At 44.0% G+C, this 144179-nt stretch overlaps 1 protein-coding gene across 3 annotated transcripts; it reads right to left on the minus strand.

Annotated features, from left to right (window-relative positions):
• Positions 1 to 18922: 18922 nt before the first annotated feature.
• Positions 18923 to 80806, minus strand: XDH (xanthine dehydrogenase). Of its 3 annotated transcripts, none has more exons than XM_082642808.1 (36): positions 80691 to 80806; positions 74462 to 74519; positions 71465 to 71561; positions 70049 to 70157; positions 66788 to 66914; positions 65774 to 65835; positions 62452 to 62520; positions 62047 to 62133; positions 60881 to 61022; positions 58579 to 58671; positions 57848 to 57999; positions 56505 to 56598; positions 54748 to 54857; positions 52444 to 52628; positions 51071 to 51245; positions 49606 to 49689; positions 47810 to 47979; positions 46070 to 46193; positions 44278 to 44397; positions 43702 to 43798; positions 42594 to 42718; positions 41515 to 41648; positions 41013 to 41100; positions 39704 to 39790; positions 34363 to 34554; positions 34039 to 34184; positions 33169 to 33250; positions 32566 to 32661; positions 31797 to 31925; positions 31134 to 31208; positions 28100 to 28152; positions 26195 to 26309; positions 25471 to 25536; positions 23830 to 24018; positions 22343 to 22519; positions 18923 to 20470 (listed from the first exon to the last, which is right to left on the minus strand). In XM_082642808.1, exons 1-36 carry the CDS (start codon positions 80730 to 80732, stop codon positions 20420 to 20422), a joined length of 4002 nt encoding a protein of 1333 aa, XP_082498934.1. In that variant the 5' UTR covers positions 80733 to 80806; the 3' UTR covers positions 18923 to 20419. The 3 variants fall into 3 exon arrangements, with proteins under 3 accessions (XP_082498934.1, XP_082498933.1, XP_082498935.1); XM_082642807.1 differs by having other exon boundaries at positions 62047 to 62136; XM_082642809.1 differs by lacking the exon at positions 18923 to 20470 and adding an exon at positions 20494 to 21047 and having other exon boundaries at positions 62047 to 62136.
• Positions 80807 to 144179: the final 63373 nt, after the last annotated feature.

Consider the following 144179-nt stretch of genomic DNA (forward strand, 5'->3'; position numbering starts at 1 on the left):
TGTGATGGAAAAAATAGGATTGTAAATTGAGATAACCAGAGAGGAAAGGCACAGGCTGACTGATCCTCCGGTGTTCAAGTGCCCCGTCTGAATCCTTTCGCTGCTGAAAACACCCTTGTTTCACAGCCTTTCACCACTCAGCCACACTAGACTGCGGGTTTGAGGGCGCGAGAGCAACGTCATCAGGGCCGCGGGCAGTCAAGCATGTCCCGGACAGGCCACGCGGAGGCGGTATGGTTGTTTCACGTGGGCTCGGATGGAAGGTGAGGGTTACGGTGGCCGGGGCTGGAGCACTACGATGCCGACAAAGACCCCGACAAAGACCTTGACCCCCAGTCTCTGAACAGCTCAAAGACAAATGGATTGGTCGCTACTCCTGTCAGTTCATTCTACACAAACACCCTGGGGCACGGCCCCGCTCGCCCCGCGGTTTTCCTCCCGTGGTTTGCCCTTCCCCCACCAAACACAGGCCATCAGAAATGGCCACCTGAGGGGCTTCCCTGGTGGCGCAGTGGTTGAGAGTCTGCCTGCCGATGCAGGGGACACGGGTTCGTGCCCTGGTCTGGGAAGATCCCACATGCCGCGGAGCAACTGGGCCCGTGAGCCAAAATTACTGAGCCTGCGCGTCTGGAGCTTGTGCTCCTCAACAAGAGAGGCCGCGATAGTGAGAGGCCTGCGCACCGGGATGAAGAGTGGCCCCCGCTCTCCACAACTAGAGAAAGCCCTCGCACAGAAACGAAGACCCAACACAGCCAAAAATAAATAAATAAAGCAAACTGTCAACAAGTAAAAATAAAACACTATGAAAAAAAAAAAAAGAAATGGCCACCTGGGGCAGCACGAACAGCCAGCCATTCCCCTGGCGCCTGAGGAGGCAGGATTTGCCTGAAGGATGCCGACGGGACCACACTTCACTGGGGTCTTCCAGGGCCCACACCGGCATAATGACAGGCCTGGGGCCGCGTTCTGCAAGACGCTTGTTCTCAGAGACTCTGCACCTGAAAAGCTTTCCTCTCATCTGCAAACTCATGGCCAGACAGGGGCACCCGACGAAGGGCCACAGAGAACAAAAGTTCCAGGAAGACGGGGCGTTTGACCACTCACGATTGTGACTCCCTGCTCACCACTGTATCCCCAGGGAAGAACAACGTTCGGCAAATGATATAGGTGCTTAACAAGTGTTTGTTGAGTGAATAAAGAAACGGACACGCACCTCTTGGACCGCGCCTGAGGGGGTGTCCCTGCCTCGTCCTCTCCATCCTGGCTGCAGGCTCCTCCTGGCTGCAGGCTCCTCCTGGCCAGCACGGGAGCTCATCTGAGCACCATGGCCCACACCTGAGGCACAAGGAAAGGGCGCCAAAGCCAGAGGAGTCTGCCCTGACTGGCTGCTCTGACAGTGTTGTCAGCTGTGGCTTGTCAAGCCCCTATTTAAAGCTCACAGTGTCTGCTCTTGTTCCACAGACAGACCTGCCATTAGGAGCTTTCCAGACCAAAACTCAGCTGCTCCGAAGAGCAATAATTAAATCAAGAGACCGTGATGTCTGCTTTCGGTTCTTTCACACCTGTCTGCCAGCAGGATTACTGGGTAAAAGAAGATCTCGGCTGGGCCCAGACTGGTAAGCACCCTGCAAAAATACCCTGGGGCTGGCGGGGAGGGAGGTGGTGGTCAGCCACGTGCTCCTCAGACCCACGCTGCAACTCACTGACATTTCTCGGGGGGCTGCCCTGTGGGCCCGGGGGAGCTGCAGGTGGGGCTGGAATGAAAGAAGCTCACATAGAGAGTCGGCAATAGGCTATGGATATGGGCCGGGAATAATTGCTTTCTTCGTGAGCATTTACTGGGTGCCTCTGGCGGTCAGAGCTGTACCGGTTTCTCTGTCTCTTGGTTCCCTCCTTACGTGGCCCTGAGTCGAGCAGTTTCCCCAGGCTGAGGAAAGCACTGCGTGCCCACAAGAGACATTCTGGAAATACTTGCCGACTGGGCAGGGGCAGAGGCGGGTGACACCCCAGATTAGAGGCTCTGCGGCCAAGTTCCCCTCCCTTCCTTGCACATCTCAGTGACCCCCCGCCCCCGGATGGTGTCCTGGGTTTGGGGCCCCAGGCTCTGGGGAGCGGAAAGGAGAAGGCTCTAGGCTCCCAGGGGCTCATGGGAAGAGAGGTCAGCATGTCACTTTCCTCTCTCAGGACCCCATGGCCTTCCGTAAATACACACAGCCTGGAATTCCTGACAATCCCAGCTGATTGTCCAGGAAAAAGAAAAAATCCACAGAGCGCCCACTGAGCCCTGACCCATTCCAGGTCCCACAAACACGGGTGATCAAAAATACTTGGAGCCCTTGAAAGAATGCCTTCCGCACCAGGGCCCGAGGGTGAGGCCACAGGCTCTGAGACAGGCAAGAGCAGCCCCTAGAAGTGAAAGCAGTCACCTCCATGGGGGCCTGGGGGCCTCTGCTCTGAGGGGCTCTGGCAAAGAAAGCTGGGAGCAGAAGTGTCTCTGGAGCCTGGAAGGGCCTAGAAGAAAATGATAGAGGAGGCCTGCTGATTCTTACTTAGAAAGAAACCCAATTAAGGTCTGTCATGTTTTTCCTTGTAGTTCAAAATTGTAATGAAATAAAAAGTAGAAAATCCTGTTATCATCCAATGGGTTTTCTAAAGGGGAACTTCTACCTGGGATCACAGAAGGAGGTCCATTGAATGATAAGCTACAGCTGTCACCTGCACAGGGGTGTGTGGGGGGGTGGGGTGTGTGTGTGTGGTGTGTGTGTGTGTGTGTGTGTGTCAGTCATGAGTCTGGAAAGTAAGAAGCAGACTCACCGTCCTGGCAGGGGTGATTGACATGGTCGCAGGAGGAGGTCAGGCTGCTGTTACCCGGTGGCAGCAGGGAGAAGTAAGGGCACCAGGCCATTCCTTTGGGTGCCCTTGCTACTCTTTGCCCCAATCTTGACAGTATATGGAAAATGAAGCAGTCATGGGCTTAGAAAAGCGTTGAAGAGACTCAAACACCTCAGGGATAGGGTCTATCTGGGTCACACCACCAGGGAAGCTGTTGAGACCAGGAGAAGGGCTGGCTGAGGGTGTGAGCAACAAGGATGGAGATATGAGCATAGATGTGGCCCTGAGACCAGCTGGGGTTTGTCTCATTTCCTCTTGTAAGTGTCTCCCAGGAAAAGAGACCACCAGAATTCTGGAGGAGTTGCTTCCAGAACTTCTAAGAAGAAGTGGGTCTGAGTGGCACAAAAGATAGACCATTGAAGATGCTGTGCTGAGCAGCCCAGATGCTGCTTCAGGACTAAAGAACTTGCTCCCTCAGCTGCTGGATGTGCTGCCAGCAGAGAACCCCCTTCAGAATCACCTTGGTGGTAGAGAGTTGCCTCGCCCCAAATGACACCCTCTTCCCAGGGCAACCTGCATCCAGTGACTGGTGGATGCGGAGGTGTAAAAGCCCTGTACCATCTCCACCACTCAGTTCGATTCTGAAGGTCCACCCCAGCTTCCGAGCTCCCCACGGTGCTGGCGGAGGCCTTTGTTGCCGCCGCACCAGCCCGCAGCTCTCCCCTCGCTTCAGTCCTGCTTCCCCTTCCCCTGCCTTCCACAGATGTCCATCCCAAGAGCGCTCTCTAATCAAGCTTCCACACCGCACGCTGATCCTGCCTCTGTCTGGCATGCTGGCCTAGGGCCAAGCACCCCCATGTGTGTTTGGCCAAATAAATACATCTTCTGAAGTCTGTTCACTATGTATGCATTATCTACTAAAAACTTAATATTATTAGAGCAGATGCAAATGATCCCCTCCCCCGCCCCCATACACACAAACCTCAGGGGGAAGCCCCGGAGTCACCTCCAGGAAGCCCTCAAGCGTTCTGCAAACCAATAGGTTAGGGCATGGCTCCAGGCAGAAGGGAGCCCTGGGCAGGGCGCTGGTTCAGCACCAGAATGTCTGATTCTGACCCGCACTTCTGCCCCTGAAGCTGGGTGAGCTGAGGCGTCGGCCCACTCCTCTCACAGCCACACCCTCATCGGTCTGAACTGCTCCGGCTCCTCCCTGGGTTGGGTGGGAGAGCCAATGAGAGCTTCAAATATTATGTCTCGAAGGACATTTTAAACTGCAAAGGGCTATGCAAAAATAAGAGAATATCATTTAGCGAATGGCCAATGAATTGTGTTCTTTCACCGTGTTCGTGGCTAATTCTGGACACTCATCCCCCTAGTGTTGGATTAAACAAGATATCAGCAGGACCTGCCCTAAACACATCCACTGTCTTCTTTGGTTCATTTTAAGACTCAAATAAGATAACAAATGTGAGAGTGCTTCAAATGTCATACTAGTGTGTACAGGTTTGCTAAACCCTGGCGGGTTTGGAGCGGGGGTGGTGGGTGCTGGAGAGAGGTAGGCTGGAACCAAAAGAGAAGACCCAGGTCCCATGCTTTCTCCACCACTTACTAACTTGGTGGCCTTGGGCAAATCACCTAACTTTGCCTCTGTGAAATGGGACTGGTAGTTCAGGCTTTGCTTTCCTTACAGTTTTAAAATTTATTTTCTTTTACTTTTCTGAAAGTCAATGAAAATATGTATTTGGAAGCATTTTGGGTAAATTGAGGCCAAGAGACTTACAAAGTCCTTACCTCCTATAAGTGGAGAAGTTACATGGAACCCAGGGCCTTGACTCCCAAGCTCAGCCTCTTCCCACACTGGGTCAAGTATTAGGACTAAAAATAACAACAGCAATGCTGATTACAACAGTGATCACCAGCACCTTTAAAATACCTCAGGCAGCTTGGCACGTGTGTGTTCATTAGATGCCCCTCTGGGCTGAGGGAGTACAGCCTGGTGAAGATACCACGGTTTCTATTTCAGACCCCACTCGCCACTCACCCCCGGTGCCAGGCACCCTTGGGCAGTGTCCAACCTGCCCGACTCCACGCTGGCAACCCCTGTGGTTATCACCTTAAGTTTTTTTTTTTTTTTTTTTTTTTGTTTTTTGTTTTTTGTTTTTTTGCAGTATGCGGGCCTCTCACTGTTGTGGCCTCTCCCGTTGCGGAGCACAGGCTCCGGATGCGCAGGCCCAGCGGCCATGGCTCACGGGCCCAGCCGCTCCGCGGCATATGGGATCCTCCCAGACCGGGGCACGAACCCGTATCCCCTGCATCGGCAGGCGGACTCTCAACCACTGCGCCACCAGGGAGGCCCATCACCTTAAGTTTTGAGTTGTTTTTCTGCAGTAGGGTGGCTGTGTGCTCAACATTTCACTATTTCGAAGGCTGTCCCCTCATAGAGCAGTGAAATCGGTGGGCCAGAGTGTAGACTGGTCAAGAAAGAAGGCACCAACCTGACAGACAGACGGGGTGGCACCCTTCATCTCCTCCCTTCCTAGGAGAGAACAGGGAAAGGAGTGTGGCCTGGAATCAGAGGAGAGAAAGAGGAGAGGGGGGAGTCCAGCATGTGGTCAGGATTTCAATCAGGGAAGTTCTCAGCGTACAGAGGAGAAGAGGGCATTGTCAAACTTCCCAGAGGAAAAGAGGGCATTGTCAAACTTCCCGTTAGGGAGAGGACCTAGGGAGAAGGGAGTTCTGAATGTTCCCAGTGTTTCCAAAGGGCCTCTCCATTCCTACTGCGAGCTTTCCCCTGTAGCCAGGAGGTCTGGCCACCCACGAGGCGGCCCAGAAGCCCGTTACGTCAGTGGGAAGAAGAACCGAGCCCTCCGGGGTGAGGCGGGAGGTGCTGGGCCTGCATCCCAATTTCCTAGCACACAAGCCCAGTCACCTCCCTTGTCCCTTCTCTCTCCATGTAACACACACCCCTTTATTCTGGGTGTGGACCAATGGCATCTTGCCCTGGTGGAGAATGACCCAAGTCCTGTGATACACAGGGATCCATCCACCGCTAGCAGCTCATGGAATAACTCAAAATCTTGCAAACGTCACGTAGTAGCTGGGAGGTGAAGGCCATCAGCGTGGACACCACTCTGCGTGTTTCTAGGTCAGATGAGTTTCTGGATCAGGGGGATCAAGGTGTTATCTGAGAGGACAGAGTTGCAAGTCAGCTGACCTAAATTCAAGTTCTGACTCAGCTGCTCACCCACCCAACTCGTAACTTAAGTTAGCTAACCTCTTGAAGCCTATCTCCTTACCTAGAAAATAGGATTAATGCCCACATCATAGAGTCACTGTGAATTAAAAACAAAAGTATTTGTGAGGTATAATATAAAAGGTTACACTGAGGTGGGACAGGGTGAAGGTGAAGATCAGGGTATTTGGGGTTAAAGAGCTCTGCACTGGGTCCCAGTTCCACTCTCCACTCAGGCTGGACCTTGGACAGGCACTGAAACTTTTTAATGTAGATTCTTTTTTAGAGCAGTCTTAGGTTCACAGCAAAGCTGAGCAGAAATTACAGAGACTTCCATATCCCCCTCTCCCCAATCCAGAGCTTCCCCACCATCAACATCCTGCCCTGATGTTACAACTGATGAACCTACATCGTCACCCAAAGGCATTATCAAAGTCTTTAGTTTACATTAAGGTTCACTCTTGGTGGTGTACATTCTGTGGGTTTTGACAAATGTACAGTGACATGTATCCACCATTGTCGTAGCACACAGAATAGTTACACTGCCCTCAAAATCCTCTGTGCTCTGGCTATTCATCCCTCCCTCCTTCCAGCCCTGACAACCATTGGTCTTTTTATTGTCTCCATAGTTTTGCCTTTTTCAGAATGTCATATAGTTGGATTCATATCCTACGGAGCCTTCTCAGATAGGCTTCTTCACTTAGTAATGTGCATTTAAGGTTCCTCCATGTCTTTTCATGGCTCGATAGCTCATTTGTTTTTAGCACTGAGTGATAATCCATTGTCCCAAGGTACCACAATTTATTTCTCGGCCCACCTACTGAAGGACATCTTGGTTGCTTCCAAGTTTGGGCAATTATGAATAAGCTGCTATAAACGTCCACGTGCAGGTTTGTGTATGGAGTAGTTTTCATCTGAGTAAATACCAAAGAGTACAAGTGCTGGATCATGTGGTTACTGTAACTTCTCTGAGCCTCACTTTCTTCGTGATATTTGACTGAGCTACTGCACATGAAGCACTTTGCACAGCATCCAGCACGTAGATGGGGCTCAACTAATGGGAGCTCTGCTCGTTAGCCTACTCAAATGTTAGTGAAAACACTAATGTAAGGGATGTGAATCCAAGCATTGTCTGAGGGGGATGACATACGGGTACGTCAGAGTCATGAATCATCTCTCTGCAGCCCAAGAAGGCAGAGGGCAACAAGAAATGCTGGGAGGCTGTCAGGGCACCGCTGCCTCCACTGAGGAAGGATGTGGTGGTCTCCTGAGCAGCCTGCGCTGTGGGAGGGGAGGTGGAGGTGAACCCTCTGTCCCATAGTAAAGTCTGTCCCAGGTTGAGCAAATCAGGGTGTTGGGGGGTATCATGAACCCTTAGACGTCTGCTGTCCTCCACCGTCTCCTTCCCAAGTCCGCTCCTCACACAGTTTCCCCCACCCCTTCCTCCACTTGACTCATCGGAAGCTAAGCCCTGCCCAAAACCAGAAGCTCAGAGGTGACAAAAACAGACTCTCTTTTCATTTCACCTACTTCCTGTGAACTCACTTAATTGTTCCCAGAATTACCAGGTCACCAGGAAGCTTCGCTAGTTCAGTTTTTTCCTTTCTTTTTTCTTTTTTCTTTTCTTGTTGCTTCTCTGATGACAAGATCTACTTGGGATCTGGACTTGAGTGTAAAGTGTGAGCAGGTAGTGTTTCTATGGAACCCACTTCTTTGGTATCTTTGGAGAGGCTGAGTGAGGGGATGGGACTGAATGACAAGATGAGGCTCCCCATGTGGTATGTGGTTTTCAGAGGCAATGCATCCTTTCCTGCTGAAAGGACTAAAGACATGCCCTCCGGGCCTCCAGCCCTGGGCCATGTTAGCTGGAAACAATAATGGTGCTTATGTTTTGTTTATATCTCGCCCTTCCTTCTTCTTCCAGGCTGCTATGGAATGATTAAGTGGTCTGAGTCAGGATCAGGCCTGAGCCTTCCAGGAGCCGGAAAGCTGGAGTTTCTGCCAATGATGCTTACAAAGCAAGTGAGCGTAGGAGGCTGCCATAGGAGAGCCTGTGTGGGTATCCCTCTAGTGACATCACCTGGGCATCCTCCAACAGGTCACCTCTAAAATGAGGGTGTTGGACTTAATGACCTCTTTGATTTCTTATAGACCCATTTTTAAATACTTTTCCAAATGATCTTAGCACTAGCCAGTAGAAGTTACTGCCATGACGGACAGGTTCACTAAAGCTACACTGTCCAATAATGGCAGCCGGTAGCCAGGTGTGGCCATTGAACACTTGAAATGTGCCTTGTGTGGGCAAGCAACATGTTTTATTTCATTTAATTTTAATTACTTTATTTATTTAAATTAATTTATTTATTTGGCTGCACTGGGTCTTTGTGGGATCTTCGCTGTTGTGTGCGGGATTTTTAGTTGCGGCATGTGGGCTTTTAGTTACAGCATGCGGGATCTAGTTCCCTGACCAGGGATCGAACCTGGGTCCCCTGCATTAGGAGCATGGAGTCTTAACTGCTGGGCCACCAGGGAAGTCCCGAATTTTAATTACTTTAAATTTAAGTCACCACAAGGGGCTGGTGACTACCATATTAGTCAACACAGGTCTAGGGAGCTGGATTCTGTCGCTTTTAAACTGCATGTTCTGTCGATTCTGCCTGAAAATGGTAGCACAAAACTGTCCTCTTCTCCTCATTTCCAGTTTCCGCCCTAGGCTGAACCATCACCATCCCCTCCTCCCTGGTTTCTTTTCTCCTACTTTCACCCTCTATGATCCTTCTGGCACAGCACAGTGAGCTACTTATAAAGTAAAATTGACTAAGATATTCCTCTTCTGAAAACCCTTCAACAACTTCCCATCGCAGTAACATCGAAAACCCCCATGAGGCCTGGACACCTTGCTCCATCTCCCCCTTGCAGCCCAACACCAGGCTCCTGGAAGCCACCAAGTCCTTTTCCACCTCAGGTCCTTAGCACAAACTTTCCCTTTGTTCTAGAGCTGGGCTGTCCAATACAATGGCCACTAGCCACACATGACTTTTTTATATATACACTTAAATTAATTGCAATTAAATAAAATTTAAAATTCAGTTCCTCAGTCACATGAAACACATTTCAAGGGCTCAAGAGTCACATGTGGCTCATTGGTACCATACTGGACAGCAGAGATATGGAATATTCCCATCATCACAGAAGTTCTGGGACAGTCTTCCCTACACTCGAGCTTGGCTAACTCCAACCTATCCTTCAAGTCTCAGCTTAAACGTCACATTCCCACAGAGGCCTTTTCTCATCCTCCAGCCTAAAATAAGAGCCCCTGCTTTCTTTTGTACAGAGCCTGCAATTTTCTTTTTTAGTTCTTACAACTGTTTGCAAAGTTATAGTTAACCTGTGTGGTTGTCTAATGTATGTGTCTATTAAAATCTAGGATAATGTCTTTTTTGTTTACCAGTCAATCCCTGGACCCTATCTCAGTGCCTGAGACTTAGTAGCAGCTCATTCATGTTGGGGGGATAAATGAAATAATGAATAAATGTATAGATGGATAGAGTGGTTGCATGTAATTTACTCATCTTTCAAAGCTCTAGGTAAAGAGCCAGAGCTCAGGAACCATATGGCCCTGGAATGAAATCCTGACTGCCATCCATTTTATAGCCCATTGGTTAACCTTTCTGAGCCACCCTCTCTGCACATGTAGGAGGGAATGCTATTGCCAGCTCAGAGCATTGTGGTGAGCTGTGAGAGAAACAGGTAAAGCCCTTGGTCCACAGTCAGTGCTGTGTGGATGTACATTCCTTTTCCTTTATCACTTCCCCTATGTCCTTCCAGCCCTCTCTGTGGTCTTCTCCCTCTCACACTGCATCTCCAGCCTTGGCTTCTGAGTCTCTCATTCCTTGGTCCCATTCCCTCTAAGAAGACTTTAGTTTTCTCTCAGCTGCCACAACTCAAGGATCAAACCAGAAGATTTCTCCAACATAGAGAGCCCACCTTGCTTGGGCCCTTCCTCACTGCCCTCCCTGTCTCTGGCTGTATAAACCAGCCTGACCCACCTGTCCACCCCCAACTCATAAAGGCAGACTCCAGCTCTGGAGATTCTCTCAGAATAGCAGGTACGCAGGCATCTGGCCTAGAGTGGGCCCACTCTTTTTCTAGGTGTTTTTGATCAATTTGCGTCTGTGAACCACCTACCTCAGTATTCCCTGCTTGTTTAAAATGCAGATTCCTGGGCTCCCACTCTGGACCCATTTAACCAGAATCTCTGTGGGGGGCCCTGGAAGCTGCGTTTTCAGTAACCAGCTCAGGTGATTCTGTTGCTCTAGATTGAGGCTTCTCAGTGTATAATATTTACCCCATCAAGCACTGGGAAGATTCTTCTGGTAAGTCCCTCACTGATCCTCCCTTTAATTTGTATAACATTTTATTTCTATATCAAAAGATTATTTACCAAATACCTACCAAGTGAGTTATCAAGTGAATTACTACTATTATTTGGGATCTATAAACTCACATTAAAAACTCAGTCAGGTTTACAGTGGACCCCAACTCACTGTTCTCCCCGGGAGGAAGGCAGCCATGCAGCATGTGGCCATTCTGTGGACTTCCGTGGGGCACATGTCCACAAAGACACTGAAGTGCCCATAGATGCTTAGGAGGACTCACTGTAGCCAGAGGCCCATCACTGTCTTGAGTTGGTCATGATTTTGAATTGCTGCTCTTCTTGGTCTTTAATGATAACTTACTGTGGGTTTGTCATTGTTGATTTAGTTTATTACGGATTATATGGTGAGCCCTAGAGTACGTAGGGGTGCAGAATGATACCAACACAAGTGGGGCCTGAACATTCCCAATAACTAGACTTTAAGACATGTAGCTTGCTGTTAAAATATGACTAATCTTAAAGCTAAAGCAGACGTGTGTGTCTATATATAAATAATCCCTCCAAAATTTGCTTTAGAATGATAGCTTATTGTAATCAGGTTGGTTTTCCATGTGGTGGTATAAAGGGCAGGGTCAGCCGGCTGTGGGCAGTCATTTAACCTGCCCGCACTGCACACAGCTACCCTTACTCCTTTTTACTGCCTTTGCACCCTGAGCGCCCACTGCCTGCGGCAGCGCTCAACCGCTGCTCCGACACCCCCTCCTCACGCCGCAGCTCCAGGGTCCCAGCTGGAGCCCTGGGTGCAGCTGGATCAAGTTAACTGCAAAACAAGACACACATGGGAACAGCCAAGAGGCCCCCGCTGAGGACAGGGGCAAGAAGGCATTCACCCCAGCAGCTGTGACTGCACCCAGGCTCCCCTCTGCATTCCTGCTGCGAGTCTGAGCACATCCTGTCCGCTGCGTCCATAAAAACAACCTTTGTTATGCTCATCTCAGCATTGTTTATGATGGTAAAACCACTTGGGAACAAGCCAAATGTCAACATCGGAGGATTCATTAAATAAACCACGGTGCCATCCATACAATAGGAAACTATGTATCCATTAAAAATAACATGGAGGAAGAATATTAATAGACATGTCAGCGGGGAGCCTGCCTTTGCTCCTCAGGGGGACACCGGAGAGGAAGGCTGGCTGTTCTCACTGCTCCTCGCAGCAGGTCTCCTGTCTCCGAAGTTCATTCTTTCCATTTCCTCTGCCTGAAGAGCCCTCTGGCCAGGCTCAGCCTATGTAAATTCTACCCATCAAAGGTAGGCAGATAATGGCTCTCCAAAGAAGTCCACACCTTAATCCCTGGATCCTGTAAATACCTTACCTTGCAAGGCAAAAGGAACTTTGCAGATGTAAATTAGGCTACAGACCTGAAAATAGGTTGATAACCCAGGTGGGGCCCAATCTAATCAATTTCCCCAGCTGGGGTCAGAAGAGACAAGAAGAAGAAATCACAGATATTCAAAGTATGAGAGGATTAGTCCTCACTGCTGGGGGCAGGGGTGGGGCATATGGAAAGCAGGAGGAGGAATGTCCCCTTAGGAGCCAAGACAGGCCCCAGCTGACAGCCAGTAAGGAATCAGGACCTCAGTCCTACCACCACAAGGAAGTGAATCCGGCCAACAACTTGAATGAGCTTGGAAGCAGATTCATCTGCAGAGCCTCCAGAAAGGAATGCAGCCCTGCCAACACCTTGATTTTGACCTTGTGAAACTCTAAGCAAAGGAGCCAGCAGAGCCACATGGTACCCACATCTGACCTACAGAACTGTGGGATAATAACTCTCCTGGCAACTTTCAAATATGTAGTACAGTATTATTAACTATAGTCACCATGCTGTACATTACAAGGTGTACTTTTAATGCACTGAATTTGTGGTAATTTGTTGTGGCAGCAATAGAAAATTAACACACCATCCTTCAGCACCATCATTCAGTACAGATGCCACTTCCATGAAGCCTTCTCCAGTTTATCTATCTATCCGTGTGCCCCCTCTGAAGTCTCAAAGCATTCTGCCCCTGAGCCTCTTCAGCCTTTGCCATGGTCCACCTGGGTTATATAATTAGGGTTATTTATGTACAGGCCATATTTATCCTACTGGATGATGTGCTACTTGGGGCAACATCTGAGGCTTATTCATCTTTATTTTCCTTTCAGGGCACAGCACCTCATGTGTAGTCAGTGCTAAATTTTTCTTGGAAGTATGTTTCACAGCCTGTACGGATGAATTGCTGTGGCAATTAGGAATTGAAAGATGGACCCTAGAAATATTTGCAAATATAGAAAGGAATAGCTGATTGATGATGGATACTGACAGCATAAGGAAAACTAGAATGGGCAACAGAAGGATATATGACTATGGGGATGCTTGGAATCATGCTCCGGCAGTTGGCTCTGAGATGTAAATTCATATGCAAAATAAATAGGATTGAAAGTTATCTAAAGTGTTTTAGAATATAACCTCTTAAAAGATTCAACTTCTTGGCAACATGAAGTTTTAATTAAATGAATGTTCTTCTGCTTCAAATGGATAGAAATGTAGAAGAAAATGTAACGTAACACCCAGCTGAGCTCAAAAAAAAAAAGAAAGGGAGACCCCCCCACGTTCCAAGAAGAAGAGGGAGCTTGAAGTCAGAAGGTCAAGAACAAGAGCTCCAAAGAGACCTCACAGTCCCGTTGGTGCAACTACCAGATGATGGAGCCTCTGTTACACTTGGTCCCTGAGGGACTGAGCAGAGTAGATCCCACCAATATCCTTTGATGTTGACATAGGAATGAAGAAGCAGAGAGAATCCCAAGCATAATAAACAGTTAACACATACCTAGATAATGGAATATCTTAAAATACCTTAACAGAAGAAAAGCAGCCAGTGAGAGATGTATTACCTGCAAAAGAATGACAATTTGACTGACATCAGAAAAATATATGGCAAGGACTGAGAGACAATAGCTGCTTCCTAGAATTCAATACCCAACTAAATCATGATTGGAGGATGAGGGCAAAATAAAGACATTTTTACAAAAAAGACTGAGTTTACCATTCACAAACTCTGACTGAAAAACTACTAAAAGATGTGTTTCTTAATGAAGGAAATTGAACCCAGAAGGAAGAGTGGGATATAAAAGCAATGATGAGAAAACAAAGGTAAACATATGAATACAACTAAACTTCTCAAGGATAACACAACAATGACTAAAGGAAGTGTTAGAACAAGGTGAAACTATTCAGTTACAGAGATGGAGAAGGAGAGGGGATGATCAGGGTTCATGCATTTTAAGGTTCTTAACCTGTTTCGTGGCAGCATATATATTCAATTAAACATAGGCTTTTCTAAATACAGTGTGCATGTTAAAAATTTAAAGATTATCTCTGAAAGAGTAGAAATAGATTGAAGAACAAAAAAACTAGTAGAGAGAGCAGGGCAGGAAGGAAAGAAATAGCTTGATGAAGACAGTGGAAGACAGTGGGAAAAAGAGAGTAAACATGGTCAGTAGAGAAACACCAAACGAAATGACAGAAATAAATCAAAATACATTATTAATCACAATTCCTGTAAATACCTTATTTTGCCAGTTAGAAAGATTCTCAAATTGCATTTAAACACACACACACACACACACACACCCTCATCTTATATACTATTTATAAGAGACCCAACTAAAACATAACATGAACGAGTCAGAAATAAAAGAACAAAGTAGACATACCCAGAAATGCCAATTTGGAGTATGGGCCGTGGAGGAAAATTCTCACCCATTGCAGAAGGAGGTATGTTCGAGGATGTTTCCCACAGTGTTGTTTGTAGCAATGAAAGACTGGAAACGGCATGAACATCCACTAGTATGAGGATGAAAAAATAAAATTTGGCATATACACATAATAAAACACTACATAACAGATAAATGGCTGAACTAGATCAAATGAATACATATTAAAAGCGTAAGGTTGAGTGGAAAAGCAAGTTACAGAAGGATTTCACCATATGATATCATGGATGTGGGTTCTTTTTCAAAGGAAACTTTATTGAAGAGCAATATACATACATAAAAATGCACACATCATAATGAACCATTCAATGAATTTTCACCAAGCGGCACACCCTTGTAACCAACACTCAGGTTAAGAAATAGAATGTTACCAAGCATCCAGAAGATGTCTCCTCCACCTTGCTCTAGTTACTACCCCTGTCCAAAGGTAACTACCCTCGTAACCTCTAATCCTATAGATTGGTTTTGCCTATTTTTGAAATTTATATACATGGGATCATACACATACAAAGTGTGTACTTGTTTCCTGTCTGGCTTCTTTAATTCCATATTAGTTTGGGGGACGCATCCTTGTTGAAGCGTGTAGCTATAGTTTATTCATTCTCTCTGCTATGCTAGGATTCCATTGAAGGAATGTGCCACGATCATTTATGCCTTTCGTTGGTGATCTACATTTGGGATGTTTTTAGTTTGGAGGTATTACAAGCAGTGCTCCTATGATCAGTCTTGGACTTTTTTTTTTTGGTGCATATGTGCATGCATTTCTCTTAGGTATAAGCTCAGCAGTTCCTGGGTCAGGGGGTATGTAGACTTTCAGCTTTAAGTAGAGGCTCTCAGTAGTTCTCCCCAAGGGTTTTACCAATTTACTTTCCTAGCTGTGTGTGAGAGTTCCAGTTACTCTGCATCTTATTCACACTTGAGTTTTTAGTCTTTTTAATTTTAGTCATTCTGGTGGCTGATGGGTATGACTTTTGAAACACATTCATGCACAACTACTGTACGTTGCCTGTGAATGAATATACATGTAATATAAAAACATGAAGGGGGAGGATACACACCAACCTTAGAATATTGACCACCTTAAGGCAGAGAGGTAAGTCTGAGGGCGGGGGTGGAATGAAATGGAAGGCTTCAACTGTACTTATTCATTTTTAAGCATGAGAAACAAATGTGGGCAAACCAACATTTTTAGAACTGGGTGGGAAGTATATATGTGTCTTTTATTTTTCTCCAAATTACTTTTATTTGATATACATTGTAATTGAATTTATTTAAGAAAAAAGTTCTTAAAGAAAAACAGACCCTCCACAGGGAAACAAACAAATTCAAAGTGTATCTGGTTATAAACACGACACTCAAAACATGAGTAATAGACAAGATGTTCCACTTCTGTGTATAATTGTTTCAGTATATAGAAATGCTTTAAGAAACTATAGTACAAAACAATTATCTGGGTCTGATAAAGGACTAGAAGCAAGTACCAAAGTCGAGTATCTCCATTTATAATTTTTTTGCAGGAAGGGCAATTCCCCATGCTGTGGTGGATACCTCATGCATGTCCATTTAGAAATAAAATTTTCTTGCAGGGTTGGTATGATTATTCAAGCCGATTTTACAGATGAAAAGACTGAGGTTCAGGGTGACTAAGTGACTTGCCCAAGAGAGAGGAAGAAGAGGAGAAGCAGAGGGGCTTGGCCCGCCCACACTCAGTTCCTAAATAGCCAAGCACTGCCTGAGGCATGCTGGTGCCACTGCCCAGGGCAGGTGTTCACTCCAGCCTTGGTGGGAAGCAAGGAAAGGCAGCCTCCCTCCATCACATGGCCAGGAGGACCCCAGGAAATACACATCTCATGGGAGGAAGAACACAGGGGCACATGCATGGGTCAGTTCAACGCTGTTGATGGGTGAGGACAGTTGGCTGCACGGAGGAAGGGCCCTGGTCTCCAGCCCAGCTAGGATGTGATGGAGATGGGCAGGCAGGAGGAAAAGGCAGCAAGCCACACGCTGCCCAGACTCTCAGAAACACGCTCTGTGCTTCTAGGGCTGGTGTTCTGAGTGCATCAGAACAGTGGGAGCAGCCTGGGCAAACATTCAGGGCTCATTCTCAGGAAAGACTTCTGAGTGAGACATCTCAGGTCTCAGGCTCGGGCCATCACACAGGCACAGCAGAGCACTCGGGAAGGTGCTCCAGTGGGCCACCCTGGAGCAAGCCGACCGGAGGCTAGTTTGACCCCTAGGCACAAAATGGTCTCTCCCTCCATTGGGATTACGTCACCCCCTCCAGGCAGTCCTCCTGGGTGGCTTCCTCCAGTGTGGCCACACTGGTATCCTTGCCCTGACACTGGAGGATGGGTAACTCGCTCTCACCCACTTCCTCTTGCTGCTCTGCTGCCTCAGGCTGATCCAACCACAGCCACTCAAGAAGCTCTCAGGATGTGGGTCTCTGGGTGGACCCCTGAAGCTCCCCTTCCCCTGACCTGGTGGGGGAAAACGCTGCCTCATACACAGTCTCTCTCTCTCTCTCTCTCCCTCCATCCCTTCCTCCCTCCCTCCTTTCTCTTTAACAGGGAGGATATACATCTTGCTGTCTTCAAAGACATACTCTCTCTCCAATATCTCAAACTCTGTATTTCATTTCTTTATTCCCTGAGGTAGGTGATGAGCTAAAGGCAGCAAAGTCCGTTTCCAGCCAAGCCCCTCTGCAAGTCTCGCATAGATGACTTAGCCCATCACTTCGGAACAAGGGGATGTTTTGCACTTACTGTTTTGTTCCCGCCTGTGGAGCTTCAGAAGGATTCCAATTGCAGCATCCTGTCCTAGAGCACAGGCGACAGTAGGGCACAGTGTTTGTCTTGGGCTCCAAGCTGTCCATATCGTCTTCCCACCCCACGTGACTAGAATTCTATCACTTTCTCCGCAATTTGACCCAAAGGTTGCCTAAGAGAAGGCTCGCTTGACGAGTGGATGTATGATTTAGTTTAAAGCATCTGGACCAGGAGTCAGGCAGCCCTGTCATAAGCCTGTCTCTTCCACTAAAGGGCTGTGGGACAGTAGACAAGTCATTTACCCTCTCTGGGCTTACGATTCTTGGCTCTTAAACAAAAAGCTTGAGTTTGACGGTTCCCAAGTTCTTTCCAGTTCTAGGATGCTGAGTCGGTCTAGAAGATTGGACAAGGTTAGGGCCAGGCCAGTTCAAGGACAGAGGTGATGTCAAAAACCCTTTGGGCAGTTCCTGACATTTCCATTCCCATCGGTGGGCTGCTTTGTTTCAGGTGATGAGATTGTCACAGGATCTGTCTCCTGCCTTGGGGACATGTACTCCCCCAGTCCAGGATAGAGACAAAACAAAAGGACAGGTCCTTGGGCCTGGGGGCGCCCAGGGCGACGTCAAGCCTCAGCAGGTCAAGGAAGCTGCATGTTCCGAACAGCCTTGTCCCAGGATCTAAAATAGGCAGCAAAGGGAATGGTTTCCAGGCTCCCCCTCCGCTAAAGATAAAAATACCATGGGCCCGGGGATGTTCCCAGTCGTAAATCAACCAGCTAGGACTATTTCTGTCCTTATCCCTTGCCCACGGTTCCTCCTACGACCTCCATCCATCCTGTCCTCCCCGTCCTGGCTCCCCGGCCACCTTTTAGCTGCAGTAGGTTGAAGTTCATCGGCTGCCTTCTGACCACAGTCCACGCCTTGGCCATGCCCTGTGAGAATCCTAACCTGCACACAGGCGAACAGATAGGCAATCAGGGGCCTCCTCCAACCTCTGGGAGCCTGAGTAGCATGGGTCCGCTCTGACAGGCAGATGGACTCCCGGTATATGCCAGGTTTCCCTGCTTGCATGGCTCAGTCGCAGCTTGTTTTCCAGGAGTAAATGCCCGTGAATAACCCTTCTGCACGGCTGTGGGTAGGGTTTCTTCTTCATGTCATTACAGACATTAACGTACTACCTCTTAAGGCTACTGGGATGATTAAATGAGACCCCGTATGTAAAACATGAAAATTGGCACCTGGCAAGTTGTAGATGCTGAGAAAGTAAGACCTGCCTTCCCCTGCCAGCCATTCACCAGGAGTTCAGACTCCCACAGCTGACCCATGTCTTCTGAGAGTTCCTCTGAGGAGATTTTTGTGAGCCTGAAACCCTAAATCAGCTTCAAATCCGGCTGTTGAAGAGACCTTTGAAGACACCTGGTCTATCCTGAGGCAGTAAATCAGCTCCCCGGTAACTAACCTGCAGCAGACGCAACGCTGCTGGGCCGGCTGGAGACTATGGTCTCATGTCCAGTCTTCCACTGCCCTCTGCAGGTTGCAGTGAGATACTGCAGTCAATGCTGGCATCCCCTGTGCAACAACACCAAGCCCAAGGACCCTCACTTTACAGAGTTGAAGCAGTTTACAGATAAGACAACAAGGCAAGGCCAGGTGTCTGAGGAAGGCAACACCTCGGAATAGCACGGTGATTTACAGCTCACAAAGCACTTGCCTGTTTGATTTTCATGACCACCCTGCCTTGCCTCTGTTCCTAAGCTCAGAGGGAATTCAGTCATTGTTCAGCCCTGATAGACTAATAACAGCTGACAGACACATCTCAGTTTCAGGCCATGTCCTAGAACATTCCAGAAAATCAATGAAACGGACCTGTGTGGATCTCAGTGCAAATACCGGTTTTATTTCTAAAGCTCTTCAGTTTTAATCATGCTGTAAAACAGTCTAGAATATTCTGAAGGAATTTTGTAAGAAAGTGTTTGTGTGTGTGTGTGTGTGTGTATACATGTGAGTGTTTGGTGTGTGCATTCTCTAGCAATGAAGGTTGGCTAATATATGGCAGATGTCAGCATTTGGTGTGATTATGATGATGAATAAGCATTTCTCACATGCCAACCAGCTGACAGTATCATTTAGCAGTGACATCAAGCACCGGGCTCAACTGCGTGGTTTACACTGTCCTTCTTCTGTGGCCAGAACCATGGATCCCATCCAGCAGAATGTTGGATATTTTATACAGTGAAGGCACATGACAAGGTCACACCGTCCACCTAGCACCAGGTAGTGATGAAATCACCGGTCAGAACAAGCAGAGGGGATGCTTGCCTTTCTCCTATTCTCTTTTCCAACCTCAGACACTTGGGGGGATTTAAGTCAAGTTCATGAAGCCCAGATAGCACGTCACAGTAAGGGAACCAAGTCTCTGAGCGCTGCAGTTCCCTTATGTAACTGGAGTTTTTAGGTCATATATTTATAGACGTTTAGATCCAGAGAAGACCTTAAGAGATTATTCCAGTCCAATCCTTTCATTTTGCAGTAAAATGAAGCACAGAAAAGGGAAGTGACAGTCTAAGGTCACAAGGATAGTTAGAGACATGGCTGGGATGAGAACCCAGGCTCCTTGACTGTTTTTTCTCTGGCCTATCTTGATTCGAGTAGCCTCATTTGTAGATGGGAACTACTGGCTTCAGTTGAAGATTTTTAAACCTGATCTTTTTTTAATGCACAAAGGAGAAGAAGAAGAAGCTAATGCATTGTAGGTACTCAATAACTGGGTTTGTTGGCTTTTGGTGTTATAGAATAATCTTACTTTATGCAGCTTAAGAAGATTAAATCCAATTAACCTTGAATTTGTTTCATGCTTTATTCTCTCCAATGAAGTGCTTAGAGGTTTGAATCTCACCCCACTGTCCCACTGCAAATCTGAGTGTGGATATGAGGTTATAATATGATGCTCACTGGTTTGAAGGAAAAGCTTTCTGAGGAAGGCACACAGATTTAGAGTTACTTTGGTTTACGCTTCTGGAGGCTTGTGGAAATCCTCTTTGAAGAACAGCTGCTGTCAACACTTGAGGTTATACAGGCTGTCCAGTGAGTTGGGACATAGCACAAACACTTCCTAAACCTATTTCAAATACATGATTACAACAGACATGAAATGATGCTAATTGCCTACTAGCCACTTGGGCCTAACATTTCTGAATTTGCTTATCATTGTGTTTATAAATCATATTTTTGATCAAAATCTTCCAACGCATTCAGTGTTCTTCCAAACACCATCCTGATGAATCACACTGTTGTCATCCTGCAACTTTTATAAATTCATGTTCTGAAGGGCAAGTTCCATCTTCCATGGAATCCCCAGTGTAGGATAAGAAGACTCCAATGGGGCTTTTTTCTTCAGACCTTCAGAGACCAGGGTTTACAATTTTCTGGTACATCAGTGACACACTAGGAAGGAACAATAGAGAACTTACTGCAGGGTCTTCACATAGCTCAGAACACCAGTGCCAACCACCATTCCAAGACCAGACACCACTCTGCAGTCCCAGCTGTTGGGAGTGCCCCCAGGGCAGGACCCCTTAATTTCCTAGTCATTCGTTTATTTTTATTTTTTTAATTTATTTTATTTATTTTTATTTTATTTATTTATTTATTTATTGGTGGTACGCGGGCCTCTCACTGTTGTGGCCTCTCCCGTTGCGGAGCACAGGCTCTGGACGCACAGGCTCAGCGGCCATGGCTCACGGGCCCAGCCGCTCCGTGGCATGTGGGATCTTCCCAGACCGGGGCACGAACCCATGTCCCCTGCATCGGCAGGCGGACTCTGAACCACTGCGCCACCAGGGAAGCCCTCGTTTATTTTTATTAAGCACGTTCCATGTGGTAAGCACTGTGGCAGGCTCTGGAGATCCAGGGATGACCAAATACAGAAGTGGTCCTTTGTCTTGTGACACAGTCCTTCAAAAGCACAGTTGGCTCATGGATCAGCTGCTCATGCAAATCCATTGCAGGGATTTAAAATCACCTGTGTGTTGTAGCATCACAAAGGGGCTTAGGTTAGAAACTTTGCTTTAGGTCTAGGGCCTCAGAGGGAGGGGCTCATCAAATCATTGAGTTCTGCATCAGATGGTTTACAAGGAGCTAACTTTGCAACCTGTGTGCGCTTACTGGGAGCCATGCAGCACCCCCGCCCTCTGAGAATGGGGTTTGGGTAACTGTCAGCACTGGGGCCACGGTGGGAAGGTTCTGGGCTATGGGAGGGTTGCTGCACAGGTGTGGGCAACTCACTGCCTGGGAGCCCTGCACATGGGCTGTGTGGTCCTCACCCTGAAGTTAAATCTACTGGAAAACCTAAAGGGCAGCCTGACTGGGGACCCATCTGCCTTCCTCACCCTCAGTACTGATGGCAGATTTGCCTGCCCCCAGGGCTTCTCCTGTACCCTTCCCATCCCTGGAACTCTGGGTTCATGAGTACCCACTTCATCTTGAAACCCAAAAGGCCTATCAAATTTCCTATCAAATACCCAAGAGGAAATCCAACTTGGGTATCAGGAAGAATCCAGTTCTGCTAACTCAATAGAGGCTGCAAAGGCAGTTGGAGAGTCCTGTGTATGCAGGGCCCACTTCAGCCCAACTCAGAGACTGGGCTGCTTCTGAGGCTCCAACAGTGGATGAAACTGTCCTGGCACAGTCTCCTTTTTCCAGGCATTGTCTCCACAAGTATCACATAGGGGCTTCCCCAAAATGATTCCAGTGACTGTGGAGTTCACTGCTACACACGCCTCCAAGGTAGTAACCAATCACCACGTAGTGCAATCATCTGGTTTCCTAAAAGGCTGCAAATTCTTCAAGGGCACTTATGTGTCCCCAGTATCAGCATGGCACAGGGTAATCACAGAACAATGTGGTCCGTCTCATTCATTCATTAATTCTTCTTTATCTCTCCATTTCCTTAGTACCTCACACTGTGTGTTTAACAAAGAAGGGTCTCCAAAATGCCAGTGATGGACACAAAAGATTAGGCTCTTCTGGAGTTTTATCCATCACCCTCATCTTTATGGAAAATAATGAAATCTGTGGGTGATAAATGTGCATCAAACAGCCCTCCTTCCTCTCAGGAGGCCTAGCTGCAAGCTGCAGCTTTAAGGGTTTCTTGTTATTTTCCTGCAGGTTGGAGGAGGTACCTCAACTGCATAGCAGAGGGTGGGCGTGGACCCAAGGTTTCCCAGTTGAGAGAGAGCCTACTGTGTCGCCCCTCTCTCTGCAACAGAACCTTCCCCAGGCTATGCCCCGCCTCCCCAGACCGAGGGGGCATCATACCAGGGTGGTGAACTTGTCCACGCAGGCATTACGGATCTTCTCCGGGGTGGCGGGGCTGTCTAGCCGGAAGAGCTCTTTCATATTATTATCTGTGTGCTGAGCCCGAGCTGCGCGGATGGCATCCTTGATGGCGAAGAAGATGGAGGCGCCCAGAAAGAGGGGCGGCTCCCCAACAGCCTGAGTGGACAGAGCAGAGTGTAGGCAGGGAGTCAGGGGAGGGCCCAGCTGCCACATCTGCAGGGCTGGGGATGCCGGGGAGCCCAGCCAGCACTAGTGGCTACGTCGAGCAAGACAGGAGGGACGGTTAAAATTAATCAGAGGCTGAGAACAATCAGTCTAGTAAATGACTCAACCTTGTGGGTGTATTTCTTTTAACTCTTACTGTGTGATTTTCTCTGATGACACCATGCAAATACAATGGACCGTTGAAAGTTATATTAAGTAACTATATTTTACAGACAAAAAAAAATCTGACCCTTTCCTCACAGCGATAAGCCTAGGGGAATAATCTACCTGCAGCTCTGTCACCAACATTTACAAGCATCATAATTATTCTTACAATTTGCTGAAATAGAGGCATCATGACAAATAGGAATTAAACTATTTTCTAGCAGAGGTTGTTTTATCCCCCAAAGCATAGATCACAGACTGCCTGTATCAGAATCACTAGGGACACTTGCTAAAAACGCAGGTTCCAGGGCTGTACCGCAGACCCACCGAATCAAAATTTCTAAGGGTGAGCCCAGTGGAGCTGCATTTGTATCATGAGCTCCAACGCCCAGTGATCTGATGTGCAGTGAAGTGTAAGAGCCAATGGCAAGGATCACAAAGTATTCCAGGCCCTCCCACAGTAAAGTAAACCGTGAGATGAGCAAAGGGCTGTGTCTCATTGGTTACAAGTAATTATCTGTCTTCCTTCCCAGACCAACGACTGTATCAATCAGCTTGATTGATTTTCAACCATTTTTTCATACTTATTCAGAGCATGGAGGAAATAGAGGATGGTTATAACCATCCAGGAGTGCTAATCAAGACTTAAGGTCTAGTGGTGGACACTGAAGGAGGTGGAAGTGTGTGCACAGAGGCGCTGCCCCCTGTGCAGTGAATAGGCTGATTCTCATGAGACAACATGGGTGCTGGACCTGTGAGGTCATCTCTAAGATCAAGCATCGGGGATGCACACCTGAGACGGGGGTGTAGGTCAGGATTCCACCTACAGAACTGAACTAAGGAATCCCTCTGAGTGTACCCACAAGAGCTGGCTTGGACCACACAGAGGTGGTGTCATCCTTGACCCAGTTCCCTATGTTCCCAGGCAGGACTGCCCACCCCTCCATTGCCCTCACCAAGGCTCGTGTCAGGCTCTCCTCTCTCTTCCACACGAGCCCCCCACAGACCCACATGGTAGGTGGCTGGAGCCCCTCATCACCACCCGTGGTTTCCCACAGTGTGGACTGGAAGGTAGCACAGACCCAGGGCAACAGTACCTTGGATGCATAGATGGCCTTCTTGTTGGGACAGTCACGGAGCAGGGACACTCTGAACTCAGTGGGGATACTGCCAAATGCAGGGATCTTGTAGGTGCTGGGGCCACGGGTGTGCAGGCTCCCCTCAGGGGAGTAGTGTAGCTCCTCCAGGGTGAAGAGGCCCAGGCCCTGGACAAATGCCCCTTCCACCTGCAGGGCAGACAGAGACCGTGGCTACCCTGCCTTCCTGCCCCCCTCACCCAAAGACAGGTGTTGCTTCCCACAGCAGGCACCAAGCCCCACCTGCAGTGGAGCCTGGAAAGAAGCTGAAAACAGCCCCCCACTGCTTCCCTGGCTCCCGCCCCAGCCCAGAATAACTGATCTGGGCCTTTGCCAGGCATCAGTGTAGGCAGAGCAAAGGCACTGACGTTGAAATCAGTTTCAGAACTTGTCGGCCGTTCCAGGAGGGACACGCAGCTGTAGGCGTAATTTCCCATTAGAACCTGCCGCAGGGCAGATGGAGATGTTCCTTCCACGTTGCCAGGGGAGAAATGGCGACCCCGAGCTGAGAAGCAAGCTCGTGGGCTAATGGTGGCTGAGTGTGCCGCAGGGGCCCACGCCCCTCCTCTGTGCTGAGCTGGACCATGCGCTTTGGGGCAGCCCCACAAGAGAGGAGGACTTTCCAGGATAGTAGAATTGAGGCTTTTTGAACTCCCAGCCCTGCCTGCCCTCTGGGAGAAGAGCGCCTCTGCTGTAGCGTACAGATCTCTTAAAGGGCACTGGCATGCTCTGCTGGCCCACACGTCTGCTCTCCCAGCCTCACTGCTCGTGATATGCGGCGCCATCTTAGCTAAACAAGTGTGTTTGGGGGAGACCAGGTGCTGAGCATCTGTGTCCGCCGTGCTGAGCCCTGCGCCGGCCTGTAGGAGGGGCGCCTCACCACAATTGTTCAGTGAGTTAATAAACAGATTTATGACTAAGTTTCTCTATACTCAGTAACTGTCCAGTTTTGAGAAACAATGAACATTTTCTGCCAGATGGTCAATACCTCAGTTCCTGATTCCTCCCTCTGTCTTCTTCTGTTCTGCTGCTCTGCTTCATACTCTCATATTTTCCAAAAGGGATTTTCTTCCAGCCACCCCTTTATTCCTCTTGCTGGAACCCCTGTCCTTTGCTCCCAGGACCCTCCACCACCCCGCGCTTGGTAGCATTTACTTCCTAGGGTACCACAGCTGTCCTCGGTGGAAGAGGAATGAGGAGGGAGAAGATGCCTCTGACCTGAGACCCCACGGCCTGCGCATTGATCCCAAACTCAATCTCCACTCCCCCTATGCTCCCGCTCAGACTATGCATGTGTGAGCGTGTGTGTGCATGTATGCGTGCGTTTGTGCGTGTGCACACCCAGTGTTCCCACCACCCATCATCTTGTTTTCTGACGTATGAGTGCCCTTTCCAAGTTTAACCATGTGGATTTGTCTTCCGCCCCGAGAGTTGGGTGGGCTCTCGTCTACCTAAATCCCACTCAGGGAGACTCACTCGGTACCGTGCTCAGACCTGCTTAAAAATGACAGTGGACAAGATGCTGTGGCTGGGGACCCTAGGAGGTGGTGGGGCACATCCGTGGCCAAGTCTCTCACCGCTCTGACGCCCCAGGAGTCTTACCTGTCCAATGTCGATGGCAGGGTTCAGACTGGAGCCAACATCCATGACGATGTCTGTGCGGAGGTTCTAGTGCAGACAGCGAAATAAAAGCAGTTTGAAAAGAAAGGGATGTGTGGAATGATAGAGGGGTCTCGGTGACCCTTAGGTTACTAAGTGCCAACCTGAGTAGTACTTGCACAAGCAGAGCACCCCAGGCACACTCAGGCAGGAGTCTGAGTAGGAAGGGCAGGTCCCCAGGTCCCTGAGGCTTTGAACCTGTCTGCGTCTGGGTCGATCACGTAAGGAAGGGGTTCACAAATTACATTCCACAGGCTGAACCCAGCCTGTCCCCTGTTTTTCTACAGCCTGTGAGCTAAAAACGGTTTTCACATTTTTAAATGAGTGACAAAAATAAAAAGAATATGTTGTGACACATGAAAACTATACGAAATTCACATTCAGTGTGCATAAATTACATTTTATGGGAACACATCCATGAGCATCTGTTTACACACATTCATGTCTGTTTTCACACTACAAGACAGAGTGAAATAATTGAGGCAGAGTCTCTGTGGCCCAGAAAACCTACAATATTTACTCTCTGGTCCTTTATAGGAAGTTTGCCAAGGCATGATTTAACACATTATTTTCTCAACCAGAAAGTTCATTCCTATCAGCTCTTTGTATTGCAATTTCAGACGTTTCTCTTTTCCCCGTTAGTACTAAAGTTTTGCAAACTTCTTACCTTATGATCCCCTGTTAAGCAGTCAATTTCCACTTCAGAGCAAGCCACCCCATAGGTGAAGTAGTGGAAAGCATTCCCTGAGTTCGTCTCAAAGCTGTAGCCAAGGTTGGGTGTCCTGGGGGAGAAAAGAGAAAATACTGCACATGTATTAAGAGGAACATGCTCCCCACTCATACACACACAAATAGCTTGTCCCATAAAATCTTAAGATGCTAAAGGTTTTATTTTTTATTCAGCTGTTCTTCAAAAAAGTCCATGAGTTTTGAACATTTTGGACCTGTTCATGAAACCCAGGCACTCTGGAGCATTTTGTCCCTTGTCTCTGCTCTATTTTGCCAATGGCCTTTATATGAATCATTCTGTAGAGCTGAGCAGTGGAGGGTCCCAGCATGCTGGCCTCTACATGGTAGAAATGGAGGTGACAGATCTGCCTGAGCTCATGAAGGACACGTAAGCTACACTCCAAACGATCTACTGAATAGGAATTCAAGATCTCAGAACCAAAGGTTCTTTCTGGGCCGGCTTGTGAGCTTTTCATACAAGTTCATCTGCTCACGGGGCTGCTCACCTTTCTCAAGGTGAAAGGTAATAAGATCAGTACCTCGTGCCAACTTGGGCGCCTCTTAAAGCAGCCACCATGCCTGGTATTACTCCTCATCTACTGATCCCTTCTAAGTTTCAACAAATGATTTGAGGAAAGGGTTGCTAATAAAAGCAGATGCTCTTTTATAATTTTTTTTTCTTTTTCAATCCTGAATATCTTATAAGATTCCAATTTTGCATGAGTCAACATATACGAATGTGTGTGTGTGTATTCTCTGCTTATAATACTCTGTATCTGTGCTATTCTATTCACTACACAGAAATAATGATGTGAGCTGATGTGATCAGAATCTGCATGAAGACAAAACCAATACAGGGCTGAGGGAAAAGGCTGCTCCCAGGAGATCATCACCTTCTTTGACCTCTGAACTCACCATCTTCATCTGGGTGTTCCCTGATATAACCCCAGTTTTATCAACTCTAAAAATGAAATAGGAACTTATGAGAAAATTTGCATTAGTTTGTGTTTGTGTAGGTCAAGTATTACACAACCCAAGGAGCACTGGCAAAACATTACTTTGCCCTAGAAGTATATATATATACATTTATATTACGTATATATTATATATATTCATAAATTCACACAAGACCTTTTAAAGCAAACATTGAACTATTTTCCAAATCCACTGATCTGTGAAAGAGAAGGTACTAGTTAAATCTCCCAGAGAAAGCTAAAAGATTATGGCTGACAGTAAATACGATCACATCTTTTTACAGCTTCTAAATCAGATGGACAGGGTCTCTGCTACTGAATTTTAAAGTTGCAGAAGATATGTGCTCTTTTCTAAAACTCACTTTAAATCCACTGAATTCTGCATTTTGTAACAGGACTATGTGCTCTAAATCCTCCTCTCATTCTTTTGAAGGAAAGCCTCCTTAAAGAAATCTGACGCGTAGCACAAAGTAACACACATGGGTAACTCAGAACACCTGATGCCTCTGGTTCTTGCAGGAGAACGCTGAGAGGGGAATGGCTGGTAACTGACCCACTATGTCCATAAATGAGGAGACAGGTTCAGAGAGCACCAGTGATTCCCCCAAGTGGAATAGTATACTTTAAGACCAGAACTAGAACAGAGGTCTTCCGATATGACAGCTCGTGCTTTTGGCACATAGTTGGGTAAGCCCACGTATTTTAGAGAATCTTTACATTGAAGCTAGTGGGAGTCCATTGGAGAGACAAACATTTTGGTGGAACTGCTCTCTCCTGACCATAGGCTGACAGAGTTCAGTGCTGGAGGGCCCTGCAGAGGTTAAGATGACAACACATTGTAAGATGGGCGAGATCAGTGCCTTACTTACCTGTAAAACCCGGTAGCAGACAAGCTCACTGTACCCCGGTAGGCAGCCATGACCTGAGGAGAGGAAATGGCCATCAGGAAGGGGGAACCATGGTTTCCAGAAACGCTGGCCCAGCACTAAACTTTCAGGAGCTCGTCCTCCTCCTCTGGAAGCTGATCAACTCTTTTTACTAGTGATTCTCACTTCCATACCTTACCTCCCCTTCTCACCATACCCCTTGTACTAGGTCCTTGTCATCTGAAGCCTGGAGCACTGCAGTAGCCTCTTAACTGGTCTTCCTGCCTCAAGTCCCCTCCTCGCCCTGCCGTGTAGCCCAGCCAAGTCAGAGGGATCATCTTAACACACCACACTACCCATGTCACTCCCCTCCTCTAGAGCTTTCCACGCCTCCCCATTGCCTACAGAGCAACAGACCAAATGCCCGACATTCAGGACTCCAGTCTTCTCTCTGGCTTTATGTAACACACACACCATTGCTACTCCAGCCAAAATCAAGTGTTCAGTCTCTCCCAATCCTTCATATCCCCACACGTCTGCACCTTTGTTTACGTGGGTCCTCTGCTATATCTGTCCAAATCCTTTTCTTTCCTCAGCAACCAGCGCAAGCTTGCCTCTTCATCCACTTCTCCTGTGATTACTCCCTAATCTGGGCATTACAACAGCAGCTCTGTGCACTGCTCATTTGATACTTAACATGTTAGCCTTGTGTTCTTACTTACACTTTCCTATTAATAAAGCTATCCATCTCTCCATCCATTCTATCTCTTTAACTACATCATAAATTTTCCTTTCCTTCCTCCCTTCCTTTCTCCTTCCTTCCTTCCTTCCCTCCTCCCTTCCTTCCTTCCTTCTTTCTTTCCTTCCTTCCTTCCTTCCTCTCTCTCTTTCTTTCAAGATCCACAGCTCTAAGATTTAATTTGTTACTGATATAGTCTGCATCATGATCATTGTCAATTGCCAAGCACTTTACTATATACCAGACGCTATTGAGTCCATTACAGATACTGTCTTACTTAATATTCAGTGCAATCCTATAAGATCAGCACTTATGAAGATTATTATCTTCATTTTACAGATGAGAAAACTAAGGTTTAGAGAAAAAATTTCTCTAGGTTCCTTACTATACATGCATGATATCAAATATATACATAGATCATAGTGGCGGCAGTAATGGCTTGTTTTTCAGTACAGTACAAACACTAAAGAGCTTTGATGCCTGTCATCTCCTGATCACACCCTTCTGATAATGGCCTTTTGGGGGTTATCTGCCTATAAGGAACACTGGACTACAGGGCCGATAGGTGAGGACAAAGCCCAGGTCAACGGATTGGAAAGGCATTATTAAAAAACAATTACGTTGCCTTACAAATCCATACTAAAATTCAAACTACCAAAATCAACCCACCTTCATGTGGTATCTGTGAGTGGGGGCAGGGAAGTACAGGCTGCATGAGGCAGAGTAAGGGGAGTGAGTCAGAGAGAAGTAGCTTATTTCCTTTGACTCTACTGAGGGGGACTTGTACTATCTGTGCTGGTTCACGTGCGGTCACATTTTATGCGTTACTATTATATCCAGTCCTTTCATTCCAACATTAGGGGAAGGTGAGGCAGGGCCACCATTGCTATTTCTGCGCATGGGAGGAGCTGAGGTCTCCCACCTGAGAGACACTTCCTTGCAGCCTCCCTCTGAGGGTTTCTGACATGCAGGCTTCTGAACCAGAAATCAGAGAACTGGGTTCATTCTTACCATGAGTGCTTGTTGAGTCACTCTTAAAATCACAGAGATGATATAAACTCGTGGGCAGTATCTTTTTCCCTGCCCCCTCACAGATAGAGTCTCTGGACCCCAGAGCTGGGCAAGGGGAGAGGCTCCTGGGGTAGCCCTCCGAGAGATGGAGGTTTGGAGAGAACGAGGCTCATCAAAACTGCAAACAGGGCTTCCCTGGTGGCACAGTGGTTGAGAGTCCGCCTGCCGATGCAGGGGACGCGGGTTCGTGCCCGGGTCCGGGAAGATCCCATATGCCGCAGAGCGGCTGGGCCCGTGAGCCATGGCCGCTGAGCCTGCGCATCTGGAGCCTGTGCTCCGCAACGGGAGAGGCCACAACAGTGACAGGCCCGCGTACCGCAAAAAAAAAAACAAACAAAAAACTGCAAACAATCTTACTCAGCCATACAAAGAAACGAAATTGAGCTATTTGTAATGAGGTGGATGGACCTAGAGTCTGTCATACAGAGTGAAGTAAGTCAGAAAGAGAAAAACAAATACTATATGCTAACACATATATATGGAATTTAAGAAAAAAAATGTCATGAAGAACCTAGGGGTAAGACGGGAATAAAGACACAGACCTACTAGAGAATGGACTTGAGGATATGGGGAGGGGGAAGGGTAAGCTGTGACAAAGCGAGAGAGTGGCATGGACATATATACACTATCAAATGTAAAATAGATAGCTAATGGGAAGCAGTCGCATAGCACAGGGAGATCAGATCGGTGCTTTGTGACCGCCTGGAGGGGTGGGATAGGGAGGGTGGGAGGGAGGGAGACGCAAGAGGGAAGAGATATGGGAACATATGTGTATGTATAACTGATTCACTTTGTTATAAAGCAGAAACTAACACACCATTGTGAAACAATTATACTCCAATAAAGTTGTAAAAAAAAAAAAAAAGACTGCAAACAAGTGGGGCGAGGGACCAGCCCCAAGGGACCAAGACTTCTCAGTGAGGCAGAGGTAGCACTCACCCCGTCTTCTGAGGCTCAGGGTAGCCGAACCCCTAGTTCCCACAGGGCTGTCAAGATTCTGGATCAAAAATTCTCCTCAAGCGACTTCCCTCAACTATGAACATTGTAGAGAGGGGCCCAGTATGGCTGAGCATTTACTTGTCCTGTGAAAGTATACAGCGCACCTCAACCTCTCTCTGCCTGTGTGACTAGATCCCGACCTCCTATTCCTGCCCAGGGTCGGGGACAAAGCCCTGTTCTTAACTTCACTTTAATTTGCAAAAGCGACTCGAATCAGCTCAGACTTACCCAGTCTTCCCAGGAGCCACTGGGATTCTTTCTCTTGAAGGGTTCCAGCCTTGTCAGGATGGTCTGGCAGGCTTCCTGAAGAACACATGCCCCACATGGCAGACACATCAGTCCTCCTCATTCCCAGACCCAAACAAAACCCCGAGGTCCTCCAAGCGATGCTGTGCCCAGAGTACCACTCAGAGAGCCTTGCCACCCTCTTGGGAATGTCTGAGTCCCAGGGTAGAAGCCGTTGGCTCTTGCTTGGAGAGCACTTCCTGACCCAGTCCTGAGGCTGACAGAGAGGGAGATGTTGAGGGATCCCTAAGGAGGTGTCTTCTCCCATCAAACGCCTTTGTTTGATGACATCAAACAAAGCACGTGGTCTGACCTGGCTGACCCCACAATCGAATTTCAATTTCGCTCCACTGTCTTGTGTCCTCCCAGAATCCCCTGCTTTCCCTCCAGCTGCCCTTGCCCTCCCACGTTCATCCTTCCCGGCCTTGATGGAAGTGGTGTGGTTCTTGAGCCCCTCTTTTAGCTTGGTGTCCCCTGGAGAAGAGAGCCAGAGGCATGGCCACAGTCACGAGCCTGCAAGGAGCCATTCCAGCCCCCAGCCCAGGGACTCTCCAGGCCCCCCGCCTTGGGCTGGCCCTCAGCATGGTGGCCCCTGAGCCTCCTTACGTAGACGGCCTGTCCGTAGATGTCGGTGCTGACAGAGGCAGCCGTGGGAGAGCTGTTAGGCACAGTGTTAGTACTTGTTTCGCTGATATAGATCTTAGAGGTGGGGATCTTCAGAGCTCTGCTGGCCACCTGCAAACAGAGAGGACGTCACCCCCTAGGGAAGAGCTTGGCTACCTTCTCCCCAAGATGGGATTCAGATTCACTGTTACAGGAAAGAAAATCATTTCGTAAACCATAATTCTACTGAGACTCGGATGTTCTCACATCTGTCTGAATCTGAAGCAGCACTTTATGGAGTGGTTTGATTGGATTTTAAAGAAGTCATAAATGTAATGGTGATGAACAATGCCTTTTTAAACTAACCCTGGCTTTTAAAAAAAATTCAGTTTGGCCAGTACCCACAAGCCAAGCAGGTGTGCCAACTCTAATTCAGCGCCCCTGGGAGGAGTCCCGTGTGTGTGAGGGTAGCCAGCTACCTTAATGCACATAACACACACACCTTACACGCAGTCACAGAGCCCTAGAGTGCTGGTGATGGAAGTGGCCTGAATCATCACCTGGCCAACCCCTTTGCACAGATGGGGAAACTGAGGCCAAGAGGAGGAGCAGACTTGTCCAGGGTCACATGGAAATGAGCAGCAGGGCTAGGGCCAGAGCCTAGGCCTGCCTCTGCTTCTGGTATGTGGCACTGCTCTCTTTTTCACAGCATCTTCCCTCACGCAGACGCCACAGTGCTGGGGCGGATGCCCATGGTCTCCAGACTGCTCACCTGGACCATCTTGGTGTGAAGACCTTGGCCCATCTCTGTGCCCCCATGGCTCACCAGCACAGAGCCATCTGTGTACACATGGATCAGGGCTCCTGCCTAAGGGAAGAGAACGATACCAAACAGAAAATTCAGCAAATCCTAACTCAGTTTAAGGCCTGGGACCAAAAGTACTGGAGCCCGGGAAAAAGGAAACCAGCAGTAGAAATTTGGATAGAAACCTCAGACAGAAAAATCAAAGCAGTATAAACCTCATGATCTAATTATATAGTCTTTCAGTAGTTTGCAAAACTACTTCTTTTTTTCATATCTCTCTGTCACCTATCCTAAGAGGGAGGTAGGTCTTTGTCCTGATTCTCCTGATGAAGAAATGGGATCAGAAAGGCAGAACAGATGCCCATAGTCCTATAGGCAGGAAGATAAGAACTAGACATTGACCCCAGATCAAATAGGGATGCGCAAGTTCAACTTTCATTTAAACAGCAAAGAGTTCCTCTGTTCAGCTCTGTTCCCGTGACAATGGGCTTTCCCTTGCAATACTGCAAGCAGAGGGGGAAATGGGGCCCCAGTGCAGTGGAGATGGACAAAATTATATAAAGCAATTACCTGATTCAAAAAAGGAACTGTGAAGCTTATTCCAAATTTGGTAGGAATTATGCACAATCCTCTCTTTTTCCAACAATTCTCCCTGGAGGAAAAAAAAAAAACATTCTCATAGCAACTTCTCCACTATATTCATGTCAGATTGAACATATTTTATGTCAATATCTTTGTAAAATTGGAACAAAGCATCCTTGGAATTACCCAGTTAGTCTCTGTCATAACTGAGCTGTGCTTCAATTGTATAGACAAAATGAGAACAGTGGAAATTTGGGTTCTAGATCCTCCAGTGGAGCTGAAACAGGGCCCACCCTTGAAAGTCTTGAGTGGGATTCAGATTGGGTCAGAGTGCTCTGGTGATCTTGGACTCTACTCGCCCCAGGGAGGAACTGTGGCTTGCTGATGATAATGATAATACTTTCTTTGTGCTGTATATTTGGTTATCCAAGTAATTCTGTCAGAAAGACAGAGCCAGCACAATTATCCCCACTCTACAGATGATGAAACTGAGACCCAAGGAGATGGAGTGACTGCCAAGGTCCCATTTATAGATTAGTGTCAGAGGTAGGCACATAACGTGGTGTTCTTAGCCCCAGGCCGGTGTTTTCTAGAACATCGTCTGCCCGGAAGGCAGACAAACATATAAAGATGGACCACACTGATGTGCTATGACGCTGAGTGCTGTGAGCCCTGAGCCCCAGGGCTGAAGACCATTTCAGGATCTTAAAGAGATGGCTGTGAATGAGTTAGCAAACACAGCAGCCTCCTAAGTTACCTATTAAGTAATTCTTCTTATTTTGAGTTCAGCAAGAAGGCTATAGAATCTAAAACCCAGTGAGCCCCAGAACGTCAGGCTCCTCCCCTCCTGGCACTTACTTGTTGAACTTGTCAACCTCACACTTCCGGGCGTGATACTGAGAGCTCTTCAGGCATTCATCCCAGCACCTGGGCAAGCTGAAACCCTCAAGCCTCTGGTTGAAGTGTGTCAGGTCCCCTTCTCTGTACAGGTTCTTCCTCCGTACCTCCCCAAGGAGAGAGACACTGAGGCCTGGTCGGTGGCAAGAGACCAGGCGGGCATAACTGGAAGTTGAGCTTCCCGCCCCTCGCCAGCGCCTGCCCATCCTCTACCCCCACGGGAGATGTCCAAGATACAAAGCAGGCTAACCCCCTCTGACTTGTGCCCCCAGATTCCCCGCTTACTTCCTCTGCAGGCAGCCCACAGGTCACTGCGACGTCACTCATCCAGTGCTCGGCAATGAACAATGCCTGGGGCCCCCCAAAGCCCCGGAAGGCCGTGTTGGAGGGCAGGTTGGTCTTGCACAGCCGCCCAGTGCCCTGGACATTGGGGATTTTATAGCTGTTGTCCATGTGGAGTAGAGCTCGTTCCATTATCTGAAGCAGAAGAAACCAAAATGGGAGAGAACGATGCATGGATTTCATTGGCTCCTCTGAAAAGGAATTTCAAGGGCTGTGCACATCCCCACCTCTGCCAGCCCCACAGTAAACTGTTCTTCCTCAGGCCCAAATTATTTCTTTCCTGGAGTATTGCAAACCTCCTTAGTGCACTCCTGGCCTTCTGTGTCTCCTCCTTCTAATTTATGCCTCATTCTGAAATATAAGGTCATAGCAGGTCAAGCACTTGCTTCAAAGTGGCACTTACTATCTCCAGAGTAAAGTCTGTATATCTTTAAGCATGGAAGTCAAGACACTTACTGACCTTTCCCCAATACACTTTTTTTCTTTTAAATAAATAAATATTTTTATTTATTTATTTTGGCTACATTTGGTCTTCATTGCTGCCCACGGGCTTCCTCTAGTTGCGGCAAGCGGGGACTACTCTTCGTTGCGGTGTGTGGGCTTCTCATTGCAGTGGCTTCTCTTGTTGTGGAGCATGGGCTCTAGGCACGTGGGTTTCAGTAGTTGTGGCACATGGGCTCAGTAGTTGTGGCTCTTGGGCTCTAGAGCGCAGGCTCAGTAGTTGTGGTGCACGGGTTTAGTTGCTCTCCAGCATGTGGGATTTTCCCAGACCAGGGCTCGAACCCACGTCCCCTGCATTGGCAGGCGGATTCTTAACCACTGCGCCACCAGGGAAGTCCCCCAATATACTTTGATCCTCTTTTCTGACTGCATGTTACTCTCACCCGTAAGGCCCCTCCCCACCATATCCACCTGCTAAAATCCCCATTCAGCTCCCACATGGAGGAGCCCCTCCCAGATCTTCTAGTTGGAATTGATCACTTGCCTCTTTTAAAAAATTGGTGACTTTATTCTCATTAAACTTGCACTGCGAATAGTTTAAAGAATCAAATACTTCCATAAGCCATGTTATGCAAAACAGCAGCTGCCTCCACTTTCTGCCTTCCACTCCCCAGAAGCAACCACTTATTCTTCGTCAGCTATTTACATTGTCTTCCACATCTCTAAATAATGTGTTTATATTGCCACTTCTTGACTTGTTCAGTTTTAGACTATTTATACTGTTTTCCCATCATGGAAAAGGAGGATTTAGTTCCCGCCCAACCCCCTTTCTCTACATATACACCAGTTTCCTATCCTGCCTCGTCCTTGTATAGTTACACTTTCTTCTCATCAACCGTCCATTTAATCATTCTGTAAACATCATTTACAGCTGAACCATGTAGTTATACTAGGTTTACTTCTCTTTGTTGATAATATTTTCCCCCTTGGAGTTAACAATTATCTTTACTTTTTTCATTTGCTTCATTTTCTATGCACATATTACTACAAATTTGTTTTCAATATGTTTAAACACATTTGATTTTCTATTAGTCTCATCTTTTTGAAGAAATTGTTTCTGGAGCCTTCTGGCCAACTTCAAATTTAAATTGGCAGCCCCTAGGCTTCTGTTCAGCTGTCACCCAGGGGTTTTCCCCTCACATTCATCCCAAGGATTCCCCCTGCCTCTCTCCACATTGTATCTCCTGTTTCTAGATCCCATGTCTTCCCTTTTCTTAGTTTTACACCCTTATATGATTGGAGTACAACCGTCAACATCTTCCCAAAAAGTGTATATCTAAAGGTACATTTTTGAGAACTTGCATGTCTGAAATGTCTTTATTCTATTCTCACCCTTAATTCATCATTTGGCTGTATACAGAATTCTAGGTTGGCACTAAGTTTCCCATTTACCCTCAGCATTTTGAGGGCATTTTACTAGTGCATTCTAGCTCCCCAGTATTGAGATATCCAACCAATGCCTTTCCAACTCTTGGAATGAGTTCCATTTTTTTTTTTTCTCCCTGAAAATTGTAAAATCTCCTTTGTCCCCAGGTTTCTAAAATTTCACAATAATGTAAATTAGCATAAGTCTATCTTCCTTAATTGTGCTGGTTACTGGATGGGCTCTCTTAATCTCAAAATATATGCCCATTAGTTTTGGGAAATTTCTTGAATTATTTCTTAATAGTTTTCCTTCTCTCTCTTTTTTCTATTCTTTATTTCTGAGACTTCTATTATTTGGATCTCCTGGACTGGTCCTCAAATTTTCTTGTATTTTCTTGCTATTTTTCCCCATTGTTTTCTCTTTTTTTTTTTTTTTTTTTTTTTTTGCTGTACGCGGGCCTCTCACTGTTGTGGCCTCTCCCGTTGCGGAGCACAGGCTCCGGACGCACAGGCTCAGCAGCCATGGCTCACGGGCCCAGCCGCTCCGCGGCATATGGGATCCTCCCAGACCGGGGCACGAACCCGTATCCCCTGCATCGGCAGGCGGACTCTCAACCACTGCGCCACCAGGGAGGCCCAGTGTTTTCTCTTTTTTTTAAGAGAGCACCTCAAGTTTCTTTCAACCCTTCTGCTTTCACAGTTTTAATTCACAAGGCTTCATTTTTATTCTTAGACTGCTTCATTTTTATAGCATCCTGTTCTTTCTTTAAAGTGTAATAACTCATCTCTCTGATGAGCTAAATGGTAGCTTTTGTTTGTTTGTTTCATTTTGGCTTTAGTTTACTTCCCCATTTATAGCCTCTTTCCCACAGGTTGCTTTTGGGGGTCTGATTTTTTTCAGTCTTAGTCATCCAAGATGATTTTTATATGTCTCAATTCCATTTTTGCTTTCCCTTAGCACTTTGTCAATTGTACTTCATTTTATCTTTTATTATCTGTCTCCCCCACCATACTGTGACCTTCTAGAGGGCAGAAACAATGCCATATTCTTCTATATGTCATCACCCTAGGGGCTTGATAAATATTTGCTGGATTGAATTTTAACACTTGTAAAATCTTTGGGGATAAGTCCTATATCTTTTTCAACCTGATTTTCCTACAACACCAAGAAGCAAGTGTTATATTTGGTGAGACTACGAGAAATGTTTTCTTTTTTGAACAGTTTCTTACACTAGATCTGAAGTATAATGTTTCCTAATTGAGCCAATTAGAGAAGCCCTTAGCACATTCAAAGTGGGAATAATGGGGAACTTCTGCTTCTCCTGAAATGTCTGACTTTTTTTTAAACAAGAATCTATGCATATACAACTAATATGGTTATAAAATTAAGATTTAAAAAACTTAAAAGGTAGTACCACCAAGGTAACTGGGTTAATTTGCAAAATGACAAAAATATATGTCATATGAGAAGGTTCAAAGCAGCATTATCCATAAAAGCTAAAGACTGGAAACAACCCAGATGTCCTTAAAGTGGTGAATGGAAAACAAAAAATGATCTATTCATACAATGGAATATTCTTCATCAATAAAAAGGAATGAAGGAATGATCCATGCTAAAACACGGGTGAACCTCAAAAACATTATGCTGAGAGAAAAGAAGCCAGACATGAAAGACTACATAGTATATGATTCCGTTTATATTAATTGGCCACAAAAGGAAAATCTATAAAGACAGAAAGTAGATTAGCAGTTGTCTCGGCCTGAGGGGTAGGAACAGGAGTGACTGCAAATGGGCATAAGCGATAATTTTGAGGTGATTGAAGTGTTAAAAAAACTGGATTGCAATAATGGTTGCCTGACTCCTTAAATGTACTAAAACCGTTAAATTGTAAAACAGTTGACCCTTGAAAAATATGGTTTTAACTGTGTGGGTCCACTTATAAGCATATTTTTTCAATAAAGATATTGGAAATTATTTTGGAGATTTGCAACAATTTGAAAAATTTCACAGATGAAGTGAAGAGCTAGAAATACCAAAAAATTAAGGAAAAGGTATGACATGAATGCATAGGCTATATGTAGATATTAGTCTATCCTTACATAGGCATAAAGTAAGTGATCTTAAATATAAAATAATATGTTAGTTTTCTTACTGTTTCATAACTTTGCTTTCAAAGAATTACATTACTGTTCAGTATGCCCCTCTCTTGTAATTGGAGAAACTGCCTATCAGCCTATCATCACAGGGAAGTGGGTTTTTTAAAATGTAACAATGTTTCCAGTACTATATTATGTCTATGACTGTAATCATATACTATATGCCATAAAAATTACTGTATGCCATAAAAATTTTATAACGATTCATTCATTAGTGTATAGGCTAGGCTATCCTGAAGCAATCGTATTGATTACACTGGGCTACCATAAAGCAATCATACTGCTGCTGCTTCGTTATCAATGCATGAATTACTGTATCTGTAAATAAACATGAATTTCTCTTTCACATTATCTTTTCATTGTTGATGTCTAGTGTTAGTAATTCAAATAACATCTACAGTGTTTTTTATCATATAAGATAATATTGATGTAGGTACTTACAGACAGACGGTTCATCTTATAAACAGATTATGTAAATTTACAGTATCGATAAATATAGTACAGTACTGTATTTTCTTCTTATGATTTTCTTAAGAACATTTCCTTTCCTCTAACTTATTTTATTGTAAAAATACATATATAATACATATAACATATAAAATATGTGTTATTGGACTGCTTATGTGATTGGTTATGTTTCCAGTCAACAGTAGGCTACTGGTAGGTAAGTTTTGGGGGAGTCAAAAATTATACACAGATTTTTGACTGTGGGGTTGGGGGTGGTGCCCCTAATGCCTGCATCGTTCAAAGGTCAACCGTCCTTCAAGTGGGTGAACTTCATGTTATGTAAACTATATTTCAATTAAATTATTTTTTAAAAGGTAAATCAAGTTATTCTTTAAAATTCGAACATCAGCAGAAATGCATAATATAGAAAATGACAGTTAGTACCCTCCTTAATCCCACCCAGTCACTGTTTGGAGTATGTCAGGCATATCATTACACACACACACACACAAATCAGTGTTACATTCACGCCTTCAGTGTCACCATACTATACATAAAGTTTTGTAACTAACTTTACTTGCTTGGCAAAATATCTTGCACCAGAAGGATGAATTTCTAGTCAGATAAGTAATATGATCACTTCCATGCTTTAGAGAATTACCAAGGATGGAGAACCTGAAGGTGGGGACCAAGTAGGAGGCTACTGCAACAACAGGCAAGAATTGAGGAGGCCTATTCCCGCATGTGCAAACATGTTATGGGGCACACCCGTGACCTCCCAGTCACCCCGGATGCAGGGGCACGTCCTACATACACCAAGAGAGAGGTCCTGGCTGTTCCCGGCATTGCTGTAGTGATCCACCTCCAGAGCCACAATCTTCCCTGTCTTCATGAAGCCAACCTGAAAAAAAGGAGAGTGAGTTCTCAACTGTCCCCTTCCTTTGTCTGTCTCTAGCCATCTCCTCCCACTTATGCTACCTGGAGAAAACAGAAAGAATAAGACATCCCACCACAAAATAAAGTCGAACTTAAGAGATCACCAGACCTCACAGGTGAAGAAGAGAGGAACCAACATCTCCCCAGTGATGGACCCTGGACACCCTTCTCCCTACACTCCTTCTTCCTCCCTACGCCTGGCTTCTGGTTCTACCAGCGGAAGTGAGGACGGAGAAGAAAGAACACTGGTCACGATAGGTCAGGGAGGGGAGGGCTGGGAAGAGAAACTGGAGACTCCCTCACAGCTTTCGGGCAGAAGACAGCAAAAGTTACACCTTGCACAAGCATGGATGTGCTTTCACATCCCCAACCTCGTGTAAACTATCTAAACAAACCCTGACAGGCCATTTCATGAGTGAGGAACCTGAAACCCCACAAGACCAAGTTACTTTCTTGGAGCCCACAAGAATTTGGGAATAAGAGAAACGCAATCCCTTTTGGTGAGTTAAATCATGGAATAAAGTCAGAAGAGGCCAAAGAGGAGATGTTCAAAGCCACCTTGTGGAGACAGAGGGCTCCCAGGTTTATAGCACTAGACTGGGACCTGTAAGGTTCTATTGGTGTGTAGAGGGGAGGATGCATGGTCAGAACAGTAGTTGGTCATCCACAGAAGCCCAGAAAAGGGACAGTCCCACAGGGCACTTGGGTAGTGCCCAGCCATACATGTTCTGGCTGAGCAGGCACCCTAACAGCTTATACCTGACCAGGCCCCTGGAAAGTTGTATTTCTCATTGGAAATGACTAAGTGGTCATTCTGACTTTGACGTCAGGCTGTAAACACATTAACGTTAGGCCATCCCGTGGGATGGATTTACCCCAGATCTGCTGACAAATCATGTTTCCGAGCCTGAGTGGACAAAGACCAGATTTGGACCACAGCAAATTCACAAAAGTCATGCACAGCATCCTGTGGCATCTCTTGGGAAGTGACCTGCCAGCCTCCCCCAGGATCATCCTCTTATGTTGCTGTTGGTTGATTTGAATTTCTCTCCTTGATATTCCTTCTTTGAATTTCTACAGGTAGTCATGACAAAAGTCAGAGTATATCCCAGGATCCCTGAATCTTTATCCCCAGTTTCCTAAGCAGAGGGCACTGCCCACCCGGCACAGCTCCCGACATCTAGAACCTTGTATCTGGCCAAGAAGGGGTGTCTGCCGCCAGTTATCAGCATGTCCTCATCACGATCCAGCATGCAGCGCACCGGGTAGCCAGTCCTGGGGGAGGCACCAGAGCGTGAGAAACCTCTACAACAGCCCAGCCCTGTGAGTCTCAGGGATAAAAACAGCAAGGAAGCCTTCTTTCTCCACCTGGTACACTGGGCTGCTTCGCTGTCTAGACACTGTGCTGGACAAGGTGGGGGACGTGCAGGTGTGGGGTATGGGGTGTGGAGTGTGTCCTTGCCATTGGGGTCCTCACAGCCAGGTAGGAGAGATAGGACATGGATACATGAACTTGAATACAATGAACCAGGTGATGTTGCCCTCACCCCTATGTCCACGAGTTCTAAAAACCGAGGGCTGTGAAAATTTGAAGCAAGGGGAATCTACTTCCCAACGGGGGAAATCCAGGAAGCCTTCCTGGCAGAGGCAGCCTTATTCCGCTTCCCAGAGCCCACTGGGGGAACTCACTTGTATGCAGCCAGGGCCACAGCCACAGTCATCATGATGCTCCGGGTCTCCTTCCCTCCAAAGCCTCCTCCCATTCTCTTCACTCGGACCAGAATCCGGTTGACTGGAACCCCCAACACTTTTGCAACAAAGGACTGTGGGCAAAAGAACAAAATACTCCCAGTGAATGCATATGCCACCTGGACTTACTTCAGGCCTGACCCAGAACCTACCCGACACACAGAAGCCTAATTACTGCTATGAACTCTGAAATTCCTTGATCCGAGAATCCCCCTCCTGTCCCAGGGCAGCCCTTGGGTAGTGGTGCCAGGGTCTAGCTCGCATCAGTCACTGTGCACTGAATTCAGACACTCTTTGTTGTTGCTGTTGTTGCGGTACGCGGGCCTCTCACTGCTGTGGCCTCTCCCGTTGCGGAGCACAGGCTCCGGACGCGCAGGCTCAGCGGCCATGGCTCACGGGCCCAGCCGCTCCGCGGCATGTGGGATCTTCCTGGACCGGGGCACGAACCTGTGTCCCCTGCATCGGCAGGCAGACTCTCAACCACTGCACCACCAGGGAAGCCCCTAGATACTCGTTTTTAACGAGAGGGGTGAGCAGCTGTTCACAGCCTACTTTCAGAGCCAAAACTCATTCCATTTGGCCAGGAACTAGTGGGTCATGAGGGTAAGACCAGCTGCTCAAAACACTGGCAACCACTGTCCTATTACATGCAACAGAGAAATGAGGAATATTTGAGCCACTGCAGATAATGTAGTGGTCCCCATGGCTCTCACTTAGTACAACCCCTTCATTTAACAGGTGAGGAAACTGAGGCCAGATATGATCTGACCAAGGCAATACAGCACTGGAATGATAAAAGCTAGCATTTTCTAGGCTCTATCCAAGTTTTAAAACTCATCTAATCATTACAACGTCCTGGACAGGCCCCATTTTATAGATGAGGGAGTTATATAACAAGCTCAATGACACCAGCTTGTTGGTGACAGGGCCTGGCTTCAAACCACTACCTTCACATCCCCTCCTGGATCAGCCCATGTCTCCCTCTTCCCCGGCCCCTTGTTGACCCACCGGACACCTACCTGGGTACTCATGGCATTCTGTGTGGACACAAAGAGCTCCATCTCCCCTGCCTCGCCTTTTGGGACAGCAATGGCACAGTGAGTCTCCAGATAGAAGTGCTCTTGGCCACCGATGTACAACTCGCCTGGGGAAGCAACAAGACTCCCCTCAGTGAGCCCGATACTACAGAGGTGGTGAGTTTGCTTAAGGAGAGAATGTACTCATCCAGGGCCCTGTGCAGTTACCAGCTGTTCACAGGTAACCCTTCAGTTCCCCAACTGGGATGGAAAAAGTTCTCAAAGTCTTAGCCATCTGGGAGCTGAACCCCCGCACCCTAACAAAGAAATCAGAACGACACTGAAATGCATCAGGTGTGAAGCTCCCTTCTTGCTGCAGCCAGTGGAAATGAAAAATTTTTAGACTATCATTGTCAAATTTTGGAAAAAGTAAAAAAGGAATTAACAGATGTGATTCAGAAGCTGAAAATAAACAGCATCTTCCAGACCCCAAGCTGTCAGTCCAGCTGGATAGCTGGCTTACTAGTAACTTAGCGATGTACAGAAACCAATGTAGAAAACTATCCCCAAAGGGGGCTGATAGGCAGCCTTGCTCTCGGGTGAGAGCTCTGGATTTAATTTCACAGTGTGGGAGGGAAAGGGGGAGGAGAGGAGAGAGCACTAGCTGGAGATGGGTGAAGACTGCCTCCAGGCAGATGGGGAGGACCAGAAGTCTGTGTAGCCAGAGGCTGGAGAGACCCAAGACTGGTTAGACACCTGTGACCCTTTTTTTTTTTAAAAATAATCTTTACTGGAGTATAATTGCTTTACAATATTGTGTTAGAGACATCTGTGACCCTTATCTTCCCTAGACAGTCTTCCAAATCCAACACATTATAATGTCTCCAGAATCACTTAGGTATGTCCAGTCTAGAGACAGGAGAGTAGAGATTAAGATGCTGAACTTCTTTCCCAGCCACCTGTCTAGTATTTTGTTACAAACAACAGAGAGACTCTTCTGTTAGGAAATGTCAGGAAATCACTCCCTTGCTCCAGGGCTCAGGTACAGCTCTTGAATTTAACTCATAAACCAGGGCCACCCCATTCCCGCTGCTGCATCGTGCAGCCATACCTGAAACAACATTATCTGCTTCCGAAAACCCCTTCTTGAGGTCTCCTTTCTCAATCTTCAGCTCAGATCCATAAAAGGAATTGTTTTTTATAGCATCCTGAGGATTAAAACGAAGCTTCAGTGACTTGGCTTTAAAGGACGGAAGGTGGCTTTAAGGGATTTGGGAAGAGAAGCTCTTGGAATTATTACATCTCTCTTCCCACATAAGTCACACAGCCATCTCTGTAAGTTTCTTATATGGACTTAAAGCTCAATTGTAGCCCAGGGTGCCCTATTTCTCTATTTCGTTAGATATAGACATACAACCCTGGATCTTAAGGAAAGCAAAGAATCCCTCAAGGAACCAGCTGGAGCTGAAATTGGAAAGGAAGAACTCAGCTTGGCCATTTATGGACTGAGTCTAGGATCATGATGGGGAAGGATTCATAGGACCACACAAGTGCAGGCTGGAGGAGATTTAAAAACTTATCTGGTCAGATTCCACCTGCTGTTTGAATCTCCTCTAGAGGATCCTAATAAAGGTGTCTCCAGGGACAGGTAGCTCCCCCCTCTCCAGGCAGCCCATTCCCCAGTTACCTCAATCGAGATAATGGCTGGGAGATCCTCATAGGTGACTTTCACTCCATGGGCGGCTCTCTGTGCGTGTTCTGGGGTGTCGGCGACCACAGCACCAATGACGTGCCCAACACAAGTCACCTAGGAGCAGAGCCAGATGGTTAAAGAACATAACATGCTCCTCATGAAGCAAATTATTTCTGATTGTTCAAAAAAGCAAAGGAAGTCCCGCCCCCATAATTTTTTAAGGACATTTCAGGAATGTCCTGAGGACTCTTCATGTTCTCATCCTATTTGGGGTTACGTGCTTCTTCATAAGTGTTTAGAATCAGTAGAACTGGAATAGGACTTGGAGATAACTAGTATCCGATGGCAGCCCGTGGAGAAGCTGCCCAGGATAAAATGTGGTGATTGATTAGTGATGTCTGCCATGAGCAGCAGAATGGAAAGCACGGCACCATGAAGTATATCTGTCAACTCAGATCTACCCCAACACCCTTGTTCTTCATATTAAGAGACGGAGGCCCAGATGGCAAGATCACAATTGCCTCACTACTAGACCATGACTAAATCTTAACCCCTGACTTCTAGTTTCATTTTCTTTCTACCACTCTACCCTCTTTTATCTTCTGTTTCTCAGATTTATACCAAAAGTTTCTCAAAGGCAATAATCATGTCTTATATTTCTCCTAGATGCCCCAAAGTGGTCATTCCCCAATACTGGTTCTTAGACATAATGACCTATAAACCAGCTTTTTTGGTTGTTAGATTTATAGAATAATTAATGATTATTGTTTTATTTTCATTTAATAAATTCAGTTCCTATAGAAACTTTATGGATCTCCTTCAGGGACAATTTTTTTCTAATATCCTTCCAAAAATAAACAAAAAATTGTCCAACTCATCACTTTGGAATATGAGATTTCTGACAATAGGAACCAATACTTAACATGTCTGTCTCTGATAATTACCTCTTCAGGACCCAGTTAAGCTCTTGACTTAATTGGTTAGCCTAGTGGTTGTTGAACCTGGCTGATTCTCACTAACCATAATGCTAGTTATGGTCTTAGAGGCTCTTGAAGTTTGTAAAGCAATTTGTCTTCTATCAAATGCTCTCCTTTTAGAGTCCTTGTGTCTCAGGGTTATAGTTTTTCATTCCCTCCTTCACTTTTAGCTTAATAATAAGTTGAATTTGTCCTTCAGCAACACCTATCAACCTCCAATTTGCAACATTTGATCTGTACTGGAATTATAAAATGACTAACAACTATCCTATGAGTATATAGGTTTTTGTAGCAGCTGCCTTGAATGTTTGGAATTTTTTTTTTTTGGCAGAACTCCATATATGGTTGAAATCAACAGATAAACTTTCATGTAAGTGAATTATCAATACACACAGTGGTGGTATTGTAATTCCTATTCTGGTTGGTTTGTTTAATGTATTTTTATTTTCTTTTAATAAAGGAGTTTAATATTGTACACTTAAGAACCTGATTGTTGGTTAAAATACAGTCACCAGCCTTTTTTTAATGCCACTTTGGCATGGAGTCATCCTACTATGTCTTATACTATGTACAAGCTGCAGCCATCAATGAAATAAATAAATAAACACTAAGTTAACAGTAAAAGTGCCACCAGGCATATTCTACCCCTTTACTGATTGTCCTGAATACTGGCTAATTGGATGATGGCCGTGATATGTGCAAATGTATAATCTTTTCAAGATCAGGGATTTGGAGGAAAACACACAAATTAAAACTTAAATACTCATTCCACAAACTTCATATTTTTTAAAAAAAAATCCAAGACGTACCTTATCCTTTGCAAAGACTGTCTCATCATTAAAAAGTCCAGTTTCATTACTCCCAGGAATATCATCAGCGGAGAGAAAGCAAACAAAGCCTGGCACTTTCTGAGCTTCTGAAATATCAATGGACCTGCAAGGAGGAGGAGGAATGTGAGGGGCCAGGGAGGAAAACTGAAGCGGAAGACCTGTCACCTGTCACCTGACACAGTGATGAACTATGCTCTGCTTCTACCTGTGTATCAGTAATTCTTTCCCAAAAGATTGTATATTAGAGAAAATTTCTAAAATATCTTCAGCTATACTTTTTTTTTTTTTTGGCAGTACGTGGGCCTCTCACTGTTGTGGCCTCTCCCATTGCGGAGCACAGGCTCCGGACGCACAGGCTCAGCGGCCATGGCTCACGGGCCCAGCCGCTCTGCGGCATGTGGGACCCTTCCGGACCGGGGCACGAACCCGTGTCCCCTGCATCAGCAGGTGGACTCTCAACCACTGCGCCACCAGGGAAGCCCAGCTATATTTTATATCTTATAAATCTTGCTCCTTGTAGTTCCCCATCCAATCCCATCCAACCCTTCGTAGGGAGAACAGATACTATCATCTAGAACAGGGATCTATACCCTCAAAGGGTCTATTGATAGAATTCAGGGATCCATGAACTTAAATGGGAAAACATTTTCATTTAAAAAAAAAAAAGACCCATTACCCAACTGGATAACTTTGTCTTCTTTTTGACAGTTTTTCCTCCACCCTAACGCTTCCCTTTTCTACCTCCTATCCTATCCTATCCTATTTTGCAAATGCTGATTAAATGCTTACCACGTGGAGGCCACTGTGCTGAGTGCTGTGGGAGATATAAGATGAATAGGACACGTTTGTCCCTATGGACCTTGTACAATGCCCTATTTTGGTCTCCAAGTACAAGAGAACCGAAAAGCATTTACTCTGGAGAGCTCCAACACCCACATCACAGCTAATACCTATCCAGATTCAGCACATTAGGGCCTTTGCTGTACCACTCAGTTTCCTCATCTGGAACATGGGGATAATCATATGACCTGCCTATAGGGTTGTGGTGAGGAAGAGATAAGGCCACATGTGTAAAATGCTTTAAACCAGGCTGCAGCAAATATTGTGTGACGTGAGTGTTTTTATTATCATCACCATCATCATCGAGGTAGAAATTCTTGCCATTTGGGCTCTCAAAGTTCAACAAATGGGTACAAGTGATTATTCTCTGCTGGGTCCTTTGTGGACACTATCACTGATCCTCACAAAAGTACCCTATGGACAAAATGAGAGCTTAAGCACACAAGCCAAGGTCAAGTTGCTAAGCACTGGAACAGGAAGTCAATGCCAGGCACGCTAAGGCCTCCTTCTTCCCTTTGGCGCTGACTCAAGTTCTCCTGAAGATTTGCACTGAAGTTTAGCCCAATATCCACAGTGAAGATCTAAGAAAGGCCTTTCAGCAGCTCCTCATTGTTTTTCCGGCCAAGTGTAGTGTCCCTGTTCAGTACCCCAAGGCTTTCCTGATCTGGCCCCTGCCTATCTCTCCAATGTCATCCCCCCACCCTCCCAGCGCCCCTGAGCCCCTCACATCTCCTGCTTCTCTCCAGACTGGTTTAAAAAAGAGTTCCTGTGTTCCTCTCTGGACTGGGAGGCCCTGGAGGAGGCTTGTCGTTGTGGCATCTCCAGGGCCTGGCAGGTGCTCCCTGCACCCCCCTTCCCAAGTGTTTTTACTGCACGCACTTGATCTTGGCATGGGCCCGGGTGCTGATGACCAGCCGGAGGAACAGCTCATTCTCGTAGCGAGGGATGTCATCACAGTACACAGCCTCACCAGAGGCCTGCAGGGCTGCGGCCAGGTGGGGCAGGGGCCGGCCCACCATGTCCTCCTCAGACTGACCCTTGGGCACCTCCTGGAACAACATGGCCACCAATCAGGCTGAGTTGCAGAGGACACTGTTCCCCTAGAGGCCCCAGGGATTCATGGAGAGCTTCAGGCCAAAGCAAATGTGAGGAGTGAGAATGGAGGAGGCAGGCGGGGAACAGGGTGAAAGAAACAGAAGGCAGGTAAGAAGGCATTGAGAAGAGTGGTCACAGTATCACTATACAGTCATCCACGGGCATTCGCCCAGGACCCCCCATGGATACCCAAATCTGCAGATGTTCAAGTCCCTTATATAAAATGGGGCAGTACAGTGGGCCCTCTGTATCCATGGGTTCCACATCCACAGATGAGGGCTGACTATATGCAGGAGCAAACAAAACAAGGAACCCAAATGTCCATTTGTTGAGGGTTGGGTAAATAAACTATGCTATGCTCACAGGATGGAATAACATACAACTGTTAAGAGATAGTTTTGAAGAATTTTAATTAGAAGGAAAGAATGCTGATGCTAAGTGTAAAAGCAGGACATACAACATTGTATGTGTGTGTAATGATTCAAAATTCTGTGGGAAAATGTTATAAATATAGTACAAATATGTCCATATATGCATAGGAAAAAATGGAAAGAAGTATATATACATATAATAATGATTTTCTCTTGGAGGTGAGATTTGGGGTGATTTTTATTTTCTTATGTTTTTCTATATTTTTCAAAATGTTCTAAAACGTATTCAGTTTATAATAAAACTCTGTTTTGTGTGTTTTTTCAAAGTAATAATAATTGTGGCTAGTATTTATTGAGAGTTTACTATATACCAGGAACTACCTAAACTATTCACTTTTATTAACCCACTGAATCCTCAAAACCATGCTGTGAAACAGGGGCCCTCATTAACCACATTTGCAATGGGCATAATTAATTTGCCCAAGAGGCACAGAGAGAAAGTAACTTGTCCAAGGTTACACAGTTATGTGATGGCAGAGTTTGGATTCAAGTGCTGGCAGTCAGGCCCAGAGTTTATGCTTTGGACCATTACACTCTAGAGCAGGGGTCTACAAATCATCGACAATGGGCCAAATCTGGCCCACTCACTGTTTTTTTGTTTTGTTTTGCGGTACGCGGGACTCTCACTCTTGTGGCCTCTCCCGTCGCGGAGCATAGGCTTCGGATGCGCAGGCCCAGCAGCCATGGCTCACGGGCCCAGCCACTCCACGGCATGTGGGATCCTCCCGGACCGGGGCACAAACCCGTGTCCCCTGCATCGGCAGGCGGACTCTCAACCACTGCGCCACCAGGGAAGCCCAGAAATAGGACTAAACTAAATTTTGTTTAGTTTACATGCTCAAGAGAACTCCTAGCTTTGCACATTAGCCCTGCAGAGGAACTAGAAAAAAACAAAATGGGGAAAAAATGCTTTTTAAGGAGCAGGTGAAGATGAGAGGAATCCCAAGAGAGAAATTTAGGTGAGCAAGGGGGGAAATGGCTTCATTCACATTAATATAATTCCCATTTCCTTCACTGGACATTTATGCACAACGGTAAGGAGCTTTAAGCACCCACATACAATGTGAGTCGGTCACTCACCAATGGTCAGCATCATCTGAGGTGCCCTGCAAGGGCCACGGATACTAGCTACATACGGTCTGTACTCACTTGGAAGAGCTGGATGTTGGCCGGAGGGTCTTTGTGAAAGAGTAAGGTGGCGCTGGAATAGGTGGGGTCCAGTTTACCACACTTCTGTGGAGACAAGATAACAGAGGTGAGCATGACTATTTCTATCATTGGTCCCATCCTTGGTTGTTTCCAAGTGGTAAAAGTAACAACTTTCTCATCTCCTCATTTACACTCCTGGTATTGGCTGGATCTATCTCAACATCCGAACAGCTTCTCTTCCGCCACCCCTGCACCCTACTTCCTCTGACACACCAAACCAAAGTTTCCCTCCTTCCTGCATTTATGCATGTTGCTTTCTCTGTTGGGACTATCCTTCTCCCTCAGTCTTCCTGGAAAAGTCATCCTTTTTCTCCTCAATTCTGTGGGAAATATTTAGTGGTAGGGGAAATTCTCATAGTATCATTCCACAAAATTAAGGGGAACGTGAAGCTCGGTATGCAGCATGACACCAAATCTATTTAGAAAATGATATATCCAGATCAAAAGATAGGAAGATGATAGATATATAGATAGACAGATGGAAGGACAGATAGAAAGAGAGAGAGACATGGAGCAGACAAATAGGATGACAGACAGATGGACACATAAACATAGGAAAAAGATGAGAGGAATAAGGAAAAATATTAGCAGTGGCTTTATCTAAGATCTGAGAGTAATTTTAACTTTTTCTTTATACATTTCTGTATTTTCTAAAGTTTTCCACAAATTTATTACCTACATAATCAGAAAAAGTTAAGTATTACAAATGTTTATAAAAAGGGATCTCACTCTGCTGCACCCACAGCTGTGAAGCCTTCTCTCCTTTGTGCCCCACCCCCCATTCCATCTCCTCAGTTGTCACACCAGGCTGACCTTTATTGATCCCGTTCGCTCCCACACTAGGCTCCCTGCTGCCACCCCTAGTGCACACAGTACAATCTTATGATGTAATAGGTGCAAAATAAATACTTGCTGGCAAACCCATCTCAGGAGTTAGACTCTACCTCAACTAGCATCCTCTCCTGGATGCACATATCCCCTGGCTGTGGTAGCCCCACCTCACGTTCTCATCACATCACGTTCCCATTCTAACTACACAACCACAGCTGTATCAGCTACACTGCTGGAAGGATCATCTGGTCTACCCGCCCCCAGATTTTATAGCTAAGACATAGAAAGAGTGGTGACCTACCAAGTTCTCACCTAAGGTAATGACACAGCCAGGCCAAGACCCACATCCCCGACGCCCAGCCCAGTGCTCTGCCTCTCAGCCACCCAGTCGGCTCCCATCCCCGTGTGGCTCCTTAGGCTGTGTCCCTGGTCCCTGCTCCTCTGTCCTTAGACATCCAGAGGAGAGGAACGTTTACCACCTGGTCCACGGCACTCTCCTACCCCGGCCAGCTTCCCAGATCCCTAAACACAAGTGCTGCAGGAAGTCTTTGCCTTGCCCAGGCCCCAAACTCACATCTTCTGAGTCCTCTTTGCCCAGCTTCTGCAACACTGTCAGGTAGAACTTGAAGAAAAAGCTGAGGGTGAGGGTGCGCCGGAACTCAATCATGCCACCTGGGGCGTCTGGGGACAGGGGCAACTCCTCCGCCAGGCCTGCACACACGTCCTGCAGCAGCTTCTCATTCCAGTACCTGCCAGAGAGCAGGCTGTGGGAGAGCGCTCCCACCCGGCTCTCAGAATCCATTGTGTGAGTGGTTTGCACAGGGCCTTAGAGTCACGAATTTCAGCTCAAAATGTGGCTCAGATACTTATAGTTACGTGACTTTAGGCAAGTTACTTAACCTCCTTGAGCCTCAGCTTTCTCTTTTTTAAAAATAGATACAATTTTTTAAAGACCACAGAAGTAATAATAGGTAAATCTATTGAGTTCCTATAATGTACTAGGTAATGTCCCAAGTGATTTATATGAAATGTCATTTTTAATTTAAATTAAAAGGTATAGTCGGGAAAATTTTTATACTCATTTTACCAATGAGAAAACTGAGACATGGAAAAATTAAGTAACTTGACTTATATTACCCATCTGCTAAGTATTGGAGCCAGGAATTGGAACCAAGGAACCAAACTCCAAAGTTAAGCTTTATCTATCCATGTGGTTATTGCGAGGATTACATAGGACAGTGCCAGCAAAGTGCTTGGTACAACCGCTGCCTTATAGTAGCCATAGTAATAGTAGTTGCTATAACAATAGTGTAGCAGCAGTAACAGTAATAGCAATAGCAATAGTAGCAGCAGCAATACTAGTAGTAGTAATACTAACAGTGACAGAAGCAGTCAGTAGTAGTAGTGAAAGCAACAGTAATAGTAGTAGAAGCAGAAGTAATAATAGAAATAGGAGAAGCACCAGTGATACTACTGGCAGTAGAAGTAGCAGCAGCAGCAGGAGTGATACTATTAGCAGTAACAGTGCCAGCAGCAGTGCTAGTTGCAATAGTAATAGTTGTAGTCGCAGTAACAGTAGTAGTAATCGCAATAATAATAGCATTAACAGTAGCATCTTTAAAAGTAGCGGCAGCAGTAACACCAGTAGTAGCAATGCTAGGAGTAACAGCAATAATAGTACACTAGTAGTAGAAGAGACAGCGGTAGTAGCAGCAGCTATAATAGTGGCAGTAGCCACAATAGTAATATTAGTCATAGTGGTGACGGCACTAGGAATAACAGGAACGGTAGTAGTAGAACAGTAGTAATAACAGTAGCAGGAGTAATACGAGTAGCACTAGCTGTAGCAATGGGAGTAGTAGAAGCAGCAGCAGTAGTAGCAATAGTAACGGTAGTTGCAGCTGCAGCAATAGGTAGGAATGATTTTATTTTGCCGCTAGCTCTTACTTCAATAGCTGTTTCTGCGTGGTCTTGAGGGCTGAGATCGTTCTGTCTGCCATTCCACCATAGCAAAGGGCCAGCTCCTTTACCTGCGTGGTTCCTGGCTGGAACAGGACTCTCATGCCACAGGTCACCTTGGCTATGTCATCTTCTCTCCGGGAGGCCTGCTTGAATGCTGAGAAAAACTCACCCTGAAAATCACAGAAAAATACCTGTTTCCTACCTTGTTTTGCAAGGACTGCAAATGGTGAGCCTGAAGCAGGGACACAAGGTGGGGTGAGGCGGTAAGACCATCACAGAGCTGCCAAGAGCTGGTGGTAGAGGTCAAAGATCGGGACATAACTACCACCTTTTCAGGAGAAGTTCCAGATAATGTTCCTGGAAGCTGGGAAAGGGCCAGGATTTCTGCCTATCAGTCTGGAAAATGGGAAGTCAGGGACACAGGAGAACTGGGTGCTCTCAACCAAAGAGCAGGAGGGGGCAAGGTGCTTTCACGAAGGCTCCTGAGAGCCTGCCGCAGCCCCACCACGGCTTCCCCATCCCGGTGCCCTGTGTCATGTCCACCCGGCCTCCCCAGAGCTGTTCTGAAGGCTCCACTGGCCTGACCGCCTCTCAAGCAGGTACAGTGCGATGCCAAAGGGTGTTTGAGACCTAGCATCAGATGAAGGCGTTTGTGGCTTCTGCAGATGCTCTCCCTGCCTTGCGTCTCCTACCAGTCTACTGGCTATGGTTAGAAATCTTGTTTCCTGAAAGAAAGACTCCCTATGAAACAGTAGCTGCCTCTGTGCTTTGAACATACATTTCCCCCAGATCCAAGCCAATCTCTGTCATTGGAGATAGGAGGAGAGCGTGAGTTACTCTCCAGGTAAGAACCATCTGTTTCAGGTTCTGCTCGAGCTCTGAACTCACCCTGGCACCACAAGTTCTGATGAATGTCAAAGGTGGGAGGTTTAAGGAAAGGTTTATTGGAGAAGCAAGGAGGCCCACTGTTGAGGTTCAAAATGGCCCCAGGCTTTTGTTGAAGAAGCCACGGAGACCCCTCCTAATAAGAAAACTTGTCTAGATTTCTGATGTCTAACATGGCCCTGGGGCAATCAGCCCAGAGCTTGAACTCGGTTCTGGAACAGAGGTTCCAGCCGCTCACTCCCAGGACTGTGCTCACCCACGGCAATGTTTTTCCCGGGGTTCATGCAGTGTCAGCATCAGGTCATCAGCTGTTCTTTCTTGAGAAAGACCTGATTCTGGGTATTAAAACCTCTTTTCATTTATAAAATGTTTTTTGTTAATGTCCTTACCTGGCAAAATAAAAACTGGGCAGTGCTACGCCTGTTTCCTCTTCCTTTCCCCACCTCATAATTAAAAAAAAAAAAATCTACTGATCTGTGAAATACAAAAACTCTGGGAATCCCTGTTCAAAATGGTCTATAAGGACAAGCTGGAAAATCATTAAGAAACCACTACAGGGATATAACTGCTATAGTTTAATTAGTATTCTCATTAAGGAGGTCAAAATCAGCAAGGGCAAAACATGCCTTGTAACACTCGCTAAAGCACAAGCTCTGGTAAACCCTTAATACTCTCCTTTACAGCTGGCTCCTGGCTCTCACAGATCACTTTTCTAAAAGGCCCACTGTGGAATGTGTAGGACAAAACCACACCAGCTCAAGACACCACAGGACCCAAGGAGCAAGAGCAAGGCAGCCAGAGGAGCCCAGACCTGCCCCAACAAGCCAGAAAACCCTCTCGCGAAGCAGAAATCCATCCAGGACAACACAGGGCAAGGTCAGTGAAAAAGCACCTTGTCAAGCCCAAGGTCAGCATGTGAGGACCTGACTCACAGGTAGCTTCTCTACCCAGCATGCAAACTCCACACTTCATCATACGAAAACTGGGGCAGGGGTACCCCTCAACTAGATGTGTTCTTGGAATTATGTCGCTAGCACTAGCTGGTGATCTCCACCAGCTCCTAGATATCTGCCAGGAACCTTATGAATTCTTTCTTTTCAGTCTTCGCAATAACCTGCACAGTCAGTTACATGGGCCCATTTTACAGATGAGGAAATTGGGGCTCAGAAAGATGAATGACTCACTCAGGATCACACATCTACCTGTCTGGTTTCATTGACTATGCCCTGTGCCCCCATATTACTCAGAGAGTAATATGGTTGGTTAAAGGCAAGGTTCAGAGACAAGAACATCAATGTTAAAGTGAAGAGATGCTAAGTTTGGTTCCTGAGGCAGGCTCTGGTCTCCCTGTCTGGAGCCTGGCAGGAGTAGGGGTGATTCAGGATGTTTCTGACAGCATCTCACCTCCCTGCTGTAGGGGATCTCAATGGAGAGCAGTATCTCCTCTGGACCTAGCAGGGTCTTTCTGTAGCCAGGGAAGAAGGTGTGATCCATCGGAACCGTTCTTCTGGTGCCTGTACAGAGGCAAGACAGAGAGGGACCAATGTGAGAAAAGCACAGGACAGACCACCAGTGGAATTCTCCATCCTGGTCTCTGATGCCCACAGTCAGAGGCAGTGGCTGGCACAACGGGGGCCAAGGTGCTCCATTTGAAATCCTTAAGCACTGGTGTGCTGGTGACTGTTTAACAATCAGTTCTCTGAGAAAAAACCCTGATTCAAAGCATTTGCTAATTTTTGTGGTATAAATACTCCTACCACGGCCAATGTAAATCTAAAAGAGCAACATCACTCAGTGTGATGTTAGAAGGAGGGTAGCAAAGAGTTGACACAGCAGACCTGCCCTCCTCTGAAAGTCCTGCTTACAAGGTTGGCCACTAGCTATCCTCTGGGACCTTGGATTTCAGGAGAGTTCCCACCATTCCCTGATAAGAACGGCTCACTGGGCCTGAAATGTTTGTACACATCATATGGTTTATGCTGAGCACCTGACTTTCCTTCTGGGAGTCTGGACTTCTGGTATGTGCCAAGCAGAGTTACATGACCAGCCCCCAGTAAAAGCCCTGGGTGCTGAGTCTCTAACAAGCGTCCCTGGTAGACTACCCTTCACATGTGTTGTCACAGCTCAACTTATTACTGGGGAGATTGAGCATGTCCTGTGTGACTCCCCTGGGAGGAGGCCCTGGAAGCTTGTGCCTAGTTTCCCCTGCCCCATGCATCTTTTCCCTTTGCTGATTTTGCTTTCTATCCTCCTGCTGTAATAAGTCATAGCCATGAGTAAGACTCTATGCTGAGTCTTGTGAGTCTTCCTTGACCTCCTAAGCATCATCAAACCTAGAGGTGGTCTTGGGGACCCTCCAACGAGGAAAGATGGACAGGAGTACACCATTGTGTAGCATTTCCACTCTACAAATATAATAAATGGAAATAACCTCAAGGGCATAGACAACTGTAAAATGAAATAAAATAATTAGGAAATGGTGAATTTTGAGTACTTATTACCTTTGATGGTGAATTTTGAGTACTTATTACCTTTGTGTTTTTTTTAACATCTTTATTGGAGTATAATTGCTTGACAATGCTGTGTTCGTTTCTGCTTTATAACAAAGTGAATCAGCTATACATATACATATATCCCCATATCTCCTCCCTCTTGCGTCTCCCTCCCACCCTCCCTATCCCACCCCTCTAGGTGGTCACAAAGCACCGAGCTGATCTCCCTGTGCTATGCGGCTGCTTCCCACTAGCTACCTATTTTACATTTGGTGGTATATATAAGTCCATTACCTTTGTTTTTAATATACTTTATTTCATTTTAAGGTTATATAATTTAAGTTTTAATAGCTGCCATGTTTAACAAATGCTCAGATTCTCTGAAAACCCAGCAATCAGCTGTGGTGAGCAGTGTACTCTGGCCCCAGCACACACCACTAAGTAAAGCATCTGGTTGACAGGTCCTGTTGTGAATTCTTAATAAAGTGACGGTCCAGCTCTCTTGGTCCCCAACCCGGGTACATCTCCCTTTGCAGTTGCCAGGGATCCAAACTTTAGGAAAGCTGCATCATTGAACTTTGGGCTCTGCTTCTCCAGAAAGTGACCTATCTTGTGAGACTCCACCCCAACCCCAGCCCTCTTTCCTGACCACTGTGTGAGGCAGCTCACCTCTGGACACGATGGTCAGCTTGGTCCCACTGGCCATGAACACAGGGTTGAGGTCGGAGATGGGGCTGGCTGTGATGATGTTCCCTCCAATGCACTAGGACAAGCAGAGAGCGCGTGTGAGAGAGCCCACCCCAGGAAAGCCCTGCTCACACAGCTGGCTCCCGAACACACAGAAGGTGGGGGACACCTGCTGAAGGGAGAGCCCTGAGGCTCTCCACCCCTGTGGAGACACAGGATCAGCACAGTAAGAACTTGGGCATTCGGGCAACATGCAAGAGATTCCAATGCCTGGGGTTGGCTCTCAGCTCTGAAATTTACCTGTTGGTAAACCGGGATCAGCCCCCTTTAAATTGTTTGTTTGTTTGTTTGATCGATTTCACCCAAACTTTTTCTGAAAGGGTTGATGTGGTTTATCACAGAGGCCACAGAGATTTAGTAAAAGAGAAATAAAAGGTAAAGATCAAGGAAAATGAGGAGGAAGCCTTAAGGATGAACAGTGTGTTCTAACTGAGCTTCCTTGGCAAAGAATGTAAGGAGAATCAGACACAGGGTTCCTATTATTAGAAAAGAGGAAGAAAACCAGTTGCTCCAGGAAAAAAAAAAAAAAAAAATCCTTCCCAGAAGTAGATTGCATCTGAGCTTGGGAACTCAGTAGAGTTTTCTGGGTTTATGTGTCCTTATCTGTAATCAAAGGAGGCAGGTGCCTGGGGTAGGGTGATGAGATGGGAGTAGGCTGTTTCGCTTTGTTTTTTGTTCTAATTTAAAACAACAACGGCAGTGGAATGGAAGGGCCAGCTTTTCTCCCAACTCCATCAACAACTGTGAGACTGAAATGGCGCCAGGTGTGAGAACGCCGTCTGCAAACCCAGAATTTGGGGACTAGTCTGAAGACTTACTACAGTCAGCAGGTGGGCCTCTCCCTCCTCTCAGGGGGTCTACCTCTGGTTCTCTCCCCAGCTCTGAAAGGCAGTCCCCCTTCCTATTTCGGCTTCTCCCTAACTTATCTCTCACCCACCTGCTGGCAGCCTCGGCCAAGTCCAGGAAGAGGGGGGCAGGTGGCTCCAACCTCAGGGGTAAAGACTGAGTCACAGTGTGGGTGCTTCCAAGGGTGGCCCACAGGCCACCTTCATCAGAAACACCTGTGGGGCTTGTTAAACCCTGACCCCTGGGCTCCACTCCAGACGCTCTGAGGGTGGGGCCCAGGAATCTGCATTTTCAACAAACACCCCAGGCAATTCTAAGCACTTAAGTTTGACACCCATTGGGTCTGCAGCAGAGTCCAGACTAGCCCCCCTCGCCTTGCGATGAAAACGTGCATCCTGGGCCCCTAAATAGGGACTCACCGCCACAGACTTGACCTGCTTCCCGGCAAACCAGCGCAGCTGCTGCAGGACGCCTCTGAACACCTCTGTTTTCTGGGTGGGAAGCTTAGCAACCGCATCGAGCAGGGTCTTTTCCACAGAGTTCAGGGAGCAGGCGGCTCCAAAGGAGATACCTGGGAACACACGCTCGGAATGACAGCGATCCCCATCACAGCCTGGAAAGCACTTCCATACACAGCAACCCCAGTAAGGCTAAACCAGGATGCACATCCTTATATGGATGAGGCAATTAAGGCCCAGAGAGGTCAAGTGACCTGCCCAATGCCACACAGCTAATAAAAGAGCCAGGACTCAACCCCAGGCCTGTTGACCCTACAACCAGAGTGCTCGTTTCTCTAAACCAGTGGTTCTCAACTCAATAAAATCAGATCTCTGAGGGTGAAGTCTTGGCATTTTTTTAAAAAGCACCCCAAAACTCCCCCCACCTACCGCCTATTTCCATGAGCGATTCTAACATGCAGCCAGGATAGAGAACAACTATGGAGAATTCCAAGCCCCTTGCCCGCTGGCACCCTACCATGGATGCTCCGAGGAGGAGGGCACTGAGGGTGCCCGCTTTCCCCATGCAGGGCAGCTCCCAAAAATGCAGGTGGGAGCCAAAGAGGAGTCTTTCCTGGCACTCGCCACCCCCCCCGCATGACCCACCTCCAGCATCCCAGTCCCTCTGAGGGCTCAGGCAAACTTCCCCTTACCTTCCAGTCCGTGCTCCACTGAATTCAGCTCAGGGATCCAGGCTGGGCAGATGATCACAGGAAACAGCTGATTCTTAAACTTCATCTCAATGCCTGAAGAGAAACAAGAAGCCTCAAGTTATAGGTCTGTTGTTTATCACCAGGGCATTTTTCCCCACCACTGCACACAGGACGGAGGACATATTCACGATCATAACATGCTCCGTGGGTGACCTGGGGTTAGGGGTGCAGTGGACGAGATGTGGGAGTAAGTGCAGTTTCCGCACAATCAGCCTGAAAGCTATGTCCTTCCCTCTCAAAAAAACCCATCAGAATTCAAATAAGATGAACTTGAATTTGTGTGTGTGGTGTGTGTGTGCGTGTGCGTGTGTGCATATGTGCGTGTGTGTTTAATCACAATATTAGAAAAAGGGCATGAAAATAAGTCAGGAATGCTTCTCAGCACTTTACATATTTTAACTCACTTAATCCTCACAATAACACTATGAAATACTGTGATTTTCTCTGTTTATAGATGAAAAAACTGAGGCACAGGGAGGTTAAGGTTCGTGCCCAAATTACACAGCTAAGAATGGGCATATTTCAGTACCGGAGCAATTACTAGAATTGGGATGTAATAGTAATATGATATGAAAGTCTAACATTCAGACAAAAAAGGAAAATTGACTGAGAGAGAACACTTCAAATTGGCCTCCCAGTCCCCAATATTCGTCTGAGTTCTTAAGGTGCATGGCTTGGTGGGACCGAATGTCTGTGTCGGTTTTTGTCCTTCCAGTGAATCAAGTAAGAAACCTCTGCGAACAGACCTGCTTCTGTTCCTCAGACCCAGTTAGCACAGCACCTCTCCCAGCCCCGCCCACAGGGCTGTAGATGGAAAAGGGTAAGAAGGAAATGTCTGTGCATCAACCCCTCCGCCCCCGCTTTCCGGTGCTGTTGAGAGTCTCTGAAGGGAGGTGCAGGCTTTGAGGAGTCTGGCCTGTTTGAATATCAGCTCGTAGGGCAAAGAATGCAGATGGAGGCACTAAGTGGCTCGTTTTGATAAGGGGTTCTCTATGACCCACTTCCCCCCACGTCATGGCGGTAGGTGGTTACACTGTGCAGGGTGTGTGTGAGGGAGGGAGGTAGAGCTGTGGCATATGGTCTTAAGCAATTATTTCTAACTTGGAGCTTATAACATCTTCGTGAATGCCTTTCTCTTAGAATCTAACTGAGCCCAGGACATTGTGTGACTCGTGGCGAGGAACATGTCATATACCCAAGGACCCCAAAGATTCTTCCAGCCAGTCATTCTCCACCCTAACTCATGGGACCCTGGGCCCTTGGGTCATGGCTACACAGGCCAGCCATTGTGGTCATATCACCTGAGGCACGCCTCACAGGCCACCCTGCCATCCTGATGTGGCACATTACTGCAGCAGGGGACTCTGTACAGCACCTGTGCTCCCAAGGGTGGCCCAACTCAGCACTTCACCAGCACAGATCTGAGCCAGGCCCTCCTCTCTGTGGCTGAAGAACCAACCAGAACCCAGGGCTCGGGGGGTCCCCCCCAGAGCCAGAGCCAGGAGTCCCCCACAAGCTGGACTTGGCTGCTTAAAAGCATGTCAAGTCCCCCCAAACCAGGGTTCCTCTGAGGCAGACCTCGGCTGTGCCACCATCCTCTCCTTGGATCTTCACTGGGCTTGGGTCCAGCCAAGTGGAAGCGGGCCAAGCCAGGTTTATAAGTGGATGGAGACGAGCAGGGACCTGGGCACCTCCGCTCCTGTGTCTTCAAGCACCAAGCCTGAGAGCTGCGCATCTGGGGTCTCCTTGACCTGTTCACGTACTGTGGGCCTCATGTCCCAGGTGGTGGCACCGCGGCAGGTGGCCACAGTCATGGGCAACACAGCACAGTCACACTTGGACATCTCCTCTCCCTAGCCTTACCACATCACCCCCAGAAAAGGGAGGGCAAGAGAGTGACCTTTATGGAACCCCTAGTGTCCGTCAGGCACCGGCCCAGACACGTGAGCTACGTTGCTCCCTCCGCCTTTAGACTGGGAGATACTGAAGGGAAGGGGTCTGGTCCAGGTGATCTGGGCACCCCTGGCTCTCCCAGAGTACCCAGTGCAGAGCAGGCTCCCTGTCGGTGCTTACGGAGAACAGTCAGCAAGGAGCTCCGTTAGTGCTCAGAACAACCCTTAGAGGAGGTGTCATTACTCCACATATGAAATGGGGAAGTGAGGGCAGAAGAGGACACACAGAGGACACACAGCCACAGGGGCTGAACTGGGCAGACTGGCCCAGGGCCACCCCGCGCCCTTACCAATCTCCGTGTTCCCCACCACCAGCTTGGCCTCAGGGTGCTGCGCTTTGAGGTCCAGCAGCTCGTTCAGGGCCGAGGCCTGGATCCAGGTCACACGCTCCCCTTCGAAACGCAGCTGCTTCTGCGGAATGTCTTTCAGCCTCTGGAAAATGAAGTGTTCTTACTGTGTTGCCTCTTCCTCCCCACTGCCATTCCCAGGGCCATTGCTTTAAGTCTGCAAGGGGATCAACTCTACTATGGGTTTGTTTAATACTGAATTCAGACGGGAAATGCATGTCAGGGGAGAAGAGAGGGAGAACACCATGTATCGAGGCAGGAATCGCAGTGAAGGAGGCACTGTTAGTCTCATCTCTTACAGGTGAAGGAGGAACCCGAGGATCAAGGTTATGGGACCTGCTGAAGGTCACTGCCGCAAGGTGACTTGAACTGTCCCACACTGTCTCCAGGAGGTACGGGAGGGGGATCAGAAGGGAATGCAATGGAAGGTTGGCTCTAGAGCATGAGGGGTGATGCAGGGCTGAGAGAGAAAACCCCCAAATCAAACTGATGGTTTTTCAAGGTTTCACAATCCAGAGAAAGATATGCTGGCGGTCTGCTGCAAAGCTGTTCTTTCTGGCCTGTTGAATTCATAAAGCAGTCTTCATGAGCTCACCACCCCCTGAGAAATCTGCACTTGAGAAACCTTGAGAGTGGCTTGATTATTATTATTATTTTGGTCATGGTGTTGGAGTCAAGGAGCAGAATCATCAAGGTGAGAAAGCAGCCATGAGAGGTGTCCTTAAGACGTGGCTGCAGGCCATGGATTGTGTCCTTTGAACATAGCTCTCTTTGTTTGTTTCGTATATACATGGACTGCTAACAGAAAGAAGAATGGATTGCTTGAGGGCTTATACATGAGATTTAGCCAGGAGGTCACCAAATACTTCTGGAGCTCCTGTTACTGTACACAGTGTGCCAAAGGGATCCACTCCCTCAGAGTGACACGTGTGAGAAGGAGAGAAGTGTGGGTCCCTGTGGGAGTATGTGGCACAGGGACTTGACGTTTGGGTGTCAGAGAAAGGAAGGGAAATTCAGGCTGAAACCTACAGGACAAGGAGGACACAAAGGCCCCAGTGGGTACAAGTGGGACCCAACAGGTCTCCAGGGGCTCATGGGGCATCACCTACCAGCAACTCTGGGGGGAAGATGGGTTCCTGGGTGGGATCCAGGGGCATGAATTCCTCTGGGTTGAATAAAGATGGCGAGAGAATGACCTGCTGGAAAAGCGGACAGAGGAGTGATACACTGTCCCCTCCTTGAAAATGCCCCACAGGGCTGGACTAGCCCTCTGTCCAAGCGAGCTCATCCACAGACCCCAGCAGGCTGGTGGAGGAGCTGGTATCTCCTGCAAAGAAGGGACAAGGAGGTCTTGACAGAGGATCCAGGGCTACTGTACACATCCACCACCCTCATGGTTGGGGCGTAACTGTTTCCTCTTCCAGCCACCACTGCCCAGAGTGTGGAGAGAGCCCACTGGCTCCTCTGATCTGAGGTCGGCCCTCAGGCTTCCAGGCTGAAAAGGATCCACTTACATTGTGGTCTTCCTTCTGGTTCATGCAGCAGTTTGGGTTGTTCCCATTTCCTCCACAGCATCCACCATCCTAGAGAGATGACCAACATTCACACAAAGATATTTGCAAAGAGTTTTCACAGAAGCTAAAGAACCTAGATTATTACTATCAAATGAAATCTGGGTATGATACCTAGTCCAGCATCAAAAGGAACAGCAGATACCCCACCCCATCCCACTTGCCTCTGCACAGAGGAAAGGCCTCTGCTTTAACTACTTTCACTTGGTTAATGTAGATTAAATAACTTGAGAATAAACAAACAGGACCTCTCCTGGAAGCAGCAGGGATATTTAATTATGAGAAAATTTCTCCATAAAAGCTAGTCCTATTTTATCAAATCATCTCTTTGTGCCCACATTCCTCTTCAGTACTGCTTCCTGAGGAGGCCTTAGTTCCCCGACCAGGGATCCAACCTGCGTCCCCTGCAGGGGAAGCACAGAGTCTTAACCACTGGACCACTAGGGAAGCCCCTCATGCCTCTACTTCTAAACCATCAAGTTCTATGGGAATTCGTTGGGCGCCTCCCAGGCTGGAGTCTTTGTGGGGCTGCTGCCAAAGACGTTCAGGACCAGAGGTGTGCCCGGCCAGTGTGCCTGATGGCCTTCCCACTCCTTATCAGGCACTTCTCGCTAGAAAGCTCACACTCTATTCCTCACTGCAGGCCTGTTCTGGAGGATGTGTACAGGTCTGATGACTCATCACCTACGGGGAAAGGACTTGCTCAGGACCTCTTGGGGTGCCAATGGCGGAGCACAGAATACAGCCCAGATTGCTATCTCCCAAAACCAATGCACTGAAGGTGGGAAAGGGTGTGTTCACCTGACTGATCTAGCCCAAGGAGGCAGGAGTCTCAGCTCAGGGCCCCAGAAGACACTACAGAATCGTGGAGTTGTGCTAAGAGGCAAAACTGGGGGAACTCCCAGGCATAGACCTAGACACATTTCCAGGGCAGCCGTTCCTGGGGGAGCAGGCTGGGAGTAGCCCTTCCTTACGTGAATCATGGAAGACACCATTCATGCCGACATTTCCCAAAGGGTGAGTCACCACCCACCAGTGTACCCAAGGAAGTTGTCAGAGGGCCAAGGAGGCCGAAGGTGTAGCCTCTGAGAACGTGCAAGCACTGTCAGACTTGCCTCAACCCCCCTGCACGTGCTGCCCTGCGTGCAGACCCCTCTTGCATTCACTGCTTTGCCGCTGGATCTCAGAGCGGCTCGGTCTATTTTATACCGCCACGCCACCACCTTGCCCTTCCCCTCTGTCTTTGGACAGAACGGAGAGGGCCTCTGCACATCTCTCTTTTTGGAGGAGTGATGTGGAAAATTACCAGGCCCTGCGTACAGTAAGACAACAGCCTCCCTCACCTGGTCCTTGTGGGGAAGGATGTAATTCGCAAAAGTGGATTATTCAGATAATGAAAGTGTCAGCACTTTCTTATTTAGATCTTCTTCCTTGATAATTCATTAATGTGTTTGACATAAATTACTGTAACGTACAATAATGTGTCACTGCCCTCAAGGTCTACTGCGGTTGGATAAGGCCAGGGTTTTTCCCCAGAGAGATTTCCACTTTTCTCAGTAGGCTAAAACTACTGGGCTTATTTTTATGGTTCCCCCATTTCCTTCCTTGCTGCTAGATGAATGTTGTCATTTCCTGCTGTGAACAGGCTGCCTCGCTATAGCATGCTCTTCTCACCCTCTTCCGGTGTGTGCTATGGCCATGAAAACTAGATAGATGAGCTTTTTAGAACTGTGTGTAAGGTAACAATTAAAAGGCTCTGAATAAAGGCCTTGAGGGCCTCCAATGAGTAATATGCATGAGCTTCTGAGCACATTCTGTGCGCCAGTCATTTTGCCTGCTTGGAGCACCCAGCTCCACTCTGCTCTGCTGTACCCTGCCAGGCAGCTGGAGTGAAGGGGGTGCAGCTCACCTCCTCCCACGGTGTCACAATAGACTCAGGAACTGTGTACATGATGATAAAACTCTGACCTACAGAAGGAGTATAATTGTCAGCTACACTCAAAAGCCCTTCTCTCTGGAGAAACTAGGGGAGCTGGTCAGATTGTATTTCTTTGAGAAGCCTCCTATAAAATAAGTACATGCACAAGATAAACAATCCCTGGTTCTCAGGGAAGCCTAAGCAATACATGGAGATCAAATATGGGTAATGGAAAAAATGTACCAGCATCATAATTTATGTTGCCATTTACTGAAAATGTAAGATGTGCCAGGCATTGTCCTAAGTGCTTTCCACAAGCACTGTAAGGTAGGTATTGTTACAATCCCCATTTTAGAAACAAGGAAATCTGCCCAATATCATGCACCAGTTAAGAGATGGAATGGGATCTGAACCCAGGTCTGCAGATTCTGAATCTAAGCTTTCAATCATTTTCATTTACATCCGTACCTCCTGGTTCCTCATCATCAACAGCATTCACCAGGATGTGGCATTTTCCATCCTTAGAGGCTCCATCTCCATCTCCACCCTTTTGGGCTATTTGGACACAATACTCCTTTTTGTACTGTACCAACTCTAAAAGTCAGTGAAAGGCACAGGAGTCTGTGACTCTCCCCTTAACCCAGAATCAAATTGAGACGAGACAGTTTGATTGGAGTCAGGATCAACTTGACCCAGCTGGGAAATCAGGTAAAATCTGGGGAGATTAAGCCAAGAAAGGAGAAGCTAGCCCTCTGCCTCCTCGCCAGATGACAGGTGTGTGTCTGCATTTATGTAATCAAGGCTCATGCACCCCAGCTGTGGTTTCTCACAGAGTAATATGAACACTACAGGGGTTCACACACTGTCTGAAGATCTAATTAGCAGTTTCATAAGCCCAGCAGAGAGCCAGCTGCAGAAAGCAGCCGGGACAGGAAAGGAGGAGAGACTCGAGTGCTGAGTCACGCTGGGCTGTTATTAAATGCCACGTTCAGCACCTGTGCCATAGGCTGAGCATGCCAGTCACCAAGGAAGGATGCCAAGCCCGAATGCCCTGGAGGAAATTAGCTCTTAGGCAGCATGTCTCTTCCAGTAACCAGTTCTCCAGGCCTTCCCTGGAAGAAAGGTCTCCGTGCTATTGATGAGAACCACCACCTCCCTCCACCCCCCAGAGTAAGAACGGCAGAGCCCAACGCCCTTGCCAGGTACCTGCGGCAGAAGGACCTGCCAGCTGGCCATCTGATCATTTTTCTCTGTAACCCAGAGGCCCATGGCATCCCTCCCAGCTGTGATTCCTGAGTGTTGCTGCTTCAGGAGCAGGGCCATTGCTGTCCCAGGGCCCCAACTTACCTTGGCGAAGGTCCGGAAGCCCTGGAGGATGGGTCTGTAGCCTGTACAACGGCACAGGTTTCCTGTGGGCCAAGGAAAAAGCTGCAGTGTCAGCGCAGGCCCCGGGGCAGCTAAGGGGTTTGTGGCTTTGCTCCCAGATCAGTTAAATGCTCTCTTCACATATTCTATTTTCTTTGCTTGGAATGACCCTCCTCCTGCTTGTATCCCTGACTTCAAAACATCTACCACTTCTTCCAGGAAGCCTTGCTAGAATACCTAGACTGAAACAGGTGCTCCTCCTAAGTCCTCCCATGGTGCCTAGTCATAGCTTTATCAGTGAGCTTATCAAACTACATTATAAGCTCTCTTCCCCTTCAGAGTACAAGCTACTTGAGAGGAGGGACTGGATCTTCCATCCCTGTGTCCCCTGTCCCCTGTAGAGTGCGTGACATGATAGGATTTCATATAACTGACTGAATAAATGATGCATTAAAATGGATTGAATGAATGGGGAGCCTTCTCTACTCAGTTCAGAGGAACAGATACCAGGCCCAACCATCTGGGCCCACTCACAGAAGGCAAAGTGGGAAGCCAGTCCCTGCTCAAGGCTCAGAGTCATGGCCTCCTTCCTCATATGTGGCCTTTGCCCTGCAGAATCCTGCTCTGAGGAAGCAGGAAGGGAAGGCGCCATGTCATTAGCTTCTGTGTGGTTTCCCAAACGATCTCCTCCCACTCTGGCCACTCATGGCTACCCCATCCTAGCACGGGGTGAGAGCAGGAAGACACCTCAGGAAGATGAACACTAAGGCAGGAGACCCCAGAAGGTCTCCAAACCACCCAAGTGTTCTTCCAATTAAGAAAGCACCACCCTTCCAGTCAATCATAACCAACATGGTGGGATGGCCTGAGCCTTTCCCTCAAAAGGCAGTGCCTGGAACTCCTAGTCCACTCCTGGCATCCACCCTGGCCCTGCCCTGCCCTCCTCAGAGCCCCACTCGCCACTCCACCTCCCGGGCCCTGCCTCAAGGCCCATACCTTGGAAGGCATCCTCGATCTCCTCAACAGTGGGCTCAGGCTGGTTCCGAAGCAGCGTGTACATGCTCATGACGATGCCGGGGGTGCAGAACCCACACTGGGAGCCGTGGCTTTTGGCGATTCTTTCCTAAAAGGGGCAGATGACGTAGACACCTGTGTTGCAGAACCCCTCCCAGGCTCCCTCATGACTCAACTGGAGCCAGCCCATGTCAACAGGCAGTGTAGGGTAGCAGGCCGCATGAAGTCACATTGTAGTGCCGCCACTTCCCAGCTGTGACCTTGGCCAGGTTACCAAGCCTCACTAAGCCTTGTCTATAGGTTTAGGACCATCCTAGCACTTAGAGGATTCAGTGAGATCATTCACGTAAAACTCTTCACATCATCCCTGGCATAGAGGAAGGAGTCGACCCATGGGAGTTACTCATAGGACAGTCCCCTCAAAGAACCACGACTGTTAAAGCCAGAGGGGCTTCCCACCCTTCATTCCCTTCACCAGAGAGAGGAGGAAGCAGGCTCAGAGATTTAAGAGGTGTATGCAAGATCACACATGGTGAATGCAAGAGCTGTGTCAGGTTCTTTTAGCTACACTACCCCACAATCCAAAATAACCAAATGAATGCATCTTATTCCAAATTAGAATGCTGCTGTATTCTTATGTGAAGGCAATCCTTGAAGTCCAATGGGTGGGGACTTAAGAATTGGGAAATGTGTGAGATAGAATTCACTAAAAGCATTGAATGTCACAGAATTTTCATTCAAACCTGCAAGATTTTTGTTACAAGGAGATTCTCCTCATCTACACTATTTTTTAATCTCTGGGAATCTCTCTTGGAACTTACATTAAGTAAAATTGCTAGAATGTTGTATCCCCAGTGCCTAGCATGGATAGTCATTCATTTGACAGATATTTACTGAGAAATTATTATGTACCAGGAGTGGTAAAGGTACTGGGGACAGAGGGTGAAGAAGAGAGATGAGGTTCCTGGTCTCATGAAGCTCATATCCTAATAGGGGAAATACTGACAAAAACAAAGAAGAAAATTTGAGGTGGAGGTCAGTGCTATGTAGAGAATTAGTACAAGAGGACATGACCCAGAGTGACTAGTGGCTATTTGGAGTGGTTAGAAAAGCCACTCTGAAAAAGTGACCTTCGAGTTGAACTTAATGACATAATTTGGAGCAGGGAAGAGTGTATCCCAGGCAGAGGGAACAGTGAGTGCAAAGGCTCTGAGCACAGACACTGCAAAAGTCTGATGCACTAGAGCTGCTGAAAGGCGAGGGTGGATGGAATCCTGAGACAAGGGAGGTCAGCTGGGGGAATAGGCAGCAGCCAGTCCATGCAGCTCTTCATAAGCCAGGGTTAGGGATCTGGATTGTTATTCTGGGTGTGATAATGAGAGACCTTTAAGAGGAATTTCAGCAGGGCTTGATATGATTGAACTTGTGTTTTTAAAGAATCACTCTAGCTGCTGGGCAGGGAATAGTTGTAGGGGCAAGAGAAGAAACAGAGAACAGGACACTAAAGTGGCCTTGGCAAGAGGAGATAGTGACTTAAACCAAACATTAATGGGGGAAACAGAGAAAAAAAAATGATTTCATTGTAAAGTTTGGAGGTAGAGTAGTTACTACTTCTGGATGGATTGGGTATGGTGTATCAGAGGAAGAATCATAGGTGACTCCTAGATTTTTATCTTGAGCAATTGGGTGGATGCTTTTGCCACTGACTCAGATGGAGGAAGACCAGGGAAGAAAGAAGTTGGGGGGAAAATAGGGTTTTGTTAAGTTTGAGATTAGACATCCATCTAGTGATTCAAGAAGGCAGCTGGAAATAGGAGTCTGGTCTCTGAGGAGAGGTCGAAGCTGAAGATACAAAGATGATGCATTCACATGTAGATGGCATTAAACTCACCTCAGGAGAGTGTGAAGGTAGAGAAGAGATGGGGCCCAGGCCAGAGCCCAGGGTGCTGCAGCAATTAGGGACTGAGCCAAGGAAGAGCTGTACATGGTGCAAGCATGGAGGTAGGAGGAAAATGAGGAAAGTGTGGTGTCATAGAAGCTAAGAGAAAAATATAAATGGACAAGGGGAAGTGGAATCTACAGCTTATTTGGAGCCAAAAGAAGTACGTCAGGAATAAGGATCTGTGCCATTGGAAAGAGAGGGTTTTCGCCTCATTGTATGGATATGACCCCTGTGTTTAAACGGTTCATTCTTTCTTTCATCTATGTTTCAAAGAAAATTACAAGCCCTCATTAATCTTCTCACATCTGCTGCAGGTTGGACAAGTTTAGTAATCTGCCCTTTTCCTGCCTAGGAAGCAAAGACATGGCAGTGAAGCAATACCACCCCACCGCATTCTGACCCCACGTGACTGGCCCAAGATGCTCCCTCCAGGGAGTATAATTAGTTTGCTCAACTGGCAACCCTGGCTCCAGACTCACATAAGGGCACAAGGGTGGCAGGATCTGAATGACACAGTCAAGGGAAGATTAAGAAAAGGGCCTGGCTCAGGCACCTTCCGTGATGCAATCTCCTAAGGACCTCCTGCCTCAGTTTCCCTAAACGTAAGCACCGGGAACAGTGGCTTTTCCTTCCCACTGTGCTCTGCTCCCACATGGGCTCCATTCCACCTTGTCTACGAGCATCCTTTCTCTCTCCACAAACCCCTCAGACTACTGCCCACTCTTCCCCAAAGTGTTCCCAATTTCGCTTCAACCTCAGGTAGCTGATACCATCAGCGAGAAAGCACTGGTCAGACGCCCATGTGTCTCTGTTCTCTGACTCAGCCCTTGCTAACCTCCATTTTAATGAGCCCACGTCTATATGAGCCATGGGTGGAAGGTGAGAGGTGCAATGAAATTACCACCGGAGGGAGCAGGGAGTAGGTGGGTTTTTTACCAAGGGGCACAGAGCATTTGGAATCTTCAATCTGAGATGGCAAGGGGGCTTCCTAAGCACACTTGGGCACAAGGTGAGGAAGTTCCCCTGCCCCTCCTCCCTCCAGCTCTGACACAGCTGGACTTACCAGCCGCCAGATCCAGTTGACCTCTTGGTTCCCATGGGGCATGCAATGTCACCATCCACCCAGACACAGGAGGGAGCTTCAGGCTCGGGTGCCTCCACTTTCTGCCTCACAGCCATCCCCTCACCTCCAAGAGGATCTGGGGAGGTGGCTGGGCCAGAATGCCACCTTTGCCCGGGCAGTGACACTCAGCCCAACAACCCAGAGCAAGTCTGCAGCCTTGGTCAGAGCCTCTTGTTACCTGCACAGGATGCAGCCTCGTCTTGGTACTTCCGATTCCTTCCACAGTTGTCACGGCAACATGGTGCAAGGAGCAAATGGGGGCCAGGCAGGCATTGGCAGAAAAGTGACTGGAACCCAAATTAAGGTCATTCCATTGACCACTCAGGTCATCAGAGCAGACCTGAGTGCAGGGTCTAGGAGATCTGTGATGCCTGTGTCACTTCTCTTCACTCTACATTATGTTCTTGTCTTTTCTACAGGTGTCCTCACCTCTCTACCCAAGACTCTGCGCCCGAGCCCCTCCAGCGTCCTGTGGAGTCAGACATCGGTGCACCCTAGGCCTCTGAGCTGGATCATGGGAGCCAGGGTCACTTTCAGCTGCCTCTTAGCCCAACACTGGAGGCTGAGTCAAGAGGAAGCTTCTGGCAGTTTCCAGGCCCAAAATGTGCTCCTCTCTCTGCAGGGCTCGTCCTTAGCCACTTCAATTTCAGAACCTCCTGTCACTTCTGCTTCTCTGCTTTCACTCACCTCCATTTCTCCCATTCCTCTGGGGGAAGAGGGAGGGGAAATCCCCAGGTGACATGGGACTCCAACCCCTTAGAAATAGCTTCCCCACATCCATCCCTTTATTCATCGCTCATTCACTCATACAGACAACATCAGTTACTGAAGGCCAACCAAGTGCCAGGCACCCTGCTGAGGGCTGAGGAAATAAAGGTGAATAAGATGGAATCTTTGTCCTCTAATAGCTTGCCTTCAACTCAGGAAAATAGTAGCCAGTGTGAAGATGAAATTTAAATATTTTACGGTAAGTGTTTCAGGAGGGCTATGCACAGGGCCCCATGGCACCAGCAGAGACAAGGGGCACCTAACCCAATCTTGGGAGGTCAAGGAAGGCTTCCTAGAGGAGGTGATATTTTGCCCAGTCCTAAAGTGCTAGTAAGAGTTGGCCAGGTAGAGAAGTCCTTGAGAAAAGGACATTCAAGATGGGAAACAGCTTCTGCAAAGACCAAGAAATCAATGGGCGTGGAGCATTGGTAGTTCACAATTGTTTCTGCATGAACAGAATGCTGGACCCACGAAGAGAAAGAAAACTGGAGAGGGAAGGTGGGGAAAACTGAAGGACCTCACATGTTGAACAAAAAGATTGGACTTTAATTTGGGGGCAATGGAGGCCTACTGAAGGATTTCATGGGATGTGATATAAGTCTGAATTGTAAAACGATGATTTTTTTCAGCAGTTCAGAATCTTGTCCATATTTATAAGCCAGGAAGATACTTCCTAAGACATCATTCTATAATATCCCTCTTCATGATCAAAGTCTACTTAGAAACACAGGGGCTTACACATATATGCACACACACGCACACTCACTCAAAAGCTGACCCCTGGATCATAGTCCTCAAAGGCCATCAGCCAGCAGGCAAAGGATACATGATCTTGTCCTGGAGACGATCATACTTGGAAAGCATCACCGTGCAAGCCCCACAGCCGCCTTCTCCGCAGCCCAGCTTTGTCCCTCTCAGCCCCACTGGATGGTCAAGGGTTAAAGAATATGAACTCAGAGAAAAAAAAAGTCTTTGTTGGGCTGCTGGGAAATGCCTGGGCTGAGCTTCGAGTGAAGAGCCACTCGTCCACACACAGGCTCAGGCGCCTCAACCCGGGAGGCAGCAGACCCACACGGCCTCCCATTCAGACAGGCTGTCCTGCATCCGGGGAAGCAGGGAATGAGGCCAGTTCCACTGTACAGAAAAGGAAAGGCACCAGCGCCCATGTGTCACCCCCTGGGACTGGAGTTCCACTGTTCTCCAATCCTGGAGATTTTCCTGGGATCAAGGTCTTCTAGGTGTGGTCTTAACAGTCCCCCAACCCTGTGGTCTCACTGGGCAGACTGAGTATGTGGGCCAGCCCTCACAGCACCCCAGCTGGTCGTGCAAGGAAGCCACTCAAGCCAGCATGGGACTTGCTGAGTTCGGCTTCCCTCATTCCCCCGCCAAACCTTTTGGATTGATGAAGTCCAGGGACCAAAGTTAAGGCTGGACCAGGGGCTTCTGAATATCCATCCCATAGGATATGTGAATGGAAATTAAAGTGGAGATATTTTTGAGGTCAGAAACCAATATTGGAGCCACCTCTTATATATTGGGGGAAACAAAATCTCTGATACTTTGCACTTGAAAAGTGCCTAACTAATAGGCTATTCTGGAGAACAGCAGTTATGGTAGCCTCTTCCCCTGGGACACACAGGCTCCATTGCTGCTTTTCCCTCAGGCCCACAGGCCTCCAGGCCATCTATCTTCCTACTGAAGATGGAAGGAGCTGAGGCTATTATCCCTGGTCACTTCCCTAATTTCAAGATAAAATTAATAAGTAGCAATGATAAAGCATCTTCTACTTGGAAAGCAGCTATACCCATGGACCCGTTTGATCTTCACTATAATGTGGTTAGCAGGTAGGGCAGGAATTGCTGAAAGAAAGAAAGAGAGAAAGAGAGGGAGAGGGAGGGAGGGAGGAAGAAAGGAAGACAGAGAGAGAGAAAGAGAGAGAGAGGGGGAAAGAGAGAAAGAAGGAAGGAAAGAAGGAACGAAGGAACGAATGAACGAAGGGAGGAAAGACTGAGACCCAAGATGTAATGTGCACCCTGCAAGATGACAGTCACTTGTGCTACCTTGAGTGTCAGGGAACAAACACAGCCATCGACTCCTCCCCCACCATGCTGCTGCTTCTTTTAAAGCACAGCTGGGGAGGGATCTCTAGATCTCGAGTTATTCTTTTCACTAGTCTGGACGTATGAGATCAGCAGTTTAGACCACTCCAGGGGCATATGAGGATGAATGGAAGCAGCCCAAAGTAGTCGAGAGGTCTTCTGCTAGCCTGGGCATCCTTCTGGAAGCCAGGGCAGAAGTCAAGGCTAGGGTCTTCTCTCTTGCCTGGAACTCCCACAAATCAACTCTCAACACAGGCAGCAGCAAGCCATGAGGACTTCATATTTACATGCCAACTTTCAGGTTTGGATTTCATTTGAGATTTGGCCATTAAACCAGCCAACTGCTATGATCAGGAATTTCTGAGGCTGCCAGGTCTTCAAAACTGTATTAGAAATCTAAAATTGACGTCAACAATCTCTAAGAGTGAGCCTCTCTTTCCAGACCACCCAGGTAGATGGGCTGGAAATGGAGTCCCATGCAGTCCCCTGATCCCACTGAGTGACTCCAGGTCTACAAAAAACGCCATCAGGTCCATGTGCTGTGAACCTCCAGACCTGCCCCCGCCAGGTCAAAAATCCAGGACAAAGTACACTAGAGCCAGCCACTATCTGATAGGAGGTGAAAGAACCAGAGGCAAGGCCATGGATTCCAGGCTGGCTTCTGAGGGTGCTGAAACGATCCTTTGTTGTTCCAAAGTATGTAACTGCAAGGAGCCACCGGACATCCCTGCCTCTGGGAGCCACAGGGTTTATAGACAGAGGTCAGGATGAGTATCATTCTACAACAGACCCCTAGAGAGTTTCCAGTGTGGGTGGGAAGTTCAGAGCATGGCTCCCGGCTTCAGTCCAGGTCTGCCAGCATTTGCCCAGAACACACGAGGGGGAGGTGTGTCCCTTACCACATCCAGCCTCACTTCCTCCTCTGTTAAAGGGATCGCTGTGAATCAGTGAGACAGCCTACATGAATCACCTTGAACTCCACCCATATGTAGTCAGTGCCCGTTAATGTTAGCTCCTAATGCTAGCTTTACTGCTGGTTTTGTTCCAGGGCCTCAGAATACTTTCCTACTAGCAAAGAACAAAAGGGATGGGGGCTCTTACAGAAGCCCTCCCCACTCTGGGAGCACAGCAGCACCCCAACCCTGCTCAGGAGTCCCCCACCCCATGCTTCCCAGTGCCTGCCATTCCCACAGCGGATGGTGTCTCTACACCATCCCACCTCCGGCATCCTTTCCCCCAAAAAATACTCCTTCCCCTGACTTTCCCTCCACCTTCGCAGAGCTAGAAACCCTGCCTGGGAAGCCCATTTATGTATTAACAAAGGTCCGCTGAGGCACGCTCTGCTCCTGCTGGGGCCGGGGGGAGGGGAATGACCATGAAGCTTGCCAGAGCTAAGGAGGGTCTTTTGGAGCTGCTTGTTTTACAGGGTAAAACCTTGGCATTACTAGAACCTTAAATGCAGGAGACTTGAAGAACATCAAGAACCATATTCTTCCTCGGCAGCTGAGAATTTCAGACCCACCAGGCTCAAATGACTTCCCAGGGTCACACAGCTGCCAAGTGGCAGAGTTGCACCTAAGACATGGGGGTCCAGAGCCCTAACCCAGTGCTCTTTCCTCTGCACTTCACGGCCTCCAGACCAGGCACTAGCAAATGGCGTAAGGCCCGGAGGATGAGTCCCCAAGTGCCCCCGCTCCCTCACCCCTGCTCCAAAGTCAGGATACATTTTCTTCTCAGGTAGGCCAAAAGGGTTGTTTCTGGATCTGCATTTTTCTCCACCACCTATAAAAGAAAACACCAAAGAAAACTATATCAGAGGTATACTTAGTCATCGTCTCACCCAAGAATTTGTAGAGTTAATGGCGATGTGCTACATATATCATGAAAACGAAGGTGTTTTTCTTAATTCTATAAGATGAGCATATTAGCTGCAAGCCAAATTGTGTACCTGCGGACACGCTGCAATTGTAAAATTCTGCATTAGTGCTCAGCTCTGGACCCACCACAGAGCACTTAGGTACAGCGCCGGCCGTGCTGGGCTGACCAAGGCAAAGTTCCCTTCAAATTGAACAAGTCATTTCATTTCCAGCTGCTGGAGCACATTTGTGAACGCCAGGGACAGCTGGGAGCGGTGGCATGCAGACCTCTGGCTTTGCATCCCGGAGGGTGGACTCTCAGACAGTGGACGGCCAGTCTGCCGGCCTGTGCTCATAGCAGAGTGTGGTCTGCGTTGGGTCATCACAGTCAACAGCACTAACACAGGTTAGAAATGGAGGAGAAATCTCAAACCAAAGGCCCACAAACAGAATGTTCAATAAGGCAGAAAGTTTGTCCATGAGGTGTGGTGCTAGTTTCAGATGCAAATCATCAAAGGAAATCTATGAAAACCTGTTTCACTTCTCCTCATGCATCATCAAGCCTAAAAGGGTCTGGGTGATTGGGATGATTAAGGGGAGAGAATGTGTGATAAGAGTTTCTTTAGAGAGACCTGCACGATGAGTCTCACATCTTCCTAAAGTAGGAGGAGGAGGTATCTGCCTCACACCTCCGACTTCATGAGGGGCTTCTATAGCCCTACATGTAAAGCTCACATGCTGCAGGGCATATGGTGGTCTGTCTTAGCTAAAAGATAGAGAAAGTCTTACCAGACAAGGTGAGGAAGAATTGTAGTGTAAGGATTGATGTGCACTTCCAGAGTTTGGAAGAGCAAAGGATGTGAAATCGTTGTGCCGTGGACCTAGCACAGGCCATACGTGAGAGAGAGAACGTGCTTGGAGGTGTTTAAATCATTCCTGAAAGACTGACTGCAGGAGGTGATGGGAGCTCCATCAGAGTCTGTGTGGAGTGGACCTCCCAAAACCGGAGGCTGAGGGAGAACAGCCAGACTGAGAAAACAGCCCCCCTCACCATGTCATGAGACTTGCAATTGAAGGTTTCCAGCAGTGGGAAGCCATCCTACACCAGCACCTAGTAAATAAGAACTTTCTCACTACCCTCTCCTCTCTGTCCTGAAATGAAACTGTGTTTGGCAGCTTATAATTGCCCATAGGATTTTTTGTTCACTAAGAGTAATCCAGAAGGTCATGAAACTACCAAAATTTACCCTTGAATAAAGTTCAAAGGAAAGTGGAAGATAAAATTAATTTTCTTTTATGATGACACCCCACAGGTACAGCTTGTTCAAATTTTCCTGGTTACGAATTTCACACAAGGAGTTGTTTCTTTTCTCTTGGAAATGAAATCATAAATGTACAAAATAAAAATCTTTATTACCTTTTTCATAGACGGCAATAAGGTCCTCTTAGCTTTTACCAAGAGGCTCCTGCCTCCCCTTCCTCCTGCCCTGCTGCTCTCCGTTTATCACATCCCGTCAGTTCAGTTCTCTGCTCAGTGCCTTCAGTGACCTCCCACATATTCAAGGTAGCATCCAAGTTCCTTAGGCTGTCTTTCAAGACCCTTTTCAACGTGTCCCCAGTCTTCATTGTCAGCCTGTCCCCCTCCTGCTTCCCTGCCAAGCTGGTCTTCATACTCCAGTGAAAATACAACTTAAACCTTCTAACTCCTGTGCCTTTGGCCATTCCATTCCTCTTTCACCTGCATCTTGACTTATTAGAAGACCCCAAACACTTCCCTATCACCCCAGCCACAAGTGGTCCAATCTTCCTTGAATTCCTCAGAGAATGACCAGACCACTCTCATGGCATGGCTGCAGTGTTTGTCCCAGCAAACTCCACAGAACCCTCTCTCAAAAGGATGCCCAAAGGAAATGTGAATTCTAAAAGAAAAACACTGTGGGGAAGTGAGCTTAGGAGATGCTGGGTTAAACAGATTGCTCTGGTAAAACTCAAGCACCAAAACAAATAATAGCCATAATGGATTACAAACCATTAACTAGAATTGAAACTCATAAGTCCAAACCGATCATTAATAAATAAACAAACAAGTAGGAGAGAAAGGAAAGTTCTTCCTGACAGAAGAATACCAACTAGTGGCCATTTTGGGTGGCCATTTTGTAATTCAGCACAATAACTGATCTGGTCAAGAATTATGGATGGATGCTGCAACTAGCAGATGAAAGTTTGATAATCAAGGTATTTACATAGTCCCAAAGTATCTTCTCACAGATTATTCATTAATTATAAAGGGAAAAGAATAATCTTACAGTGGAGATTGTAAGATTACTGGTGGACACCACCTTAACTGAATGATCAAAGTTCACATCACAAATAATGGGGAAAACCGATAACATGTGCTTCCTGATATAATCCACCAAGAAAGACATGTCACTTCTCTGGTATCCTGCCCAAAATGCAGACTCTGAGTCTAATTAGAAGAAAGCACAACAAGCTCAAAATGAGGGACATTTAAAAAAATAATGGCTTGTTCTCTTCAGAAACATCAATGTCACAAAAGACAAAGGAAAGCTAAGGAGTTGTTCCAGATTAAGGGAAACTAAAGAGATATGACAACTAAGTACAAGGCATGATCCTGGATCCTGGGATTGGGAGGTGAAAGCCATAAATGACTTTACTGGGAAACTTGGAATAACGCTCTGCATAAAGTTTATAGATTAGACTAGTATTATATTGACACTAGATTTCCTGATTTTTATAATTAGATTGTGGTTATGTAAGAATACACTTATTCTTAGTTTAAGGGATAGAGAAGTATGATATCTGAAATTTATTTTTTATACTTATTTATTTTTCAATTATTCACTTGGTTGCATTGGGTCTTAGTTGTGACACGCGGGCTCCAGAGCATGCAGGCTCAGTAGTTGCAGCAAGTGGGCTCTCTAGTTGTGGTGCATGGGCTCTAGAGTGCACAGGCTTAGTTGCCCTGCGGCATGTGGTATCTTAGTTCCCTGACCAGGGATTGAACCTGCATCCCCTGCATTGGAAGGAGGATTCTTAAACACTGGATCACCAGGGATGTCCCTGATATCTGAAATTTATCCTCAATGGTTCAGAAAGAAAATTTTATACTTTATGTATTTATTCCAATTAATTACATGCATAAATATATATATATCATTATGTATTCATATATCTATATATCTATTTATATGTATAGATGTATACACATGTATGTATACTTAAAGAGAGGATGTTAAAGCAAATGTGGCAAAATGTTAGGTGTTGAATTTGGGCAAGTCTATTTAATATTTCTTTGTATTCTTCTTGCAACCTCCTTGTAAATTTAAAATACCTTTAAAGTACAAAGTTTGAAAAATAAATTTCTTTAGTAGAGGGTTTCTCAGGGTTTTAATATTCATCCATTCATTCTGTCCACATTAATTGGGCACCTACTATGTGCCAACACTATACAAAGTGGTCTAGGAATATCTAAGAAGAGTATCTGGTGGGGATACTTTTCTTTGAAATACATTTTGGAATATGGTACCTTACCTAATCACAATCCACTTTGCCAACTAGTTCATAAACTCCTGAATGGTAAGTGCTTGGTCTTAGAGATTGTATTCCTCCAGTGCATATGTATCCCATAGGCTCAGGCCTGGGAGGAGCTTGTAAATGTTGACGACATGGGTAGGTGGGTGGGTGAGTGGGTGACTGAGTGAGCGTTGTCTCATCACTGACTGCTGCTTCTCGGGGTCACTCCTGGACACCTTCAGCTGCACCCTACATGCCGAATCTTCCCAGACTCCTCTAGGGGCCACCATCTCCACTAACCAGAGAGTGACTGTTCAGAAAAACAAGAATCCTATCCTCCAAGAGGATGGTCACTATGGTGATACCAAAATCCTGGGGAGCCCTTTCCCTTCGACTCTGACTCTAGATCAGATGTGGAAACCATAGTCACCAAGGCCTGTCACCACCACAGAAGGCCCTCGAGGTATTTGATCATTTACATCTTACACCCTCTCCAGGACCATAGCGAGTGAAGACAGAATCCTGGACAGTGGTCTGAAACAGGGAGAGTAGGAAGCTCATATTTAAGAGTGAGTCACCAAGTACCAACAGCTTCTTTGGTAACCTCCTCGCACAATATCTGGTAACAAAAGGTCTAGAATATCTTGGGAATTGAATTGGGAAGAAACTTACAGCTGTCTTTATTTGACTGGGAATTCCCTTGCTTGGTCTAGTTTTTATAGCGCTGCTTTCACCTCATCCCTCCTTGCATTGCCTCACCACCTTTCCAACAGATTCTCACAAGTCTGCGTGTTTATAAAATTAAAAGCACTGATATTCATCACAGAAACCTGTAGTAGTAGAAGCTTCAAGAGATAGTAGGGTTTGATGTAATGATACTATCTACAAAGTTTAAATTGCTTTCCTCAAGTGAAAATAAAATATGTGGGGAAACAATTTTCACCAAACCAGATTCACCTTGAAATGCTTGCTTCTAGATCTGGTGCATCATAGCAAACCGTCCCCAAAGAAGAACAGAAGCGTGTACCATCACACGTGAACTGATGATGGCTTAATAAATAATCAAACCTTAGAGTGAGTCTATGCCTTGGAAGTCACTGAATCCGTTTGCTCACCCAATATAAAAATTGCTTAGAAAAATACCATGAAGGTGCCACTGTGTAAGTAATGGGTCGAGAAAGCCAATTCAACGACTGTTTCTTAAATCTCTACAATGTAATTGCTGAATGTGACAAAGTTGTTGGAATTCTTGGCTGCAAGTCTAACAGCCACCAACAAGGAAGATTTGCCCTGCCTCTTAGTTTGCTACCAGAGACCAATCCTGAAAAGAAGTCGGCACAGAGAGACACCTCTGCACCTGGAAGAGCACAGCTGACCCCAGTTCCCAGGGCCACCCAGTGATACCACTCAAACTGAATCCAACAGTCCTGGGAGCACTGACATTGTGACAGCTCATGGAATTCCCCTGCTACTCACCCAAATATATCCTGACAATTTAAGCACTAGATGCATTTTAGTTCTTGAAAATTGCCTCCAAAGTCACCCAGTTTCTCAACTCAAAATTGCCAATGTTGCAAAACAAATAAAATTGCTCTGACGACGGGGTATAATCATCACTCATACTGTGCACACGGCCATTCACAATGTGCAACCAAGGCTACCCTTTTACTGTCGCTTTCCTTTCCAACAAGGGAGCTGAAGCAGATGCAAGCACCTCAACACCTGTGTAGGGAGAGCAAGTGGACAGTGATGTGCTTGCCCCCTCTTCTCCCTGCACCTGCATTAAAATCTGCGAAGATTCTCACCCTGCCGGTGCTGCAAGGACTGGTACCCTTATTGTAAGGCCGCCCTCTGCCCTACCATCCCCACCTTCCCTAGGTCCCTGTGGACCAATGAAGTTAATCCAAGTGAGCAATTTTTATCAAAGTAAGAGGTTTGCAATATTTAAATGTATAACTAAGTGTGGGGTGGAGGTGGAGGAGAAAATCGTGCCCTTTAAGAAATAAAAATTGCGGCTTGCCACAAGATGTCAGTATATGTCCTCACACAACTTAGCTGTTACATTTACACAGATAAATATCAGAATCAAAGCTGTGTACATCTTATACCCTGAGATTAGCAAGAAAACACATTCCTGCTCCTTTTCTCAGTAAAGAAAGCAACAAAAGCTTTAGGATACATTTGATTAAACACAGAAATGGAGGTGACCTCCAATCTCACCTAGAACCCTGTCCACCTTTCTCAGCTTCCTGCCAGTGTCTCTATTACCGCGAAGAGGTGGCAGGGAGCACGGGTAGAGCTCACAGACGCCTTTCTTCTCACTTCCCTCCCCATCACTGCTTTGCCCTGTGAGTATCTTGACTGTGTTCTAACCCTGAGAAGGTCTTCTTTCCCCAGTGTTACCCCAAATGCAGCAACAGCTTTGAAGGAAGAGAGAGAAAGAAAGAAGGCGAACAAATAAGGGAGAACGCAAAAGAGAGAGAACAAGAACAGGTCTTTTCCAGAGGACACACATCCCTCCCGGGGATCAGGGAAACCAGAGAAAAGGTCAGCTTCTGCTTACCTTTTTGCCATTCACAAAGAAAACCAACTCATCTGCTGTCATTGTCACGGGTTGGGGGTCCCTGAACTCCAGGTACCTTATGCCCAAGAGGCACTGCCAGTTATTACTGCTCTGCAACTTGAAAAATACGCCTCCCAGAAAAATGAAATGAAGTCAGCCGATGGGAGGGACCAAGCTCAGAGCTTCGGGGCATGAAGAGTTCTTGGCAAAAGACAGCCGTTTACATAATCAAGGAAAAGGCAACCACACACAGCAAATCACACCCCCAACACCTGTGTGGAAGAGCACAGAGGAAGACACAGGCAGATATCAGCAAGGAGGATGCCTTGGTGCCAGGTGACTGTGGGTCTTAGGCACCACCCTCACAGAACCTGCTTCATTCTCCCACTTGCTGAAGACAGAGAAGGCGGAAGGGCCACGGTCATAGTGACAGTCATGGCAGTAGAGATGATTCACACCCTCCATGTCTACACTTGTCATTTTACCATTTAGGTTTACAGCAACCCAGACTCAGCACTTACATGCAGGACTCATTCTCCCAGAGCCTGGAGGGGTCTGGGGTCATAAGAGGCAGAGTCCAGTTATTCAGATGCAAAATCTTGCATTTGACCTCAGCAGCTCTCTTATCACTTTCAGAACTCACTTATTTTCATCCTGTAAATGGGCAAATGAATGACATCAAGAGCAAAAGGCTGAGTGACAAATGATGTATTTTTGGAAGTGCTTCGTAAATAAGCAAACAACCAAAATTTTTATTACTATTGCAAATGTGTTCTCAACAGCACAGCAAAAATAATCCTGATAACAAAACACTTTTGAGGTTTTCCTTTTGTTTCTCTTAGGGAAATACCCTTGATTAAATTGTCAGAATAACTCATAAAAATATTTCAAAATACTGTACCAAATAAAATGTGCATATCTCATAGGCATAGGCTAAATTAATACAGAGCTGAAAACCTTCCCCCATCCAGTCTCCATTAACTCCTGGTATAAACACACATGCATATCACCCACCCAGGCAGCCCTGATGGGCTCTAAAGTCCAGCACCCAACTGCCCCTCCCAACTCACTCTCTCTCTCTCTCTCTCTCTCTCTCTCTCTCTCTCACACACACACACACACACACACACACACACACACCCCAGCATTCTTTCTGGTCTTCGTCTACTAAGCTAGCCTCTGTGAAGTAGGTCATTTCCCCTACACCCCTTGAAAGATATGAGCGGGGAAGAAAGCAGTATTGGGCAGATGTGCTTGGTACAGAAAAAATCTAGAGAAACTGAAGACTGCCAGGACAACCACCATGTTATCAACACAATGCCGCTCTCCACAACAGACTTTATTTAAGCAGGAGATGAAATTCCACCTGTAGGGTGGCTAATCATCCCAATTTGCCCCCAACTGTCTTGGTTTTAACACTAAATCCCTGGCAAATCCCTCAATACAAGGCAAACTAGGATGATTGCTCAGCATAAAACAGTGGTTCTTAACTGGGGAAGGGGGATCTTCATCCCAGGAGCCTTTCTGGCAATGTCTGGGGATACGTCTTGTTGACAGAAATCATCAATAACTAATTAATAATAATAATAATAGAATAGAGTCTTATTTGAGCCAAACTGAGGACTACACTCCAGGAGACAGTGTCTCCGATAGTTCCAGAGAAACATGGTTTTCAGAACAGTTTTATACCTTGTCGGAAAAAAGAGCATTTAACATGACAAGAGTACATTCGCTTCATGGTTTCAGAAAAGACAGATCAGCACATACACAGCACATTTACTGAAATATCAGTAAAGCCCTGGCACCTAGGAAAGGAGACCTATCATCAAAGGAGTACCAGCACTGGGGTCCCAGGAAGGGAGGCATTTACTATTTATCTTTAAAATGGACAGTTTTACTTCTGGTCAATGCAGCCTTTTCTTTATCAGTTAAAGCAGGTGTACAACGTATATTTAACAGGTCACAAAACAGGCTGTTCTAGTTAGCATAAAGTTAAATCATGTATGTGCCAGAATGACTTCCCCATACCTCAATATGTGAACATTTCTTCCATCATTTCCTTTTTTGATTGAATAAAATCTTTCAAAAGAAAGCAGTGATGACCAAAATATTTGTCCCTTGATGCCAGAGTGGTTGCTGCCTGTCCAACATGTCCCTCAGTGCTAGGACTTCCTCTCTTTTTCTTTTTTCTAGGAAAAGAGTTGCCTAATTATTCTCATTGGGGAGTAATTAATTAATCAACCAAAGTAAACACAGAGGTATATGATGATGGATAAACATAGGCTATATTATCAATTGTATCAAATTGTTGCACAAACTTTATACATGTGTTTGGAGCAGTCAACTTAGAGCAAACAGTGATACATGTCACGAGTACCTTGATAGCTAGGAAAAGAATAATAATACATACTACAACAATGAAAATCGTCTATAAAGCAAAACAGGGGAAAAAGGCCTATTACTGAGGGAAGTTAACCAAAGAGATTATTTAAAGGGTTAGTTTCCCATACACCTTTTAGCCTTTTTGCCTTTTGGGAATTTGTTTTCTAAGTGTATGCCTACTTTTCCACAGGTGTTGATATAAGTGCAACAAGTAATGTGAGCAATAGTACAACAACTCTTGTTAAGCCAGCAGAAAAGCTAAGGCAACCTTGTTATCAAATACTACCTGGGCTAAGGAGTTTAGGGATGTCTGTTGTGCTGCAATGCTTTTTGCAGTGTCCTCAGCTATTTGACCAATGGTGACTGATAGATTTCTGACCATCTCTCTGCTTACATATACTCCTGCACTACGAATCGAGATTCCCAAAAGACTTTCCCACCAGGTATCTTGGTATCCTGCTAAAATGGATCTCTTGACTCTGTAATGAACAGAGAAAGGAGGTTCATCTATTGCCTTATATAGAAACAATGGGGTAGCATAATGTACCAGTAAACATAATGATTCTATTTGCCAGCTATTAAGACATTTATGTGCCCATCTTTGGGAAAGTGGGTCAATTCTAATACCACATGCAAAGATAAAACCTGGGGGAGCACAAGCAGTCTCAATGATAGCCTTGTTAATTGGAAGTTTTCTTAACATAGTATTAAACCATGGATCATTTTTCTTGCAGCTTTTCCAAAAGCTATCTGTATGGCATTCGACATTTAAGAGTAGCTGGCATAATTTACTAGTGTTTTTCTCTTTAAGACATCTGTTAATTAAGTAAGGAACAGAGTGAAGCAGTCCTAGGGTATGTTGTATCTGGTCTCTAAAGACTCAGGACAGTATCAGACAAGGGATGGACACATTAATATGTTGAAGAATTTGAACCTGAAATGCTAGGCCAGAGAGAGGTCATTCTAGATGAGTGGTAATGTTTGGAACATCAGAAAAGTCAGTGACAGGTATTAAGAGGGGCCTAAATCAGTCTTGTATTCACTGAGGAATTTGATGACAGATCCAACAATCTGTTAAATTGCCCTCAGTAGCTATACGCTGTGACAACTTTACTAGACAATGTTCTTTTCATCCTGAACATTGGGGCAAAAGCATAGCTAGAAATAAAACAATAGTTTTCAATTTGATAGAGAGATAAACATTTGGTAAACAGTTCAATTGAACTGGTAGAGTGAGTCTTACAGGCTTGGTCCAGATACTTGGGTCCGTTGTCTACCACTGATGTCTTCTTCTCATCTTGGCTTGATGGTACTTGCCTCAGTCAGTGAAAGCCAGGTCAGAAATAGGTGTCAAGGTCCACCTGGGTGGAGGGGACTTTTTTAAATGAGAGATATGAATCCATGAGTCTATGCCCTTTAATTTGACAGCACATGGATTAGTAGATAATACCTGATAAGGTATTATCAGGTATTATTATTTTACAACATGGCTGCAAAGAATCTTTTGTTTGATTTCTTTTCCAATGTGCATAATCTCCTGCAGAGATTGTGCACATTGCAGGTCATGGGGCATCTGATCTTCATCCAAAGATAGATTATTGAGGTAAGCTTCAGAACCAAGCTTAGAATGTCTTCTAAATAATTCAGTGAAACTTCACAATAATGTAACATAGAAACAATGAGCCATCTAGGAAATGAGTCTTAAGCAATAAATATCAAACCTCAATGATAATTAACATCATGAGAACTTAATATACATGAAGGTATATTAATGAAACAATTTTTTCCCTCTAAAATTATCCACATCTCTACAAAATATAGCCAAATTAAGACTAATCTGTTTGCAAAATAAGTCTGGTTTCAATAAACCTGGCCTATTACCATAAGTGTAATTGATCATATGGACTCTTTGAAGTTTGACTTCGTTGGACCTTTTCATAAGGAATCTCAAATGGAACTTTCAACAGGCTTCTTAAGGCCAGGAAAGTCATGCCAAGGACTTGCCATCAGATTCTGCCTGTAATACCTAAAGGTTTGATAGGATTTCTCTCTTCTCAAGATCCAAAATATCTTGAGGTTCCTGCAAGTGCCAGGAAGTGGCCCTCCTTAATCACCTGGTAAGGTTGCTGGGAACCCAGTAAGTAAGGTACCAGCTTGTTTTTTCAAGGGGCTATATGGTTCCATAAAGTTTACCTTAGTTCTTTAAAACTATCTAGCCATACTTTATTTTAGGTATATTCCCAAATGTGACATTTTGGTCAAAGCCATAGTAACATTGCCAGTGTTTCCAACTGTGTCTTGTTATAAGGAGAACAAATTCTTATTGAACTCATGCAAATAACTGCGTTGCCATGAAAATAAGAATACTCACTAATTAAGAGTTTCCAAATTCTGGTGGGATCAGGAAGGGAGAAAAGGTAAAGGTTTTAATTCTGATTACAAAGGTATAATTTACCAAATTGGTGTAAGTCATAATTAGCTTAGGGGAAATGTTGCCTTATATCTGGGAAATAAAGATGAAAGGCCAGTAATAGTTCAGACAAAAAAAATCACTAAAATTACCATTATATTTATCAGTTCATTCAATCCCATGTAACTAATTCTTATTCTTCTTGAGTCCAATATTTCCTTTAGTTCTGTAGATCCTGCCTGATGATTGAAGGCAATAGTGTCAGTGATAATTTCAAGAAGTTTGCAAGGGTTTTGTTAAGGCTCCTACAATTTACGCAGGAAAGTGGGTGCATTGATCGCTGGAGACTGTGGAAGGTATACCCCAAGTAGAAAACATTTTCTAACAGTTTCGTTGTCATTGTGAGGGCACCAGCCTTGCAGTAAGGGAAGGCTTTAACCCATCAAATGAAAAATGGAGTTTGCCAGGGATCCAGGAAGAGCCAAGCAGTCATCTTGGGTTTCCCGAGGCCTAACTATTTAATTTACAGCTATTCCTTACTCATCTCAATTTCTCTGATTTAGGAGCAGACTGTTGCCATGTTACAAGGACATCAGGATGGCAAAAGTCTGACAATGAGGGGTTAATTTTTTGCAGAAGTAGAATGGACTTTATACATGCCATAATCTTTACAGATTCTGTTGTTGTTGCCTTTGCATGAAAGTCCGCTGGGCATTTCTCTTATACTTGAGTTCAGTCCCTTTGGTGTGAGTCTCAATTTTGATGACAGATAACATTTTATGTCAGGACATATAAGACTTCCAGGAATTTCACATAATTTCTGGAACACTTACAATGCATATAAGTGTCTGGAACACTTATAATGCATATGTAGTATCCATATGTATGGACACTACATAAAGAAAGCTGAATATTACTTTTTATTACTACATAAAGAAAGCTGAATATTTTATTTATTGACAGTGTTTCCCATGACAACATGCCTAATTAATTTAATATCTCTCTCTTCATAAGGAGAGAAAAATATCTCAAAGTTAGTTCTAAACCAAAAGACTTCATTTAGAATTTGAGTTTGGGAAAGTTTTTCAAAAATATCAAAAAGGTTTTTAAAACAGTCAAATAAGTCACTGTGAAAAAAATGTTTAGTCATTCACTTAGCCAAAGTGACAATAAAATATTTCAAAGGCAAATACAGAAAGACAACAGATTGCTTAAAATGTAAAGAAAGTTTTACAATCCGTTATCAAAACAGATCAATATTCCAAGAAAACTTTGTCCTCCTAACAGGGAGAGAACCAAATTCTAGTTTTGCAGCAGCTTACCTTTAAATTCAATCTCATCTTAGCCAGTCCTGACCACCACTTTTCTCAGGGTGCCTTTTCCACAAACCTCCCACAACTTTCTATATCCAAACATGTCTCTTATTTTCTTTCCCATTTAGAAATAACCAGATTCAGGACAAAAATCACTTTCTTTTTTTTTTTTTTTTTTGTGGTACGCGGGCCTCTCACTGTTGTGGCCTCTCCCGTTGCGGAGCACAGGCTCCGGACGCGCAGGCTCAGCGGCCATGGCTCACGGGCCCAGCCGCTCCGCGGCATGTGGGATCTTCCCGGACTGGGGCACGAACCCGCATCCCCTGCATCGGCAGGCAGACTCCCAACCACTGCTTGTCCTTGTATTTTTTACAGTTTTTTTTTTCCTGTAATTGATACCTAGTCTCATAGCATTGTGGTCGGAAAAGATACTTGATATGACTTCAATTTTCTTAAATTTACCAAGGCTTGATTTGTGACCCAAGATATGATCTATCCTGCAGAATGTTCCATGAGCACTTGAGAAGAAAGCATATTCTGTTGTTTTTGGATGGATTGTCCTACAAATATCAATTAAGTTCAAATTGTTTAATGTGTCATTTAAAGCTTGTGTTTCCTCACCACATGACCCAGAAATCCCACTACTGGGCATATATCCTGAGAAAACCATAATTCAAAAACAGTCATGTACCACAATGTTCATTGCAGCACTATCTACAATAGCCAGGACATGGAAGCAGCCTAGGTACCCACAGATGAATGGATAAAGAAGATGTGGCACATATATACAATGGAATATTACTCAGCCAGAAAAAGAAACGAAATTGAGTTATTTGTAGTGAGGTGGATGGACCTAGAGTCTGTCATAGAGAGTGAAGTAAGTCAGAAAGAGAAAAACAAATACCATATGGTAACACATATATATGGAATCTAAAAAAAAAAATTGGTTCTGATGAACCTAGGGGCAGGACAGGAATAAAGACACAGATGTAGAGAATGGACTTGAGGACATGAGTATGGGGACAGGTAAGCTGAGACAAAGTGATAGAGTAGCATTGACATATATACACTACCAAATGTAAAATAGATAGCTAGTGGGAAGCAGCTGCATATCACAGGGAGATCAGCTCGGTGCTTTGTGACCACCTAGAGGGGTGGGATAGGGAGGGTGGGAGGGAGATGCAAGGGGGAGGGGATATGGGGGTACATGTATACATATAACTGATTCACTTTGTTATACAGCAGAAGCTAACACAGCATTGTAAAACAATTATACTCCAATAAAGATGTTTAAAAAAAAAAAGAATGCTATGACAGTACATTAGGTCATACTGACTGCTACCTTTCCTTGTGATATTCATCTGCCATACCCTGGTCATTGTTCCTTGAACGTCTTAGCAACTAGATTATTGTCACTTTTTCCAATGCTATCCCAGTTGTAATTCTTGGTGATTTTTATAACTTATTTAGATGATTTCTCCAACATATTGGCATCTAAATTTCTAGACTTTGTGTACTCCAATGGTCTCAATTTCCCCCCTATTTCAGTAACTCACAATTATAGTTTTATGATAGACTCTACTGTTATCAATAAATATGACTAATTTCAGTTTTTCATTACACAACTCACAAGAAAGAAAAGAAAGAAAGAAAGAAAGAAAGAAGGAAAGAAAGAAGGATTAACTGGATGGAAATTTGAAATATTAGAAAATATGTCATGAAAAATACACAATACAAGCAATAATTAATTTTATTTAACAATAATAACAAAAACACCAACACTGATATCTAATTGTGGGTTTAAGCAAAACAACATAAATATAAATAATAAATTAGTAATGCAAATTTTTTAAAGTGATTGCAACTACAAAGCTCTAAATCTTTGTATTATTAGGGGTGTTGATAAACTCTATATTTCAAGTTAGAATGCTTGTTAAAATATTAAAACTGCCTAAAAAAAGAAAAAGAATAATATGTATAATTTGCAAAATAAAATCTAAAAAATATTCAAGTAAAAAATGCAGAGGAGGGCTTCCCTGGTGGCGCAGTGGTTGAGAGTCCGCCTGCTGATGCAGGGGACGCGGGTTCGTGCCCCGGTCCGGGAAGATCCCACATGCCGCGGAGCGGCTGGGCCCGTGAGCCATGGCCGCTGGGCCTGCGTGTCCGGAGCCTGTGCTCCGCAGCGGGAGAGGCCACAACAATGAGAGGCCACCGTACCGCAAAAAAAAAAAAAAAATGCAGAGGAAGGCAAGGAAGAATAAAAGTTTTTCATAAATCAGAATGAAACAGCAGAAATGAATAAAAAGAAGAAAATATGACTCTAGAGAGAAAAGATAAATGAAAGTCTAAAGTGAATATGTTAGTTGTCAAAACAAAATGATTTGCATGACAGAATAAAATTTGTTAAAGGCTTTATTCGGCTGGTGAGCATCGAGGCTACTGGAAGACCAGATGATTCTGGCATTGAAGTAGGATCAGGCTTTTTATAGGACAAGGGAAAGTAGAGTAAGGGAGCTTTTGTCTTGGGAGAAATTTTTAACTTTAACTGAAACTTAAAAAAAAAAAAAAAAAAGAAGTGTGCTACTTGTGAGCTTAGCTCATCAAGGTGTTGCCCTCAAGTCAGTTCATCTCTCTTGTGTCTCGGTTTCTGCAGCCAGCTGTCTAAAACCACTGTGCAGGTTCAGAACACTGAATGACAAATTCTTATGTGCATCCCCAGGACAGCTATAAACTACATAAAGTGTCATGATGGGGTTCCCTATGGGACCACTACTTGTTATGACGATCATTTCTCAGACACTTCCTCCAGGTTGTCAGTTGCCTCAGAATGCCTCTGGTGTGAAAGGAACTAGTGTCCCTTCTTTTGAGAGCTGAATGGACTCAGTCTCTCATTTTGCTCTCAAACAGCTTTTTCATAAAATATACATACAAATCTTTCCAATTTAAGCCAAATTTGAAAAAGAGGTCAGCCAAAACATTTAACTCTAAATTTCCTTCTAGGTTTTTCCTGCCTAGGAATTCCCTCTAGGTTCCTGGGTAAGAAATCACCTCTAGGTCCCTGCCCAGGAAAGCACTCCAAAGTTTCTTCTAGGCTTTTCTTGCTTAGGAATTCTCCCTAGGTCCTTTTCACCTAGGAAATATAACAAAAATTTCTTCTAGGCTTTTCCTGCCTAGGATTCCTCCTAGATCCCTTCTACCTAGGAATTGTACTAGTTCCACAATAAAGCTTCAAGGCTTAAGATGACAACTTGAACAAAAGTCACAGGAACATCAAACTTAACATAAGGAGGTCCATATATCAGGAAGAACTCACCAAAGTACCGGAAGAATTCTGTGAAGCCAGGACGGTAGGGACTCAAGGGGTCTGTGCTAGGTACTGAGTCCAAAGTAGACTCCAGGCGACCTCAGGTGGGTTTTTCTGATAACTTACTGACTATACAAAGTAACATCAAAGGAAATCATCAATAATCAATCTACCATAAAAATAGAAGAGAGCTTTATGTGAGCTAAACTGAGGACTATAGCCTCAGACTCTCAGATTGCTTTGAGGAACTGATCCTGAGAAGCATGGTTTTCAGCACAGTTTTATATCCTGTCAGAACAAAGAACATCAAACATGACAAAGGTACATTATTTCAAGATTTCAAAGATGACAGATCAGCATGTACACCAAAAGTCAGTACAGCCTTGGCGCCTGGGAAAGGATCCTTGTCACTGAAGTGTACTAGCACTGGTGTCTCAGGAATGGAGGCATTTAATCTTTATCATTAAAAGAGACATTTTTACTTCTGGTCAATGCACTCTTTTCTTTAATGGTTAAAGCATATGTATAATGTAGTTTAACAGGTCACAAAACAGGCTGTTCTAGTTAGCATAAAGTTTAAGTTAAATCATATATAAGCCAGAATTACTTCCCCATACCTCAATATGTAAACATTTCTTCCATCAGCTTTATTGACATGACTGGGGACAGTTCCTACTGGTATCTAATTGATAGAGGCCAAGGATGCTACTAAACACCTTACAATGCATAGGACAGCCTCCTATAAGCAAAAATTATCTGGTCTAAAATGTCAATGGAGAAATCCTGCCTTAAAAGGAATAAGAAGGAAGGAGTCTGGGAGAGGTAGAGGAGTTAAGCTTGGGTAGGTGTTTTGTAATGCGTCAGTTCTCCCAACAGTGCCCACACCTCTGTGATGGAGATGCTTTTCCCCTATTGACTGATCTACCCAGCTTTACAAGACCTCCACTTCCTCCTAGCCAGTCTCTAACCAAAGCATCAGGACACTCTCAAGGTAAAGGGGGAAGGCTGAGTAAAGAGCTCAGGTTTGGGGTTAGGTAGACAACTTGAATATTAGCTCCACCAGTTCTGTGTGACCTTTGGCAAAAATCACTCTTTTGGCTTCAATATCCTTATCTATGAAATGGAGCTAACTATACCAGCTATGTAGGAATCCACACTGGTGAGAATTAAATGAGGCAGAGGTTAGATGTTTTGCCCATAGTAAATACTCAACATATACTTTCGTCTCAAAGTATCCGTGGTGGATTGGTTCCAGATACCAAAATCTACAGATGCTCAAGTCCCTTATGTAAAATGGCTAGAGTACAATGAATACAGTCACCTCTTCATATCCCTAATAACAGTTTAGCATATGCGGATTCAACCGACCGTGGATCAAATGTCCTGCCCTTGGTTGGTTGAATCTGTGGATTTGAAACTGATGGATACAGAGAACTGATTGTAAGGATTGATTTACTTCCCACTCAGCCAATCATTAGCCTCCTTCTCTTATTTGGAGAATAAATTCCACTGGAACATTTCAATAAGGGCTTATGTTGTCATTCAGATTTTATTTCTGTAATAACTAGTTTCTATAAAACTGAGATCTAACAAAACTTTGACATATTGATACTTTGACTTAGTATGATTACTTCTAATTCAGAAGAATATTTGTGACCATGTCTTTCTCTGCAATTTTTCAAGATGCTGCAAATTAGGTCTTCCCCAAGCTGAAGACCTTCTGTATATGCTTTCAACATTGGGATGCATTCTCAAATTTGGGCTGAATAATGGGATTTCATGGTCTTGAAATAGGCCAACTATAACTTACATGACATTAATTTCCTTCATTTTCCTAAGGACTGCTTGTTTTATAATATGCACTGCATTGGCATGTGAGGTCCCAAAGTCCACAGAAAACTCAGATAAACCCTGAGGCCTCCTGGACACAGACCTCTTCCTCTTGGAACAACACTGTTAGGAAATCATAAAAGATAAGAAGAGAGAAAATGCTGCCAAGAACCAAGTCCTTATTTCTGGAAGAGTGAGCCCCCTTGGGGCCAAGTACTCCCTGCAAAAGAGGAAGAGCTATTCAGGAAGTCTTTGGCGTGTTCTCTGAAGGCTTAGGCTGGGTTGGCCCGACAGCTGTAGAGCCTTTGCTGCTTTTGAGTTGATTCTCTGGTAGCTTGTGCCCTGGCAGATCCCCAGCTCCCTTCAGAAGTCTCATTGCCAGCCCTTAACCTGCCTGTGCAGCAGTGCCTCTGGTCTGCTCACTCCCTCTCTTTGAATCCAGATGTACGTTTCTGTGTCTGACAGGCATCCCCTGTTCACTTCCTTCACTTACAACAAACTTTACTTGAAAAAAATCACTTTTCTTTCAAAATATTCCATTGTTTAGATTATTTTTTACTAAGTTGTTGGGTTTTTTGTTTTTTTAGCTAAGACTGGTTTCCCTCCTACATACGCCCATTCTAGATTAAAGATTTTGCTATATTCTCAGAGCGTCACTGCCCAGCACCTAAGTCCTCCCTTGTTCTCCCAGATGTCTAGTTTATTAACCAGTCCTAATAATAGTTCTCAACAACTGAACAGCATTTCTTTCACACAATGTGATTTGTTTTCATCCTTATAAAAGCCCTGCAAGATGAGCAGGGAAGTTATTATTATCTTCCCTTTCTAGACAAAGAAAATGGTGGTCCGATAAGTTGAGTTGCCAACTGTCTCACAGTAAGCAAGTACCGGTTTCTACACCTGTCACCCACTACCCAGCAGAGAACACATCTCTTTGATACTTCTTCACTAACTAGGAAGCATAAAACCCAAGATTTTTAGCATAGCACTCATGGGTCCTCTCCGTCCAGCTGAAATTCAGCCTTCTGGTTGCTGAAGTCTTTCTCTCAGGCCTGGATGGTGAGCCCCTGAGATCAGGAGCAGAACCGGATACTACTATATTGTTGGTGCCCAGCATAGGGCCAGGTATAAAAAAAGGATCAATAAATGCCCATTGAATTAAGCCCACAATACAAGAAATGAACTGAGTTTTCAGAAATGTCTAAGCCTCTGCCTTTTGCCAAATATGGAACTCTCTCCCATCACTCCATACATTCTTAGAACCATTTAAAGTCCCTCACCAGCTTCTTTCCAACTAAACTTCTGTCATTGATATTAGGTAACCAGCTAGTATTCCTCAGCATAAAGGCCACATTACTCTATTACTGTTGAGAAAATCAACCCTTGATTTTCTATGTACATCTGCGAAGTAGATCCTTTTAGAATCAACAAGGTGATATTATCCAAAAGTGGATACAGAGTCAAAACTAAAAGCACCTGAACTTCTGCCTGGGTCAATACTGCTGACAAAAAGCTCAAAAGGTAGAAAAGGCCCAGAAGCAAATTTAAACCCACTTTATCTGTCTGCACATATTATGTTTTCCAATAATATCTTTCAATAAACTCTATAATCTCGTCATCATTGTGATGATGACAATGTGGGCTTGTCTGGATACCAAGTAAAGTCTCTCTTTCCAATCTGAGCTGCTCCAGCACAACTCAGGAAGGAGAGTCCTTACTACTTTGCTCATTCAAAGGATCAACTCACATACACTCTGTAGGCAATATGGCCGAATGTGTACTATTAGGGAAAACTATTTTCACAATTGTTTGCCGCCCTATTCCTCTCCCCTAATTTATTCTTCTTATTATCATCTGAAATACTATATAATGTACTCCCTTAAATGTGTATTGTCTATCTACCTGAACCTAATAGAAGGTAAGTGTGGCAGATGTGTCTACCTGCCAACCAAATATTCATGCCCTCCTTTTCTAATAGAGAGTTTCTGCTGGGAAACAATTGCCAGCCAGGTGAGACATTTCCCAGCCCCCTTACAAGTGGATAAAGCTATATTATTGAGTTCTGGTTAATGAAATATGGATGTTAACAATCTCCAGATTGCCATTTTCTCTCCCACTCTCTGATCGCTATGTCAACGTCCAGGGTAATTCTTGCAAGCCTCACACTAAGTATAACAGAGCTTCAAGTCAGCCAGAGTCCTTAAATAAATATTACAATGATCTGAGCATTCTCCTCCCCTACCTTATTGCTTATTTGACTTTTTAGGAGCAAGAAATCAACTTGTATTGTATTTACCCACTGAGATTTCTGGGTTTGTCTGTTACAACATCTAGGATTACATTCACTAATACAATAAGTTCCCCAAAGACAGACGTGTTCATGTGTTTTCATCAGTGCAGAACACTGCCTGGGCATGGTGAACACAATATTTATTCAAGAAGTATTTTGAAATTTCTTCTTTGTAGTCTTTTGTTAGTCCCAAGAGTAATCAAATTCTCTAAAAATAAGCTCAGATCTGTCTCTTTCATGTAAATGGAGCAAATGATTAAAAAGAAAGAAAGAAATATTTCTTGAATACTGAATGAACAAACGAATGAATTAGAGCAATGAGGGGACCTGGTTTTAGTTAAAGGCAAGGGAGCATGGCTCAGATGTCTGGCTTGACCCATGTGCAAAGCTGCGTGTGTAAATGATGGCCACCAAGGATTGTGGGCCCCTGAGCAGAAGACAATTTTGGTCTCCTTCCCAGATCCTTGGCCTTTAGTGTCCCCATCCTCACATTCTATTTTAAGGATGGGCTCAGAGCAACTTCTACACAAGGCAATATTCACACACTCATTCATTTATCAACTTTAATAGGACTCTGCCCTGTCTCAGGCACTATGACAGGCTTTGGTAGGGTCAAAGAGGCTTAAAGAACACACTCATTTTACCTTATAGGTAACCCATGATTTCTGAGCCAACATTTCAGAAACTGAACATTTCAGAACATTACCTTCCCTCCTAAATATCACCACTCCCCAAAGCAAAGATGCAGATTTCAGGCTTATATAGTGATTTATTTATTTATTTATTTTTGGTTGCGTTGGGTCTTTGTTACTGTGCGCAGGCTTTCTCTAGTTGCAGCAAGCAGGGGCTACTTTTCGTTGCGGTGCGCAGGCTTCTCATTGCGGTGGCTTCTCTTGTCGCAGAGCATGGGCTCTAGGCACGCGGGCTTCAGTAGTTGTGGCATGCAGGCTCAGTAGCTGTGGCTCACAGGCTCTAGAGCACAGGCTCAGTAGTTGTGGTGCACGGGATTAGCTGCTGCGCGACATGTGGGATCTTCCCGGACCAGGGCTTGAACCCGTGTCCCCTGCATTGGCAGGTGGATTCTTAACCACTGCACCACCAGGGGAGTCCCGTATATATATTGATATTTTAAAAATAGTTATGATCTGAAAACTTGAGACCTTCCTTCAGACCATCCAGGGCTGCCTCCCTAGTTTTAATACAGTAGCCTCTGGGAAGTCAAGTCAGGGTGTAAGAGTGTATAGGAAGATCACCTGCTGTTCCCATTCTAAACCTGTCCTTGAACCAGAACTCTCCACAGGAACATAGTGTTGCTAATGATGTTATTTGCTTTGTGTTTCTTTTAAAAAAGAAGGAACACCATCTCTCCTGCTTTTAAAAAAAAAATCCATTAAACTGTTTACATCCCAAGGCATAAAGCCCAAAAAGGGAGCATAGTCCCCAAAGCAATCAGGGACAGAGAGCAAGCCGGCCACCTCACACCTGTTCTCTAGGCTAAGTTCAGTTTTCCCAGCGCTCAAGGAGAGGAAAAGGAAACTGGAGCAACCTTCTGCATAGAGTCTTCCCTTCCGCATGAGTCCTTCCTGGTGGTCTTATCCATGCCTGGCCGATGCTGTCCACTGCTGATGGGACCTTCCCTTCCATCCTTTCTTGCACTTTTGGAAGAAGTCTACCCTTCTCTCCAGAGTTTTGAAAGCTAGTTGATCCTTGGCATTTGTGGATTAACATTTGAGATTTTAGCCATTTGTGGGTAATCCCAAAGTTTCATGGCATAATATTTGCCATTTTTCTGAAGCGTGAATTGTAATCTCATGAGTTATAATGCTGCATCCATGTCACAGCACGCTGAGCGATTCTCATTGAGTGATTTTAGGAGATTTCTTATGCTGTTGGCTTTATTTTAGTACATTTTGTGACGACTGGAGAAATTAAGGCAACCACATCTCCTCACTGATCTAGCAAGTAACCTTAAGGTCTTTTAGGAGAGTATTCCTTGCTATAAATGCTGCAATGGAAGGCCTCCAGTCCTAAGGCTAGTCTACTGGTCAAAGTTAAATCACCTCCCTAGTAGGAGACATTTTGAAGAGGAGAAAGATTTATGAAGCCACTAATATATGCCAAGTCCTAAATTAGGCATTCTATATGGATCTCATTTACTTTCTACAATATCCCTATAAGATAGATATCGTTTCTTGTTTTCTATATGAAAAAGCTGTCTGGACTCAGAGAGGTTATGTAATTCACATGGCTGGTAAGGGGGAACCAGTATTTGAACCCAAGTTCCTCTGATTCTAGAATCTTCTGAAAGCAATAGAGCAGAGACTAGGTTTCCTAGCTCAACACCACCTATGATAGGGGCTGGAGGCAGGGGAGAAACTGCTTCATTGATAAAGGTCTCACTTAACACTGAAGAGGTATCAGCAGTGAGAAACTTTGACCTTGAGAGAATCAGAGGAGTAGAGTAGGGGATGAAACAACAAGGAGAATGGTGTGCAGCATGGCAGAAGCAGGCTTAGGGCCGTGCAGGTCTGTCTTCTGAAAATACACGGAGATAGTTTATATCTCTGTCTTTACTCGTACAGTCCCCATAAAGTGCTTCATAGACAGAGATCACCCAGTGAACAGAAACTGTCAGACTACAAGAATCTTAAGGGATTGTATAATCCCAAAGGAAATGTAAAGTGTAAAAATGTTCTAGGGAGAGAGAAGAGACAGACAGTAGGAAGTCAGTGCAATCTTAGCTGTCACCCATCTGACAATTGACTCCCTGGGGACCAAGAAAAAGGTCCCAGGTCCCAGCCTCACTCTACCAGGAAATAAGCAGATGAAACAGGACATGTGACTACTGTCACCACTCCTCCAGAATCCCAGGCCCAGGATGTGCAGAGAAGGGCAAAGCCAGGAGCATTCTTGCAGGGTCTACCTGACACTTGGACTTGGCCATTTTTCTCTAGGAGAACAAGGAAGCTTCTGGAAAACAGTACCCTTTGGTGGTTTGGTAGCTTCCTGGAGCATGAAGGGAACATGAATCTGGATGGGAAAGGTTTTAACCCCCCACAGATGATACTTGTGGGCCTGATAGATTTAGGACATAAGGAGACAAGAAGGAAGACAGAACACCCAAAGGGTGGAAAAATAGAGTGGTTCCCAAGGATGACGAAGTTACCTCAGGGACCACTCCATGGCCTCTTAATCTAATTTCCTACCTCTGTGATTCTTGGATGTCTTCTAGAACCAGGTGAGTAGCCAGACCAGAATAGTTAACCGTCCTTAGTGACCTGGCAACTATAATTTTTCAGTCTTGATCACTATCAGTGATATTAAATGTCCCCTATTCATCACCTGTATCTAATTATCACCATTATTCTGAGAATCTCATATGGAAGTAGGAACTACGGTGACAAGGATCTTGTGAATGAATCACACAGCCCCAGTAGCCATGTCTGGGTGCCAGGGAAGTAGAAGCTCCCAGGAAATGCATGAAGCACCTTGCCTGGAGGCTAAATCAGAGTGCCTCAATGGTGGGTCTGTGAGCAGAGTTTGTGAACTTGTTCCAAAAAAAAAAAAAAGAATATCTTCTTCCAAGGAAAAATCTTCTAGCTTCCCATTCCTTTGTTATGAAACAGAGCCCTCATTCAACTGATCTAGAGAATTTTGGCAACCAAATATTGTGTTGAGATGAAGCCATGGAAAGAGTCTCAGTTTAAGAGACAAGAGACTCAGGTGACACCAAGGATCTGTTCCTCCTTGACACTTTCGGCAAGACCCTTTCCTATCTATAAAACTCCACGTATTCTTCCAGCTCTGTCATACTAAGGTATTATGATGTGGGATAATACTTGGACTTTTTTTTTTTTGCATCCTTCTTTCCAATGGCATAGCCTGCTCAAGTGTGCAACGGTGCTCTATATTCATGTCCTCTGAGCCTCACTTATCTCTGAGCAAGTTGTGCATCGCTATCAGGACACTCTCAACTCTTGTGCAACATCAGTGTAGCCAGAGTGTTAAGGAAAAGAAAATAATATCAGATGATAGAAGTGCTTTAGTTTATTTTATGCTTATCATTTTCATATAACTGTTTGGACCAGTATTTCCTAATATAGAGTATCCTTGAGTAATCCTCTCTATAGTAAGCCTCTGAAATAGTCATAACATTGTATGGCATTATGAAATATGTTGTCAGACTCTTGTCCACCAATGCATAGAGTTGACTCCCTTAAAAGATCTATTTGGGGATGGAGGTGACAAGAAGTCTTCCTGCCGGCAAGGTTGGGTGCGCCTACAAAGTCAGCCCAGTAACCCTGAAAGTAGGACTCACTAAGGATAGGAGCTGCTCATCACAGCCCCACCCTGAGGCCCAAGCAAGAGGTGGCCCTGCCCTGGGCCTGCCCTTTAAAGGACCCTTCTCCATTTTTCCTGTGGTTATTCCCCTCCCCATGGGTTGAGAGGTCCTTTAGGCCTAAGAAAGTAACCACTCATAGTCTATATCACTCCCCCTTTTATAGCATACCCCAAGTACCTGGGTTCCCACCAAATGGCCCCAGCTCACTTCAAGGCCCAATCTGGCCATTTTCCTTGGTCTATTCCTGCAAAGGAGAGCTGTGCTCTTAGTATGACCACCCCTTGGCTCCTGATATGTACAATCTGAGGTCCCCAGAGGGGGACTCCTGGGGACAGTGGGCATAGCTTGGATTTGTGAGCTGCCTTATCCACTCATCTGCCTGAGAGAAGACCATCACAGGTGGGATAGAGCTAAGGATGGGAAGTCAAGGTGGAAAGGGGAGATGCACTACGATGCTGGGGAGGGCGGTTTGCTGGAGAGTCCGTAAACTATAAATTAAAACCTAGCCTTCTAGGAGATTATGAAGGTGCATTTGTCAAGTGAGGAGCATAGAACCTCTTGATTTAACATTTATTAAGTTGGTTTACAACTTTTAAATACGTAAACATATAGCAAATGGGCTTCCATTTGTACCCTCTCCCTGCAAATATTGGGAGTGAGTCTGGAAAGTGGTGCACTTCCAACAGCTTGTATAAATATTAAAGAGGAGGGAAAGTAGGTGAGCAGTGGCAAAGACTCACAGCTTTAAGGGAAAACCTCTCCTAAAACTCAAACCAATGCAAACAGAAAGATTCCAAGCACAGTGAGAAGGACCAAGAGTCCACAGCACAGACCCCTTTGCCTTAGCATACAGGGTTGTGCCATCAGGACCCGTCTGGACCCGGTCCACACAACCCATCCTTTGGCCAATAGGCTATTCCCCAATCCCTAAACTCACCACCAAACCTCAATGCCTTTTCCCAGCTTACTCCCTTAGCTTAGAACCCCTTTTCCCCATTTCTCCCCATAATGAAATCCTTGAAAGCTCTGCTTAAATGCAATCAGCTCCCCAAAGGCCATAGTCTCAGACTTCCACACACAACCACACCTAGGAAAATTCATTGCTCTCTCATCTATTTCCAGTGTATTTTATGTCTACCTCTAGTACAGCATAAAACACAGAGACTAGATGTTACTTTTATTGTAGCCCTAGTAGTGGTCAATCAGTATTTGTTCAATGACCTCTGCTCAGCTATAAAAGGCTGAGGGAAAGGCACTGATTCTTCTCACATGTTTTACCTAAGTCTGCTACCCTCCCATCCAGAGAGAAAATCATCTTAATCTCACACTTATTCTTATCGTGATACTTCTCTGCACTTGTCATCATGCCCTACGGTTTGTACAGCACTACAGCTCTTTCATGTATATCAATTCATGGTATCCTCATAAGTATTACATAATGTTATAAGCCCCATCTTCATCTGAAGAAATAGATCTGAGAGTGAGCGAACAGCAGAGTTTGAACTTGAACCCCACGTTTTAATTCCAGTTTCAGTGCTCCTTCCTCTCTACTGGATCCCCGAGATTACGACTTGAGCACCCACCTTGTTCTTATGACTGACAAGCTCATGTAGACCCTGGTAACTGACCAGTGCAGAGATCTAGTCAACACTGGATTTGGACAAATAAAGAGTCAGAGAGGAAACCCTCAACATTTATAAAACAAAATAGCAACAACCAACAATGAAAATCCAGGGATTGGGAAGTGAGTTTGGCTTAAGTAAACCCCAGTCACCAGAAATGCTAGCTTAAGTGAAATAGGACTTTCCAGAAAACAGCAAGTCAAATGGGAGTTACTCATGGTCTGGAAATCTGTCATGGGCAATGCCTGGGTGCTCTCTTATAAGAAACATTTTGAAAGGGGTTTGGAAACAGTGTTTGCTAAAGGGATGGAAGTGGTCCAGAAATAGACAAGTAAAGGTTATAAGGAAAGTGAGAAAGGAAAAGTGGGGAAACTGGTTTGGGCAGAGGATGAGGAAGGAAACCAGGAAGCAGTTCAAAGAAAGCCAACCCCAGGAAGAGGGAGGATGAGCCAGGAACATCTGCTCACTCCCATGGCCTCATGGTTTCCAGTGGTATTGTGTGAACCTAATTGCACCCAACCGAGTCAGCTGTGACTGGAAGGGGTAGGCCACAGGCTTGACTGCTCCTACCCTACAAAAGTCCCTGGAAAGCTAAAACAATCTCTTCTTACCTCACGTCTGGAAAGGAACAACTGCCCTGCTGGGCTGTCAGAGCAGAGCCTCCCCTTTCCTCCAGAAGGTCTCCCCAGGTTCCCGCTGTGCCCTCTCACATTCAGTCCCTTCCTGTTTGGACATGGGGTGGGGAAGATGTTATTCAGTTTTATATTGTGTAGGAAGCAGCATAGTGCTGTACTGGACTTTGTAGATGAGATAAGGAATAAGTTAAAGCCCAGAACCTGTCAGTAAAGGCCAGTTTTCCAGAGTGTAAGAATAGGGTATGTGATATCACTTATATGTGGAATCTAAAATATGACACAAATGAACCTGTCTATGAAACAGAAACAGACTCAGGGACACAGAGAATAGACTGGTGGTTGCCAAGGGGGAGGAGGGTGGGAGAGGGTTGGATTGGGAGTTCTGGGATTAGCAAATGAAAACTGGTATATATAGAATGGATAAACAACAAGGTTCTACTCTATAGCACAGGGAACTGTATTCAATATCCTGTGATAAACCATAATGGCAAAGAATATAAAAAACAATGTATATATATGTATAACTGAGTCACTTTGCTGTACAGCAGTAGTTAACACAACATGGTAATTCAATTATACTTCAATAAAAAATAAATTTAAAAAGTAAATGAATAAAAAATAAAAATAAATTTTGCTTCAAATAAAAAAAAAAAAGAATAAGCTATGTAAGCAGATATAAACTCCAAGAAGCGGTAATTGACACTACCTAAATTAAAGAGCCCAACTTTGCATCCACATTCATACACCTAGTACCTGTCTCCTCCTTCCATAAGGGCCTGGAGATCCAGCCCTCTCCTACCAGCATCCACTGAAAGGAAGGGAAATGTCAGGGAAGAGGGTGGGAAGACACTGTTCTGTACAAAGATTAACATAACACAGACATGCCATTCAAATTCCCACCAGGAATTCTCTGAAGGCCCAAGTGATCCCAGGCCCTGAAATGCCCAGCAGAGCCACCACATAATAATTAGTCACCTTCAAGAGCTGGTAGAGCACCTTGAGGACAGGTATGGCAGCAGCAGGTGAGAGGGATGGGAGGCACTGTCTGAGCTGTGGGTGCCTGTGGCTGCCCCAGCAGATCCCCTTCATTATGGCATGCCCTCCAACTTGGGAAGCCCACAATTAGTTCTGAGAAGTGTTCTGGGGTGACAGACCCCACAGCTGGTCTTTCTTCTGGATTATGTTACCATATTCAGTTGGACAACAGTGACGGCTCAGGTGTATGAAGTAACCCAGAGAGGACTGTCTCGGGCCAGTGGCTCCAGCTGGGAGCTCTATGAATCCCTGGTTCCCTACATCAGCCCAGCACAGCTCGTGCTGGAGTAACCAACAGGAATCAGGAAAGAAGGTTTTACTGTTTTGATCCCAAGGCTTGCCCCTCTCTGGGCTCTTCCATCAAACGTCTATGAACTAATTTTTGTCACAAAGCAATAATTTCCAGGAGACCGAAAAATGTCCTTGAACACCAGGCCAGTAGGAAGAGCTTTCAAGAAAAAGATTCCAGGGATGAGATTTAGAGAAGGGAATGTTAGGAGCCTAGTTGTACATTTAGTTGTATGTACAACATCACTAACATACAGAGAGAAGCAGAGACAGAGAGAGACAGAGAAAGAGAAATTCAAATATTTGTGTTCAAATCCTTTGTTCTTCACTCACTAGCTCTGCACCCGTGGATAAGATCCCTATGGTCTCTGAACCAACATCCCCGTCTCTCTAATGGAGATAATACTTTCCTTATCTGGTGGTTGCAAGGAGAAATGTTTGTTCATTTCCAGGAATACAGCAGGTATTCAGGAAATGTTTCCTGAAGCAGAAGTTGGAGCTTGGCAGTATTTTATACTGTATTTTAGCCACTCTCCCAAGAACCTACCAGCCAGATGCACCTGTCAATATACTGGTGATATCAATTAGGCACTTCCTAGGGGAGAGTTCCTGAATCCCACACTGGGACACACCAGCAACCACCAGGCGGCATGAGGAGAATGAACCCCTCCTGAGAGCCTGCCTTAGGCCACACGGCTGCAGTAAGTACACAACGTCTCTTCACTTCACATGTGGAGAGCCAAGCAGAGATGGGACTAAGTCTCTGACATCCAGGACTTCAGGACCCTTAGGTCTGTTTCTGTCCAAGAAAATGCTGGGTGGCCCAAAGGCAGAAGTAAGGATTTGGATGAGAGAGTCAAGGCTCACTTATATTAGATGTAAAAGATCTTCTTCCAGGCAATCTCATTCTCTCTTTACCAAGTCAAAAATACCTAATCTCTGCATTTTGTTCCTGATTCCTTACTGCCCCACTGCATTTGGACCCAGAAGTATGACTTCTGAAGCCTGGGGAGATATGACCAAGTGATACATGTAATACATGTGACTTCTGCCCACATTGTCTTGGCAGGACTAGTAACACTGGCTACGTCTAACTTCAAGGAACTGAGTCCATCAGTCAGTGTAGTTCGGGTTAAATGGTGGCAATGAGCAGCCTCCCAAATCTCAATAATTTATAGGAACAGTGATTTATTTCTCATTCATGTGACATTAGTAGCATTGTAAATGCAAATACAGAGGGCCTTAAAACAGAACTTTGTAGGAAGAAATGGTACATCCTGCCTGTACTAGAGATTAAGGGAGTAGGGACAGTTACACAGAAAAACAGACAATTGATCCTGACCTAGAGTTGGAGAACTTATCATTATGTATATTATATTCAACAATAAATTCATTCAACAATTACTTATTGAGTATCTACTATGGACCAGGAACTGAACCCACTGATGTACAGTGGCAAACAAAACTGGCCTGGTCTCTACCCTCACAGAGATTAAATATATTTAGAAAAAAAATGAAATTAAACCAATAAACACACAAATAAATATATATTTACAAATTGGGCTGTTACAATGGAAAACACTGGGCTGTCAGGGACAGAAAAGCAGACAGAAGGTCATACAGAGGAAGTGATGAGAGAACCGAGTGTTGACTGAGTTAGCCAGGCAAAGAGTAGTGGAAAGAATATTCTAGGCAGAACACACAGGTTGTAAAAACTCCCTGAGATGGAAAAAGGGATTGGTTACTTGAAGTACGGATGGGAGGAGGGAAATCAGTGTAGTGAGTGTGGAAAAGCAGTTCAAGGGGAGGTTAGTGAGAAGATAGATCATGCAGGGCCTTGAGACCATGGTAAGGGTTTTATTGTGTTTTAAGTGAAATAAGTCATTGATAGTTTTCCATCATGGGGGGGGTGTAATTTATGTGTAAGTGTGAGACATTATCCTACACCCATTTATAAATCATTTTTACTGCTACATGGGGAGTGGATTGAAGTGGGGCAAGAGTTGACACAGTAAAACCAGGTTGGAGGTTAGGCAGGAATCAAACAAAAGATGATGGTGGCCTGAGGGAGCCCTCTGGAGATGTATATGGACATATCCGTAATGATTCCAAGACGATTGATTTAGATATAGAATCAATAGCATTTTGTGATGAATTAGAATGTGTGTTGGGAGAAGAGGAGCAGTGAATGAGGAAAGGTAGCGGGAGAGACAGAGCTGGTGTGGCCTGAATGAAATTTACCCGGATGAAGAAGAACGATGAAGGGCCAGGAACAGCGGAATGAAAAGTTTCTTTGGTACATGTTAACTTTGAGATTCCTGTGAGCCATTTCATTTGATATTAGAAATATCAAATAAGTCATTAAATATAAGAGCCTGAGGCCCAGAAGAAAGGTCGGGGCCACAGATACTCATTTAAGGGTCACAGTCTATAAAGTAATGTCAAAAGTCATGGGAATGGATGGCATGAGGATTTAAAGGGAGAAGAGAAGAGGTCCATGGACTGCTCCCTGCAGAGCTCAAAGTATTAGAGTTCAGATGAGGGGAGGAAGAACAGGGGTGCTGGCAAAGAAGTCTGAGAAGACCAGGGAGTAAGGAGAAAACCAGGGTAGTATGGTGTCATGGAAGCCAAGAGAGGAAGCATGTATTTCAAGAAAGAAGAAGTGGCCAACAACTTAGAATGCCACAAAAAGGTCCAGTAAAACAAGGACAGAGAAATCACCGTTGGCTTTGGCACCATGTAGTGACCTAGGAAAATGGGTTTCTATAGAGTGGAGGGTGCAGAAGCTGAAACTGAATACACTGAAGGATTAACAAGAGGTGAGGACATGACACAGACAGCTCTTGAATGAAATGTAGTTAAGCAAGGAAGCAGAAAATTGGGGCAATACTAGGAGGAGATGAGAATAACAAGGATAGTATACAAATGTTGAATATTTATTGGGTGGATCCAATGGAGAATGAAGGGTTAAAGAGAGATGGAGGCAGAATCCCTAATAAAGGAACAAACAGCCTCATAAGGCAAAAAAAAGGGGTGGGATCCAGAGCACAAATAAGGAACCTAGCTTTGCAGAGGAAGGGAAGGGACACTTCTTCCCAGACACAGAAGAGGAAGAAAACTGGGTGGTAATGCCACCAGGTGTTTGGATTTAGTAGTAGGGAGAAACAGGTAGAGCTTCTGTATTATACTCTACTTTGGGGTTCTTAAAAAGTTAATACATGGGAGAGAGTGGCCAAGATGGCAGAGTAGGAAGACCCTGAGCTCATCTCCTAACAAAGTCACACCAAAATCACAACTATTTACAGAACAACTATGAATATAAGTGACCTGAAGACTAGCACAAAAGATCTTCTACAACTTAAGATATAAAGAAGGAACCACAACAAAATGGATAGGAGTTGGGGGGAGATGCAGTATAGTCAAGACCCACACCCCCTGGTGTGTGACCCACAAATGGGAGGATAATCACAGTTTCAGAGATTCTCCCCAAGGAGTGAGGAGTCAGAGCCCCACATTGGACTCCCCAGCCCAGGGCTCCTGCCCCGGGAATATGAGCCCCCCGAAATGTTTAGCTTTAAAGGCCAGAGGGGCTTGCTTTGCAGAAAACCAGAGGACTATAGGAAACAGAGACACTACTCTTAAAGGATGCACACAAAATCTCACACACACTGAGACCCAGAGCAGAAGTAGTCATCTGAAAGGAGCCTGGGTCAGACTCACTTGCTGATCTTGAAGAGCCTCCCAGAGAGGAGAGGCAGGAGGCAACTGGGACTCACCCTGGATACATAGACACTGGAGGCAGCCATTTTGGGGAGTTCATCTTAACAGGAGGACACTAGTGCTGGTAAGCACCATTTTGGAATCCTCTCTCTAGTTTATTAGCCTTGGGACCCAGATCCATCCACCAGCCAGTCAGCACCAGTCCTGGGACACCCCAGGATGAGCTACTGGCTGCATGGGGACACAGCCCTACCTACCAGGAGGCTGGCCACCATGGGCCCCCATTAGCTCCCCGACCACCCCAGGACATGGCCCCACCCATCAGAGGGACCAGAACCCAGCTCCACCCACCACTGGGCCAGCACTAGCCCTGGGACCCTCAGGGCTGAGCTATCCACTATTGGGACACAGACCCACCCAAAAGCAGGCCAACAACAGCTCTAGGACCTCTAGGACCCTGCAGCCAGAAACCCCAGGACCCAGCTCTACCCACAAGTGGGCCAGTGCTAGTTCCTAGACACCCTGGGCCCTGACCCCACCAACCCATCAGCAGGCAGACACCAGCTCCAGAACATTTTAGGCCTTTCAGCCAGCCACCTCAGGATCAAGCCTCAACCACCACTGGGCCAGCCCTAGCCCCAGGACTTGGCTCTGCCACCCAGTGGGTGGGCATGAGCCCTGGAAACCCCAGTATTGCAAGTAGCTACCTAAATACCTGGATCCTCCTGCTAGTGGTCCAGCACCAAGATGGGACTCCTCAGGCCTTGTAACCAGATATGCCAGGACCTGGTCCTGGCCACCAGTAGCTGGCAGCCTCTGAATTAGGCAGGGCCTAGCAACCAACTGGGCTGGGGGCCAACCATGCCTTCCAGTGTATCCACAGCAGTCAACCCATTATAATAAAAGGCCCACACAACCCACACAGAGCACAGCCCTAGAGCATATAACTTTGGTGACCAGAGGGGAGTGTGTTGCAGGTCACCATAGGACATCTCCTACATAAGGCTACTTCTCCAAGATCAGGAAACATAAGTGACCCACCTACTATATAGAAATGAAAACAGATAGTTAGACAAAATGAGGCAACAGAGGAATATGTTCCAAATGAAGGAACAAGATAAAGCCCCAGAAGGAGAACTAAGTGAAGTGGAAATAAGCAATCTACCAATAAAGTAACGATTATAAAGATAATGATTATAAAGGTAATGATTATAAAGATTCTCAAAGAACTCGGGAGTTGAATGGATGAGCACAGTAAGAAGTTAGAAGTTTCTAACAGAATCAGAAAATATAAAGAGGAACCAAACAGAGCTGAAGAATACCATAACTAAAATTAAAAATACACTAAAGCAGTCAAGAGTAGATTAGATGATACAAAGGAGCAGATCAGTATATTGGAAGTCAGAGTAGTGGAAATTACTCAAGCTGAACAGCAAAAAAAAAAAAAAAAAAAATGAGGACAGTTTACAGTACCTCTGGTACAATATCAAGCATACTAACATTTGCATCATAGGAGTCCCAGAAAGAGAAGAGAGAGAAAGGGACAGTGAACATATTTGAAGACATAATAGCTGAAAACTTCTGTAACCTGAGAAAAGAAAAAGGCAACAGGTCTAGGAGGCACAGAGAGTCCAAAGCAAGATCAAACCAAACAGGATCATACCAAGACACACTGTAGTTAAAATGGCAGAGACAAAAGATAAAGAGAGAATACTAAAAGCAGAAAGGGAAAAGTAACTAATTACATGCAAGGGAACTCCCATAAGACTATCAGCTTAAGTTTCATCAGAAATTCTACAGGCCAGAAAAGAGTGGCACAATATATTTAAAGTGAAGAAAGGAAAAAACCTACAATCAAGAATACTCTACCCAGCAAGGCCATCATTCAGATTTGAAGAAGAGACCAAGAGTTGTACAGACAAGCAAAAGCTAAAAGAGTTCAGCAACAAGAAACCAGCTTTACAAGACATGTTAAAGGGACTTCTCTAAGCAGAAAAGAAAAGCCACACTAGAAACACAAAAATTACAAAAGGAAAGTCTCATTGGTAAGGCAAACATAGAGTAAAGGTAGTAGATCAACCATTTATAAAGCTGGTAGGAAGGATAAAAGACAAAAGTAGTACAATCATTTATATCTACAATAAGTAGTTAAGGGATACACAAAACAAAAAGATGTAAAATATGATTTCAAAAACATTAAACGGGGGGTGGTAAAAATTCAAGGCTGTTAAAATGCATTTGAACTTGAAGTCATCAACTTAAAATAATCATATATATATATGTATATGTATATGTATATGTATATATATATATAAATGGGAAGAGAGAGAGACTGCTATATATAAACCTTATAGTAACCACAAGCCAAAAATCTACAATAGATACACACACACACAAAAAAAAGAAAGGAATCCAAACATAATACTAAAGATAGTCATTAAATCACAAGGGAAGAGAGAAAAAGAAGAAAAAAGGAACAAGAAAGAACTACAAAACAACCTGAAAACAATTAACAAAATGGCAATATTGCATACCTATCAACAATTACTTTAAATATAGGTGGACTAAATGTTCCAATCAAAGACGTAGAGTGGCCAAAAGGATACAAAAACAAGACCCATGTACATGCTGCCTATAAGAGACTCACTTCAGATCTAGACACACAGAGACTGAAAGTAAGGAGACGGGAAAAGGTATTTCATGCAAATGGAAATGAAATGAAAGCTGAGGTAGCAATATTTGTATCAGACGAACTAGACTTTAAAACAAAGACTGTGACAAAATACAAAGAAGTTTTTAGTTGTCTGAGAATAAAGAGTTTTAATTATTCATCTCCATTATTTATGTTATTATTTCTTTTTAAATTTTTGCCTATTACACTGGTTATTATCTCCAGACCAGTGTTGTGTAGAAGTGGTGAGAGTAGGCATCCTTGTCTTTTTCCTGATCTTAGGGAGAGTAACTTTTTTTAATCTGTCTTATTTCTCCCACTAAACAGTGAGATCCTCCAGAGAAGGAATCATGACTTATTCATGATTGTGCTCTCTGCTATGCCTGACACAGAAAAGTGTCTGTCATCTAAGAAGAATTTGGTAAATAGTTATTGATGTATTTTAAAAATGACAGCAGAAATGCACTGGGACCTGTTCTGTTGTGAATCCTTGCCACATTTGGTGCTAATCTCTTAAAATGAAATGGCAGCTCATATAAACAGGCAGCCACTGACAAAAGAATTTTTTTAAAGAGTTAATGGTTTCAGATTCTGAGTTTTATGCAAATATCATGTTAGACTGTGTAGGCATGGCCAGGAGACATTGAACATTCTGGCCAGGATGCTAAAAAGACACATTGTATTACCCTGACTCTAAAATTCTAAGCACACTAAGAACTGCCAGAAGTAAACATAGCATTCAGGTTTGCCTACTGTGGGCCTCAAATATGCAGAACTATAAAGTTAGCTAAAAAGAATAAAAAACTGGAAAACTAGGATTTGTGGGAAAATAGATTCATCCATCTGATATTCATCCACAAAGTACCACTGCTTTCAAACAGAGTGTTATTAAAACTTTATCATCAGGTGCAGCAGCAACTGCTGATTCAGAGCTTTTTGAAAAATAATGAGTAATAGTAAATGCTATCAATTACTGAGGACTTATGCCAAGCATTGTGCTAAGAGTTTTAAATACCTTATGTCATGTTACCCACCTACACTTGGAGGGGCGCACTGCATCCCATTTTATATATAGATTGAGATTAAATTACTGTCCCAATACATGCAGTTCCTAAGTGCTACAGATGAGACCCAAAGAAGACCTAAGTCCCAAGTATGTGAACTATACCTCCAAATTTCATACCGTGGAGAGGGGGTGTCCTGGCCACCTTCTCCACACTACCCCAGGTCCTGGACTCTGACTTGAGATCAGGGACCACATCTGTGTGTCATGCCTCTAACCCAAAGTCTAGAATAGTGCCTTCACACTAAGTAAGCGCTCAGTCAAAATTTTATATGTGAAATGATACACCTTATCAGTTAACCCTCACCACAACCCAAACATTTGTCTGTTTCACCTCCCAATAACTGCACATTTTTTATTGAAATATTTCACTCTGATGCTGAATTCTCCTATTCCTCTTGGTAATTCTAGGTAATTTTATCAATTTTTACTTTGTTTTTGAAACTATGTTGAAGCATCTTTCTAGTGTTAAAGGTTTCAAAATATTATGTAGAGACTATATTGCTCCGAAAGATGTTTTTTGTCTTGAACTCCATTTTATCTGAAATTAGTATCTTTTCACCAGCTTTCTTTTGTTTAGGATTTATGTGTTTCATCTTTTTCTATTCTTTTTACTTTTAACCTTCCCATGTCTGTAAGGTTTTGATACCTCATTTGTAAAAGCACATGGCTGAATTTTGTATTACTGTTCTCAAAATCATTCTAAGCCTATTTTAACTAAAATACTTAAGTCATTTACATTTTGTTGATTAAATGTTTGGGCTTGTTCCTACCATTTTACTTTGTGTTTTCTTTTGTAGGATTTTTTTCTCTTTTCTTTTTAAAAATATTGAATTTGTGGCATATTTATTCTCTTTCTTTTATTTATTTATTTTTGGCTGTGTTGGGTCTTCATTGCTGTGCATGGGCTTTCTCTAAATGCGGCGAGAGGGGGTTACTCTTAGTTGCAGTACGCGGGCTTCTCACTGTGGTGGCTTCTGTTGTTACGGAGCATGGGCTCTAGGCATGTGGGCTTCAGTAGTTGCATCACACGGGCTCAGTAGTTGTGGCTCACAGGCTCTAGAGCAAAGGCTCAGTAGTTGTGGTGCACGGGCCTAGTTGCTCTGTGGCATGTGGGATCTTCCCAGACCAGGGCTTGAACCCGTGTCCCCTGCATTGGCAGGTGGATTCTTAACCACTGTCCCACCAGGGAAGCCCTGTGACATAGTTATTTTCTTATTCCATTTCTTTCTCTTTTCTGGTTTGGAAGATTTACACTCCATTTCAGTTCTTATAATGGTTGTCCTTGAACGTTGCCATTTATAGGTGTATTTATTTATTTATTTATTTATTTTATTTATTTATTTTCTTATCTTCTCTTAGTGCTGATGCATGGGCTTGGGTTTTTGTTTTTTTGTACTCTGCACTTTTACTTAGGAGGCAAATCTTTTATTATTTTTTTTAATGTTTATTTATTTATTTATTTGGCTGCATTGGGTCTTAATTGCAGCACGCAGGATCTTCGTTGTGGCATGTGGAATCTTCAGTTGCGGCATGTGGGATCTAGTTCCCTGACCAGGTAATGAACCTGGGCCCCCTTCACAGGGAGTGCAGAGTCTTACCCACTGGACCACCATGCAAATCTTTTAAAGGTTTCAAATTCATGTAGTGGTATCAGTTTCAGTTGCTCAAGGGCCCAGCCCAATGTTTTCATGTTAAAAGAAAAATCTCCATCAAGGCTTCCAGGACCACTAATCTCTCTGGAAACGTGCTCATCAGCTTCCAAAGCTCACTGCTTTTTGCCAGTTACCCCTTCATTTCTAGCATCTGAGGATTTCCCATTTCTCCTGTGACCACAGTTACATGATTTTAATTTTTGAATTTTATTTTATTTATATTTTTATACAGCAGGTTCTTATTAGTAATCAATTTTATACACATCAGGGTATACATGTCAACCCCAATTGCCCAATTTCATCACACCACCATCTCCACTGCCCCATGGCTTTCCCCCCTTGGTGTCCATACGTTTGTTCTCTACATCTGTGTCTCAACTTCTGCCCAGCAAACCGGTTCATCTGTACCATTATTCTAGGTTCCACATACATGCGTTAATATACAGTATTTGTTTTTCTCTTTCTGACTTACTTCACTCTGTATGAAAGTCTCTAGATCCATCTACATCTCAACAAATGGCCCAATTTCGTTCCTTTTTATGGCTGAGTAATATTCCATTGTATATATGTGCCATATCTTCTTTATCCATTCGTCTGTCGATGGGCATTTAGGTTGCTTCCATTACCTGGCTATTGTAATGAGTGCTGCAATGAACATTGGGGTGCATGCATCTCTTTTTTTTTTTGGCGGGACGCAGACCTCTCACTGTCGTGGCCTCTCCCATTGCAGAGCAAAGGCTCTGGACGCGCAGGCCCAGTGGCCATGGCTCACGGGCCTAGCCGCTCCGCGGCATGTGGGATCCTTGCGGACTGGAGCACAAACCCGCGTTCCCTGCATCGGCAGGCAGACTCCCAACCACTGCACAACCAGGGAAGCCTGCATGTGTCTTTCTGAATTATCATTTTCTCTGGGTATATGCCCAGTAGTGGGATTGCTAGGTCATATGGTAGTTCTATTTTCAGTTTTTTAAGGAACCTCCATACTGTTCTCCGTAGTGGCTCTATCAGTTTACATTCCCACTAACAGTGCAAGAGGGTCCCCTTTTCTCCACACCCTCTCCAGCATTTGTTGTTTGTAGATTTTCTGATCATGCCCATTCTAACTGGTGTGAGGTGATATCTCATGGTAGTTTTGGTTTGCATTTCTCCAATAATTAGTGAGCAGCTTTTCATGTGCTTCTTTGCCTTCTGTATGTCTTCTTTGGAGAAATGTCTATTAGGTCTTCTGCCCATTTTTGGATTGGGTTGTTTGTTTCTTTAATATTGAGCTGCATGAGCTGCTTATATATTTTGGAGAATAATCTTTTGTCCGTTGATTCGTTTACAAATATTTTCTCCCATCCTGTGGGTTGTCTTTTTGTCTTCTTTATGGTTCCCTTTGCTGTGCAAAAACGTTTAAGTTTCATTAGGTCATATTTGTTTATTTTTGTTTTTATTTCCATTACTCAAGGAGGTGAATCAAAAAATATCTTGTTGTGATTTATGCCAAAGAGTGCTCTTCCTATGTTTTCCTCTAAGAGTTTTATAGTGTCCAGTCTTACATTTAGGCCTCTAATCCATTTTGAGTTTATTTTTGTATGTGGTGTTAGGGAGTGTTCTAATTTCATTCTTTTACATGTAGCTGTACAGTTTTCCCAGCACCACTTACTGAAGAGACAGTCTTTTCTCCATTGTATATCCTTGCCTACTTTGTCATAGATTAGTTGACCATAGGTGCATGAGTTTATCTCTGGGCTTTCCATCTTGTTCCACTGATCTTTATTTCTGTTTTTGTGCTAGTACCATATTGTCTTGATTACTGTAGCTTTGTAGTATAGTCTGAGGTCAGGGAGCCTGATTCCTCCAGCTTCATCTTTTTCCCTCAAGACTGCTTTGGCTATTCAGGGTCTTTTATGTCTCCATACGAATTTTAAGATTTTTTGTTCTAGTTCTGTAAAAAATGCCATTGGCAATTTGATAGGCATGGCATTCAATCTGTAGATTGCTTTGGGTAGTTTAGTTATTTTCAAAATATTGATTTTTCCAATCCAAGAACATGGGATATCTCTCCATCTGTTTGTATCATCTTTAATTTCTTTCATCAGTATCTTATACTTTTCTGCATACAGGTCTTTTGTCTCCCTAGGTAGGTTTATTCACGGGTATTTTATTCCTTTTGTTGCAATGGTAAATGGGAGTGTTTGCTTAATTTCTCTTTCAGATATTTCATCATTACTGTATAGGAATGGAAGAGATTTCTGTGCATTAATTTTCCATCCTGCAATTTTACCAAATTCATTGATTAGCTCTAGTAGTTTTCTGGTTGCATTCTTAGGATTCTCTATGTATAGTATCATGTCATCTGCAAACAACAGCAGTTTTACTTCTTTTCAAATTTGTATTCCTTTTATTTCTTTTTCTTCTCTGATTGCCATGGGTAGGACTTCCAAAACTATGTTGAATAATAGTGCGGAGAGTGGGCATCCTTGTCTTGTTCCTGATCTTAGTGGAAATGCTTTCAGTTTTTCACCACTGAGAATGATGTTTGCTGTGGGTTTGTCGTATATGGCCTTTATTATGTTGAGGTATGTTCCCTCTATGCCTACCTTCTGGAGAGTTTTTATCATAAATCGGTGTTGAATATTGTCAAAAGCTTTTTCTACATCTATTGAGATGATCATATGCTTTTATTCTTCAATTTCTTAATATGGTGTATCACATTGATTAATTTGCGTATATTGAAGAATCCTTGCATCCCTGGGATAAATCCCACTTGATCATGGTGTATGATCCTTTTTAATGTGTTGTTGGATTCTGTTTGCTAGTATTTTGTTGAGGATTTTTGCATCTATATTCATCAGTGATATTGGTCTGTAAGTATCTTTTTTTGTAGTATCCTTGTCTGGTTTTGGTATGAGGGTGATGGTGGCCTCATAGAATGAATTTGGGAGTGTTCCTTCCTCTGCAATTTTTTGGAAGAGTTTGAGAAGGATGGGTGTTAGCTCTTCTCTAAATGTTTGATAGAATTCACCTGTAAAGCCATATAATCCTGGATTTTCGTTTGTTGGAAGATTTTTAATCACAGTTTCAATTTCATTACTTGTGATTGGTCTGTTCATATTTTCTATTTCTTCCTGGTTCAGTTTTGGAAGGTTATACCTTTCTAAGAATTTGTCCATTTCTTCCAGGTTGGCCATTTTATTGGCATAGAGTTGCTTGTAGTAGTCTCTTAGGATGCTTTGTATTTCTGTGGTGTCTGTTGTAACTTCTCCTTTCTCATTTCTAATTTTATTGATTTGAGTCCTCTCCCTCTTTTTCTTGATGAGTCTGGCTAATGGTTTATCCATTTTCTTTATCTTCTCAAAGAACCAGCTTTTAGTTTTATTGATCTTTGCTATTGTTTTCATTGTTTATATTTCATTTATTTCTGCTCTGATCTTTATGACTTCTTTCCTTCTGCTAACTTTGGGTGTTGTTTCTTCTTCTTTCTGTAGTTCCTTTAGGTGTAAGGTTAGATTGTTTATTTGAGATTTTTCTTGTTTCCTGAGGTAGGCTTGTATAGCTATAAACTTCCCTCTTAGAACTGCTTTTGCTGCATACCATTTTTTTTTTTTTTTTGTGGTATGTGGGCCTCTCACTGTTGTGGCCTCTCCCGTTGTGGAGCACAGGCTCCGGACGCACAGGCCCAGCGGCCATGGCTCACGGGCCCAGCCGCTCCGCGGCATGTGGGATCTTCCCAGACTGGGGCACGAACCCATTTCCCCTGCATCGGCAGGCCGACTCTCAACCACTGCGCCACCAGGGAAGCCCGGATTGTCGTATTTTCATGGTCATTTGTCTCTAGGTATTTTTTGATGTCCTCTTTGATTTCTGTAGTGATCTCTTGGTTATTTAGTAACGTACTGTATACCCTCCATGTGTTTGTGTTTTTTACGTTTTTTCCCCAGTAATTCATTTCTAAACTCATAGCATTGTGGTCTGAAAAGATGCTTAATATGATTTCACTTTTCTTAAATTTACTGAGGCTTCATTTGTGACCCAAGATGTGATCTATCCTGGAGAATGTCCCATGCACACTTGAGAAGAAAGTGTAATCTGCTGTTCTGGGACGGAATGTCCTATAAATATCAATTAAATCTATCTGGTCTATTGTGTCATTTAAAGCTTCTGTTTCCTTATTTATTTTCATTTTGGATGATCTGTCCATTGGTGTAAGTGTGGTGTTACAGTCTCCAACTATTATTGTGTTACTGTCGATTTCCTCTTTTACAGCTGTTAGCAGTTGCCTTATGTATTGAGGTGCTCCTATGTTGGGTGCATCTATATTTATAATTGTTATATCTTCTCCTTGGATTGATCCCTTGATCATTATGTAGTGTATTTCCTTGCCCCATGTGACATTCTTTCTTTTAAAACCTATTTTATCTGATATGAGTATTGCTACTCCAGCTTTCTTTGATTTCCATTTGCATGGAATATCTTTTTCCATCCCCTCACTTTCAGTCTGTATGTGGCCCTAGGTCTGAAGTGGGTCTCTTGTAGACAGCATATATATGGGTTTTCTTTTTGTATCCATTCAGCAAGCCTGTGTCTTTTGGTTGGAGCATTATTCCACTCACGTTTAAGGTATGACCGTTTTCTTAATTGATTTGGGTTTGTTTTTGTAGGTCCTTTTCTCCTCTTACATTTCCCACTTAGAGAAGTTCCTTTAGCATTTGTTGTAGAGCTGGTTTGGTGGTGCTGAATTCTCTCCACTTTTGCTTGTCTGTAAAGCTTCTGATTTCTCCATTGAATCTGAATGAGATCTTTCCGGGTAGAGTAATCTTGTTTGTAGGTTCTTCCCTTTCATCACTTTAAGTATATCATGCCACTTCCTTCTAGCTTGTAGAGTTTCTGCTGAGAAATCCGTTGTTAACCTTATGGGAGTTCCCTTGTATGTTATTTGTCATTTTTCCCTCGCTGCTTTCAATAATTTTTCTTTGTAATTATTGCCGATTTGATTACTATGTGTCTCAGTGTGTTTCTCCTCGGGTTTATCCTGTATGGGACTCGCTGCGCTTCCTGGACTTGGGTGGCTATTTCCTTTCCCATGTTAGGGAAGTTCTTTACTATAATCTCTTCAAATATTTTCTCTGGTCCTTTCTCTCTCTCTTCTTCTTCTTCTGGGACCCCTATAATGTGAATGTTGTTGCGTTTAATGTTGTCTCAGAGGCCTCTTAGGCTGTCTTCATTTCTTTTCATTCTTTTTTCTTTATTCTGTTCTGCAGCAGTGAATTCCACCATTCTGTCTTCCAGGTCACTTATCCGTTCTTCTGCCTCAGTTATTCTGCTACTGATTCTTTCCAGTGTAGTTTTCATTTCAGTTATTGTATTGTTCATCTCTGTTTGTTTGTTCTTTAATTCTTCTAGTTCTTTGTTAAACATTTCTTGCATCTTCTTGATCTTTCCCTCCATTCTTTTTCCGAGGTCCTGGATCATCTTCACTATCATTATTCTGAATTCTTTTCCTGGAAGGTTGCCTATCCCCATTTCATTTAGTTGTTAATCTGGGGTTTTATATTATTCCTTCATCTGGTACATAGCCATCTGCCTTTTCATCTTGTCTATCTTTCTGTTAGTGTCTGTAGGTGTTTTTAAAACTTTGCTTTGTTTCACTTTAAATGTTCTATTCTTTTCTAAAATAGCTGTAGTTTCATACCTTCCAACTTTTCTAAGAACAATTGGTCAAAAACATGGCAATAAATGTGTCAGAAGAACAACAGAACTGTTAAGCAAAGTGTTTGGTAGGTATGAAATATAAAAAATATTGTATGCAAATTGAAAATGCTTATAAAACAGGAAGTATCTAGACCTCAAATCTTCAAAAGGTAAAGACAGAAATGTTGACTTGCAAGGAAAGGGAAAATGACTCCCTTTTATCTGGAAAAAAAGCGTTTTTTTTAAACAGGAAGGAAATTTTGCAAGCTAATCCAAGCTCTTTATTTTAGAGATGGGGAATATGAAATCCAGAATGTGGAAATAATCTGCCCAAAATATTGATTTGTGGGCATGAGATACACTGTGAAATAATGTTCCTGGATGGAGATGTAGGTCAAAAATCCAAGCATGAAATAGTAACTGCAAAAGCAAGATCATGTCTTACATTAGCTTCTCCATCCATACAGGCCTAATAGACCAATTACATCAATCAGGGAAAAGGGAAGCCCTTGGCAGATTTTTAAAAAAAAAGTCAGTTGTGAGACAGTTATGGTCAACTGACTGATTTTTATTATATTTGAAAATCACATGTCTGCAATCCAGGTAGCTACCATCAGAGTGACAGAGGTTGCCTCCATTATTGGCAAAATCCAAAAATCCTACTAGTTTTCCAGTAGGTAGGTCAGAAGACATATCCGCTGAGAGCTTTTTATTTATGGTCTCTTTACTGAACTAACAAAGCATAACAGATTAATCTCTAACTGCTAATCACAAATTCCACCAGATATATTTATAAAGAACTGAGTTTCCAAAGAAAACAATCCATTACTTTCCAGACACATCCCCTCTAGAGGTTGAAGGAAGAGTTAAATTGTGCTTTCCAAAAATCAACTTATTTTGGGATTGGTTCAACATGGTGGAGTAGAAGGACGTGCTCTCACTCCCTCTTGTGAGAGCACCGGAATCACAACTAACTGCTGAACAATCATCGACAGGAAGACACTGGAACTCACCAAAAAAGATACCACACATCCAAAGACAAAGAAGCCACAATGAGAGGATAGGAGGGGTGCAATCAAAATAAAATCAAATCCCAAAATGGCTGTGTGGGTAACTCACAAACTGGAGAACACTTATACCACAGAAGTCCACCCACTAGAGTGAAGGTACTGAGTCCCACTTCTGGCTTCCCAACCTGGGGGCCCAGCAACAGCAGGAGGAATTCCTAGAGAATCAGACTCTGAAGGCTAGAGTGGTTTGATTGCAGGACTTCGAAAGGACTGGCGGAAACAGACTCCATTCTTGGAGGGGACACACAAAGTAGTGTGTGCATCAGGACCCAGGGAAAGGAGCAGTGACCCCATAGGAGACTGAACCAGACCTACCTGCTAGTGATGGAGGGTCTCCTGCAGAGATTTGGGGTGGCTGTGGCTCATAGTGAGGACAAGGACAATGGCAACAGAAGTTCTGGGAAGTACTCCTTGGCATGAGCCCTCCCAGAGTTGCCATTAGCCCCAACAAACAGCCTGGGTAGGCTCCAGAGTTGGGTCGCTCAGGCCAAACAACCAGCAGGGAGGGAACCCAGGCCCACCCATCAGCAGACTAGCGGATTAAAGTTTTACTGACCTCTGCTCACCAGAAAACACCCAGCTCTACCCACCACCAGCCCCGCCCATCAGGAAGTTTGCACAAGCCTCTTAGATAGCCTCATCCACCAGAGGGCAGAGAGCAGAAACAAGAAGAACTACAATCCTGCAGCCTGTGGAACAAAAACCACATTCACAGAAAGATAGACAAGATGAAAAGGCAGAGGGCTATGTACCAGATGAAGGAACAAGATAAAACCACAGGAAAACAACTAAATGAAGTGGGGATATGCAACATTCCAGAAAAAGAATTCAGAATAATGATAGTGAAGATGATCCAGGACCTCAGAGAAAGAATGGAAGCAAAGATCGAGAAGATGCAAGAAATGTTTAACAAAGAACTAGAAGAATTAAAGGACAAACAAACAGAGATGAACAATACAATAACTGAAATGAAAACTACACTAGAAGGAATCAATAGCAGAATAACTGAGGCAGAATAACAGGTAAGAGACCTGGAAGACAGAATGGTGGAATTCACTGCTGCGGAACAGAATAAAGAAAAATGAATAAAAAGAAATGAAGACAGCCTAAGAGACCTCTGGGACAACATTAAATGCAACAACATTAGCATTATGGGGGAGCCAGAAGGAGAAGAGAGAGTGAAAGGACCTGAGAAAATATTTGAAGAGATTATAGTCGAAAACTTCCCTAACATGGGAAAGGAAATAGCCACCCAAGCCCAGGAAGCGCAGAGAGTCCCATACAGGATAAACCCAAGGAGAAACACGCAGAGACACTTACTAATCAAATTGGCAAAAATTAAAGACAAAGAAAAATTACTGAAAGCAGCAAGGGAAAAATGACAAATAACATACAAGGGAACTCCCATAAGGTTAACAGCTGATTTCTCAGCAGAAACACTACAAGCCACACGGGAGTGGCATGATATATTTAAAGTGATAAAAGGGAAGAATCTACAACCAAGATTACTTTAGCTGGCAAGAATCTCATTCTGATTTGATGGAGAAATCAAAAGCTTTACAAACAAGCAAAAGCGAAGAGGATTCAGCATCACCAAACCAGCTCTACAACAAATACTAAAGGAACTTCTCTAAGTGGGAAACACAAGAGAAGAAAAGGACCTACAAAAACAAACCCAAAGCAATTAAGAAAATGGTAATAGGAACATATCAATCGATAATTACCTTAAACGCGAATGGATTAAATGCTCCGACCAAAAAGCACAGGCTCACTGAATGGATACAAAAACAAGACCCATATATATGCTGTCAACAAGAGACCCATTTCAGACCTAGGGACACATACAGACTGAAACTGAGGGGATGGAAAAAGATATTCATGCAAATGGAAATCAAAAGAAAGCTAGAGTAGCAATACTCATATCAGAAAAAAATAGACTTTAAAATAAAAAATGTTACACGAGACAAGGAAGGACACTACATAATGATCAAGGGATCAATCCAAGGAGAAGATATAACAATTATAAATACATATGAACCCAACGTAGGAGCACCTCAATACATAAGGCAACTGCTAACAGCTATAAAAGGGGAAATCAACAGTAACACAATAATAGTGGGGGACATTAACACCTCACTTACACCAATGGACAGATCATCCAAACAAAAAATTAATAAGGAAACACAAGCTTTAAATGACACAATAGACCAGATAGATTTAATTGATATTTATAGGACATTCCATCCCAAAACAGCAGATTACACTTTCTTCTCAAGTGCGCATGGAACATTCTCCAGGATAGATCACATCTTGGGTCACAAATGAAGCCTCAGTAAATTTAAGAAAAGTGAAATCATATCAAGTATCGTTTCTGACCACAGTGCTATGAGATTAGAAATGAGTTACTGGGGAAAAAATGTAAAAAACACAAACACATGGAGGCTAAACAATACTTCTAAATAACCAGAAGATCACTGAAGAAATCAAAGAGGAGATAAAAACATACCTAGAGACAAATGACAATGAAAACATGATGATCCAAACTTACGGGATGTACCAAAAGCAGTTATAAGAGGGAAGTTTATAGCAATGCAAGCCTACCTCAAGAAACAAAAAAATCTCAAATAAACAATCTAACCTTACACCTAAAGGAACTAGAGAAAGAAGAACAAACAAAACCCAAAGTTAGCAGAAGGAAGAAAATCATAAGATCAGAGCAGAAATAAATGAGATAGAAACAATGAAAACAATAGCAATGATCAATAAAACTAAAACTATCTTCTTTGAGAAGATAAACAAAACTGATAAATCATTAGCCAGACTCATCAAAAAAAAGAGAGGACTCAAATCAATAAAATTAGAAATGAAAAAGGAGAATTTACAACAGACACTGCAGAAATACAAAGCATCCTAAGTGACTACTACAAGCAACTCTATGCCAATAAAATGGACAACCTGGAAGATATGGAAAATTCTTAGAAAGGTATAATCTTCCAACACTGAACCAGAAAGAAATAGAAAATGTGAACAGACCAATCACAAGTAATGAAATTGGAACTGTGATTAAAAATCTTCCAACAAACAAAAGTCCAGGATCAGATGGCTTCACAGGTGAATTCTATCAAACGTTTAGAGAAGAGTCAACACCCATCCTTCTCAAACTCTTCCAAAAGATTGCAGAGGAAGGAACACTCCCAAACTCATTCTATGAGGTCTCCATCACCCTGATACCAAAACCAGACAAAGATGTCACAAAATAAGAAAACTACAGACCAATATCACTGATAAACATAGATGCAAAAATCCTCAACAAAATACTAGCAAACAGAATCCAACAGTACATTAAAAGGATCATACACCATGATCAAGTGAGGTTTATCCGAGGAATGTAAGGATTCTTCATTATGCACAAATCAATCAGTGTGATACACCATATTAACAACCTGAAGGATAAAAATCGTATGATAATCTCAATAGATGCAGAAAAAGCTGTTCACAAAATTTAACACCCATTTATGATTAAAACTCTTCAGAAAGTGGGTATAGAAGGAACCTACCTCAACATAATAAAGACCATATACGACAAACCCACAGGCAACATTTTTCTCAATGGTAAAAAACTGAACACATTTCCTGTAAGATCAGGAATAAGACGAGGATGCCCACTCTCACCATTATTATTCAACATAGTTTTGGAAGTTTTAGCCACAGCAATCAGAGAAGAAAAAGAAATAAAAGGAACCCAAATTGGAAAAAAAAGAAGTAAAGTTGTCACTGTTTGAATATGACATGATATTATACATAGAGAATCCTAAAGATGCTACCAGAAAAATACTAGAGCTAATCAGTGAATTTGGTAGAGTAGCAGGATACAAAATTAATGTACAGAAATCTCTTGCATTCCTATACACTAATGATGAAAAATCTGAAAGAGAAATTAAGCAAACACTCCCATTTACCACTGCAACAAAAGGAATAAAATACCGGTGAATAAACCTACCTAGGGAGACAAAAGACCTATATGCAGAAAAGTATAAGACACTGATGAAAGAAATTAAAGATGATACAAACAGATGGAGAGATATCCCATGTTCTTGGATTGGAAGAATCAATATTTTGAAAATAACTAAACTACCCAAAGCAATCTACAGATTCAATGCAATCCCTATCAAATTGCCAATGGCATTTTTTACAGAACTAGAACAAAAAATCTTAAAATTTGCATGGATACATAACAGACTCTGAATTTCTAGAGCAGTCTTGAGGGAAAAAAACGGAGCTGGAGGAATCAGGCTCCCTGACTTCAGACTATACTACAAAGCTACAGTAATCAAGACAATATGGTACTAGCACAAAAACAGAAATAAAGATCAGTGGAACAGGATTGAAATCCCAGAGATAAACCTACGCACCTATGGTCAACTAATCTATGGCAAAGGAGGCAAGAATATACAATGGACAAAAGACAGTCTCTTCAATAAGTGGTGCTGGAAAAACCAGACAGCTACATGTAAAAGAATGAAATTAGAACACTCCCTAACACCACATACAAAAATAAAATCAAAATGGATTACAGACCTAAATGTAAGACTGGACACTATAAAACTCTTAGAGGAAAACATAGGAAGAACACCTTTTGCCATAAATCACAGCAAGATCCTTTTTGTTCCACCTCCTAGAGTAATGGAAAAAAAACAAAAATGAAAAAATGGGACCTAAGGAAACTTAAAATCTTTTGCAAAGCAAAGGAAACTACAAACAAGATGAAAAGACCACCATCAGAATGGGAGAAAATATTTGCAAATGAATCCACGGACAAAGGATTAATCTCCAAAATACATAAACAGCTCATGCAGCTCAATATTAAAAAAACAAACAACCCAATCCAAAAATGGGCAGAAGACCTCAGTAGACATTTCTCCAAAGAAGACATAAAGAAGGCCAAGAAGCACATGAAAAGCTGCTCAACATCACTAATTATTAGAGAAATGCAAATCAAAACTACAATGAGGTATCACCTCTCACCAGTTAGAATTGGCATCATCAGAAAATTTACAAACAACAAATGCTAGAGAGGGTGTGGAGAAAAGGGACCCCTCTTGCACTGTTGGTGGGAATGTAAATTGATACAGCCACTATGGAGAACAGTATGGAGGTTCCTTAAAACACTAAAAATAGCATTACCATATGACCCCACAATCCTACTACAGGGCATATATACCCAGAGAAAACCATAATTCAAAAAGACACCTGCACACCAATATTCACTGCAGCACCATTTACAATAGCCAGGTCATGGAAGCAACCTAAATGCATATCAACAGACGAATGGATAAAGAAGTGTGGTACATATATACAGTGGAATATTACTCAGCCATAAAAAGGAACGAAATTGGCTCATTTGTAGCAACGTGGATGAATCTAGAGACTGTCATACAGAGTGAAATAAGTCAGATAGAGAAAAACAAATATCGTATATTAATGCATATATGTGAAACCTAGAAAAATGGTACAGATGGACCAGTTTGCAGGGCAGAAATTGAGACACAGATGTAGAGGACAAACGTATGGACACCAAGGGGGAAAGTGGTGGGGAGGTGGGGGTGTGTGTGATCATTTGGGAGATTGGGATTGACATGTATACAATAGTATGTATAAAATGGATAACTAATAATAATCTGCTGTATGAAAAAATAAATAATATTTAAAAAATAAATAAATTGTGCTTTCCAAGCTGATGTTTTATGGAATACCAGTTCTAACAGGTATTTAAGGGATCTCTGAGAAAAAGGTGTTCTGTGGTCAAATACATATGTGAAAAGCTGGCTTAAACAAAGCTTTAAAAATTTCAATGCAGGTCTTGTCAGCGACTTTTCTGTACTTAATGTGCTTTGTGTATGAAGAGTTCCCTAGCTGATTCAAACAGAATCTTTTTCTCATGAGTGCTTTCATGGAACACATGTGGTAAAATATGATTAAAAGAAACACAAAATTGTGCAAACAGCACAATATCTTTCTCACTAAACTTTTTTTTATTGTGGTAGAATATATGTAACATAAATTTTATCATTTTTACCATTGTAACCATTTTTTAATATACAGTTCAGTGGCATTAAGTACACTCACATAGTTGTGCAACCATCACCAACCTCCATCTCCAGATCTATTTTCATATTTACATACTGAAACTCTGCACCCATTAAATAATAGCTTCTCATTCTCCCCTCCCCTGAGACGCTGGCAACCACCACTCTACTTTCTGTATCTGTGACTTTGACTACTCTATGGTGCCTCATGCATGTGAAATCATGCAGCATGTTTGTGACTGGCTATTTCACTTAGCATAATGTCTTCAAGTTTCATCCATGTTGTAGCCTGTATCAGAGTCTCCTTCCTTTTTAAGGCCAAACAATACTACATTTGTTTATCCATGCATCTGTCAATGGACACTTAGGCTACTTCTGCCTTTTGGCTATTGTGAATAACGCTGCTATAACTCATTAAGGTTTATTTACCTCAGATTTCACTCTGGTTCTATTTATGAAGTTAAAAAAACTTAGGCCAAAACATTCCTTTCACCCACAAGATCCTTACTTATGAGTAAGGGTTTCTGGCCCTGACTAAGGCTCTTAAAAGCTTTGGGTAACCTGGTGTCAAAATGTCTCACAGACACTCTGTTCCACTCTTTCAGGGGAAGCATTTGGCAGCAGCATAGAACCTTCCAGAGAGCTCATGTTCCTACTCCTCCACTCAGCTTTGTCCCCTTCCATAATGAGAAGTCCCTTATACAAAGTGACTTCAAACCCAAATGCGAGTCCTTAGAAGACTCACGTGGACACTAGGCAGTAAGCTGTGTGACTTATCCTTGAGGATCAGTTGTTTCTAATTGGAAGAAGATATTTTCTTCTCAAGGGAAAGGGCCTTTCATCAAGTAGTTAAAACCCTGCAGTTAACATATTTAGTGGGACAGAATTTTACTGATCTCCATCAAAGACCTTTTAAGACTTAGAGAAAAAAGAGGAAGTACTATTTGGTGCTATGGGCTTTTTAAAGCCTAAGAAGCACAAATCAGTATGATCTCCTGTTGCATATTAACACAATGGGAAGAAAGTACAGGGATTATTTTAGGAATTAGCAGAAAACCGTGTTGGCCAGTCAGACAACATAGTGTGGGAGGAAACAAGTCTAGGAAATACTAGAAGAAAAGCTTCCCTCTCTGGCTTCTGGAAAGTTAAGTTATTAACATCTTCCAAGAGGTCAAGGGGAACTGTAAGAAGTTGAAATATATGTTCCAAAGGCAAGACACAAGGGTCTACTTATGCTGTCTTGTACTTGACACCCTCCTCTTCTTTAAGCCAAACCTTGTAGCTCCTGACTGCACTGACTCTGGGTGCCCTGTGCTTTCAAGCCCACCTAGATTGCCAGTCCTTTGAGATTTAAATAAAAATGGGTTGAACTTGATCCTGCATAGTATGAGCACACAGCACTCTCCTTACACCATGATCACTGGGAATTCTTAGTGACATATATTCCAGTCATTGTGATACTGAGCAGGACCCTGTGGGGCTCCTGGGCACAAAAGCCTTTCTGTGTCTCCCATTTCTTGATTACAGGAAATAGGCTTCATTCAGCTTCCATGACCTTCCCTGAGTTCCAAGGGGCAGGTTTAAACAGTTGCTAATTAAGGAAGAGAGGGGATGTGGAGACAAGAGAGGAACAGTCAAAAGAAACAACAGTGCAGCCTTGTGGCAGGGTCCTGTTTCCCCCTCAAGGGACACACATAACAATATCTTTGAGATGTTTTGCAGATACTGAAGCCCCCACCAGGTGGGAGAAATTAATGGTATGCTGCCCACAAACACATAGATCCCAGACCGTTGGAACCCGAAGGTTAATGATGTTGACTCCAACTTACCTTACCACCAACCAATCAGAAGAATGTCCATGAGCTGATCACGCCCTCTTTGAACCATTACTATAAAACTCCTCACTACCCCCTCCAGGTTGGGACACACAGTTCTGAGGGCATTTGACCACTGTGTCCCCCTTGGCCTGGTAAAGCAACAAAGCTATTCTTTTCTACTTTACCCAAAACTCTGTCTCCGAGATTTAATTCGGTGTTGGGGTACAGAGGCCAGATTTGGCTTCAACTGCTTAATCCACCTCCTCCTTTCACAGAATTCTCGTACTCTCTGCCATCTTCCCTCGTGGAGTGCTTTTTCTTCTCCATCTTGCAGCAACCCAAACCTGGAGCTCAGTCCCTTTCCCTTGTTTTTCCAAAGCAACACCACATAAGCAGTTATGAAGAGAAAGGTTTTATTAAGGATCTTGGGACACAGGGAGGTCGCAGCCCCTACAAATTCCCCAAGGTTGGATACAGAACCTCTACCTGCCTCTCCTCAGCGGTGTGCATCTTGCTAAGTCCTCTCCCCAATACCCCCTCTCCCTTTTCCTTTGATTATTCCTTGTGCCTTTGGTGGAAGGAGGAAAATAAAGGGGACGGGGCTGTCCTCACCTTTTCCCTTCTTAGGTTGTCCCTGGACACTCAAAATTCTGCTTTCATGATTTTTGCAGAAATGGTTTTGTCTTCTTTGATTGATGCCAGCCAGTCCAGAAAATTCTTTGAGGGCTACTCTTTCATGTCAAAACATAGCTTATCAAGACGTTTTTCTAAATATAATCCTTTCTCTGAGAGTCCGAGTTTACTCTTCATTAATCAATATTAAGCCTACTCTTCTTGATGATAACTGACCTTTGCTCAGATCCTACATATTTTTCTAAAGATACTGGGAGTTAGACAGAAATTAGGGCAAAGTCCTGGTTGAGTCTTTTGCTGGCAGATTGCCTAGAGAGGTGCAATCTATGTTTACATTGCAATCTCCCCCTTGCCTGCCTGCACCTCCAAGTCCAATTGTAAGGGAGCAGGACCCTATGGGGCCTTCCCAGGATAGGCTCTTCCCCCATATCCTCTGCCTTAGCTCCTCTCTGAAGTACCTAGATAACAGTATTTGACGTACATTTCCTGAGTGGTTTTACAGATGTGAACCCTCCTCCCAAATGGAAGATGTTAACTACATGACGACCCTGAGCACATAGCCCCGACATGTCCTGGAGTCTAAGGACTGATAATGTTAACCCCCGTGACACTACCCTGTTCCCTCATCAGCCAATCAGAGACTTGTGCACGAGCTGATCACATACCCTGTGACTCCCCTCTCTCACCTGGCTTTTAAAAATGCTTTGCCAAAACCGTTTGGGGAGCTCAAGGATTTTTAGGGCATGAGCCACCTGTCTCCTTGCGTGGCCCTGCAATAAAACTTTCTCTGCTCCGAAGTCCAACGTTTCGGTTTGTTTGGCCTCACTGTGCTTCAGGCACACGGACTTGCGCTAACACTGTCTCTGTGTCAACACTTCCCAGCCCCCTCTTGGAAGCCCAGTTACATTTTCTCATTTAGCATGGACTTCTAAGGGCTGCTGATTGAGGGCCTTCACCTCTGTACCCAAGGCAAAGTTAAGATGCCAGAAAAAGTGCTAATGTTCATGTCTTCAAAATACATAAGGGTGACTTGAAGAAGAAGAGGTGCAGTGCCAAAAACCAAGTCTGGAAATTACAAAGAGAAATTCTATTCTTTTGGTGGAGGCTGTAGGATTAAAATCCCACCGGGTAATTTCCAAAAGAATTTTCTTACTGACTCATCTGGGCTCCTCTCCCTGCTTTCTGCAGTTCTTTCATATTTATGGTAAATTCCACCTGATTGGCAGGCAGTATGTATCAGCAGAGAGAAAATAGCCTCTGCTCCAATAGGACTTCGGCCATACTTGTTAGCACTGACCTCTTGATTTCAGGATGCTTTTGGACTGACTTAGGACACCTGCGTGTACTTTTTGGTTGGACTCCCTGTATTCATCCTGTCTAGAGCTCTCAAACTTACTGCTTCTTCTCCACCTAGAACTTCTCTCATCTGCCTAGAACCCACAGGCAATGCTCACTCAGAGCTTTGACAGTTCTTATTTGATATGCAATTCTGACAAGGCTTAGTACCTGATTTGTAACCTACAGGTAGGTCATGGTTGATAAAGACAGGCAAATTGGCAGTACCTAGAAGTAACAAAGTACCAATTATCTCTAAAGGAGGAGACTATAAATCCTAAGTAGGAGACATGGAACAAGAAAAACAAAGGAATGGAGAGCCATCTGGCTTCGAAACAAGTTAATCTATACCCAAATGAACCCCAGAGAGTATCATTACATTAAAAGTAATGGCTGTTTATATCGATAACCAAAAGTCAATAAGAAAAAGCCAAGTTAAGTTTGGTATTCTTTCTTTAGGAAGGCAGATAAGTAAACAATGTATTCTCCAAAGATTTATATTAAGATATTTAATATTATTAAAGTTATGCTCAAATCTGGGAGAGGAAAAAAAGATCATAAAAAGAAAATTAATTTTATTAAATATGCAGCTATATGCCAGATATTACGGTAGGTATTTTGAATACATACACTGATTTTACTTAATTTAATCCTCACAACAACCTTGACAAGTATATGCTTTGGGTAGTTTTTCTCTAAGACCTTGGAAATTGGAGAAGTAAGTTTATCTTATGAGATGTAAAACTGAGAATCCACTAATTATGAAATAGAATAGAGATATTCTTAGGCACTACCTAAGGAGCAGAATTCCTCCTAGGTCTTAGGATTTGTGATGTTTAGAATCAGAAAGAATTCTGGTCTGCCTTAAAAGCATGGAAAGGAGGACCTCAGGGACACCATTTTGTAGAGTCCCCTCCACGCACCGTCCAGCCCGAGACCCATGGTTAGTCTGGCACAGGAGGCAACTCCCATCTCTGTGTGGCTCTTTCTTTGTTTCTATAGCCTGTTCACTGAGCAGCCTTTGATAATTTAAATTCCCATGTGTCTTGACCGCAATTGACAGTTTCTAGTCAGGCTAAAACTTGCATCTGGTCTTCTTGGCAGTGCCTTTCTCATTATAAATGATTAAATCAGCATTCTGATTTCATAAATTCTCATCCTGAGAGATTTGTTAGCATGAATCAGTGTTCAAGCCCCATCAATCCTAATATATCAGGTCTTAAGACAGTAAGCCAAAGGCCAGACCTGCACCTCAGTGTACTCTGCAAGGTAAATGCCATAGTATATTGTGAATCTTCTTCATGCTGAACTGGTCTTTCCCAGGCAACACCCCTCATGCCTTTCTAAGGGTACCTTTCTCCAGTTCAGGAAATAGAAACTACTTTGAGAATTTTAAGCAAGAAAGGATTTGGTTCCTAAGAATAGGTTTTTTTCAAAATCATTGGAAGGGCTTAAGGATCAGGTTCCAGACTGGTCCTCTTGGAATAATCCCCAGAAATAGAGAACTGATCCACCATGGGAGCTATTCCTCTGAGACTGTCACTGTAGCTATAGAAGCAAAAAGCCACTGCCCTGCCAACTACTTCTCATGCTCAGAAAATTGGAGAACGGACAGCCCAATCTGTGATCAGGATTAGAAGTCATACCAAGAAGCTGTGGACACTACCACTCTTTCTCTATCCCCAGGAAACTGGGGACTTGACCCTGGAACCATCTGTAGGGATGTCATGTGTTTCTACAAATTTTTTTCCCAGATAATGGCCTCCTTTTACCTCTAACTTTCTAAAAATCATACAAGTGTATCAAATTGGTAAAATCAAATTCATATTTTGAACTGAGAAATCTGAGAAATGTAATTTTTAGTCTTCCAGCCTCTCCAGTGAGAAGAATGCTAAAATGGAGACTGGGTGACCCAATCCAGAGCATCCAGCACAGATGCTTTTATGCCCATTTTACAGATGAATTTTCCAAAGAGGGAAAGTAACTTAAACAAGTCTAGTAAGTGGAAGAACTGGAGCTTAAAAACAGGTGTCTAATTCATATTCTTTTTACTCCACCGCTGTGATATTCACATATCTGGATAATTCACTTTTACAAAGGCTCTATTCCCTGAACACGAGGTGACTGCTGCAGTTCAGTTACCATCCTCTAATGGAGTCTTGCCTCTTGGTGGTACTACACTTGTGCAGGACCCAGGAATGCAGAGGAGGAATGAATAGACTGACCTCAGTTGCTGTAACAATGCTGTGCCTCTTCGTGGACTCACCCACCTAATGCTAAACCCCGTACGTGTGTCTCTGACTTCGCCCTCTGATGTCTACTCTGTTCACCTCCTTCTGAGTCCCAACCCCTGGAAGTGTTCCCAACCATCTCACTCCCTGCCTGTTCCCTCCCTCCTCCGTGAAATTTACATACTGATTTCAGCTTAAGGCTTTGGGTGTGTGTTATTTACATGCCTCTCCTTAGAATGGCTGACCTCCCATGCTCATGAGAATCTGATTGGCCCCTGTTTTTCCCTGCCTGAGGGTCACCTACTAGCCTGGATAATATCAGTAGTATCTGATAAATGAGGTCAGAGATTAGATTTACCTACTCTGTGGGCCATGGTAAGAAGTTACATTTTATAAATAAATTCTGTGTGTGTGTTTAGGGGAATACAAAAATTAAAACATGGAGACCAGCAAAAAAAACTATTGCACTGATCCTGGTAAGAAATAATTGTGTATATAGTGGGTTGAATGGCATCTTCCCACCCCCACAAAAGATATGTCTACATTCTAACCCTTGGAACCTGTGAATGTGAACTTATTTGGAAAAAAAAGATATTTGCACACATAATTAAGTGAAGAATCTCGAGATGAGATCATCCTGGATTACTCAAATGGGCCTTAAATCTAATGACAAATGTTCTTATAAGAGACCGAAGAAAAGACATAGAGACAGAGAATACTGTCAAGTGAAGATGGAGGCAGAGGTTGGAGTGATGCAGCTACAAGCCCCCTCCTTGAAACAGCCATGACTGAAGGAAAGGGAAAAGCTGCAAACACACAGGGACCACCTGAGACTAGGACTTTTCAAGACCTAGAGGGGGCTGATGAGAACTTAGGCTTGACTACTTCTCTAGGGAAATGTGGCATGTCTTATGGCAAAGGTATGTATATATGCAGGGTGTGTGCATGTGTCATGTAAAAGGGATTAAGGGAAAGGGCAGCAAGAAAAGGGATGAGGAGAGTTAAGAACCCCCTTCACATGGAATTCCACCACCCAATATTTCATAGACCTGGCAAGGAAACTAACCTCTTGCTCAGGATAAAACAGGGAAGCATGAGAGCAGAACCCATGACACAGTGCCTGGTTTCCTGCCACCACCACCAGCAGCCCCACCCTGTAAAACTTTACAGCACAGCCCTAAGCTTTTCTACAAAGATCTGCTCACTGCAGTATCAGGATCTACTGATGAAAGACAGGTGAGAAAGACAGTGAGGTAGATCTTCTAAGTTTTCTGACCCCAGAGGGCTTGTGGAGGCTTGTTCTCTGTCAGAAAAATGAAGCCATTTACCCCATGAGTTACTCTGTTATTGCTTAATTATCTCTTCCCTCCCAGACTGTCAGCTCCAGGAGAGTAGGACTGCACCCGGTCAGCTCATCACTGCCTCGCCAGCGCCTTACGAGTGAATTGCAGAAATGCAGCAGCCTCAGTCAGCCAGAGGCCTTTAACCTCACAGCAACGCTATGAGACAGGGACTGTAATTAACTCCCATTTTACAGATGAGTAACCTGAGGCACAGAGAGGTTAATATTTCAATATTGGTTCAACTTCTTGAATGTTCCAGGAAAAAAAAAATTAAAAGAGTGGTAAAAACCTATTTATAGGGGTGCACATTATTCCTTTGGCCCCAGGCACTGATGTGGCTTAGCATGGTGCTGGCTTTGGTTAAGGAGGAAGAATGTAACTCAGCTTTGGCCCCCAGGACCCCTGGAGCAGAGACAGAGGGAGACACTCAAGAGGTCCCCAAAGTCACAGTTACCTCTTCATACAGCACTGAGTAGAAGCAGAGGAGGAGAGGGAGAAAGAGATGAAAATTACAGAGTAACTGAATGGACTGGACACCAGAGGTGGAGAGGGTGTTTTTCAGGAGGCTGATAGCCCAGTGTTGGAAATGAGAGCAAGAGCCAGCAACACCAGGTTTCACAGCAATGGGAGAATCAATTTTCCATATAGGACAGCAAGTAGGACAGGCCCACAGCCACCTAGTCAGGGTCTGGTTTCCTGCCAAATGTAGGTGGTGTGTTACCTTCAAAATAGATCATCTTCCTCTCAAATGTCCTGTTCTGCAGGTGGAAAAGGAACAGGATGGTTTAGCCTCAGCAGCTTTTTCTCCCAACCCTTTCTTTGTCACTTTTTCTGCCTACAAATTTCCACTGCTCCCAGATTCCTTCTGTTCTTTCATCATAACTCTTCTCCAGCATCCACATCTACATCTTTTATTCTATCCATGGGGAAAATGGCAATAGAGTGGGGGCCAGTGTATGCTCCCATTACTTAACCTTAATAAAATGCCCTGAAACTGGATCCTTAAAATTAATGTCCTCCTCCGTCCACCTCCCTGCGGCTGCCCCGCTGGCCGAAAAATGTCTCCAGGTGCGGAATTCCAGACTTAGCAACTACCAGCACAGAGTGTGTTTGCCAGTCAGCAGCCAGCCTGCCTGATGGCTCGAAGACTAGCACCTAATAGGATCTCATTATTTGGTAGCTCTTACAGGACTTAGCGTAGTTGCTTGCACACAGTGGATGCACATTCGAGGAGACAGTATGGCATGAGAGCGGCCTCTATGCGGACAGGGCAACTGATATGTCAGAAACTGAAGCAAGAAAGTACTCGGCAGAGGGCGGAGACAAGATGGCTGACTAGGAGGATGCAGAATTCATGTCTCTGCACAACTAGGGCACCTACCAGGCACCAGTGGGGGACCAGGGACCATGGACACCTAAAGGGACAGGAGGAACCCCAAGCCACCGACTTGTCGGATCTTGGTTCCCAGGCTGGAGGTCGGGCCCGAGTTCCTGTGGAGGGAGCTCTGAGTCCAAACCGCTGGACTAACAGAGAACCTCAGACCCCAGGGAATATTAATCGGAGAGAGGCCTCCTGGAGGTCCTAAACTCAGCACCAACACCAGGCTCTATCCAACTGCCTGCAAATTACAGTGCTGCACGCCTCAGGCCAAACAACCAGTAAGACAGGAATACAGCCACACCCAGCAAAAAAAAAAAAGAAAAAAAGAAACAACAAAAAAATATGTTACAGATGAAGGAGCAAGGTAAAAACCTATAAGACCAAATAAATGAATATGAAATAGGCAACCTACCTCAAAAAGAATTCAGAGTAATGATAGTAAAGATGATCCAAAATCTTGGAAACAGAAAGGAGAAAATAAAAGAAACATCTAATAAGGATCTAGAAGGACTAAAGAGCAAACCAACAGTGATGAACAACACAATAACTGAAATTAAAAATACTCTAGAAGGAATCAGTAGCACTATAACTGAGGCAGAAGAATGGATAAGTGAGCTGAGAGATAAAATGGTGGAAATAACGGCCAGGGAGCAGAATAAAGAAAAAACAATGAAAAGAATTGAGGACAGTCTCTGGGACAACATTAAATGCACCAACATTCAAATTTTAGGGGTTCCAGAAGAAGAAGAGAAAAAGAAAGGTTCTGAGAAAATATTTAAAGAGATTATAGTTGAAAACTTACTTAACATGGGAAAGGAAATAGTCAATCAAGTCCAGGAAGTGCAGAGACTCCCATACAGGAAAGACCAAAAGAAAACATGCCAAGACACATATTAATCAAACTATCAAAAATTAAATACAAAGAAAACATATTAAAAGCAGCAAGGGAGAATCAACTAATATACAAGGGAATTCCCATAAGCTTAACAGCTGATCTTTCAGCAGAAACTCAGCAAGCCAGAAGGGAGTGGCAGGACATATTTAAAGTGATGAAAGGGAAAAACCTACAACCAAGATTACTCTACTGGGCTTCCCTGGTGGTGCAGTGGTTGAGAGTCCCACTGCTGATGAAGGGGACATGGGTTCGTGCCCCAGTCTGGGAGGATCCCATATGCCACGGAGCAGCTGGGCCCGTGAGCCATGGCCACTGAGCCTGCACGTCCGGAGCCTGTGCTCTGAAACGGGAGAGGCCACAACAGTGAGAGGCCCGCGTACTGCAAAAAAAAAAAAAAAAAAGTAATCTACCCAGCAAGGACCTCATTCAGATTCGATGGAGAAATTAAAAACCTTTACAGACAATCAAAAGTTAAGAGAATACAGCACCACATAATCAGCTTTACAACAAATGCTAAAGGAACTTCTCTGGGCAGGAGACACAAGAGAAGGAAAAGACCTACAATAACAAACCCAAAACAATTAAGAAAATGGTAATCGGAAAATACATATCGATAATTACTTAAATGTAAATGGAATAAATGCTATAAACAAAAGACATAGACTAGCTGAATGGATACAAAAACAAGACCCATATATATGCTGTCTACAAGAAACCCACTTCAGACCTAGGGACACATACAAACTGAAAGTGAGGGGATGGAAAAAGATATTCCATGCAAATGAAAATCAAAAGAAAGCTGGGGTAGCAATTCTCATATCAGACAAAATAGACTTTAAAATGAAGACTAATACAAGAGATGAAGAGGACAGAACATAATCATCAAGGGATCAAACCAAGAAGAAGATATAACAATTGTAAATATTTATGCACCCAACATAGGAGCACCTCAATACATAAGGCAAATGCTAACAGCTATAAAAGGGGAAATTGACAGTAACACAATCATAGTAGGGGGCTTTAACACTGCACTTTCACCAATGGACAGATCATCCAAAATGAAAATAAAATAAAGAAACACAAGCTTTAAATGACATATTAAACAAGATGGAATTAATTGATATTTATAGGACATTCCATCCAAAAGCACCAGAATACACTTTCTTCTCAAATGCTCATGGAACATTCTCCAGGAGAGACCATATCTTGGGTCACAAACCGCACCTTGGTAAATTTAACAAAATTGAAATCATATCAAGTATCTTTTCCGACCACAATGCTATGACACTAGATATCAATTACAGGAAAAAAAACTGTAAAAAATACAAACACATGGAAGCTAAATAATACGCTACTAAATAACCAAGAGATCACTGAACAAATCAAGAGGAAATCAAACAATACCCAGAAACAAATGGCAATGAAAACACGACAACCCAAAACCTATGGGATGCAGCAAAAGCAGTCCTAAGAGGGAAGTTTATAGCAATACAAGCCTACCTCAAGAAACAAGAAAAATCTCAAATAAACAACCTAACCTTACACCTAAAGCAACTGGAGAAAGAAGAACAAAAAAACCCCAAAGTTAGCAGAAGGAAAGAAATCATAAAGATCAGATCAGAAATAAATGAAAAAGAAATGAAAGAAACAGTAGCAAAGATCAATAAAACTGAAAGCTGGTTGTTTGAGAAGATAAGCAAAATTAATAAACCATTAGCCAGACTCAACAAGAAAAGACAACAGAAGACTCAAATCAACAGAATTAGAAAATAAAAAGGAGAAGTAATAACTGAGTCTGGAAATACAAAGGAGAATGAGAGATTACTACAAGCAGCTGTATGCCAATAAAGTGGACAATCTGGAAGAAATGGACAAATTCTTAGAAAAGTGTCACCTTCCAGGACTGAACTAGGAAGAAATAGAAAATATAAACAGACCAATCACAAGCACTGAAATTGAAACTGTGATTAAAAATCTTCCAACAAACAAAAGTCCAGGACCAGATGGCTTCAAAGGCGAATTCAATCAAACGTTTAGAGAACAGCTAACACCTATCCTTCTCAAACTCTTCCAAAATACAGCAGAGGGAGGAACACTCCCAAACTCATTCTGTGAGGCCACCATCACCCTGATACCAAAACCAGACAAAGATGACACAAAGGAAGAAAACTACAGACCAATATCTGTGATGAACATAGATGCAAAAATCCTCAACAAAATACTAGCAAACAGAATCCAACAGCACATTAAAAGTATCATACACCATCATCAAGTGGGGTTTATCTCAGGAATGCAAGGATTCTTCATTATATGTAAATCAATCAATGTGATACACCATATTAACAAACGGAAGGATAAAAACCATATGATAATCTCAATAGATGCAGAAAAAGCTTTTGAAAGAATTCAACATGGATTTATGATAAAAAAAACTCTCCAGAAAGTAGGCATAGAGGGAACCTACTTCAACATAATAAAGGCCATATATGACAGACCCACAGCAAACACTGTACTCAATGGTGAAAAATTGAAACCATTTCCTCTAAGATCAAGAACAAGACAAGGTTGCCCACTCTCACCATTATTATTCAACATAGTTTTGGAAGTTTTAGCCACAGCAATCAGAGAAGAAAAAGAAATAAAAGGAATCCAAATCATAAAAGAAGTAAAACTGTCACTGTTTACAGATGACATGATACTGTACATAGAGAATCAAAAAGATGCGACCAGAAAAATACTAGAGCTAATCAATGAATTTGGTAGAGTAGCAGGATACAAAATTAATGCACAGAAATCTCTTCCATTCCTATACACTAATGAGAAAAATCTGAAAGAGAAATTAAGGAAACACTCCCATTTACCATTGCAACAAAAAGAATAAAACACCTAGGAATAAACCTACCTAAGGAGACAAAAGACCTGCATGCAGAAAACTATAAGACACTGATGAAAGAAATTAAAGATGATACAAACAGATGGAGAGATATACCAAGTTCTTAGATTGGAGGAATCAACATTGTGAAAATGACTATACTACCCAAAGCAATCTACAGATTCAGTGCAATCCCTATCAATCAATGGCGTTTCTCACAGAACTAGAAAAAAATTTCACAATTTGTATGGAAACATAAAAGACCCCAAATAGACAAAGCAATACTGAGAAAGAAAAACGGAGCTGGAGGAATCAAACTCCCTGACTTCAGACTATACTACAAAGCTAGAGTAATCAAGACAGTATGGTACTGGCACAAAAGCAGAAATGTAGATCAATGGAACAGGATAGAAAGCCCAGAGATAAACCCATGCACATATGGTCACCTTATGTTTGATAAAGGAGGCAAGAATATACAGTGGAGAAAAAGACAGCCTCTTCAATAAGTGGGACTGGGTAAACTGGATAGCTACATGTAAAAGAATGAAATTAGAACACTTCCTAACACCATACACAAAAATAAACTCAAAATGGATTAAAGATCTAAATGTAAGGCTAGACACTATAAAACTCTTAGAGAAAAACATAGACAAAACACTCTAGGACATAAATCACAGCAAGGTCCATTTTGACCCACCTCCTAAAGAAATGGAAATAAAAAGAAAAATAAATAAATGGGACCCAATGAAACAAAAGATTTTGCACAGCAAAGGAAACCATAAACAAGACAAAAAGACAACCCTCAGAATGGGAGAAAATATTTGCAAATGACACAACTGACAAAGGATTAATTGCCAAATATACAAGCAGCTTGTGCAGCTCAATATCAAAAAAACAAACAACCCAATCCAAAAATGGGCAAAAGACCTAAATAGGCATTTCTCCAAAGAAGACATACAGATGGACAAGAAGCACATGAAAAGCTGCTCAACATCACTAATTCTTAGAGAAATGCAAATCAAAACTACAATGAGGTATCACCTCACACCAATTAGAATGGGCTTCATCAGAAAATCTACAAACAGCAAATGCTGGAGAAGGTGTGGAGAAAAGGGAACCCTCTTGCACTGGTGGTGGGAATGTTAACTAATACGGCCACTATGGAGAACAGTATGGAGGTTCCTTAAAACACTACAAATAGAACTACCATATGACCAGCAATCCCACTGCTGGGCATATACCCTGGGAAAGCCATAATTCAAAAAGAGTCATGTACCACAATGTTCACTGCAGCATTATTTACAATAGCCAAGACATGGAAACAACCTAAGTATCCATGGACAGGTGAATGCATAAAGAAGATGTGGCACATATATACAATGGAATATTACTCAGCCATAAAAAGAAATGAAATTGAGTTATTTGTAGTGAGGTGGGTGGACCTAGAGTATGTCATACAGAGTGAAGTAAGTCAGAAAGAGGAAAACAAATACCATATGCTAACATATATACATGGAAACTAAAAAAAAAAAAATGGCTCTGATGAACCTATGGGCAGGACAGGAATATAGATGCAGATGTAGAGAATGGACTTGAGGACACGGAGAGAGGGAAGGGTAAGCTGTGATGAAGTGAGAGAGTAGCAGTGACATGCACACTACCAAATATGAAATAGATAGGTAGTGGGAAGCAGCCACATAGCACAGGGAGATCAGCTCAGTGCTTTGTGACCACCTAGAAGGGTGGGCTAGGGAGGGTGGGAGGGAGACGCAAGAGGGAAGGGATATGGAGATATATGTTTGTACATGGCTGATTCACTTTGTTGTTCAGCAGAAACTAGCACAACATTGTGCTAGTATACTCCAATAAAGATGTTAAAAAATAAATATATAAATAAAACAATGACACTATTTTAAAAAAAAGAAAGTACTCAGCGGTCTAAGTCAGTGTCTGTGACACTGTGACAATATGACTTACTGAGAAATTGAGGGAAAAACTAAAGGAAATGCTTTCTGAACAGGGCTAAGAAAAAGATAACTGTTTTTCGATCCACAAAATAATCTGTCTTAAAAATATGAAATGTAATATTTAAAGATTCTCTTGAAAGTTTGTGGATAAATATATACATGTAATAAAATTTGAAGGATATGGTAAGCATGCATTTAGGAGTACTATTTGTAATGAAGGAACTCAGCTACACTTTAAATAAACCTTTACATTATGAACACTTTTTATTTTCTTATTAAAAGTACTATAAATCAGTATTCTTAATGCATCTATAAAATGATGCTTTACACATCTGACATGGGACTTTTCTACACCTGCAGAGAGACAGCACTATTTTTCCTAAACAGAAAGGCTGTTATTTACAGATCTACTCTACTGCTCTGAGTCACTGATGGTTACAGGCTTTTATATTTAACCTGAAATGCAAAGCATTTTTCTCCAAGGCCTAAAGTACAATCGTTTGGCAAAGTGCAAAAAAAACACAAAAATTTAATTTCCTAACCAAGACTTTCCATGTAGGCTTAGAAAAGCATTTGCATGGGAATGGCAGGTAGCAACTGTTACAGATAGTCTTCAGACTTCAAATTTAAAAGTAAGACTCGTATACACTCCCAAACGTAAAATAGATAGCTAGTGGGAAGCAGCCGCATACCACAGGGAGATCAGCTCTGTGCTTTGTGACCACCTGGGTAGGGAGGTGGGACAGGGAGGGTGGGAGGGAGGGAGACGTAAGAGGGAGGAGATATGGGAACATATGTACATGTATAACTGATTCACTTTGTTATAAAGCAGAAACTTATACACCATTGTGGAGCAACTATACTCCAATAAAGATGTATAAATAAATAAATACATACATACATACATAAATAAGACTCGTATTTGTAAAAACTGTCTGCAGGTAAAAAAGGTGGTGAGTTTTTACCAGCTTGGGGCATTAACTACCACACCCTTAACACATTCATGTTTCCTTCCTACATAAATATAATCCAAGAATCCTCTGAGAATTTCCTTGAGTTCAACAGAGGAGGAGGCCCCAGAAAGGGCAGATAAGACCTCAGCAGGAGGGTGGGATTAGATTTTGCCATCATAAATTAGATAATTTCCAAATAAGCTATTTGAAATGGGTGCTGATAGCAAACATTCAAAAGAAGACATGTACTTGCCCAATAAATAATAAACATCTATAAAGGCCTATGGCATTTGTCCAAGGGAGTAAAGTATTGAAGCTCTATAAAAGAGTCAAAGTATTTTTCCAGGAGAGTAAAATGGTGAAGATCTATATAAAAGTAAAAGCAACCAAGAGAATAAAACATTAAAGATACTGTGGTGATTGAGATTTTATCTTTTAGAATCACCTGGGACTGGCCTGGGCAGACTGGAACGGAAGGTCATGCTACACATATGCCACATTTAATTGCATTAGTGACTCTGACTCATTGAGAAACCCACAAAGTTGCCTGATTCAAATTCAGCCAAGAGCAAGAGAAGCCTCTGCAATTAGTCCAATTAATGAAAGCTGCTTGGCCACTTGGGCCTGGTAACCCAGAAGATCCTGCGATGATCACAGTGTCTGCAGCAGGTAAGGATACTGAATGGAATTTCTGTCCAGCTCCAGTAGAGGTACAGAACCCCAAGGTTTTGAAGCAAAACCATGTCCTCCTCTTCAAATGTCTATTCTCCTTTGAGAAATAGCTTCTGGCTTACTACTGAGCCCTAGTTGAGACTGAATGCCTGACCATGGAGCTCAAGGTACAATTCCATCATGGTTATTCATTATGATCTGGGTATTATCTTTTTTTTTAACATCTTTATTGGAGTATAATTGCTTTACAATGGTGTGTTTGTTTCTGCTGTATAACAAAGTGAATCAGCTATACATATACATATATCCCCATATCTCCTCCCTCTTTCGTCTCCGTCCCACCCTCCCTATCCAACCCCTCTAGGTGGACACAAAGCAACAAGCTGATCTCCCTGTGCTATGTGGCTGCTTCCCACTAGCTATTTTACATTAGTAGTGTATATATGTCTATGCCGCTCTCTCACTTCATCCCAGCTTACCCTTCCCCGTCTCTGTGTCCTCAAGTCCATTCTCTATGTCTGCATCTTTATTCCTGTCCTGCCCCCAGGTTCTTCAAACCATTTTTGTTTAGATTCCGTGTGTGTGTGTGTGTGTGTGTGTGTGTGTGTGTGTGTGTTAGCATACAGTATTGGTTTTTCTCTTTCTGACTTACTTCACTCTGTATGACAGTCTCTAGGTCCATCCACCTCACTACAAATAACTCAATTTTGTTTCTTCTAATGGCTGAGTAATATTCGATTGTATATATGTGCCACATCTTCTTTATCCATTCATCTGTTAATGGACACTTAGGTTGCTTCCATATCCTGGCTATTGTAAATAGAGCTGCAGTGAACATTGTGGTGCACGATTCTTTTTGAATTATGGTTTTCTCAGGGTATACGCCCAGAAGTCAGATTGCTGGGTCATATGGTAGTTCTATTTTTACTTTTTTTAGGAACCTCCATAGTGGCTGTATCAGTTTACATTCCCACCGCCAGTACAAGAGGGTTCCCTTTTCTCCACACCCGCTCCAGCATTTGTTGTTTGTAGATTTTATGATGAAGCCAGTTCTGACTGGTGTGAGGTGATATCTCATTGTAGTTTTGATTTGCATTTCTCTAATGATTAGTGATGTTGAGCAGCTTTTCACATGCTTCTTGGCCATTGGTAGGTCTTCTTTGGAGAAATGTTTATTTAGGTCTTCTGCCCATTTTTGGATTGGGTTGTTTGTTTTTTTAATATTGAGCTTCAGGGCCTCCCTGGTGGCGCAGTGGTTGAGAGTCCGCCTGCCGATGCAGGGGATACGGGTTCGTGCCCCGGTCTGGGAGGATCCCATATGCCGCGGAGCGGCTGGGCCCGTGAGCCATGGCCGCTGGGCCTGCGCGTCCGGAGCCTGTGCTCCGCAACGGGAGAGGCCACAACAGTGAGAGGCCCGCATACCGCAAAAAAAAAAAAAAAAAAAAAAAAAAAATATTGAGCTTCATGAGCTGTTTATATATTTTGGAGATTAATCCTTTGTCTGTTGATTAGTTTGCAAATATTTTCTCCCATTCTGTGGGTTGTCTTCTTTATGGTTTCCTTTGCTGTTCAAAAGCTTTTAAGTTTCATTAGGTCGCATGTGTTTATTTTTGTTTTTATTTCCATTACTCTAGGAGGTGGATCAAAAAAGATCTTGCTGTGATTTATGTCAAAGAGTGCTCTTCCTATGTTTTCCTCTAAGAGTTTTATAGTGTCCAGTCTTACATTGAGGTCTCTAATCCATTTTGAGTTTATTTTTGTGTATGGTGTTAGGGAGTGTTCTAATTTCACTCTTTTACTTTAGCTGTTCAGTTTTCCCAGCACCACTTATTGAAGAGACTGTCTTTTCTCCATTGTATATTCTTGCCTCCTTTGTCACAGATTAGTTGACCATAGGTACATGGGTTTATCTCTGGGCTTTCTATCTTGTTCCATTGATCTATGTTTCTGTTTTTGTGCCAGTACCATATTGTCTTGATTACTGTAGCTTCGTAGTATAGTCTGAAGTCAGGGAGCCTGATTCCTCCAGCTTCGTTTTTTCCCCTCAGGACTGCTTTGGCTATTCGGGGTCTTTTGTGTCTACATACAAATTTTAAGATTGTTCTAATTCTGAAAAAAATGCCATTGGTATTTTGATAGGGGTTTCATTGAATCTGTAGATTGCTTTGGGTAGTAGAGTCATTTTCACAATATTGATTCTTCCAATCCAAGAACATGGTATATCTCTCTATCTGTTGGTATTATATTTAATTACTTCCATCAGTGTCTTACAGTTTTCTGCATACAGGTCTTTTGTCTCCTTAGGTAGGTTTATTCCTAGGTGTTTTATTCTCTTTGTTGCAATGGTAAATGGAAGTGTTTCCTTAATTTCTCTTTCAGATATTTCATCATTAGTGTATAGGAATGGAAGAGATTTCTGTGCATTACTTTTCTATCCTGCTACTTTACCAGATTCATTGGTTAGCTCTAGTAGTTTTCTGGTGGCATCTTTAGGACTCTCTGTGTATAGTATCATGTCATCTGCAAACAATGACAGTTTTACTTCTTCTTTTCCAATTTGGATTCCTTTTATTTCTTTTTCTTCTCTTATTGCATGGCTACGACTTCTAAAACTATGTTGAACAATAGCGGTGAGAGTGGACATCCTTGTCTTGTTCCTGATCTTAGAGGAAATGCTTTCAGTTTTCACCGTTGAGAATGATGTTGCCTGTGGGTTTGTCATATATGATCTTTATTACATTGAGGTAGGTTCCCTCTATGCCCACTTTCTGGAGAGTTTTTATCATAAATGCGTGTTGAATTTTGTCAAAAGCTTTTTCTGCATCTATTGAGATGGTCATATGGGTTTTCTTCAATTTTTTAATATGGTGTATCACATTGATTGATTTGTTTATATTGAAGAATCCTTGCATCCCTGGGATAAATCCCACTTGATCATGGTGTATGATCCTCTTAATGTGCTGTTGGATTCTGTTTGCTAGTATTTTGTTGAGGATTTTTGCATCCATATTCATCAGCAATATTGGTCTGTAATTTTCTTTTTTTATAGTATCTTTGTCTGGTTTTGGTGTCAGGGTGATGGTGGCCTCATAGAATGAGTTTGGGAGTATTCCTTCCTCCACAATTTTTTGTAAAAGTTTGAGAAGGATGGGTGTTAGCTCTTCTCTAAATGTTTGATAGAATTCACCTGTGAAGCCATCTGGCCCTGGACTTTTGTTTGTTAGAAGATTTTTAATCACAGTTTCAATTTCATTACTTGTGATTGGTCTGTTCATATTTTATATTTCTTCCTGGTTCAGTCTTGGAAGGTTATACCTTTCTAAGAATTTCTCCATTTCTTTTTTTTTTTTTTTTTTTTTTGCGATATGCAGGCCTCTCACTGTTGTGGCCTCTCCCATTGTGGAGCACAAGCTCCGGACGCACAGGCTCAGCAGCCATGGCTCAGGGGCCCAGCTGCTCCACGGCATGTGAGATCTTCCCGGACCGGGGCACAAACCCATGTCACCTGCATCAGCAGGCGGACTCTCAACCACTGTGCCACCAGGGAAGCCCAGAATTTCTCCATTTCTTTCAGGTTGTCCATTGTACTGGCATAAACTTGTTTGTAGTAGTCTCTTAGGATGCTTTGTATTTCTGTGGTGTCTGTTGTAACTTCTCCTTTTCATTTCTAATTTTATTGATTTGCATCCTCTCCCTCTTTTTCTTGATGCATCTGGCTAATTGTTTATCAATTTTGCTTATCTTCTCAAAGAACCAGCTTTTAGTTTTATTGATCTTTGTTATTGTTTTCTTTGTTTCTATTTCATTTATTTCTGCTCTGATCTTTATGATTTCTTTCCTTCTGCTAACTTTGGTTTTTGTTTGTTCTTCTTTCTCCAGTTCCTTTAGGTGTGAGGTTAGATTATTTATTTGAGATTTTTCTTGTTTCTTGAGGTAGGCTTGTAGAGCTATGAACTTCCCTTTAGAAGTGCTTTTGCTGCATCCCATAGGTTTTGGAC

Source organism: Mesoplodon mirus (genome assembly GCF_964341445.2).
Source record: "Mesoplodon mirus genome assembly, chromosome: 14".
Lineage (NCBI taxonomy): Eukaryota > Metazoa > Chordata > Mammalia > Artiodactyla > Ziphiidae > Mesoplodon > Mesoplodon mirus.

What these genes read in the sequence shown, in the direction of transcription:
- XDH (XM_082642807.1), bottom strand. Translation starts at nt 80,732, where the DNA reads ATGACAGCAGATGAGTTGGTTTTCTTTGTGAATGGCAAAAAG. An exon ending in AGAATGCCATGAGTACCCAG is followed by an intron (nt 41,649 to 42,593) that starts GTAGGTGTCCGG and finishes TTTTGCCCACAG; the next exon opens with TCCTTTGTTGCAAAAGTGTT. An exon ending in TGGACAAGTTCACCACCCTG is followed by an intron (nt 20,471 to 22,342) that starts GTATGATGCCCC and finishes GTTCCTTCCTAG; the next exon opens with TGTGTCACTGATGTACCAGA.